Source organism: Pseudorca crassidens, chromosome 1 (assembly GCF_039906515.1).
Source record: "Pseudorca crassidens isolate mPseCra1 chromosome 1, mPseCra1.hap1, whole genome shotgun sequence".
Taxonomy (NCBI): Eukaryota; Metazoa; Chordata; class Mammalia; order Artiodactyla; family Delphinidae; genus Pseudorca; species Pseudorca crassidens.
The window spans coordinates 74,935,537-75,052,636 of NC_090296.1; the positions used below are offsets into that span (position 1 = coordinate 74,935,537).

General features: G+C 47.0%; 6 protein-coding genes and 1 non-coding gene across 25 annotated transcripts; 5 read left to right on the forward strand and 2 right to left on the reverse strand.

Annotated features, from left to right (window-relative positions):
• The first annotated feature begins 12,361 nt into the window (after nucleotides 1-12,361).
• Nucleotides 12,362-33,315, forward strand: C1H14orf93 (chromosome 1 C14orf93 homolog). Of its 2 annotated transcripts, XM_067740331.1 has the most exons (8): nucleotides 12,414-12,479; nucleotides 22,696-22,764; nucleotides 23,449-23,766; nucleotides 25,833-26,153; nucleotides 30,255-30,316; nucleotides 30,905-31,008; nucleotides 31,870-31,982; nucleotides 32,293-33,315. In XM_067740331.1, the coding sequence occupies exons 2-8, from the start codon at nucleotides 22,759-22,761 to the stop codon at nucleotides 32,710-32,712; spliced, it is 1,344 nt and encodes a 447-aa protein (XP_067596432.1). In that variant the 5' UTR covers nucleotides 12,414-12,479; nucleotides 22,696-22,758; the 3' UTR covers nucleotides 32,713-33,315. The 2 variants fall into 2 exon arrangements, with proteins under 2 accessions (XP_067596423.1, XP_067596432.1); XM_067740322.1 differs by lacking the exon at nucleotides 12,414-12,479 and adding an exon at nucleotides 12,362-12,393 and having other exon boundaries at nucleotides 22,759-23,766.
• A 2,992-nt stretch (nucleotides 33,316-36,307) lies between these two features.
• On the forward strand, nucleotides 36,308-47,276 carry AJUBA (ajuba LIM protein). Its single transcript, XM_067740309.1, has 8 exons — nucleotides 36,308-37,821; nucleotides 40,775-40,876; nucleotides 42,524-42,591; nucleotides 42,710-42,772; nucleotides 43,492-43,622; nucleotides 43,706-43,757; nucleotides 44,458-44,526; nucleotides 44,990-47,276. Exons 1-8 carry the CDS (start codon nucleotides 36,789-36,791, stop codon nucleotides 45,143-45,145), a joined length of 1,674 nt encoding a protein of 557 aa, XP_067596410.1. The 5' UTR covers nucleotides 36,308-36,788; the 3' UTR covers nucleotides 45,146-47,276.
• Nucleotides 47,277-56,676: 9,400 nt separating this feature from the next.
• HAUS4 (HAUS augmin like complex subunit 4) lies at nucleotides 56,677-64,540 on the forward strand. 11 transcript variants are annotated; one of them, XM_067740347.1, is made up of 11 exons: nucleotides 56,679-56,865; nucleotides 57,907-58,038; nucleotides 58,539-58,623; nucleotides 60,103-60,238; nucleotides 60,329-60,460; nucleotides 60,801-60,935; nucleotides 62,085-62,181; nucleotides 63,073-63,218; nucleotides 63,362-63,492; nucleotides 63,854-63,922; nucleotides 64,067-64,540. In XM_067740347.1, the coding sequence occupies exons 2-11, from the start codon at nucleotides 58,023-58,025 to the stop codon at nucleotides 64,248-64,250; spliced, it is 1,131 nt and encodes a 376-aa protein (XP_067596448.1). In that variant the 5' UTR covers nucleotides 56,679-56,865; nucleotides 57,907-58,022; the 3' UTR covers nucleotides 64,251-64,540. The 11 variants fall into 11 exon arrangements, with proteins under 11 accessions (XP_067596508.1, XP_067596518.1, XP_067596448.1 ...); XM_067740366.1 differs by having other exon boundaries at nucleotides 56,680-56,865; nucleotides 60,096-60,238; XM_067740383.1 differs by having other exon boundaries at nucleotides 56,680-56,865; nucleotides 57,907-58,007; nucleotides 60,096-60,238.
• A 14,524-nt stretch (nucleotides 64,541-79,064) lies between these two features.
• Nucleotides 79,065-79,137, reverse strand: TRNAR-ACG (transfer RNA arginine (anticodon ACG)). The gene has a single exon. It is a non-coding gene; the product is annotated as a tRNA-Arg (tRNA).
• A 248-nt stretch (nucleotides 79,138-79,385) lies between these two features.
• Nucleotides 79,386-87,174, forward strand: PRMT5 (protein arginine methyltransferase 5). Of its 3 annotated transcripts, none has more exons than XM_067740602.1 (17): nucleotides 79,392-79,617; nucleotides 80,274-80,392; nucleotides 80,709-80,794; nucleotides 80,961-81,095; nucleotides 81,474-81,586; nucleotides 81,733-81,782; nucleotides 82,001-82,164; nucleotides 82,888-83,049; nucleotides 83,225-83,302; nucleotides 83,398-83,456; nucleotides 83,543-83,665; nucleotides 83,752-83,927; nucleotides 84,461-84,570; nucleotides 85,024-85,117; nucleotides 85,306-85,422; nucleotides 85,755-85,819; nucleotides 86,624-87,174. In XM_067740602.1, the coding sequence occupies exons 1-17, from the start codon at nucleotides 79,508-79,510 to the stop codon at nucleotides 86,774-86,776; spliced, it is 1,914 nt and encodes a 637-aa protein (XP_067596703.1). In that variant the 5' UTR covers nucleotides 79,392-79,507; the 3' UTR covers nucleotides 86,777-87,174. The 3 variants fall into 3 exon arrangements, with proteins under 3 accessions (XP_067596720.1, XP_067596703.1, XP_067596711.1); XM_067740610.1 differs by having other exon boundaries at nucleotides 79,572-79,703; XM_067740619.1 differs by lacking the exons at nucleotides 85,024-85,117; nucleotides 85,306-85,422; nucleotides 85,755-85,819; nucleotides 86,624-87,174 and adding an exon at nucleotides 84,779-85,015 and having other exon boundaries at nucleotides 79,386-79,617.
• Nucleotides 87,175-88,419: 1,245 nt separating this feature from the next.
• RBM23 (RNA binding motif protein 23) lies at nucleotides 88,420-105,306 on the forward strand. Of its 6 annotated transcripts, none has more exons than XM_067740689.1 (15): nucleotides 88,420-88,643; nucleotides 91,669-92,200; nucleotides 92,371-92,446; nucleotides 93,228-93,349; nucleotides 93,846-93,893; nucleotides 94,022-94,189; nucleotides 94,395-94,448; nucleotides 94,602-94,719; nucleotides 94,816-94,968; nucleotides 95,054-95,191; nucleotides 95,720-95,785; nucleotides 97,308-97,503; nucleotides 97,586-97,690; nucleotides 97,780-97,864; nucleotides 105,160-105,306. In XM_067740689.1, the coding sequence occupies exons 3-15, from the start codon at nucleotides 92,381-92,383 to the stop codon at nucleotides 105,215-105,217; spliced, it is 1,377 nt and encodes a 458-aa protein (XP_067596790.1). In that variant the 5' UTR covers nucleotides 88,420-88,643; nucleotides 91,669-92,200; nucleotides 92,371-92,380; the 3' UTR covers nucleotides 105,218-105,306. The 6 variants fall into 6 exon arrangements, with proteins under 6 accessions (XP_067596790.1, XP_067596798.1, XP_067596780.1 ...); XM_067740697.1 differs by having other exon boundaries at nucleotides 91,669-91,720; XM_067740679.1 differs by lacking the exon at nucleotides 91,669-92,200 and having other exon boundaries at nucleotides 88,423-88,643.
• A 3,994-nt stretch (nucleotides 105,307-109,300) lies between these two features.
• Nucleotides 109,301-113,779, reverse strand: REM2 (RRAD and GEM like GTPase 2). Its single transcript, XM_067740791.1, has 5 exons — nucleotides 113,578-113,779; nucleotides 112,005-112,346; nucleotides 111,685-111,758; nucleotides 110,749-110,956; nucleotides 109,301-110,356 (listed from the first exon to the last, which is right to left on the reverse strand). The coding sequence occupies exons 1-5, from the start codon at nucleotides 113,678-113,680 to the stop codon at nucleotides 110,061-110,063; spliced, it is 1,023 nt and encodes a 340-aa protein (XP_067596892.1). The 5' UTR covers nucleotides 113,681-113,779; the 3' UTR covers nucleotides 109,301-110,060.
• Between the last annotated feature and the right edge of the window lie 3,321 nt (nucleotides 113,780-117,100).

Below are 117,100 nucleotides of genomic sequence, written 5' to 3' on the forward strand. Positions count from 1 at the left end.
GAGGTGGAAAGATGCACAGGGCTGTACCAGGCTGAGCTCGGAGGAAAAAAGCTCTCCTCCTGTGGTGGGGGAGGGGAGGTTGATGCTACATGGAGAGCAGAAAGGTGAAGAGGGTAAGCCAGTTGGGAAGGGAAGCCTTTGACCCTGGGAAAAGAGAGGACAGAGGTGTGTGTGAAAGCAGTAGTGACCACCAGCCTGGTGATCCCTGTCCTGGCCCTCCAGTGTGTGCCAGTGTGGGAGACAGAAGGAGATGATGGTGGACTTATAGTCTCCTGGGCAGGAAGCGGCACAGAATTTTCACTGGAACGTGTGGGTGGGGAAGAGGCCCTGCTGAGAGCAGAGATGGCTGATTTATCACACCCAGCGCTGAGGGGCTTCCCAAGCTATGGTGGCAGCAGATGGCAAGGCCTTCTGTTAAAGACAAGACATAGGACGTAGGGGAGATAGAGGAGGTTGATGGGAGAAACTTAAGAAATGGGAGAGGAGGGCATAAACACTGATTTGTATTAGTTGGCAAGAAGGAAGAAAGTGGTTGGTGAGGGTGACAGTGGAGTGTCGTCTTTTGAGGCCAAGGGGCTGGGAAGGGTTATCCACAGAAATAGAGGGGTAAAGCCTCTTCTCCCCCATACTGCAGCAACCTTCCCTTCTTGCACCTTCCCTCCCCCTTCAGCCTCCTGCAGTCTCCGTATTGACTGATGAGGGCTGTCGGCCAGGAACTGATGGAGGCTTGTTAATTGCATTTGTCAAATGCAGGGAAATTGGGAATTAGTGAGACCAGAGAAGGGAGTTTGGAAAACAAATGACTCTGGTGCCTAAGGAGATTCATTTTGCTGAAAGGTGCCTCCAGGGCCCCTGGAGCTGAGGAGCTGCCAGCGTGGACCTAGACCTGCTCTATAGTCAAAGCAGGCAGGAGCCACGCTACAGCTCCCTTCTGCACAGCCGCCGGCAGATGCTTAGCTGCAAGAGGCAGAGACACAGTCATCTTCCTCTCACTTAGGACAGTGGTTTGCAGACCTTTTACAAAATTAGAACTCTTTTTTTAAAATTTTATTTATTTTTGGCTGTGTTGGGTCTTCGTTTCTGTGCGAGGGCTTTCTCTAGTTGCGGCAAGCGGGGACCACTCTTCATCGCGGTGCGCGAGCCTTTCACTGTCGCGGCCTCTCCTGTTGCGGGGCACAGGCTCCAGACGCGCAGGCTCAGTAGTTGGGGTGCGCAGGCTCAGTAGTTGTGGCTCGCGGGCTCTAGAGCACAGGCTCAGTAGTTGTGGCGCACGGGCCTAGTTGCTCCGCGGCATGTAGGATCTTCCCAGACTAGGGCTCGAACCCGTGTCACCTGCATTGGCAGGCAGATTCTCAACTACTGCGCCACCAGGGAAACCTGGGACTCTTTTTAAAAAATGAACTCTTGAAAAAAAAAAAAAGAACTCTTAGGAGAAATCCAAGCCCCTGAAAGAAATCAAATCAGATTGAAGTAGAGTTGAAGGGTCCAGAGCCTCAACCATTAAGCTTCCCCCTCCAGCCACTTCCCACATCACCTCCCACCACCACACATACTCCCTGGAACTTCTTGGAACCCCAAGGAACACAATTTGAAAATAACTGCCCTGGGAAATAACCTTCAGGAAGAAAAGAGAGTTGAAGATTGAAATTCTTTTACATTGACCCCCAGAGAGCATGAGACTCCCTGGGCTCTTTTCCCATGAAAGAAAATTCAGTGTGGAGAGAAGAGACAGTCATGAAGCAATGCTGCCCTTGCCTTGTTGCTATCTCACACCTGACTTTGCAGTGGTCTAGCTGTTCAGTGTAAACACCTGTTCTGCACTGGCTGAGTCCTTATGTTCAGGCAAAAACCGCATATCCTAGAGTCCTGTGTTCTGGCATATCCCTGCTTCTCTGCCTTCCTGCATTTTGGATAAAAGAAAGACTGGCTTGGGCTTCCCTGGTGGCGCAGTGGTTGAGAGTCCGCCTGTCAATGCAGGAGACACGGGTTCGTGCCCCGATCCGGGAAGATCCCACATGCCGCAGAGCGGCTGGGCCCGTGAGCCATGGCCGCTGAGCCTGCGCGTCCGGAAAGCCCTGTGCTCCGCAATGGGAGAGGCCACAACAGTGAGAGGCCCAAGTACCAAAAAAAAAGAAAGACTGGCTTAATGGAAGAGATCAATCTGTGGTAGGTTTTCTGGAAAGAAATTAGAGCAGAGATAGAGGAAAACTGCAAGTCTCCAGGCCCAGTGATGCTCACTCTGCAATTGCAGTTTTTTGCTGCTGGGACTGGTGGGGAGTTAGCTTTGCAGTGATGTGTGTCTCTGCTTGTGCAGGGATGATGGATGCTGCATAGCACTGGAGAGATGCTGTTGAGTGGAGTGTACCAGTTCAGGGACTCCCATCAGATTAATTTCCCAGTGCAGTCCTCTTGACAAAGGATTATGGAAAAGAAATTGCCTTAAATAGCCAGAAGATTAATTTCTCTCTGCAATTCCCAGGCATCCAAGGGCCAGGGCTTTTTCAGTGATGTCTGACAATTTCTCCTTCCACGGATAGCTCAGTAACACCAAAATGTGACTCCTCAGGGTAGGTGATGGGACTAATCTGATTAAACAGGGAGCAAAACACTCCTAGAGGCCCCATGCTTCCTCTTGCTGGCAGGGAATGCTGTGGGGTTGAAGACAGATGTGCCTTACAGCATCTCCAAACCAGGCAAGGGAGGGCTACAGGGAGCAGCGGTGCCCTGTGGGGTGAGTAGAATGTTCATGAGGGAAGGTGAAAAGGTAGGCGAGGACATGAGGAGGAGGGAGGAAGGTCACAGTTAAATCAGGGACTGAAGCATAATAGTTACTGAGTGTTCCCTCTTTAGGCAAAACCAGAAGGTCAGTGTCTCTTGATATCCTCCTCAGCTAGCAAATGAGAAAACTGTCAAAGCCATTTGGGGAATGGAAAGTTACATCCTTTGAGGGGAAATAAAACAACTGATTTGTTATGGTCCACAGGTTCTATGTGGACTCTCAGGGGAGCGAGGCAAGAGGGGGGATGGAAAGGGAGTAAGGTGAAAAAAGGTGGAGGGAAACTGGGGGAGCATTTCCCTAGTCTCAGAAGAAGGAGGATGGTTGGGTCAGTGATGAATTCACATGAGCGTATCTAATTTGGTGAATACAATTAGATATTTCATTTTCTGTTAGTTTTGATTGTTTTGTTAAGACCCCCCTCCTGCCAGGGCTCTAGCAGTAGATTAGATGCTTTGAAACTGACCAGCAGCAGTGACCTCAAGACAGGATTAACAGCTTTATGATTTAAAATATATGTATAGGGACTTCCCTTGAGGCGGTTAAGAATCCGCCTGCCAATGCAGGAAACACGGGTTAGAGCCCTGGTCCGGGAAGATCCCACATGCCGCGGAGCAACTAAACCCGTGCGCCACAACTACTGAGCCTGTGTGCCACAACTACTGAAGCCCGCGTGCCTAGAGCCCGTGCTCCACAACAAGAGAAGCCACCTCAATGAGAAGCCCGCGCACCGCAACGAAGAATAGCTTCCGCTCGCTGCAACTAGAGAAAGCCCGCGTGCAGCAACAAAGACCCAACGCAGCAAAAAAAAAATTTTTTAATAATAATAAATTTATTTTAAAAATAAAACATGTATATTGCAACTAAGCATCTCTGCTATTTTGGGGTATTTTTTCTTGTTTGTTTTTTAAATTCTAGTTTCCCTTTAGGAAGCCAGAATCGTATTGGGAAAGCTTTAATTATAGCGGGCAAGATGAGAGAGCAAACACAGCAGTCACAACTGCTCTGATGAGCAGCTGTTGCCACCTCCTGCCTGACCCGGGCCGCCCCCCACCCCTGCATCAGCCGACTCTCCACATCCCCACAGTGCACCCCAGGGCTGGCCTCACAGCCAAGTTCTTGCTTCTCGGGGCTATGCCCCACTGAAGCATTTCAATAAAAACCATTTCTAAAATGTCCCATTCGCCGTTGTTAATGGGTCAGGCAGAAATTCTACCCACGTCAGCTTCTTGGGTTTATTTAACCCAACTCATTTCTCCCTGAAGCTCTGCCTCTGAGTCAGGTGCCAAGCCTAACTTGGCACTTCACACTTTATAATCCAGACTTAGCTGTCATCAGCCGTGAAGATCTGAACCAGTTTATGTGAAAGGAAATTAGACACCGTGGGTTCAACCCCTTCTGATGCCTCCCCCTATATCAGCCCCACCCCCATCTTCTCAGGATGCCCCTTCTTTTTGTTGTCTCTCTGCTTGATTTCATGTTTTCTCTCTGCTCTCACTTTATAAAAATTCCCTTCTCTTTCCTCCACAGAATTTAAATAAAAACTAATCAATCAATAAACCAAGTGCTGCTTATGGACATTAATGTAACAAGAAAAGGTTATTGCTAGCTTCAGGGTACCCAAAAAACTGGTATTACAGAGGGAAACACAGATGGAATGCGAGAAAGTGAGGTAGAGAAAACAAGAGACAAATGAGACAGAAAAGCGACTCCTGGACAGCAAGAGTGAGATTGAGCAAAGAGGAGAGGGAGACGGGTCGTGGCAGAGAAGATGGATGGAGACATTGATGGGCAGAGCTGGACTGTGAATGGGGGTGTGGGTCAGGGAGTGGGAAGGGAGACTCAGAAGGACAAGTGATAGAGTGGGCAGAGAAATAGGGAAGAAGGAAGCAGCGAGAAGCTAATGCACAGTGAAACATGTCCCCCTGGAGACAGATAATTTCTCCAGCCATACATAATGAACACGTGCCTCTGTGTGCTGCCCCTGTACTGTCACAGTCACTTACATTCTGCAAGAATCTCTCTCTGTCTACTCTGCTTGTGCAAGGTTGGAAAGAAGGTTTGAGCTCTCTCAGAACCACCTTTTCTCAACCCAGCCAGGAAGACAGAAAAGCAGAAACCGGTCTCATAAGAGCAGGAGGGTAAGTAAGGCAGGATCACAGATTCAGTACCTTTTAACATTTTATTTTTTGACTCACAAAGAGGTCCTCTCTCCCCTCACTTTCATACCCCCTGGCCACACACCTCACACATACATGCCCACAGGTCAGGACCAAGGCTGTTCAAATAGCGAGAGGGGGGCCACAAGTTCCCAGGGAGACAGGAATAGCAGGTGCTTCTGGTAAGAAGGAAATAAGTAGATTCACGTAGAAATGTGTGTAGCCCACAAGGGACTAAAGTCAAAGGGATATTTTTGTACGTATTGCAGCTCTTTTCCTAGCCTCGCCTCAATATCATCACTATCCCAAGGACATCAGACATTCTTAGCTTCCCCATGCACAGAGTTTCACAGAACACATTGACCCTTTTTTCATGGTAGTTCATCTGGAGCAGTGATGTGCATTGTTGTCTGATTAGAGGAAATCCATTGAGCACCAGGGTTCTGTGGGAGGGCTCATAATCATTCTGTTTCCCTTGAGTCTTGAGGCTGCACTCGAAGCTTAATCTTTAGAAAAGATAACAGTGGAGCAGTTTAAACCAGAACAACAGATTAAGCATGGTCCCACATCTCTAAGTACGTCCCAAAGAGGGAAAATGGCACATAAAGGTGGATCAGCCTTGAGTCAGTAGAGCCCAAGTGTGGTCCTTGGCTGCATGGGCTACATCCATGAGCATCTGTGTAAGGTCTCTGATTGTTTTACGATACCTGTCTTCCTTTTCAGTTAAACACTTTACTACACTTTTGTTTATTCTCCAATGTCTAGGGTGCTGCAGGCTACTCAGTAGAGATAATAAATGTATTTTTAATGAATAAATGAATGAATGAAGGATTTCACTATGGTGCCTTAATGCCAGTGATTCTTACTCTTCTCAGCATTGTGACTCCCTATTATTTTTGCATTTCAAGATGCTGTTTGCTCCTCTGAAACATACTATGAAACGTTATATTAATTTTTAAATTAAGACAAATTAAAATTACTTGCTTTATGAATCTTTAAAAAATGTTTTGCCAACCCCCTGCTTATAAATGACTACAACTAGGTGTCATAAAAGGCAGTTTTGAGAAGCATTCCTGCCCATCCCCACCTTGCCTGGATTCTGCGGTCCTGCTCTCTTTCTCTTCAAATGGCAGGATTAGTCTCACACAAAATACGATCAGCCCCTGAAGAACTGAGCTCCAGGTGTAGCTCTGTAGGTTATCTCCCTTACCATATTTTGTTTTCTTTTGCTTTCTCTTCAATCCATGGACAGAGGCTTAGCCAATACCCAAGCCTGGTTCCTGGATGTCAGGTGCATGAGTGACTTGCTCTTTATAAGGGAAGGACTAATGGTGAAAGAGAAGAAGTTGTGCCACCAAGCCCCACACCCAAAAATGGAGACAAGCCACCTTTCTTTGGGTTTTGGTTTCCTTCGAAATCTAGAATTGTTGCCACTTGTCTTTCTTCCACCGGTTTAAACAAAATGTTTTGACATTCTAGGTGGTGTTCATTAACATGTGCTTTAGAATTTTCTGAAGAATTATAACGGAGTTCTAAAATGAATCAGAGAATTCCAGAGACCTTAAGACCCTGACCTTGTCTTGAGAAAGGGCTGAATCTAAATATCTAAAGCAAACAGTTTTATCTATATTTTAAAAATTCTGAAATGCTTGAAAACTTCAGAGAAGTTGAAAGAATAGTACAATGAATACCCACTTACCCTTCACATACGTTCACTAATTGTTATCATTTTGCCACATTTACTTTATATGTATACATCCATTTATTTATTAATATTTATTTTACTGAATCATTTGAAAGTAAGTTACAGAGATCATGACATTTGACCCTTAAATATGTCTCCTAAGAACTAAGCTATTCCCTTACAAAACCACAGTACTGTTAACACACCAAGAAATTTAACATTACTATGATCGTATTATCTAATACCCTGTCTGTATTCAAATTCACCAACTGTCCCAGTAATGTACATCATATATATTTTTTCCTGATCCAGGATTCAATCAAGGCTCACACATCACATTTAACTGTCGTGTCATTTCAGCTGCTTTAATTTAGAATAGGTCCTCATATTTGTGTGTGTGTCGCTTATGACATTTATACTTTAAAGAGCGCAGACCATAATATGTCCTGTGAAATCTGGATTTGTCTGATTCTTTCCTCATGATTAGATTCAGGTTAAACATTTTTAGCAAGAATATTGCCTAGGTGATATTGTATACTTCCCATTGCACTGCTGCTGGAGACACATAATGTCAGTTTGTTACATTATAGATGACGCTGAAGTTTGCCTGCTAGGTTTCTCTATTTGGGGACTTCCCTGGTGGCACAGTGGTTAAGAATCCACCTGCCAATGCAGGGGACACGGGTGTGAGTCCTGGTCCAGGAAGATCCCACATGCCGCGGAGCAACTAAGCCCATGCACCACAAATACTGAACCCACGCGCCTAGAGCCCGTGCTCCGCGACAAGAGAAGCCACCGCAATGAGAAGCCCATACACCACAACGAAGAGTAGCCCCCGCTCACCGCAGCTAGAGAAAGCCCCAGCGCAGCAACGAAGAACCAAAAATAAAAAATAAATAAATAAATATATTAAAAAAAGAAATAAAGGTACATTATTTGCCCTTTGTAATTAATTAGTAAACTAATAAGAAGTAGAGTGATTATTTGAAATCATGGGAATATCCTGTACTCCCATAGTCTTGCACCCATTGGTTTTAGCATCCCTGATGATCCTTCCTGAATCAATTTTTGCATTGGTGGTTGCAAGTGTTGGTTTTTCAAATTCTGTCATTTCTTCTACCTGTATAAGCTGGCATCTATCTTTCTTTTCCTCTTCCTCATTGTACTTTGCATTTACCTATCTTTAATTTTTTATTTTATTGCATTTTAATTTATTCTTTATTTGCAGGTCTTTAAAGAAAAACTTCCCAGCTGTTTATACAATTTATTTTGCATTTAATAAATCGTCAAATCCATAACTCTTTTCTTTTAAAATCTAATCGAACCTCATTCTTGCTACAACATAAACTCCTTTCTTCACTCTTCCTTGAGTACTTCCCTGCTGCCTGCCTCTCTTCCTTCTCTTTTCCTTTGCATTATCTTCCACCTTTCTGTAACCTCTCTCATTTCTCCAAATCTCAACTCTCTCAGACACTTCCCTCTCCAGTGTCTCTGAGGACACAGTCCCAACTGGCTCTGGGATTTCCTTCCACTACTGTTCTAAAATGCTCTTGGGTGTGGTAATGAATAACTGTCAGAAACAGCTTCCTGGCCTCATGCCAGGGGAAGTTAGACTTCACTGTGTGGAGAGGCCCCTTTGGGATCTCACTGAACAGAAACAGCTTAAAATACTAAAGAGATCTGTTTGATTCAAAGCTAAATAAGTAGCTTTTCCTCAATTGACAAGTCATCTGTGAAGTTTAACATTTGAAATCTCAAATGCTTTAGAATTTTAAATTGTAATTAGGTGAAAAAGGTGCATTTTCTCCCTATTCTCATTACCTAAGAGCACAAAAATGGTTTACTCAAACTTTCTACCAAAGATTCCCCTGTGACAATAAGGAAAAAAAAAAAAAGAAAAAGAAATGACAGGACTTCCCTGGTGGTCCAGTGGTTAAGACTTTGAGCTTCCACTGCAGGGGGGCGGATGCCGCATGGCGCAACCAAAAACAAAAAATAGAAAGAAAGAAAGAGGGCTTCCCAGGTGGTGCAGTGGTTAAGAATCCGCCTGCCAATGCAGGGGACACGGGTTTGAGCCCTGGTCCGGGAAGATCCCACATGCCACCCGCGCAGCAACAAAGACACAACGCAGCCTAAAATAAATTAATTAAAGAAAGAAAGAAAAGAAATGGCTTTTCCATCTTAACTCCGACCTTTGTAGAAATGGACTCATAATTAAAGATATATCCCAAGAGATGTTGTATGGGGGTTGTGAACATTCTACTGATAATCAGAGGGAAGACAGGCTTCTCTTTCATGGACTCAGAACAAGAGAGCCAAAGAGTATAACATAGCAAGGCAGAGTGGATTGCAATTTAGGCAGAGACTAATGAATGGTCAAGAGCACAGGTCCTGGAGTCAGAAGACCTGGATTCAAGTTCTGACTCCACCATTTAATGAGCTTAATGACCTTGAGGTAAGTCACCCTCCCTCTCTGAGTCTTAGTTTTCTCATTAGTAAAAGAGGCAATATAATAGTACTTATAGGCTTGAGTACATGAAATAGAGTGGCTGGCACCAAGTAAACCCTCAATAAATGTTGATTATAATAATTGTCATTAACAGTTTTGTTTTCCCTTCATTCTAACGTTTTTGAAAATGATCACCTGTACACCTGAGGATATGAGATGTCCTAATATATTCCTATCAAAAGTGAATGTTTTCCTGGGACTTCTCTGGTGGTCCAGTGGTTAAGACTCCATGCTTCCACTGCAGGGGGCACAGGTTTGATCCCTGCTCAGGGAACTAAGATCTTGCATGCCACACAGTGCAGCTAAAAAAGAAAAAAAAAAAAAAAAAAGGTAAAACGTTTACTTTTCTAGTGATTTTCCTGGCTTATATTATTATTATTATTTTATTTATCTTTTTTGGCTGCGTTGGGTCTTCATTACTGCGTTCAGGCTTTCTCTAGTTGCAGTGAGAAGGGGCTACTCTTCCTTGCAGTGTGCGGGCTTCTCATTGCAGTGGCTTCTCTTGTTGCATAACACAGGCTCTAGGGGCGTGGGCTTCAGTAGTTGCGGCATGCAGACTCAGTTGTGGCTCCCAGGCTCTAGAGCGCAGCCTCAGTAGTTGTGGCGCACGGGCTTAGTTGCTCCGCGGCATGTGGGATCTTCCCGGACCAGGGATCAAACCTGTGTTCCCTGCGTTGGCAAGCAGATTTTTAACCACTGCGCCACCAGGGAAGTCCCGTATTATTATTATTTTTTTAATAATGGAAAACACGGGAAAGGAAACACAGAAAGTCTATAACCCTTAAGAATATAAGCACTAGGGCTTCCCTGCTGGCACAGTGGTTGAGAGTCCGCCTGCCGATGCAGGGGACATGGGTTCGTGCCCCGGCCCGGGAAGATCCCACATGCCGCGGAGCGGCTAGCCCTGTGAGCCATGGCCGCTGAGCCTATGTGTCCGGAGCCTGTGCTCCGCAACGGGAGAGGCCACAACAGTGAGAGGCCCGCGTACCGCAAAAAAAAAAAAAAAAAAAAAAAAAAGAATATAAGCACTGCCACCTCATTTTCATGTAACAGGCAAAGCTGTTGCCTGGGTTGTCATATAAGCCAGGGTGCTGCTAGGGTGAAAAAAACACTTGGAGGCAACAGGCCTTTCTGCTGAGAAGCAGATCCTACCGAGAATATCCTAGACTTTGAGAACCAACAAGTGAATGGAGGAGACATTTCAGCACTGGGGGGCTGAATAAGACAGCCGGCTTGGGGCAATGAGACCTTGTAGTAACCTCTCTCTGATCCTGTTTCCTGTAAAATTGGGATGCCAATAACCTGCCTGTTTAATACTGATACAATCACATTATCTAATTTCATATATTTCATTTATCGCATTCGATTTTCCCCAATTATCCTGATAATGTCCATTATAATTTTTTTCCTAACCCCGATTCAATCAAGGATCATATTTTGCATTTAGTTCTTATGTCTCTTTATTGTCCTTTAATTTATTTTTATTATTATTATTTTTAAAGTATTTATTTATTTATTTTGGCTGTGCCGGGTCTTAGTTGCAACACACAGGATCTTCGTTGTGGCATGTTTAGTTGTGGCAGCCGGGCTCCTTAGTTGCAGCATGCCCATGGGATCCAGTTCCCCGACCAGGGATCGAACCCAGGCCCCCTGCGATGGGAGCGCAGAGTCTTACCCACTGGACCACCAGGGAGGTCCCCTGTTGTCCTTTAATTTAGAACAGTCCCCTCATCTTTGTGTGTGACTTCATTACATTGATATTTTAGTAAGCGTTCAGGCCAGCTGTCTTGTGGAATGTTGTGAGGATGAAATCAGATATTTTTTAAAGCTGTGCTTTGAGCCAGTGAGGCATAACGGTTAAGAACTTGCGCTATGGAGCTAAATTTTCTGGGTTCAAGTTCCAGGTCTACCTCTTACTAGCTGTATAACCTTAGTCAAATTATTATACCTCTCTCTGTCTTAGTCTCATCTATAAAGTGAGGATAATGAGTACCTCCCCACTACTGTGGCGATTAAATAAGTAAATACATGTAAAGTATTCACAGCAGTCCCTGCACAGTAAGTGTTCATGAACTGCTACTGAAGAAGGCAAATTCTTGTTGTGGGATCTGAGTTTCAAAATCTGTGTGTGTTTAGCTAGAAAAAAATTCACTCAATCATACATGATTATTTTTCAGTGTTTACTAAATGTCTATAATTATGCCAGCTGCTGCAGTAAAAATTTAAAAAATAGTTCCTGAAGGGGAAAGAAAGAAGTTTAAGATATGATCTCTGATCTCAAACAATTTACTAGTGTGAAATTACTATAATATGGGAAACAATCAAGGTAGAGTTAAGCACTGCTAACCTGAGTAAACATGAAGTTCATGCTGATAGTTGAGAGAAGGAAGTGGTCTGTGTTGACTGAAATAGCTGCAGAGTGTTTAAAAACTAACTAGTCAGAGAAGAGGAGACAGGCATTACTCCAGGCAGATGAAACCGCTTGAGCAAAGGAATAATACAGGAGTGAGGGCAGTGGGAAATAAGTACAAACAGGGGCCTGGGGCCAGATTATGAGTAGTTTAAAATCCAGGTACAAGAAGCAGGTCTTCATGCAGGAGGTAAAGGGGGACCATTTTAGGTTCTTGAGAACGTAGTGTTAGCCAAATAGAGAAAAAATTGGGGACGAAGGCTGCGCAAAAATCCTCGCCCAAAGTGTAAAGCTACTTTGTCTTTCACCTGAAGGATGTCACGCACTTGCATGAATGTTCATTTAAAGGTGGGAGAGTTAAGCAATAGACGTGACCCAGAGACATTCCACCTGGAAATCATGAGCTCGGCCCACGCACCGAGTGATTGATGCTTAATCCCAAACTAGAATTTTACTGACTAGTTAACCAACTTTAGCAAATTGTCAGAAGGTGCTCGCTCACCGGTTTTTTATGCTGGTAACGAAGGCCTGGTTTCACTGAGGAACAAACATGGGAAAAGGTGAGAGGAGGGTGAGAAAGTGAAAGGAAGGGGAGAGAGGTGGGGAAGGGTATAGGTGCCAACCGGGCCGCCAGGGTCCGAGCGGAAGGGGGCCAGGGTCGGGGGTCGGGCGGCCCTTGGGGGCCCCCTGGGCCCGCGCCTCGGGTGCTACGCGTGTGCTCGCGGGCGGGGCGCCCAGCGGCCGCCAGTGGCCAATCCGGGCGGGCGTCCGGGGAGGGGCGGGGCTTGCCGGCTCTGGCTCCGCGAGTCCTCCTTTTTGCACACACACGAATACAAAGAGCCATACGACCTTCGGGTATCCTTTTTCCATTTTTTTTCTCCTTAATCTTGTGTGTGTTTTCAAATTTTTTTAAAAAAATAGAGATCTGTGGCAATGCTGGGGTGAGGAAACTGTTGCTAAGGGGAATGTGCGCTTTTCCCCATTTCTTTTTCTGTCTCTCTTCCTCTTTCTTTTTCCTGGTCAAGGTTTTAAATATACCAAGAAGTTGAGAAGCAGGATGGCCGTGTACAACTGTTTCCAGCCAAATTTATAGAGATTTTTTCTTTTTGCTATCACATTTTAAGAACTGGTAAATTTTTATGGTCAGGGGAATTTTAAAAATTTATCCTCTTGGGAAGTGTAAGTTTCTTTTTTTAAGCGGGATGAAGGGATAATGTAAATTTCTGCCACAGGCAACGTGTAAGGGAGCGGAGATTTGAGACTCCCTCACAAAGCTGTTTGCGTGCGTTTTACACACCCTCCCCCAGAACCAAAACCAAGTGGCTTGAATGTGGCAATTGTCCAAGGCCAATAGGTTAAAAATGTTTGGATTTTATAATTGTGACACTCATTTCCCGGCGGGGGGGGGGGGTCAAAGCCCTTCTTACAGTGTGTCTTACACACATTTTTCATGAGAACATTGTGCGTGTGTGTTTCTTTAAGCAAGTAATTTCGTAAAGATTTATCTTGGGGTTTTGTGCTATGTGTATATGTACAGTATGTGTATATGTGCCGTATCAGATTTTGTTTTCAAAAGCGATTGCCTTTGGTTTTTTGTGTGCAAAGTAGACCCTAGGATGTGGATTTTTTTGTTGTGTTCCCAAATGTGATCCAGACAGGATTTCATGTGCAAATTAAAGCGTAGAAGAAATCCTATGCATAGAATTACTTAGGCATTTTCATTCCATGTGCATTTACTGTATTTTCTGCTCTTCTTCTAAAGTATCAGATTAGTGAATAATTAAATAATTGCCAAGGAATATGCAGTCCATGTGGCAAATGAGGGTAGGCAATGCATTGAGTCTGTGGTTTAAAGCCGCCTTTAGTGACTGTTTTGCCTAAGTGGTTTTGCTTTTTATTGTCTCACGTTCTTAAATGTACAGCTGTGTATATTTTGGCCTTTATGTGTGGTTTGGTTGGTGTGTTCAGAAGGGAAGTTCTCTCTTGGCTTTTTGACAAAATGGTCGTTGATAGGTTGGGATTTGTTTGAAAAGCGTCACAGCTGGCAAAATATCAGGAAAATAATCCAGTCAAGTCCAATTCTCAAAAACTGTTAATGGTGGTGGTGATGGGGGAGGTGCCAAGAGGAGGCAAAGGCAAATAATATATGGGAGGGATAAGAAATGCATTTTGGTTATCATGTTGCATTTTTAAAATGAAAAGCTTTCTCCCCATGCCAAGAGCCACGGAGAGAAGTGTATGAATTAGAGAACAACAGGCTCAGAACAGCACCTCCGGTTACAGGAGACGTATTCTCACTTTTCTCTGTTACAGAACCATCGTCTCCTATTAGGAGTCATACGGAAAATATTCATATTCAAATCTCTATTGGCAGATTGGAGTGAAAGCATAGGAGGTATATGGGGTGATGAGGGAGAAACTGGAATGTCACAAGTGAAGTAGCGACCAGGAGATAAAAAAAGATCTACTGTAGAGTTCAAATTTCAGGACAACAAAATCTCTGTGTGATAATACATTTCCATTCCCCACCTCGCGTCCCACTCAGTTTCAAGCAGTATTTAAGACACCTAACAACGGCGATTAAACTGTTTGTACAGGTTTTGACAATCACTATAATGAAAGTAGCCCGTGTGGGCTCTGGGTTTATCTGTATTGAGTGCATTTTTATTCCCTAACAATACAAGTCAGATCAGTCTCAAATGTGGATCATTCCACAAGTTTAGGCCTGCGTATCTTTGAAATCTAGTCAGTCTAGTGACCTTTGTGATGGCAGCAGTGTTAGGAATTTTTAATGGAGTTTTGCTCTTAATCTTTTTCGCCTTACTTCAGGTCTTCACGTATACTTCCTACCTTCTCGGAAAAGAGAGTTCTTCTAGAGCAGTATACACAGCCCAAGCCCCTGTCTTCCTAGACTATTTAATTTTTAATAGGATTTTAGGCTCAGAGGCAATGTCCTTGCTTTGAATTTCTTTGTAAGAAACAAAATTCCTCCCACGAATATATCGTTGTCTTGGCCCTCCTACCAAAGCAAAGCTAAACTCGGTTGGTTTTGCTTGGGAATCCGCGGGGCCCCTCGAGATGAAAACTTCTTTGAAGTAAGGGCAGCTGCCACCTTGCTGAAAGATCTGCAGCTGAGGCCGGCAGGAACGAAAAGCCTTCCGCCACCAAATGTATGAGGCCGACTTGTAGCCACTGTACCTATAATCGTGTACACGCAGCTTTGTGAGCAACAGAGAACAAAAGCGAGTAAACAACAAAAAAGAGGAAGCTAAAGATGGCGTCTGACGGCTTTGAAAAAGCCTCGCAGTCGTGTCCCTCCCTGAAGAGGCCCCTCCCCTCCCTGGCTTGTTGAGTGATTGTGGATTGCGGCCAATAACGTCCCCAGCCCTGCTCCGCCTCATCGTCCAACCGCCAATCACCGGGGGCCCGGAGACTGGCAGGGCGGGGCCTCCCCGCGTGCGCGCGCTGGCCGGGTACACGAGCCGCGCCTCGGTCCTCCGCGGCCGCCCGCGCGCTTTTCTTGGCGCTGTTCGGTCAGCTGGCGCGGCGCGCGGGGCACACGCGGTGGGACACCCTTAGGGCCGCCAAGGCGGGATCGCCGCGGGAACTCTCCCGCCATACTCCCCCCAAGCCCTCCGAGCTTTTTTGGCCGCGTAGTCTACCCACGGTGACCCAACGAGATCCCCGGCCGCGCCTCGGCCAATCTGCTGTCTGCGGGCCTTCTGAGGAACACCCCTTTCCCAGGACACCTAGGGCATAGTCTAGCGGGGGCCTCAGTGGCGGGTCGCCCTGTTCCCTGCGGCCTCGAGGGCGGAGCTCAGCTGTATTCTCCCTTGCGCCGCCTGTGGCTGAAACGTTCTCTTCGGAAATTGTTCTGCTGTCCCTCGTGCCCACTTTGTCATCTTTGACTAATATTTAATCAGCTAACGTTTACCGAGGGCTCGCTGGGCACACGATACAGCTTTAGGAGCTAGTTTTTCATTTTTCAGTTTCTCCAGAAATGCAGGAAGAGTCATTTACGTCAGGCACATGGATATGGAAACCTTAAACCGGTAATTTTGATCTCACCAAGTTGCATTTTAGCACATGTAAAGAAAAAAGACAGTGCTATATCGGGTTAAAAACCCTCGTACTACTATACAGACATACTTGGAATTTTCGGATTACGTGGGATCCTTTTCTTAGGAACTCATTCTGCCCTCTGGGTCTACATCTTTTTTACCCCTAGAAACGAAGTCTTAGATTTTGTTTTTTGTAGATCCTTAGATGGGTCAGTCTTTAAAAATGTAGAAAAATACTGTTTTATGGTATTTACTTACCTGCTCTTGTGTGATAAGGAGCTCATGTCTGATAGAAATAGGTTTTGAGAGGACCTTCTATCCGGTGAGCCATTTTGCACCTTCAAGTGGGGGAGAAGGGCTGACCGGCACAGCAGGAACTTTAAGTGGCCATTTTCCTTTTTTATTTCTTAAAATGAAGATTATGGTATCAATTGCTATGCTTTCAATAATCACATTTAAGGAAGTCCATTGCTAGCATGACCCTGAATGAGTCAAGGGCCCATTATAAAAACATATATCATCTGAGTGATACCATACCCTACACACCTATTAAACAGTGGGAAAACTTTTATTTTTCATAGTTTGGAGGTGAACTCAGTCATGCAGAAAATTCAAACTCAGAATGGGTTGAAGCAAGCAAGGGAGCTGCCAAGGGTATGATATATTTAGTTCTAACAAAAATACATGTCTTGGGAGGAAAGGGATAGTTAAGATTATGGACAGTCTCACCCTGAGCTGTCTGTCTAAAGAAGATGAGTTTTCTTTCTTCTTTATCTAAATACTTATTTTAAAAAAAACAAAATTTTTGAAAAGTATATTTTCTAGGCTCCTTTCACATGTATTAAAATTAGACCAATACAGAATGAACCCCAAACACACAGATTTTATGTAAACTTAAGTTCGACAGCTGCTGCCATTTTGTGTTGGCAGCTCATCATAGGATTGAAGATCTTTTTCTTAACATTCAATTCTAAAAGTTGATAGCATTTTGCAAAAGGCATGTATGTTATTCAGTGGTGGTCAATCTTAGTTTATTCCTGTTTTTTCTTTCTTGAACAAGAATGCAAACTCTTGGTTTCAGAATAAATCAGCAATCTGAAGTTGCAAAAGTTGACAGTATTAAAGTTTAATAATAATGGTATAGACACTGCCTGGATAATTTACTCCAGTTAACTGTTGCTTTGCCAGACATTCCATGGATTGCTTCATGGGCTATTAAACAGTTATACATTTTGAGAGGTAAAATAAAGATACCATAATAAAGTTTAAGTATGTTAATAATGTTGGCAGGGTTAAATGGGCTTTAGAACCTTAAACTAGTGATGGAAAAAAGCAAGAATGATTAATTATGGTAGGTCTGGAGTGTTAGAAAAGAAGAATTTAGCAGGTTGTAGCAACAGATAATGCAGCACTATCTATAATAAAGTTCTTTTATCAGTTTGAATTATTCAAACTGAGAAATGTCTGTAAAGTAAAAAGAATGTCTCAATAGCATATATCTTTGTCTTCCTCTCTCCATGTCAATGAATCTTGGCCGCTGAGTTCATCTTTTTCTTCTCTGCAGTCTCAGGGAAGAGCTTGCCTTCCTTCCTTCTCATGGGCGAATCCTTGCTAGAAGAAAACTTAAATCCTTTCCTAAGATGTTTATCCTTTCCTTTTTCACTGGCCTTTTTCTTTCTGCTTTTTAAACATACTGAGGCTCTAGTGCCCTCTCTGACTTCCTATTTCCTTCCTTTCATAACTAAACTCTAGAAAACTTGACTTCATGTCTTGCTTCCATTTTCTCTCCATCACGTTCTCTTTCGTCTACTGCATAGTATTACTTTCACTACAAAAAATACCTCTCTGGTCATTGCCATTGACCATCACAGACAAATAAAATGTATTTCCTTAATTTGCATCTTTTTTAACCATTCTGCTGCACTTGTCACAGTTGATTGGACCCACTTTCTTGATATTCTTCTTCTTTTTAATAAATTTACTTATTTATTTTTGGCTGTGTTGGGTCTTCGTTGCCGTGAGTGGGTTTTCTCTAGCTGCAGCGAGCGGGGGCTACTCTTTGTTGTGATGTGCAGGCTTCTCATTTCTCATTGCAGTGGCTTCTCTTGTTGAGCACAGGCTCCAGGTGCGCGGGCTTCAGTAGTTGCTGCACGTGGGCTCAGTAGTTGTGGCTCACGGGCTCTAGAGTGCAGCCTCAGTAGTTGTGGTGCACAGGCTTAGTTGCTCTGTGGCGATGTGGGATCTTCCCAAACCAGGGCTCGAACCCGTGTTCCCTACATTGGCAGGCGGATTTTTTTTTTTTTTTCTTCTTCTTTGCTGTACGCGGGCCTCGCACTGTTGTGGCCTCTCCCATTGCGGAGCACAGGCTCCAGACGCGCAGGGCTCACGGGCCCAGCCGCTCTGCGGCATGTGGGATCTTCCCAGACCGGGGCACGAACCCGTGTCCCCTGCATCGGCAGGCGGACTCTCAACCACTGTGCCACCAAGGAAGTCCCTTGATATTCTTTCTACTTTGGCTTTCATAATACTCTTTTCCTCCCACCTTACTAACCATTCTTCTCTTTCAATGAAGCCTCTTGCAAGGATTGGCTCGAAGTGCTGTCCTTGGCCTTTGCCAAGGACTTTGTATTTACTCCTTGGAGAGCTCATTCACTCTCTGAAGTTCAAATATAACCTCCTACTAAAGTTTCCAAATCTGCATTCCAGCTCTGACCTTCCTCCTGTTTTTGTTTTTCAGTCCTAGCCAGTTGCTTTCAGAACATTCCATTTAAAGATGCTGCCATCAGTTTGAAATTTAACATGTTGTATAAATACACATCTTCTCAAACATGCTGGTGCCTCCTCTCAGCTTCCTCATTTCTATCATTCTGTCAGTGGTACCATCTTCTGACCCTCAGGTTTATAATCTTGAAGCTGTCTTTAACCAATCTCTATCCCCCACATTTATTAAGTTAAGAAATATGATCAGTCCTTCCTCCAGGATACTGAACCTTCATATCCACAATGCTGATTCTCATCACTTCTCTCCAGGATTAAACAATCTCCTAACCTCTAACTGTTCCACTTTAGGTATCTAAGACAGGGGTCAGCAAACTATAGCCCCTAGTCTTAGGTCTGGCCTGCCACCTGTTTTTGTATGGCCCATGAGATAAGAATGGCTTTTATATTTTTTAATGTAAATATTAAATGTAATTTGTGACATTTCTGTGTCCATAAATAAAGTTTTATTGTAACACAGCCATGCTCATGTTTATGTATTGTCCATGGCTGCTTTGTGCTACAGTGGCAGAGTTGAATACTTGTGACAGAAACCACATGGCCTGCAAAGCCTAAGTTATTTACTATCTAGTCCTTTACAGAGAAAGGTTTGCGGACCCCTGCTCTAAGAGTTTCCTTAACTCGATTTTCAAAGTCCTCTGTCAGCTTTCTGTACCTTTTATATAAGCCATTTTGCTCTGATCTCTCACATGTACCCTTTTAATTCTGTTATGTTTTTTTTCCTCTCACTTATCACGTCTTCTTACGACCCTCCCAGTTCATCCTATATCTTGCTCAAGGCTCAATTGTAGGTTTTTCTTCGATAAGCCCCCTTCCACATGATTTCATTCTGTTGATCTTTCTATTATTTTGAACTAACTCCTCAAGATTTTTTTAGTCTGTACCATATTTTTAGGCACATGTGTATATTTTGACTTGTTCTTAAGACATTCTATTCTCACATGCACCGTAAGCTCCTTGTGTGTAGGGACTTTTGTCTTCACTTGAGTACTTGGAGGTGGCAATCCATTTTGGTGACTCATCCTTTAGCATGGCCTTTCATATAGAGAATTTTTAGAAACACATTTTTGTTGTTGTTTTTAACTTGCTCATCTTCTCTAATGGGGATATATGTAACTAATGATATTAGTGTTTTGTTTTTAATAATTTATCCAGCATTGGAATTGGTGTCTGGTTAGTAAATATCATAATGTGAAATGTTCCTTTAACACCTGCCAACTCCAGTTTCCTCATGCTTTTATTTCAGTGTCTTAGAGCTTATGTGGGAGACTCTAGCAGGAGCCTGGGAAACTAAGTCAGCAGTAATATCCATAGGAACCCCAAAAGAGTTATTTGAACGCCCATTATGCTACACTGCACTGTACCAGGTTTTTATAGACATATTAGTTCAAGAAAACACCTGTTTGTTGCCCTGAACGTGACATTCTAAAATGGACATAATTAGGTAATACACAAAATCGAAAAGCAGAAAGAAATTGAGGGACAAAATTATAGAGCAGATAGTATCATGATATTTTATGTCAACACAAATATGAAAATATATTTAGCATTAAAAACTAGCAGAGTTGAAATTATCCTTAGTCTAAACCAGGTCATGATAGTAAGTAAATTACAAATACTCTTGTTTTCTCAATACCTTTCTAATTTGCGTCACAGAAGGTTTTGTACTGATAAATGTGTCTTTGTATACTTGAATTCATTTTTTCTTAGAAATGTGATATTAAATTTAGAGGGGAAACTCCCCAAATTCTATTTCAAGCCATTGTATTTTTTTTTTTTTTCAAGATTAGGACATCAGGATGGATGTCCAGGATGGGAAGACAAAAGGTTTCAGGAATCTCGCTGTTACGTGTGGAGCACCCACTGTGTGCCAGTATTCTGTAGATGCCTTATATATATTATATACAGTCTTCACAAAAACACTCAAAGTAGGCAGAGATGAGAACACTGGGGCTCAGAAAAGGGAATTATATGCCCAAGTTCACACAGCCCATTTTAGTGCTGTTTTGGGAAGATTACCTAAGAAAGACCATTTAAGGGGAGGGAGGGGCTCAAGGTAGGCACAACGCTGGCAGGGGTAAAGGCCTCCTGCAAGAAAGAGTGAGTTTTGGGGGCAAAAGTATTGCAGTTGTCAATTTGATCCCAGGAAGTGTACCCAGCTGGAGTCCCAACATGATGCATCTTCATTTCTATTTTTTTTTAATTTTTAAAAATTGAAGTATAGTTAATGTAAATTATATGTTACAAATGTACAATATAGTAATACACAATTTTTAGAGGTTATACTCCATTTATAGTTATTATAAAATATTGGCTACATTCCCTGTGTTGTACAGTATATCCTTGTAGTTTTATACATTATTTATTTATTTATTAAAAACAGTTTTTTTAACTGAAGTATAGTTGATGTACAGTATTATATAAGTGACAGGTCTTAATTTCTTGTTGTACAAATCCTGAACCCAAGTGGTATATTACTGTTTACATAATTTTCTTTCTCTCACAACATCCATGTTTCAGATTAAACTCTGCATGATGTTGGTTTTAAAAAACTTAAAAACCCCGCTGGAGCATGTAGGACCTTATTTAGGAAGGAAAAGGATATATTAATGATTCATCCACAAATTGACCTGGGAATCACTTAGTGCTTTCCTTTAACCTTTCGTTTTAATTTGACTTTAACCTTTATTTTTTGTTGTTGTTGTTTTTGTTTGTTTTATTTATTTTTGGTGGCATTGGGTCTTCGTTGCTGTGAGTAGGCTTTTCTCTAGTTGTGGAGAGCGGGGGCTACTCTTTGTTGCAGTGCATGGGCTTCTCACTGTGATAGCTTCTCTTGTTGCAGAGCACGGGCTCTAGGCACGCAGGCTTCAGTAGTTGTGGCACGCAGGCTCAGCAGTTGTGGCGCACAGGCTTAGTTGCTCCACGCCATGTGGAATCTTCCTGGACCAGGGCTCGAATCTTCCTGGACCATGTCCCCTGCATCGGCAGGCAGATTCTTAACCACTGCGCCACCAGGGAAGTCCTAACCTTTAGTTTTTTAGGTTTAACTATGCCTTCCAGTGACTCTAATGATAGAGAAGCAGTAAATGGATTTAAGTTCTTACAAGATGTGAATATCTAGCACAGAAAAGCATTTCTTCGATATAAAGGGTAGAAAAAGCAAATTAAAGACTATTCTTTAAAAACCAAATGTAATTAAAATGCATTGTCAGATTTACATTTTAGTACCTCAGAGGCATTGATATTGCCTGTTTCCGAAATGAGATTGCTGACTCAAAACAAACAAACAAACCAAATCTCAGAATGTGGAAAATTCTCCTAACCTTCTCCTCTCCTTTTTTTTTTTTTTCCTCTCTCTCCTCTCCTTTTAATTGTGATGTTATGATATAATTTACAGGGTAAGATAGAAATGTATCTCTTGAGGAAATTGTAAACATACTTAAGATTTTGTCACTTAGGGAGCTTCAGGCAGAAAGATTCTTTTTTCTGTAATCAAGTGTCATTTAGAAAATGACAATATGAAGTTCCTTGGAGTGTTCTCAGTGGTACAAACCAACCCTCCCACACTTTTTTTTTCCTCCTGAAGTAGTTTAGTTGCTTAACTACAGTGATTCAAAAGAGAGGCAGTTTGGCTTATCATTGATATTCTGGTCTCTCCTTTTGGGGGCTGGTTGTGCGGGTAGAGTGGCAGCATGTAGCTACTTAGACAATCCCGTTCAGCTCTGCCTCTCCCTTAAGCAGCATGAGAAGTGGAGTTGAGGGTCCCCAGTTGGTTTCTCTGGGCTTCCAGCTGGAGGATTCAGAACAGCTAGTTTCTATCGCAGAGGCTGTAGGCCCAGGTGTACAAAGTGTGAGAGTAGGGGGCTGTGCACAGCCCTGGTTACTGCAGCTCAACTCTCCTATCCAGCTTTTCCTTTCATTTCCCTGCCCACCCCCAAAACATTAATGATATAATAGTGTGAAGTTGGCAACATGTTGGGGGCTGCAATGATTGGCCTTTTCCTTGTATAGGAGTCTTACTCTGAATGCATCTGTATGCAAATTATAAAGACGGTAGAATCATGATTTTTTATGTCAACAAAAAGTGGTATCAGTTTAAATACACACACACACTAAACTGAAAGTAGCCATAACTGGATTCTGCTGTCTTCCCCTGACCTTGAAAAAGATATATAAGTTCTCTGCATGTCTCTTCTCTGGCCCTGGGTTAACATGTGTTTCCTAGAGCTGTTGTGTGGATGAGATTAACCTACATGAAGTGTTCTGAACTCCTTAAGGAAGGATGTCAAAGCAATAAAATGCAATACTGTTTTTACAGCCAAGACAGAGAGACGGAGAAGACAGATCTACATTTTCTTCCTTAATTTTCTGATCTTTCCAGATGCCGGTGGGTCCTTTTGAGTCCCAGCTCTGTTCCTTAGCTTGGAGTGGTGGGGAATTCCATGCCTTCCACCCTCTGAAACTGTGTTCCTCCCGAAGGCCTTTGTAGGCCCACCCTTTTGGGAAGGGGTGAGTGTGACCCCCACTGTGTTGAGCTAGGGCAGCACAGAGAAGAAGGCCCTCTGCTCCATAGCCCAAGGAGAGGCAGCCATGGACTGTGTGCGCCTTCAGGGCTAGCCCACTCCTCCTTCACAGAACCCAGCCCCCGGGGGCCCAGGCTGCTCCGACCAACCTCCATGAAAAAGGAGAGTGAATCCAAAGAGACCAGAGGTTCGTGCGGTCCGGTCGACTGGGGACACTTTTGCAGCAGTCCAGCAGCGTGAGCACGGGCCTTCCTGCCTCTGCCACCATGTCCTTCAGCGCCACCATTCTCTTCTCCCCTCCCAGTGGCGGCGAGGCCAGATGCTGCTGCTGTGCCTGTAAGAGCGAGACTAGCGGGGGCAGCACAAGCTGTCAGGGCGGGAACCCTCCTCCCAGCACCCCGATCACGGTCACCGGACACGGCCTGGCCGTCCAGAGTTCAGAGCAGCTCCTGCATATTATCTACCAGCGGGTGGATAAGGCCGTGGGTCTGGCTGAGGCTGCGCTGGGTCTCGCCAGGGCCAACAACGAATTGTTAAAACGTCTCCAGGAGGAAGTGGGTGAGCTGAGGCAAGGGAAGGTGCCCGTCCCCGATGAAGACGGCGAGAGCCGGGTGCACGGCTCCCCGCCCGAGGAGCCCGGGCCCCTCAAGGAGAGCCCCGGAGAGGCAGACAGGGCCTTGCCGGCCGTGGAAGAGGAGTGTGACAGTGTGGGCAGCGGCGTGCAGGTGGTGATCGAGGAGCTGCGGCAGCTGGGAGCGGCCTCAGCTGGGGGGCCTGGGCCCTTGGGCTTCCCGGCCGCTCAGAGAGACGTACGGCTCCCGGTATGCGCCCTGGCTGCAGGCGAGGGGCCTCCGATGCTCAACCCCGTGAGTACGCAGCGCAGGACACTAGCGGGGCTGTGCTTCTGTGCTCTTCCCGGCCTCTTTCTCTTCTCTTCTCTCCATCCTTCAGCCTTTCTTTCGGTTGTATCTGTGACAGAACAGCACGGTACCCAGTTTCCTTTGCCGGCAGGGAGAGTCAGCCCTCCTGGGTTTTTTGTTTTTTGGGGTTTTTTTTTTTGGTACCGTGGCCTCTCCGGCAGAAGGTCATTTTCTGGCGTGAGTGGTGTCGGGGCAGTGGTACTGCGCTCCCTCTCTGTTGCTCTGCATGGCACCTTCTCCACAGCTGCCTTGGCTGCTCCGTGGGTTCTGCCTCTCCTGGCAAGGATGCCTGCCGAGCACAGACGGCTCATTCATATTTGATCACGGGCCCTCTGCTTGCCAAGAGGAATTCAGGACTATGAGGGAGATGGGGATGTGAGGAGAGAGAGGCAGAGGCGGGGAGAGAGAGAGAAGGGAAAGTGGGAGGGAGAGGACAAAGATAATAGCCGACAGGTGTAGGGAGGGAAAGAGGCAGGCGGAAATGAAGGGAAGGAGAAAAAGTGGAAAACAAGAGCAGAGGAGAAAGGTGAACCTAAATGGAAGGAGAATTGATGCAAGAGAGAGAAAATGAGGTAAGGTGGGAGGGAGGTAGAGGACAGGAAATAAAAATGAGGAACAGAAATGAGAGTTGAGAGTTCACAGTAAGAGGATGATAACATGTAGGGAGAAAGAGGGAAGCGAGCAGGCCTATTTTGTGAGCAGGAAAAGACAAAGAAGCACATGTGCTATTTCAGCTTCTTTACTGCTCAGGGCCATATGAGCAGGAAAATCCTGGCTGAGGAGAGTAAAAACTGCAGAAGTAGTTTCACACATGGAAGTATGGAAAGGAGATGGAGCAACTGTAGAGATCTCAGAGATGGGAAACTAACAGATGTGTTGCCACTTGAGAGACAGTGGGAGGTCTGTCAGCTCTCCTCCACCCTCTCCTCCAGAGCGTCCTCCCTCTGCCCTGTCTCTGTTCCTCCTCCCCGCCACGACGAGGCCCAGACACCCAGGAAAGTGTAGAGCAGCAGAACACACAGGGTTGATGGGAGGGATGAGACTCCCAGCCCATCTGCTGGATCTAAGGAGTGTGACCAGTTGTGTTACACTGCAACTGGTCACTGCTGCCCCTAGGCCTAGCCACGTGCGGGTGATGGCCCCGCGGCTCGCCCCAGTCTGTGCCCCGCCAGGGACTATCCTTGGTTTGGTACTGTTGGAGGAGGAGCTGGGAAGGTGGGAGGAGGCTAGGAGGTACCTGGCCAGGCAGAGCCCTGAGCTGTGGTTCTTTCTGGCAGGGAAGGCTTCCAAGCCAACAGGATGGAATTAGATTTCACAGCACAGAAAGCAGCTCACAGGTCTATAAATCTCAGCCTCCTCCCCCACTTCTTTCTGTGTTTTTTTTTCCCCCACTTTCACTGTTTTGTTTTCTGGGCTGCAAAAATCCCCCTCCTTTCTTCTTTCCTCTCTCTCTCTCTCCCCCTTCCTCCCTCCTTCCTTCCCCTACCCTCTATGTCCTTGAGTGAGGGCACAGGCAGGCAAGCAGGTGTCAGGGCAGTGACAGTCGGATGTGGCCAGAGCAGGATCAAGGTGAGGGCACACACTGGCCCCGCAAAGGGAAAAGGGCGGGCTCGGGGAGGCAGTGCTAGCCTCTCTAGAGATTTCCGACTTTATATCTCCCTCCTTTGCTCCCATATCTCTCCTTTTTATTGTTATTTTATTCTCTTGCTCCTTCTCTTGCTTTGTTTTCCTTTCTTGTCATCACTTCCTCCCTCAACTCCTTTCAGGCAAAACACTTACCCAGCTACATTTCCTATACTCAAGCACAAAGCGTAAATGACTACTCACAAAGCATCAGAAACATGCCTTCTCTGTATAATCAGGCCTGTGGTAATGACCCAACATGAGAGGCCCTGTACCCGCAGAAATATTTGCCCACACTCCTTGTTCATTATACTTGGCCAATGAATGATGGTTGATCAGGTTCCCGTAAGCCTGGCTGGCTAATAGGCTATTCTTTTTTATGTTCTTAGCTGGTGGATGATTATGTGGCCTCTGAGGGTGCAGTGCAGCGGGTGCTGGCCCCTGCTTATGCCAAGCAGCTTTCACCAGCCACACAACCGGCGATCCAGCGGACAACCTCAGAGACAGGGCCGGAAAACGGAACCAAGCTGCCCCCGCCCCACCCCGAGGACATGCTCAGCGCTGCTGCTGCCCTGGAAGGTGCCTTGGAAGAATCAGGCCCTGGGGGAACTGGGGAGCTGAGACACTCTCTAGGATTTACTGCTTCCCCATGCAGGACCAGAGGGAGTCGGCAGAAGAACTCCAGGCGCAAGAGGGATCTGGTCCTCTCTGTAAGTGAGCTCGCTTTCTCCACATTTTTCTTCAGTCTGGAGAGATAAGTGAAGAGGGAAATGTGGGTTGATTTTAAACGTCCCATATCGAATGAATGGTATCCTGAAGCCTGCTGGAGTGGGAGGGGCAAGAAGGAGAGAGCCTCTTCCCTAGCCCAGGGACAGGCAGCCCCACTGCTATCAGTGGAACTTCTTTAGGTTTTCCCAGATAGATTGATATCTTCCATTTAAAGATAAGGGAATTATATCATATATATAATTATATAATTACATCATATCTCCTGGTGATCTCATAATCCTGATGGGAAGATCCTTAAGGGGTTAAGCAGATTGATGGCAGCAGAGCAGCACTGGAAACTGCCTGCAAATTACCAGTGTTCAGGGTGAGTAGCAAGGGTCCCCATGGGCAGAAAGGCCAAGGTGTCCTGAGGTGGTCCCATACCCCAAAGATGCAGAGGGCCACTCAGCTCAGGTATAAAAGGTTTGGAGATTCTACTGATTCTCAGAGCACTTGGCAGGGAAGGTACTGATATGATCCAGTTCTGCCTGAAACCTTGCAGTGGCTCGGAGCCCTAGGAGCGTCACTAAACATCCTACAGTGTACAGGATGTCTCCCCCAACACCCCCATTATCCAGCCTAAAATGTCAATAGTGCCAAGGTTGAGAAACCCTGTTTTAGGGTGACCGCAGACCTTTGGATCCGCTCTGTCGCCCAGAACATCTTTCTGATAACTGTGGGGATGTTCTTTAGCCGTATTGTGTTCCCATTGACGGTAATGGGTCTCCACTCTGGATAATGGCTGATGAGGTAACTTGAGGGCTCTGGTTAGGAGTGGAGGTCACCACTGACATCCAGCAACATCTCATCATAGTATAGAACTCATTTCTCCTTGTTACAGTCTTAGTAAAGATTGAAAACAGCTGACTACCATTTATACCTCCTTTATTCATATTACTTCTTTCTTTTTCTAAGAGATCCTACTTTACTCTGCCTTTTCATTTGATGTTTTTACATTGACATATTCTTTTTTTTTTTCTCACTGTCTCTTCCAGAAGACACGATTCATAATCTGTATCAACTGGTTTCTAACCTTCATTTCAAATTTTGGTTATGTTCAGTGACATGTCACTTATCAAGAACAGGGAATAGGGGGACTTCCCTGGTGGTCCAGTGGCTAAGACTTCATGCTCCCAAAGCAAGGGGCCTGGGTTCAATCCCTGGTCAGGGAACTAGATCTCACATGCTGCAACTAAAAAAAAAAAAAAAAAGATCCTGCATGCCATAACTAAAGATCCCGCATGCCGCACGAAGATCCTGTGTGCTGCAGCTAAGACCAGGTGCAGCCAAATAAATAATATTAAAAGAAAAAAAAAAACAGGGACTAGGTTTAGTTTCTCTGTCATGGATTTCTGGCCCAAGAGGGCACTGTTGTTGCCAGTGATAGAAATGAAGCCTTATACCTAGAAGTACATTTCAAGGGATTTCCCAAAAATTCATAGTGCTTAAATTGTGAATAAATGTGTGACAATTAAAATTTGCATAAAATCAGGACTTTTGATCAGTTCCATTCCTCTAGTGCCTACTAACTCCAGCGAGAGGTCTAGTGATGAGGCCTGGCTTCTTCCTGCCCTTTGGAGAGCTCAGCATGGGACCTTCTGGGAGGACAGCATTCTCAGTCATCCTGCTCTGTGTTATAGTGCTTGAAGAGGCGTGAGAGGACCAGTCAGGGAGTCTTGCTGCCTGTCACAGAGAAAGATATAAAATGTTCTTGTATTAGTCTGTGGGTTTAGAGGGAGAGGGATAGTTGCAGACCTTCACTGTTCCAACCTTTAGCTCTGGGAAGGAATGAGAAAGGCATCTCTCCAATCTGAGGAAGCTGCTGTGGGTCACTGCTAGAGATCCAAAAGGACCAAATCGGAATCTTAATTCCTTGGACTGCTGCAGATCCCAGCCACCCATTGGGGAAATTATTCATTTTTAGCTCACTCAGGAGGTAGGTGAGCCAGCAGCCTTTACAGTCTTAATGCTTATTATTGTCTAGAGTATTTTCCCTTTCCACTTCAAGCTTGGTTGGATGTTTATCAGCTGATCTCTTCCAAGCCACTTGAATTGGAAGCTATGCAACTCCCCCACCCTACTTTTTTTTCTTTTCTTTTTTTCTGCAACTCTTTCAAATTCTTTCTGAAGCATTTACCCATCTTTTGTGATTTTTCAAGTTTGGACTTCTAAGAGGTAAAATAACTATATCAAATGTGAAGCTAGTACAACAGTCTTTTTTATAGAGTGGAGACCCTAACCATAAAGAGTTAACAGTAATTTCCTAAGTTGATATGGTCAGTCAGCCACAGGGCTAGGAGCGTAAATTGGGCATAAATTTTTTAATATGAAGCTGAAATCCTGAGATCAGCATCCCATCAGTTTGGGACTGGGTAATTTCCATTGACTGAAGGACCTTGGAATGAAAATATAATCAGAAACAACAAAACTAAATTTAATAGGAAGAAATGTAAAATCCTACATTAAAGTTAAAAAAAAAAAACAGTTGCAGAATGGTGGAGATAGTAATCCATGTGGAAAATGGACTACAAGCTCACTATGAATGAACTCTGTGACACTGAGAGTAGGGATGGGCTTGCTAAGAGAGGTACAGCATCTTGGGTTTCATTCCTAGAAGTGTAGAGTTCTAGTCAGGGAAGTAATGTTCCCTTTGGCCAGACCTCAACAGATGAGTTAGATTCAGTTCCAGGTGCCATGTTGTAAGAGGGACACTGGCAAACCAGAGAGGCTCATAGTTTCATGAGGAGTCTGTCTGGCAACTATGTCATGAGGAGTGGTTGAAGGACTTGGTGTTTAGATGGGATAAGAAAAGACTTGGTAAGTACATGGAAGCTGTCTTCAAATACTTCAGGTGCTGTTAGGGCAAAACTGGGGTCAGATTTTGGAGCATCTAAGGCAAATTTTTTTTAATTAATTAATTTATTTTTGGCTGCACTGGGTCTTTGTTGCTGCACACAGGCTTTCTCTAGTTGAGACGAGCTTGGGCTACTCTTCATTGCGGTGCATGGTCTTCTCATTGCGGTGGCTTCTCTTGTTGCGGAGCACGGGCTCTAGGCGCGCGGGCTTCAGTAGTTGTGGCACGTGGGCTCAGTAGTTGTGGCTCGCAGGCTCTAGAGCACAGGCTCAGTAGTTGTGGCGCTTGGGCTTAGTTGCTCCGCGGCATGTGGGATCTTCCTGGACCAGAGCTCTAACCTGTGTCCCCTGCATTGGCAGGCGGATTCTTAACCACTGTGCCACCAGGGAAGCCCCTGAGGCAAAATTTTTTAACAATTAGAGATGTTCAATAGTAGCTGAGTCAAAAACTAGTGAGAACCCATCATTAAAGGTGTATAAGCAAAGGTAGTGACTTCCCTGGTGGCGCAGTGGTTAAGAATCCGCCTGCCAATGCAGGGGACGTGGGTTCGATCCCTGGTCCGGGAAGATCCCACATGCTGCAGAGCACCTAAGCCCATGCGCCACAACTGCTGAGCCTGCGCTCTGCAGCCCGCGTGCCACAACTACTGAAGCCCGCACGCCTAGAGCCCGTGTTCGTCAACAAGAGAAGCCACCGCAATGAGAAGCCCGCGCACCACAACAAAGAGTAGCCCCCGCTCACTGCAACTAGAGAAAGCTCACATGCAGCAATGAAGACCCAACATAGCCAAAAATAAATAAATAACATTAAAATTTTTTAAAAAAGAAATGTCCACTTGCAGTAGCCCTGGTGTATATTTGCTCTCTCCTTGCTGTTAGGAGTGTGTTTGTGGAAGTGTTTGAAACCCTCTACTGTAGTGATCATATTCCCTGGGAGCAGAAGGAAGACCAGGGGGTAATCCTGGAGACTCCACAGAAATTAAATGAAAAGGAAAGAAAGGGAGGGTTCATTAGAAATACTAACTTGGATCGGCTCTCTGGCTAAGAAAGGGCATCAACAGAAATGGTACCTAGACTATGGGCAGGATTCAGGCAGAGAACCCCATAGGGACAGTGCCTAGGGACCAGAGGAGGGTTTCATCATATTTGCTCCTGGCTTGATTCTGTGTTTGTTTGTTTGTTTCCCCTAGAAATTGGTCCACAATGTGCATAACCACATCACCAATGACAAGAGATTCAATGGGTCTGAAAGGTACGATCCTCTTGAGGGAAAAGATCATAAGGAACTTTGCCAAGGAGAGGGAAATAGAGGGGGCTGCTTCAGTATAACAGTGAGGGTAAGGCTTCCATCTCACCATTGCCCCTTGTATACTGTCCTAGGCCATGGAGGACTTTACCACAAAGTTGATTAGTGCTGGGAATCTCTGTCTAACTTTTAAAATGCTGACGAGGGACTTCCCTGGCGATCCAGTGGTTAAAACTCCACTCTCCCTGGGCTTCCCTGGTGGCGCGGTGGTTGAGAGTCCGCCTGCCGATGCAGGGGACACGGGTTCGTGCCCCGGTCCGGGAGGATCCCACATGCTGCGGAGCGGCTGGGCCCGTGAGCCATGGCCGCTGAGCCTGCGCGTCCGGACCCTGTGCTCCGCAACGGGAGAGGCCACAACAGTGAGAGACCCGCGTACCGCAAAAAAAAACCCAAAAACCTCCACCCTCCCACTACGGGGGGGCACGGGTTCCATCCCTGGTCGGGGAACTAAGATCCCACAAGCCACGTGGTGCAGCCAAAAAATAAATAAATAAAATAAAATACTGCCTTATTCACTCTCTTCTCTTGTGGCAGCATCAAGTCCTCTTGGAATATTTCAGTAGTGAAGTTCCTTCTGGAAAAGCTCAAGCAGGAGCTGGTAACCAGTCCCCACAATTACACTGACAAGGAGCTGAAAGGTGAGAAAAACTAAGTTAACTCCCATCCCATCCTTTCTTCATCCCCTGTTCCTGGCCAGAGGAGAAGAGGCATATGGAGATGATTTAGGTGGTTTTGAAAATAGAGGACTTTAAAAAATTGGTTTTGGTTATTCTTTTCACCTGCAATACACACAGGATTGTCTCTAATTGCCTTTTTATTCCCCTACTCAGTCTGAAATGAAAATGGGAGAAGGAAAGGGCCAGAACACCATCATGCATGACATTTACACGCAGAGCCTGAATCTAGGGTGTTATAAAAAGGAGGTCAGAATCCAGCCCTGCTCTTTTGTCCCTAAATATTATGTCCTGGGTTTTCTACTTTCCTTGCTCTTCTGTTATTTGTCTGTAGCACTAAGAAAGCTTCTGCTAAAAAAAAAAGAAAGCTTCTGCTGAAAAAGTACTTGTAATCTGCTGTCAGCTGAGTAGAATGGGGGTAGGTTTAACTGGGAGTGGGGGAAGGGAGTTACAGAAGCATTGGAGTTGTCTTTTTTTTTTTTAACGTCTTTATTGGAGTATAATTGCTTTACAATGGTGTGTTAGTTTCTGCTGTATAACAAAGTGAATCAGTTATACATATACATATGTCCCCACATCTCTTCCCTCTTGCGTCTCCCTCCCTCCCTCCCTGGAGTTGTCTTTTTATAGTGGGAGGAGTTCCTGTTGGAGACGGAGGGAGGCAGAGGGAGCTAAACCAGAGAGGAATGAATAGATGCTGATGGATATACCCAGAAAGCCCATCGTCTAAACAGTGGTTCACCCTTCTCCCATCCAGTAGTATTAGGGCAAAAAAAAGGGCTGAGGACCCTGCTTTTTGCTGCCTGCCTTCTCCCTCCCCACCAGGAGCCTGTGTAGCCTACTTCCTTACTAAGAGGCGTGAGTACCGCAACTCCCTGAACCCTTTTAAAGGCCTAAAAGAAAAAGAGGAGAAGAAACTTCGAAGTCGCAGATATCGGGTAGGTTTCTAGTCTTTCCTTTCAAGATGCTAAACTCTAAACGCTAATAAATAAGTCACAGTGGGAAGGGCCAGGGGACGTGGCATCTGAGAAAAGAGTTGAGATCCAGGAACGGAGCAGAGGAGGAGGAGGAAGGGAGCCAGTTCTAAGATCTGACTTGGGTTCTCTTGAGGACTTGTGTTCTCTTGAGAACTTGGTTCTCTCGGGCACAGATTTTACACAGCCTCCCTTCCACCCAAAGCCTTTCCCCAAACCTAATGCATGGTGGTTTGTTGCTTTTCCTAATCTCTGTCCTGGGCTCCTACCTTAGCTTTTTGCCAACCGATCCAGCATCATGAGGCATTTTGGCCCTGAGGACCAACGCCTGTGGAAGGATGTGACAGAGGAGCTGATGTCAGATGAAGAGGACAGCCTTAATGAGCCAGGTGTCTGGGTAGCCCGGCCTCCCCGTTTCCGGGCCCAGCGCCTCACGCAGCTCTGCTACCACCTGGATGCCAACTCTAAGCATGGCACCAAAGCCAACCGTGTGTATGGACCTCCCTCAGACCGCTTACCTTCTGCTGAGGCCCAGCTCCTTCCACCAGAACTTTACAATCCTAATTTCCAAGAGGAGGAGGATGAGGGAGGTGATGAGAATGGACCTGTCTCCCCATCTTTTGACCAACCCCACAAAACCTGCTGTCCTGACTTGAACTCGTTCATTGAAATCAAGGTGGAAAAGGATGAGTGAAATGTATAACCAAGAATAACTCTGGCATCCGCCTCTTCCCATGTCCTCAAAATGGGTGGCCACAGGGCTTCCCAGAATGACGAGATGTCTTCTGCAGTCTGAGAAAGCAAATCTGCCTCTCTTCTCAACACAGTCTCCACTAGAAGTGGAAGCTGGCAGCTCTGGTGGGATAAAAGGACTCATCTCCAAGGGGGAAATACTCCCCCCCTCCCCCCGCTGTGAACGACAAGCCAGAAAATGCTTATTCCTAAGCATAACAGTGCCTCGGAAGAGCCTGGGCTGAGAAAAGGAGGATGGGTCCAAGAAACAGAGGCCTTCTTGACGTATGCCCTGGTCTCTGAGTTGTTTTTTCTTCTGGTTTCACTCAAAGCTCTAGTGAAGCGGCCCTTGGTCGTACCTTCTACTTCTTCCCCTGACTGCTGGTCTTGCTCCGTAGTGGAAGCAGCACAGGACCAGGCCAGGGTAATACTGCCACCTGGTGGACAGTTTCAGTCATGGGCTTCATTCTTCTGAGCAGAACACAGGCTCCATCCGTATTTGGGAATTGGGATCTAGATGTAATAGCTATTGTTTATTGAATTATATAAGGAAGATTTTATTATTCCCATTGTACACGTGAGGAAATTAAGGCTTAAAGAGTTCCCCTGTCTCACCAGCAGCTGCTTTCCCACCGTGTGACCAAGCAGTATACGTGGCTTGGTAGCTATCTCTTAGTCCTGTCAGCCAAGCTGTATTTTGAGGAAGGTGAGTGTGTGTGTGTACGTGTGTGTGTGCACACAAGCACACATGCAGAATATATATACACACACAAAATTGGTGCCTTTTTGGATGGATTGAGAAGTAAATATGGCTTTCTCTTCACTCTGTCAATCATACAACAAATACTGATTGCTTACTAGGTGTCAGGTGCTGTGCTAGGTGCCACGGATAAACTGTTGAACAGGTTAGATACTGATCAGAAGTTTTATTGTCTAGTCAGGAAGCCAGGCATTTAAGTAAGCAATGAAATGAATTGTGATAAGTGTGATGATGGGGGAATGTAGTACATGGCTATGTACCACAGGGGTAACTAACTTGCTCTGGCGGTCTGGAAAGGCTTCTCGGAGAGTGTTTAAATTGATGCTTGAAAGATGGGGAGAAGTTAACCAGGAGGGAAGGGGAAGCCAAGAGAGAGTTCCAAACCTAGGGAATAGCAAGCACAAAAGTCCAGAGGCAAGAGAGAGCACAGACAAGGTACAGTTCTACTGCAGAACCATTTGGGGAGGGGATGTTGCTGAGAGAAGAGGCTGGAGAGATAGACTCTGTAAAATACCTTAAAGAGTATAGACTTAGTTAAAGGACAGTGAGAAATCGCTGACAGGTTTTAAACAGGGAAATAAGATGATCAGTTTTGTGCTTTTGAAGAATCATTTGACCTCAGGTTTCAAGATGGATGGGAGGGAGAAAGCCTTGGCAGGGAGACTTTTGCAGTGGTCCAGGAGAGAAAAGATGATGACCTGATACATACATATATATATATAGTGGTGATGATGAGGGAAGGACAGATTTGAAAGATATTTTGGAAGCAGAATTGATAGGACTTGCTGATAGGACTTGCTTGGATTTGAGGTTAAGGGAGGAGGACATAGGGTTGATGTTCAGGTTTCTGGCTTAAGTAGCTAAGTGGTTAATGATGCCGTTTACTCAGGAAATGCTGGAGGAGCCAGTTTTGGGAGGCAGGGAAGGTGAGGTCAGGGTGTTGTGTGCCTTTGAGACAACCAAGTGGAGATGCTATTCGTCAGCTGAGTTTTTAAGTCCAAGAATGTCTGGGCTAGAAATATGGATTTAGGAGTCACCTGTATATAGAGGCTAATTAAGGTCGTGGGAATGGAGAATAGGGCCTGTGGAGCTCCCAGCTCCAGTTCAGACTATGGAGTGGCTACCCAGAGGTCGTGAGCCCTACTGGAGCATGCGCTGTCAGCGCATCACACCCCCTTCACTTGCGTCTCCTTCCTGTTATCCCCCTGAAAACACAGGTTGTTGGTCCCAACTGTGCCCACTGCTGCCACTACCAACTCCTGGATGGGCCTCCTTTAACGGCATCTCAACTTTTCATAAGATTTACTCTCCCATTTTAACCCCAAAGGAGCAAAGTTCCCAAATGTTAGAGGATGTAAGTAATTGGAAGGAAGAATCCAGGTTCTCCTTCCCCATGTGGAAACAGGAAAGGAGGGAGAACGTTATGGTTGATTCTGAAGACAGCTCACAGCAGGCTCTGGATGCAACCTGATAGCCCCCCTTGGTTACTAATGCTTTCAGTCCTCCCTGCTTCCAGTCTGAGAGTAAACTCTCCTCTGGATCAGAGAAAAGCTGTAGGCCTGACCTGGGAAACAGAGAGGCTGATTCTCAGGAGAGATGAGGTCAGGGAGACAATGCAGCTAGGACAGAGAAGCCAAATAGTTTGTGCCAAATTAATTTCCCCAAAGATATTAACCTTCTTTCCTCCCCCATTCCCTAAGGCTACACTAAAATTATAAAAGGTGTTCAAAATGTTGAGATGAAAATAATATGCATGATTTGTTTGCATATAATTTTCATACGAATTTACCATCTAAATACGAAGGAGTCATTTCCTTCTCCATTCCCCTCTCCCTCGCCATGTGCTAGTCTGGGCAAAATCAGTTGGCTGATACTTAATTAGGCATGTTCAGCTTCCACCATGGCTTCCTCTTTTCCTTATTCTTGATCCTCCTAGTATGGCCAAGATCAGCCTCTTTTCCTTTTCCACCTTGATCATTTTCACTTGCTATGTCCTCTAAATGACATTTTCTTTTTCTCCCTTTTAAGTTAGTACTTATTCTTTATCACCAACTACTGTGGGCCAAGCAAGGGCGAGGCGTTCGCTAGCTCTAAAACCGGGCCTTCTATCCCCAGTCACCTGAAATATTTGCTAAAAATCTCATTTCCCAACACCAGGGGGTGTCTATCTATCCCTCTATCTGTCCTACCCTGAAGGTAGAGATTAGTCCCAAGCCTCTTCCTCTCTCCTTTTACATACACACGAAAGCTCCCTCCCTCCCGTTACAGAGTTTTGGGTTCAGAAAGTTGTCTTTTTATTGCAGCTTATCTGTTTGTCTCTCATTCTCTCTGGACCTGAACAAATTTGTCTTTCTCTTGGTCTGTTCACCCTTCCGTCTCCGCACCACCCACGATCCCATTTGGTCCGGCTCTCCTTTCTTTCCATACCTGTCTTCCACCACCTCTCTATAAGGGCTTCCTCGCCTTTCTGGGCTCTTATGCGTCTCTGAACCTCTTTATGTATCTACCTTTCTTCTCTCTCCCTGTCTCACTACTTCTGTATCAGTCCCTTCTCATCTCTCCCACAGTCCCCACACTAGGAACAAAGTCACGGTGTTTGCGCAGAACATGCCTCGCGTCGCCCCTTTCTGAACCGCGACATTCCACCGTGCCCCTCCGCGCATTCCAACTGCAAACAAAGAGTTCCCCTCCCCCTCCCCCACTTTTTCATGTCCCAATTCTTGAGTGATGTAGTAGCAACTGTCCAAACTGCCCCTCGTCCTCCTTTCGCCACCAGTCGGCGGATCTCCAGCTACAGGACACTTAGCACCAACACCCGCCACCCCCCCTTTCCGGCGCACCAGATTCCTGCGCCGACACCCCCGTTCGTCTCGCACACGGCGCTCCGCCCCTCCAGGAAAGTAGATCCGGCCAGGCAGACAAAAGTTTGGGAGAGAAGTTGGGTCGGTGCTGAGTGTGTGAGCGAGGGGGGCGGGGGCCTGGGAGAGTGGGGCTGCCGGGCGAGTCGACGCGTGAACAGATAGACCTGCGGACCGGACAGCCGCGGCCGTAGGCACTTCTAGCCCCGCTTAACCCCTGATGCGCGGGGGGACGCAACCCCTCTCGCTGGGGGATGCTGCGGGATTCTTGGCGCCGGGCATCCGGGGCGCCCGCTAAACCCCTGTGCCTATCCTGTGCCCCTGGGGAAGCGAAGTCCGGCCGCAGGGAAAGAGAAGCGGCCGCCGAGACGCTGCAGGGTGCCGGGCGGGGAGGGGGCTGGAGGCCCCAGGCCCGAGGGCATGGAGCGGTTAGGGGAGAAAGCCAGTCGCCTGCTGGAGAAGTTAAGACTCTCGGACTCCGGCAGCGCCAAGTTCGGCCGCAGAAAGGGTGAATCTAGCAGGTCTGGGTCTGATGGGACCCCCGGGCCGGGCAAGGGGCGCCTGAGTGGGTTGGGGGGACCTAGGAAATCAGGGCCCCGTGGAGCTACTGGGGGACCTGGGGATGAGCCGTTGGAGCCAGCCCGGGAGCAAGGCCCCCTGGACGCTGAGCGGAACCCTCGCGGCTCCTTTGAGGCGCCGCGCTACGAAGGCTCCTTTCCCGGGGGGCCGCCTCCCACCCGGGCCTTGCCTCTACCTCAGTCATTGCCCCCCGACTTTCGGCTGGAGACGGCCCCAGCCCTAAGCCCCCGCTCCAGTTTCGCCAGTAGCTCAGCCAGCGACGCGAGCAAGCCGTCCAGCCCCCGGGGCAGTCTGCTGCTGGATGGGGCGGGGGCTGGTGGAGCCGGAGGTAGCCGACCCTGCAGCAACCGTACCAGCGGCATCAGCATGGGCTACGACCAGCGCCACGGCAGCCCCCTGCCCGCCGGGCCATGCCTGTTTGGCCCACCTCTGGCCGGGGTTCCGGCGGGCTATTCCTCTGGAGGGGTGCCGTCCGCCTACCCCGAGCTCCACGCTGCCCTGGACCGACTGTGCGCTCATCGGCCCGCGGGGTTCGGCTGCCAGGAAAGCCGCCACTCGTATCCCCCAGCCCTGGGCAGCCCGGGAGCTCTAGCCGGGGCCGGAGTGGGAGCGGCAGGGCCCTTGGAGAGACGAGGGGCGCAACCCGGACGACACTCGGTGACTGGCTATGGGGACTGCGCCGCGGGCGCCCGATACCAAGATGAACTAACAGCGTTGCTGCGCCTGACGGTGGGCACAGGTGGGCGAGAAGCCGGCGCCCGCGGAGAACCCTCGGGGATTGAGCCGTCAGGTCTCGAGGAGCCGCCAGGTGCGTTCGTTCCAGAGGCCGCCCGGGCCCGGATGCGGGAGCCGGAGTCCAGAGAGGACTACTTTGGTGAGTGAGAGAAGTGGTTAGGGACGGGAAGAGACCCGTCACTGCATTCGGTTCCCCACTGCCCCGACGGCGGGCGCTGGGAAGTCGGAGGCAGAGACGCGGGGCTAGGAAAGAGGCAAGAGGAATTTCTCCTTCCCACTGGGTTTCAAATGGACCACGGGCACCTTATTCCTGCTAAATTCAACCCCCCGATGATCTCGTGAATCCCAGTTCCTCAGCTTTAGATCCTGGGTTTTTCGCGGTAGGAGGCCTTGTTGAAGGGAACCAAGTGGGGCTGGGAGAGCATCCCCCCATCTTGCTCCCCCCTCGGCGGCGTTGCCCCTGCAGGCTCCTGCGCGCCGCGCCCCCAGCCGGGCCCAGGCTCCGCCCGCAGGAATTTGGGGAATGCGCGGGTGGGGGGGCTGGGCGGGTGGGCTGCGTGCGTGCCGGCTCCTGCCCGGGCGCTCCAGGTGCCCGCGGGCGGGGCCGGCCGCGCGGCACTGGGCTGAGGTGGGATGCAGGGGGTGGGGGAGCTGCTTCCTAACACGCGCGGAGCTGTGACCGCGGTCAGGGAAAGGAGCCCGGGGGGGAGGAAGAAAGCCCTGGGACGGAAAGCAGAGACCCTACTGCAGTCTGGCCCCAGTCCTGCTGGCTCCGTGCGTGGGTGGGCATTTAAGCTGATACCCGGTGGTGTCAGCTTCTGTCTTCCCCATCCTCCGGAAGTCAGGGCAGAAGCCTTGACCACCGGGACAACATCACCCTTGGATGGATAGCTGACCGTGTATAGCTTCAGTTCTGGCCATAACCTGCTCAGAATTCAGGCACGAAGTAGCCCCTTATTTCCTGCTGCTAAAGAAACCTGGTCGTCGCCTCTCCCGGACGCAGTTACCTTCAGGAAATGTTAATTGATTATATGTCTCGGCTGTTGGGGGGGGAATATTGGTGTCTTGAACGATCTTTTAGTCAAGACCCACAGGCACCACTTCACTGTATAAAATAATGCTAATCTGATTGTGATAGGAAGTACAGAAAGAGGTGGAGGGCCTGCTCCTAGGTCTGTGAGCCTCTTCAGTGTTCCCAGCATCTTCTCACCTTTCTCACCATCCATGTTCCTGCCCCAGACCCCATGCTCTAGAACACTGTGGCTAGAAATGTAAATAGAGAGAGGAACCCAGCCAGGGAAGGAAGGTAAGGGAGGAGGTTCAGAGGTAGCAGGGCTGCAGGCTAGTTCAACTCCAACCTTCCCCCATTTCCCCCCCACCCCGCCCCCACCTGAGAGAGGAAAACCCAGAGCAGATGATGCTTTGGTCACGGGAGACTAAGTGACAGGATCCTTTTAGCAGTTTCCTTTCGAGGCTGGGGAGAAGTGGTTGATGGGTGGAGAGAAATCTCCTCGGCTAAGCCATCAGAACCAGAAGGAAGAAAGGAGCTGGGAGAGAGTGCAGTAATATGGCAGGAAGAACCTAGGAGCGGATATGCTGGGTTAGAGGAGGTGAGGCAGACATGCCTGAGCAGTTGGCTCTTGTCTTCCCGTAATGTCCAAGGCTTCCCAAAGAAATGGCTCTGACAGGGCCCCCTGGCATGGCAATCTTGGGGCAGAGCTCCCCTCCCCTGGGGAAGCCTTGGACCCCGGTGAGGGGGAGGGCTGCTTCTCTCCCTAGGGGTCAGTTTGCCTCCTCTGACAGAACCCCCAGCCTGACTGTACCCTCCTACTCCTGCCCCTAGTAGGGGCCCTCTTCCTTGGCTACAGCCTTGCCCAGCTGCCAGAGGGTGGGAGCAGGACAGGCCTGGGCCCATCAGTCGCTGCAGCTGCTGCACGGGCTCCCAAGCCCCTGGGCAAAGACTGGATGGGCCCCAACAGGCAAGGAGTGTGGCAGTGTGCCGAGGGGGAGAGGTGGGGCGGGGTGAGGCGGGCCCGTTGGGATCTGTTCCCCAAAGACAGGCCCTAGCCCTCACTCATGGGCCTGGAATTGGGGAGTGGAAGGAGGGAAGAACACACCCAGGAAAGGGGGGTGCCAGAGCCAGGTGTTATGTATTTTAGAGGAGATGTCAGGGAAGAGCAGTTAGGCTCTGTTCCTCCTATGATAGAAGATGACAGGGAGACATGAGGGGTTCTGCCTCCCTTCCCCCCTTCCTCTGCAACCCTCAATCCTTGGAACACACCCTGCATTCTCAGCAGCCACCTCCCCAGAGGAGTCACACTCACATGGTCCCCTCTGCACAGGGCCCTCTGCTGAGCCAGATCCTTCTTTCCATCTTTGGAAGCCTAGAGGTACAGAGCAGAAGTCATTCTGGGGCTTCCCTGGTGGCGCAGTGGTTGAGAGTCCGCCTGCCGATGCAGGGGACACGGGTTCGTGCCCCGGTCTGGGAAGATCCCGTGTGCCGCGGAGCGGCTGGGCCCATGAGCCATGGCCGCTGGGCCTGCGCGTCCAGAGCCTGTGCTCCGCAGCGGGAGGGGCAAAAAAAAGAAGTCATTCTTTAGCCGAATGGCAGTTCGTTTGACAGATGGAGAAGCCGAGGTCCTGGAGAGGCTTTCTGCACCTGGCGTGCTTTCACTAGGAAGCTTTTTCCAGTCTGCTGCTGGGCCCTTATGGACTCACATCTCTGACTGTCCCACACAGTGCCACGGTGATCATATCTTGCCTGATTAGTCTTTTCTCCCCAACAGAAACCGAGCATCTGAAGTCCAGGGACCCTATCTTTGAGTTTCTCCAATTTTCCACAGTATTGGGCACAATGTTGTTGCGAGGCACTAAATAGATGTTCAGAAAATGTCTGTTGATTAATCAGTAAACAGGAATAAGTCTGCCCAGCCAAAACCTTGCTGCATCCCATTAACTCTCTCTTCCCAAAAGGGAGCCTGTCAAAAGGAGGCTGTGACTGGTGGTCCTTTGCCATCAGGAAAGATGAGGAATCCCTGGTTTTGAGCTGGGGGAGTGCGCCATGATGCTGACAACTTCTTCTCTCCTCTCAGGCACCTGTATCAAGTGCAACAAAGGCATCTATGGGCAGAGCAACGCCTGCCAGGCCCTGGACAGCCTCTACCATACCCAGTGCTTTGTCTGCTGCTCCTGTGGTGAGTGCAGCCCCCAGACCTTCTGGACCAGGGCCTGAGGCCTCAAGCACTCCCCGCACATACACACTCACAAGTGCCTAGGGAAAGCAGGGCTTGTGCCTCTCCATTTGCTGGTCTGGCCCCCACCTTCTCTCTTGCTTCCCTTCTCTGTGCTCTACCTGGCTCTCTCCCGCCCGCCCCCATGTTGGCGCCCCTTGCTGAGGTCAGCCCTCCCTCTGCTGAGCCTCTTTCCTCCGCTCTATTCCTCCCTCTTTCTTCTGCCTTCCTGCTTGCCCAGCCTGGACTCCCTCCCAGCCCTCCGGCCTCTCCTTGGAGGGGCTTGGTCTTGGGCAGCCGACTTGAGTTGCCTGGGGCGACAGTGAAAGACTGGAATGTGGGAAGGGTGGGGTGGGCTGAGGGAGCGGGGAGCTGTGGGGGAGTGGAGAGGGGGGTTTTCTCTCGGCTGGTCAGAGTTCAGCCACCTCGCTGGAGTGCAGGCCACCGGGCCATGCCAAGCTGATGACATCACGCTCCAGGAATGCCCGCTGCTGTTAGCTCAGGAGGCCCGCCAGGAGCAGGGGGTGCTCCCAGCGGCCTCAACTCCCCAGCCTTTCCCTCACCTCCCTCATTACCCGGCCCCCCTGCTTACCCACTCTGATTCCTTTGCTGGACCTTTAATTTCCTATCTCTGCCTGTCTGGCTCCAGCCACTCCCATCCCCTGCCTGGCTCCCTTTAGGTTCATCTATCTATTTGTCCTTCTGTTTATAGAGCCTCTTCTAGGAATGTCTCTTTCCCTCTCTCTACTCCCTTGTGTCTCGTAAGTTTCTAAGTCAACTTTTCTAAACCACTGGACAGAGCTGGCAGTGGAGATTTTGATGAGAAGAGGGCAGAGGTGGGAAACTTGCCCATTCTCCACTCTTGTCTCATTCCTCCTCATACCTGATAATTTAGACACCCTGGAGCAGTTCCTGGGTGTTGGTTTCATGGGGAGCGGTCCTGCCTTGTCTGCTTGCAGAAGATCCTGGGCTGCTTCTGACCCCGGAGACTCTGGGTCCCTCTAAGCTTGGGGAAGCAGCCTAGTGCAGCAGGAAAGGGGACCAACTTTGCTCTCAAACAAAGCACTTTGTCCCCAACAGTAGTCCCAGTATGTCCTGACCTCCATGGAGCCTATCCCTGGGAGACAGACAGGGCTAGGAGAATAGGAGAGCTGTGCAGAAGCTCCTGGGTTGAAAGGTCCCAGAGAGCAAAGTCCATGACAGTGTGATTGTCTCTGAGCGCATTGTAGGGCCCCGTGTTCAGAGCCCCTTGACCTTGTCCCCCAGCCTGTGGTTGGCTTTGCTTTCCCAGGTGGCTCCCCGAGCAAGCACAGGCACTGGAGAAGGCGGCACCCCTTTAAAGCAGGGTCACAGAAAACTGTTGAGGGGGGCAGGAGCTGGAGAAGCAGCAAGCGAAGGAGTGGGGATTGGCAGGAGTGAGACCAAACAAATTGGAATTGCATCAGATGGGGTATTTGTGTGGGGAGACGGGACAGACAGCAGTTAGGAGGACAAGCTCTGAAATCCAGATTTAAACGCATCATGAAACACCGGAGAGCAGTTACCCTGTGGCGGGGACGCCCTGTGCCTGGACCCTGGGAGAGGCTCCAGCCCCTTGTCTACTGCTTCTAGGGCGAACTTTGCGCTGCAAGGCTTTCTACAGCGTCAACGGCTCTGTGTACTGTGAGGAAGATTATCTGGTGAGTGAGGGGTCCCCTGGGCCTGGAATTGGCTCCCACCCCTTTCTCTGTGGCCCACTGGGGTTCCACCCATCAGGTCATTCTCGGCCCGTAACATCCTCCCTTGGTCTTCTCCTAGTTTTCAGGGTTTCAGGAGGCAGCTGAGAAATGCTGTGTCTGTGGTCACTTGATTTTGGAGAAGGTAAGCACAGTGTCTTCAGCTGAGACTGTGAGGCTGAGGGGCCGAGGGGTGGAATCAGGAACTAAATGGATACTGAGAAAAGGTGGGGGGAGGAAACCTATCAGCAACTACTTGCGTCCCATTCTTCCCCAGAACCGCTGTTTACAGTGGCTTCTCTTTGCCTATGGGATCAAGTCTGGACTCCTCCGCCTGCGACCCCGGGCTCCCGTGATCTCTAACTCCCTAACTCTGCAGGCACAACCCGGCCCTCCACCTGAGCCAGGAGTGTGGGGTCCTGAGGCTTAATCCCCTTTCTGCTACTGGCTGGGATCAGTTGAAGCTCAGTTTTCTTTTCTGTAAGGAGGAGTTGGGTTGAATCAGTGGTTCACAGCCCTGGCAGCCTAGCAGATCACCTGGGAAGAAGTAAAGAAAATACCAATGCTGGGTCATCACCAGAGACTGTGGTGAATACTTCTGGGTGGGACCCAGGCATTGATGGGCTTAAAAACCTCCCTGGGTGACCCTGATATGCAGCCAAGTCTGAGAAACACTGGCCTGGATGCTCCCTAAGACCTTTTTCAGGGTTTCTGCCTCCATTTTAAGACTCCTTGGTCATCCCAGATTACACAGCATTGTTCTAGGACGAGAGCAGGGGCTCAGATGAGGTTAGTGGGAGCAGCAGGGAACGTCATCGGTAGCTGGAGAGCAGAGACTGATTCTCCTCCCGCCCCACGAGCCAGATCCTCCAGGCAATGGGAAAGTCCTATCACCCAGGCTGCTTCCGATGCATCGTTTGCAACAAGTGCCTGGACGGCATCCCCTTCACTGTGGACTTCTCCAACCAGGTGTACTGTGTCACCGACTACCACAAGTGAGTCCCCCGCCCGGGGTGTGGTGTGGACCTGGGCTCAGGGATTCCCCCGCCTCAGCTCCCCTCTGTCCTCTCTCTTTCAGGAATTACGCTCCTAAGTGTGCGGCCTGTGGCCAACCCATCCTCCCCTCAGAGGTCAGTATGTCTGTGTTCTCCTGCAGGGCAGCCAGTGCTGCTGCCTCTGGGGAGGGACTGGGGACATGCCGCCTGGCCTCCCCTGGGAGGCAGTGGTGCTGAGGAATGTACTCCGCGAAGATTCCCGTGTGACTCTGCTCTCTGGGTCATCACCCTGACCCCAACATCCGGGCCTGGACTTGTCTGACAGCCTTGCTGGACCCAGGCTCCATCTCTTTTCTCCCAGTCCAGAGAAGGAGACTTTCTCTGAAGTCAAGGTCACCAGCCCCCAGATGTAGGGGCTGGAAAAAGGTGGGAAGAATCCTCAGGGCTGGTAGGAAGGGGTCAGAAATGATTTATGCTGTGTGTGCCAAGGGAGAGAAGCCAAAAGCCCACGAGGAAGCAGGCCCTGTTGGGTCTCCTCGTCCCCGGCTTAGCTTACTTTATTGATGCAGCCTGCCTCTTTCCTTTCCCTCCGTAAGGCCTGAGCCCCTGGACAGAGGGGAGGCTCCACGAGGGGACACGCCTTCCTGGAGGCCAACGAAGGAGAGGGGGAAAGTTCCCGCGGGGTCTGCAGAGGCCAACTCAAAACTGCAGACTGTGGCAGAGAGGCTCTGGAGGCCTCTGTATGAACCTCCCGTTGGAAGGGGGGCTGGTGGGGGAGGGGAGAGTTGGGGTTATCATGCTGCTCTCATGCCCATGGGGGTGTGCATTATTTCAGGGCTGTGAGGACATTGTGAGGGTGATATCCATGGACCGAGATTATCACTTTGAGTGCTACCACTGTGAGGTGAGTGTTGGGCGCCTGGGCTCCCAGAGGAGAGCCAGAAGGGGGCTGGGGGAGTGAAGTCCTAGAATTGCCACAGTCTGTAGGAGAGGTCTAGGATACGGGAAACCAGGGAAACCAGGAAGGTGCTCTGACCCACCTCCAGTCTCTTTCGCGTCCTTCAGCCACTCTCTCTGGGTGTGGTCGTTTAGTCCTTTCTAAATCTGGCTTCCCCAGAGTCAAGACTCCCAAAACTAGGGACTCCTGGTAACAGCTGGAAATGGGAGCCTGTCTCATTATTTCTGCTGTAGCAGCGACACCTGGCGTCCAGCTGAGGTATTTTCTCAGGTTTCTCTTCTGGGAGTTCATCCCCCTCCAACCCCGCCCCCTTTTTCCCAGTCACTGGGAGTCTAGTGCCCAGCAGGGCCGACTTCCACCATGTCCCTGGTTCCTGGGCTGAGGTAAACTAGGTGTCCTTCTTCCCTAGGACTGCCGGATGCAGCTGAGTGACGAAGAAGGCTGCTGCTGCTTCCCTCTGGATGGGCACTTGCTCTGCCACGGCTGTCACATGCAGCGGCTCAATGCCCGACAGTCCCCTGCCAATTATTGGGTCGGCCAAAAAGTTCCTTCGGTTTTTAAGTAAAAATAAAAGACACATTTTTCATTTTCACCAAGAACTCTATTGGACAGTGTAATCACTGTTTTGTTCCACTACCTTCTACCATTTTTCAGGCAACTTCATAATTCCATCTTCCCAAAACTTTTTATCTTTTTGAGCAAAGAACTGTTCCAGGTGCCTTTTACTGTCTTCCAGGGAATTGAAATTTTTTCCATTAAGAGAATTTTGTAAAGACCGAAATGAATGGAAATCTGAAGGTGCATTGTCTGGTGAATACAGCGGATGAATCAGAACTTCCCAGCCAAGCTGTAACAGTTTTTGCCAGGTCATCAAAGAAACACGCGGTCTTGCGTTATCCTGATGGACAATTATGCATTTTCTGTTGACTAATTCCGGATGCTTTTCATCGAGTGCTGCTTTCAGTTGGTCTAATTGGGAGCAGTGATTGTTGGAACTTATCATTTGGTTTTCTGGAAGGAGCTCGCAGTAAAGGACTCCCTTCCAATCCCACCATATACACAACATCACCTTCTTTGGATGAAGATCGGCCTTTGGTGTGGTTGGTGGTGTTCATTTTGCTTGCCCCACGATCTCTTCCATTCCACGTTATTATTGTACAGTATCCACTTTTCATCACCCGTCACAATTTGTTTCAAAAACGGAACGTTTTCGTTACATTTCAGTGGAGAATCGCATGCAGAACTATGTTCAAGAACTATGTTCAAGAACATTTTTTTTTTCACTTAACTTAGGTGGAACCCAAACATCAAAGCGATGAACATAACCAAGCTGGTACAAATGATTTTCAGCGCTTGATCTGGATATTTTGAGGATGTCAACTGTCTCCCTCGTTGATTGTTCTCAGTTAATGTCTTGATTTGATTGCTATCAACCAACTGGTCTACCCAACCACGGAGCTTCATCCAATGAGAGATCTCCAGCATGAAACTTCGCAAACCACTTTTGACACGTTCGATCAGTCACAGCACCTTCTCCATACACTGCAAAAATCTTTTTTTGCGTTTCATTTGTGTTTTTACCTTCCTTGAAATAATAAAGCATAATATGCCGAAAATGTTCCTTTTTTCTTCCATCTTCAATATTAAAATGGCTACACAAAAATACACCAATTTTTATAAGCTTTTTTTAAAATGCACACTGATGTGATAGCTGTCACAATACAATCTAACAAAATTGTTTCAAATGAAGTTAAAGACAACTAAGCGCTACTAGAGCCATCTCATGGAAAACATCAAACGAACTTTTTGGCCAACCCAGTATATCTGAGATGCAGTCACTGCCGCTGCCGTCACCACCATTGACAAATTCCTCTGGCCAGTGGGCCCCTCTGAGGCCAGCCAAGAAAAGGAAGGCACTCTGTAGCCCTGGCAGAAGAGTCTTCTAGGGAGGGCCCCAAGGGCCAGAGACCCAAAGATCAAGACATTCCAAATGGATTGTGGAGGAGGAGCCCTCCAGTTGCCATGATGTGGGTGACTGGCCTTTCCAGGTGTGCAGCCTGTGCTGTAGCACATAACAGGCACACACAGGCGGGTTCCAGTATTTTCTAAAGGTCTGATTCTAGTCTGTATCTCTAGTATACATTTGTGTGCACACACGGGCACACACACACAATCTCTCTCTCTCTCTCTCTCTCTCTCTCTCTCTCTCTCTCTCGTCAGGGGACTCTTACACTTGGTTCATTAGTAGTAGTTCAGCTCTCCAGACCTGCTGCCTCTCAGAGGAAACCAGAGTTATTTCCACCACAGCTCCCAAACTCTTGAGGTTCCAGGAGCCAGAGAGGCAAAACACTTTCACTTGGTTCTGATCAGTTTGGCTAGATCTCTTAAAACCAATCCACTAAAAACTTGTTTACTTAAAGTTCACTTGATGACCAGTTTGCCAAAAGCTGAGTTCCCTTCTGGGTATTTTTATAGCCATTTAGTTGTTCTGTTCGTTTTTGTCACGCTTGGGTATTTCAAGGATTTATATCTTTTCATCTAAGAGTACCCCTGAGTTATCAGCAGCATAAATTTATCAAATTTGCAGCACTTTGTAAATGACGAGATTGCTTCCTACCTTTATGGATATCTTTTTCTGTTACCTACTTTTCAAACTTTTTTAAAGTTTCCAGCAATAAATAGAATTGGTACAGACATTTTGTGTATCATTTTTTGTGTTTCTTAATCCAATATTCTTTTCCAAATTAGATGCTTTGAAAACTGTAACAGAGCTCAATATGATTTTGATGACTTGGTCTGTCTACTACGTTCCTGCTGTTGAAAGGCCAATATAGTCTCAACAAATAAACAGGCATGTGGCATATTCAGTTGACTAACAACGGTGTACAGACAACAGCAATGAAAAGTGAAAGGGTGAATCTGCTAAACTTTTTGAAATGCTGCAGATTTGATAAATACTTATTTGAAACTGTCTCTAGGTGAATTGGTTTTAGGCAAATTAATCTGATAACCTTTGATCCTTAGTCTTTATTCTCCATCACTTAGAGTTTCATATTGGAAATGACTCTTGAAAACAGAAATTCCACATTTAGGGATGATTCTAAGATGACTTTGCCAGCCAACCTGGGAATTGCATAAAAGAGGCCTCTGAGTGAAAGTAAGAGATCAGATTCACACCATGGAGTGCCAGAGTGGGGGAAATGCACTTTTTTTTTTGGCAGGGTAATGTTCTGAAACAAAATTACGTGTTCTACAGCTGGGATTGCTTCTTCTGAACTATTTTTATTAAATAAGTGAATACAAAGGCTCTGTGACTGGGAAAATTTCTCACCAGGCTGCTCCAGGTCTGGGAAATGCAGACAAGCACGTGTAGCCTTACATCCATCCCTTCGGTGGTTTTACTCTTGGGGGTCTTGTCCACTCTGTCACTCTGACCCTTCGTTTCTTACAGTGGTTTTGGCCTCCCTCTACCACTGACTGGCTGATTCCTTCCTAGGTCTGTGCTCGTCTGTCCTCACCCTGAGGGGTCCCCAAGACTCTGTCCTTGCCACTAGGGCTACTTTCTCCCTCCTTCCTGAGGAAAAACAAGTGCTAATATCTGATGAAGACGGGCCCAGGGAAGGCAGGCCATGGCATAGGAGCAGCCCCAGCTGTCGCAAGGCATCACTGGCAAGTTCCAAGTGTACCCCACATCTCAAGAGTTTCCCTTCTTCCTGTTCACGGGGAGATTGTTCATCCTTAGCAGTTCTATTTACTATTTCCTGTTGGTATTGAAAGATTCATGGGATGCTGCCAAGGATACAGCAACAGGTGGACCTTGTTTGGCCAATTTGCCACCTGATTTTCATCAACAGCCAATAGGCCGGAGACAGCAAAAGGGGAAATGGAAGAATTATGGATCCGTTTTGTGTCTCTTTAGATGAGAGTCACGGACAGGGGTCAGGCTTTCACAGCAGACTTGAGCTATTTGCTCTGGCCAGCCCTGTTTGCCACAGGCCAGAATGGGGCTTGTGAATAAGCCGGCTGGTGCAGGTTCTCTGCCTTACTTCTTAGAAACTTGACTGCGTCCCCTTCCGCCTGGAGCTCTCAGGGCCACAGAAATGGTAAGACTCCGTTATAATCAGGCTGGAGACCATCCTCAGTCAAGGAGGACATACGAGAAAGCTGTTTCAGGGCACAGAAAGCCATTTGGATGAGGTCCCTGAGACTGTACCTAGATGGAAGGGAATAAGAAGGGGGGAATAAAAAGAGACTAACAGGACTGCGAGAAAAGGATTGGGAAGAAGCAGTGAGTTGAAGCATTTTTATTTCTTTTTTTTTTCTTTTCTTAGAAGGACCCATACCCCAGAGCTGGCCTAGGGGCATTCAGAATCCTAAAGGCAAGACTCCACAAGAAGGACAAGGGTCCAACCAATCTCAATCCTCTCCGTCCTCTCCTCCCTTGCAGCAAGGAAGACCTAAGGCTGGGCCTTTGCTGTGTCAATTGCTTGTGGAGGGCCCTGTTGTCCACGCTTGGCTCTCGTTGGGAAAGAGGTCCTAAGGTTTGACCCTGGAAATCTGAGCAGACTGTTCCTGGGACATATAGATTAGACCAGTCTAACTGTGATGGTCGGGAAGTCATCAGAGGCAAATTCTGTCCACTGTGGTTATTATTTCAGCTACTCTCCTCTTAGATAGTGTTGACCCATGTGAAGGGAGCGGGGGGAGATGGGTTAGGAGGAAATCTACTAAAAGGTACTGGTTAGGCTTGTATCCTAGAGAGTTAGAGCCAAGCGAGGTGTGCGTTTAGAGATATCGCTGTCACCTCATTTTACTGAATGAAGAAATAGAAACTCTGAGTGATGATGGGACTTACCCAAGGTCACACAGCTGGAAAATGACTTTCCAACTTCTGAAGACTAATAAAGAGCTTATTTCCCCTCTTCCCTCCCCACTACCCCCACCCAGGGACTCCCAGGGCATAAGTAAACTGTAAATGAGACAAGTGCTTCACTATGACAGATAATTAGGGCAAGTTTTAGCGGGAAAGCCAGGGAACACGAGAGATAATAATGAAAACTTTTGGTTCTTATTAGTGCTTTTTTGTTAATTAGGATTAGCAATCACCAAAGTACCTTTAAGAGCACATTAGGGGAAACAAAGGAAATATACTGCAGGGGAGTCCCTGTCCTTGAGGAGGTCACAGTCCAGCCAGGGAGATAAAAACACACGTAAAATGCGGTGAGAAGATTACAAGCAACATGTCAACAAATGCAAAGAAACTGAGTGTTACAACGAGACCTAATGCGCAGGGTACAGGTGACAGTGATGAGACGGTCTGGCTTAGAGTGTAGATCAGAAGGCGGCAGCCCACTGGCTAAATCCTGTCCCCAAATGCATTGAGTTTGGCCCACTGGGAGTTATTTTTTATAGTATGAACTTGAACCCTAGTTGAAGAAGGAAAAAATGCCAGCTAATAAATGGAGAAAGAATGACAGAATTGGAAAAATGGCATTTTGTGAACTTTAATAAAACTATTGATCCTAGCAAAGATTATTAATTGGTGTTAAACACCATAGGTGAAATGATTGGTAGACAACTGCACACTCATACAGCGCCAAGTAACACTGTCAGTTTACAAACTTGAGGACAAAAATGTAACTGTATATTGGAGGGATCAGACTGTCATCACTCATTTCCTGGAAACAGTCTTGGTATCACCTACCAGTAGGCCAGTTCTGGTATGAGACAAATACATAACCCAACCTAGCATATATTCTAGCTGCTCCCTACCCCAAAAGAAGTATTAGATATAACTTACAGTTTACAGGAAATATTGGGGATAGAGAAACGAACTAATGGACACTAGGAGGAAGCAACTGGACAAATCTAGGAGGTGAAGCATTCTGCAGGGCAACTGGCCAGCTCTCTTCAGCAAGTCAGTATGATTTTTTTTTTTAAGCCAAAACTGCTATGAAAGAGACTTAAGGTATGCAATAATAATACAATGCATGGTCCTGGATTCCCTGTTAGTTTAAACAAATTGCTACAAAAGATGTTTGTGGTCAACTGGAAATGTTTTAATATGGACAGGGGATTAGATGGGGTGAAAATTTACTGAAATGGAAAGGTCAAAATCATTAATAAAATACCAGTTCCAAAACCATAATCATTTTGCTTTTAAAATGTCTATATATTTATGAATAAAAAAGATCTGAAAGGATATGCACTAAGGTGTTAACAGTGGTGCTCTCTGAGTGGTGGGAATATGTTCTGTTGTTGTTGGCCTACATTTTCCGTTTTTATACGATGCACGTGTACTTCCTCTGTAATAATAATAAGCTATTATGAATAAAATAACTGGTTGCCAACATTTACATTTCAGGAGATTTCATATAAAAATCTGGATATTATACACAAAGAGCTGGGTTTCTAAGGTTTTTTGAATAATCAGAAGCTCTGTCACCCCGGGCTTCCATTGCCACATGGCAGCAACTGGTCGGAACTGAGTGATGGCTGCTCCTTTGCTTGATGTATTCTCTCCTTAGTTTGTCACAGTCCCCACCACTCTTTGGTCTGTGCCCTTCATACATTAATTACCTGCCTGGCTCCCACAGACTTTTTTTTTTTTAAATATAAATTTATTTATTTATTTATTTTTGGCTGCGTTGGGTCTTCGTTGCTGTGCGCGGGCTTTCTTTAGTTGCGGCGAGCCGGGGCTACTCTTTGTTGCAGTGTGGGGGCTTCTGATTGCTGTGGCTTCTCTTGTTGCGGACCACGGGCTCTAGGCACACAGGCTTCAGTAGTTGTAGCACGTGGGCTCAGTAGTTGTGGCTCGCGGGCTCTAGAGCGCAGGCTCAGTAGTTGTGGTGCACGGGCTTAGTTGCTCTGCAGCATGTGGGATCTTCCTGGACCAGGGCTTGAACCCGTGTCCCCTGCATTGACAGGCGGATTCTCAACCACTGCGCCATCAGGGAAGCCCTCCCATAGACTTGTGAGTCAGTAACCCTTGATTTGGATGATCAAGGGCTCCCCATCCATAGAGTCTCCCATTATTAATCATTTGAAAATACTGATAAATTAGTTTTGAAATGCTGCCCAAGAAAAGCATGCATTCCAGAAATATCTGTGCCTGTGTTTTTATACAGCAACCCAGTCATGGGAAACCCAGATGTAACACATAATCTACTTAGCTACCATGGTTGAATACTATAAATTAGTTTGGCAAAATTTCTCTTTGGTAAATGGAATATAGAAAGTATACTAAATTGCTAACTTCCTCAAGGATTTGCTTTTTTTTTTTTTTTTTTTGCATAACACCTTAATCATAGGAGATGTTTCAATATTTACAGTGTATGTTCTTCCCAAGCATGAAACTCCAAATGCCCTTTGGTAGGTCTATTTCTCCCACTGGCTCTGACACAATTTTTAAAGGAGAAAATCTCTTCCATATGCAGCTCAGTATGAGACAGTGTCATCATCAGTTTAAAGCCCAGGGAAATACTTTATCAGCCTGGTACGTGTTTACGCATTACAGCACCACACTCAGTCGGTTATAACAAGAACTGAACACGTTGTGCTTCATGTCTAGCTTTTCAAAATGATATGAGTCTTCTTCTGAGTCAATTTCCTTTAACTGTTTCATATTCCTTTGGTAAAAATGGTTTCAATCTGTCCCATTTTTTGAGCCAAACTTCTCAGCTTTTCTTTGAGATCCAAAATTTCCTATCAGGCCTTCTTTATATCCTAGCTCACAACAGAATCTCAGTAAAACCAGGCTCATTCCAGTTTGTATAACAAGTTTCCATGAACAGTCAGGCCACCCTTGAAGCCACAGCGCTGGGTTTGAAAGCCCCTTGGAAGGGTTAAGCGTTTGCAAAAGTGGCACATTATGAACATTTGTTCTAAAATTTTCATTTGATGTCATAGGTTGATTACATATTTTCTTTATCCACCTGGTTTCTCCTTAAATCATGTACTTACAATGGGCATGAAATTTTCTAGCTTAATCAATAGTTGTGGCTCTGAATAACTTCATTTTCCAGTGAACACCCTTGAAAATAATTCTGAAATCTCTTGACTGCCTGTAAAATTTTTATTCCTGAAACTAGCTCTGAGTCCATAATACCATAATATATTCCTGCTACTTGTCTTCAGATACTTTCAAAGTGGTATGGCTTTGTTTGTTTGTTTGTTAATTTTTATTTATTTTTTATTTTGGCCACGCTGCATGGCATGTGGGACGGTTCCCCAACCAGGGATCGAACCCAGGCCTCCACAGTGAAACCACTGAATCCTAACCATTAGGCCACCAGGGAATTCCCCAAAGTGGTATGGCTTTAAAAAATTTTTTTTCTAAACAACTGCTTAGTTAAGCATGGTTCCATAATTCAATGGCTATTTTAATGTCCTAGCTTTGAAACGGGTTATGTAAGCCCAAATTTTCAGTGGGAGAAAATACTCTACTCAAAACTTTCCATTAAAAAAAAAAAAACAAAAAACTTTCCATTAGTTTGATAAGTAGAATCCTAAATGCTCAACCAAAATCTCTATCTTTGGAGCAGCGTTTTGTTTCCTGGCTAGGGTATGGGAGGCAGAGTCCCTGCAATATTCTCAGCAAATCTCCATTCTTCTCTGCAATTCTAAACAATGCAGCAAAGGAATGGCCCAAGTCTGAAAGGCTAAGTAGACTTTTTCTCAGACTCCCATTTACATTTATTATCGTTAAAACATATGTGAATATGTTTTTGTATATTGTTTTGAATCCTCAATCAAGAGCAATGTCTTCAAGAAGGTAGAGCTAGATTGTGAACACGAGTTATGCCTAATTTATCTTTCTCCACCTCCCCCCTAACACCCCCTCCTCCACCAGAGTCTAGCTCAGGAATACTTGAGCATGTTCATGGCTTTATCATTAAAGAACATTTAAGAAGTGGGCGATTGTATTTTGCATATGGTATAGCAGAAGGTGAGATGAACAACAGTGATGAAGAGACAGGCCTATAAAGGCCAAGCATCCCACGGAAGAAACAAAACTATATAAGGTATTAGCACTGTGGGGTGGTCAAAAATTCATCCTTTCAACAAATAAGCACCTCTGTATGCCAAGCACCGAGATAGGTGCCTTGAGGTCATGGAGGAAGCACCTCCTTAAATACAAAACCAAACAAATTAAGGTTTTAAAGAGGATTCTGTAGCACTTCTCAACAATAAAAACATGAACTGAAAAAAAAATGAATTATTAAGAGTAGCAACAACATGGATAAAACTCAAAATTAACTATGCTGAGTAAAAGAAGCCAGACAAAAAAAAAAGTACATCTTTATTTGATTCCATTTATATAAAATTCTAGAAAGTGCAAACTAATCTACAGTGACAGATAGCAGATCAGGGGTTGCGAGGGGCCCGAGAGAGGAATTACAAAGGGGCACAAGTAATCACTTAGGGAATGACGCCTATGTTCACTACGTTGATTGCGGTGATGGTTTCACAGATGTATAGTTATGTCAAAACTTAATGAGCAGTACACTTTAAATATTGTATGCAAAATACCTCAATAAAGCTGTTTTTAAAAAAATCCAGAGCAAAGAGATAGAGAGGGAGGGAGGGATGGGAAGAGAGAAAGAGAATGAATTCTAGGGCCTCTCTCGCAATTCTTTATTGCTCAAGGACACCAGATGGTGTCGATTGTAAGATCCTTTTTCGGTATTCCACTGCAGTCTTAGCTGCCAGGATGGTCTATAGGCTCAACTTTCTCGTCTTAAGTAGAACTGGCCTGTGAAGTCTTTCACTTCACCTGGTCTGGTCTCCTCTTGGACCCAGGATGCAGCTTGGACTCCTTGTCTCTGCCTCCACTTGCTGGGATGTTTCCTCCATTCGAAATGATCCAAATTTCCTCTCCTTTCAGGCCCAGCTAAGAGAAGATTTATTTCAGTCTTCCCTATCCATTCCTGCAGAAAGAGTTCTGTACCTTCTTCAATTTTCTCTGGTATTTATGTTCTTTTTTTTTTCTGGTATTTATATTCTAAACTGCTCTTTTGACACCTTTTTGCTGCCATGTACTGTTTGCTTTTCATATGTATGTTTTATCTTCTGAACTAGATTATGAACTCCTTCAGGGCAGGGACTGAGTCCTATTTATCTTTGTGTCTCTCCCAAGGCACTTAATAAGTGCTTAATAAGTGTCAGTTGTAAAACACCTCACTTTGACAGTCTTTCCAAAGCATTATCTCAGCCATTATCTCATCTGATCATTACATCAACACTGTGAGATTGGAGGAGCTAGAAATATGTTAGTTCTTCCTTTTGACAGATAAGGAACCGGAAACCCAAGGTCACACAGTTTGTTAGAGACACAGATGGAACAGATAATTGCATGTGAAGGTTTGATCCAATTCAAGTCTTCCCAAGGCCCTCTGCCCTCCTACCTGAAGACAGGCCTCTGTACCCTTCACCTCCTCATTCCCCCAGTACTTTAGAGCTGCTTAGCCAAAGCTTTGTAGTACCATTTTAGAAAACTTGGCAACTATGAGACATGAAATTTCTGTAGATTTCTGATCAGCTCTGAGTCACCAAAGCACGCTTGCTATTTTGTTCCAAGTGCTGTTTCTTAGGGACATTATGCCTGATATTTAATGACGCTGCACTACAGAACTGAGGAAGCATAAATGATCTTTAAAAGCCTTAGAAAATGACAGCACTTTAACATTAAGCATGAAAGGTGGCAGTTGACAAGATGACCAGGGGTAAAAAATTTCTGCACTGGATCACCCTATTTCCCTATGTATTGCTAGCAGAATTCTCTAGTTGGTACCAAAAGAAAAGGTTAAACTCTCTGCCATCCAGCACATCTAGCCCTGAGATTCTTTTCCCTCTACCCCAGACTATCTGCTTCTCTGATGCAAGAGATTTCATAACCTTGGTGCAATTTACTTAGCATCAAATATTTTTAAAATAATTCACCTAATTCCAGTCGACTTTGAAAAAAGGGTGGGTGGGGGTGAAGACAGAGAGAGGTGGGTAGACCCCCCCTGAGAGGAGAAATGACCTTTGGTCAAAGTCCATAGCCAGCCTGAGGTCAAGGCCAGAGAGGAAGTCAGGGGAATTGTCCTCCCACCTCCTGCTGGGATCCCCCATTGGCTGATACTAGTCAGAGAATATGGGAACCCTGAAGTCCTGAGGTAGTCCTTACCTTCTACATAGGTTGAAGAGAAGGTGGATCTGGGGGGCAAATGTAAGACATCCAGCTCACTGTTCTAGGGGTGGGCAGGTGACCCAACCTGGCAATAAGACATATGGGAAAGTCTGCTGGGTGCTCCTGGGAAAGATTTTCTTCCTTGACTGTTACAGGAATAAGGCTCTTCCCCTTCCATCTTGCTTGGGATGCTGTTGAGAGGATGTACTCCTTGAACTTCTGAAGCCACCTTTTGACCATGAGGGGATTGCGAAGAGAACTGTAAACAACCTTGATACCAGGGAGCTACTAAGAAGCCTTAGGACCCCCAGCTCCAGACTTCTGGTTAAGCAAACAATAAATGTCCACATAGTCTAAAAAAGGAAGACAGGGGTTTTAGTGAAGGATGAGAGGTAAAGGAGAGGGCAGAGGAGGAGCCTGGGGGAGGAAATTGGGTGGGAAGCCCATCCAAGGGGCAGGGCTGGCAGCGCCAGTGGGCGGCAGGTCTGGGAAGGTTCAGAGGGCCCTTGGGTCAGGTTTACACTCTGCAGGCCGCGACCTTGAGCAAGCCACATAACCTCTTTGCGCTTTAGTCTTCCTCTCTGTAAAATGGGTATGATAGTGACTTTCTCGTAGGACACTCTAAGAACTAAACGGGGCGGGGCAAGGGAAGTAAAACTCTTGGCATAGTCTGACTCATTGTGGGCCCTCAGTAGAAGCCGGCAATTATTACCGTCTTCTCAACGTTTGCCCTCAACATGGGGGAAGGTACCCAGGAGAAATGGTAAAGAAGTCTGCCTACGACGTCTCCCTTTCCCAGCCCGGATTCCGAACACCCAGTCTTCCGGCCGTTGGGGTCTAAGGGCGCGAGCAAGGCGGGGGGCGGAGCCTGCGTTCCCGCCTCGAGCGGGGCCCCGCCCCCTACCACTGCCTCCCGTGAGCTTTCGGCCTTTTCCCCTCCCCCGACCTCCCCGCGCGGTCCTCCCGGGCCTAGTTTCCCGCAGCCCCTGAACCCGGCCCGAGGGAGAGGTTCCGGAGCCCGGGCGCGGCCGGGGGCCGGGTGTTGCCGCCGGCCTGCCCGCCCCAGCCCCCTCAGCACTGCCTCGGGAGCTTCAGCTGCCCACGCTGTGCAGGTTTGCTCCGGAGGGTCGGCGGGCGGCGCTGCGGGGAAGAGGAGCGCTGGGAGGGTTAAGTCGGCCAGTCCCCGGTATCCGGTCGCCGAGATCGCCCTCGGCCTTGGGAATCCTTGACTGCCCAGGCGGAAGGAAAGTAGGCGCTGGAGAGCCCGCGCCGCATTTTGATTCATCTCGGGCTCTGTAAGGGTCACATCTTGTGAAAATACCTGTAAAATCAATTTAACGTTCAGTGCAGCGTGTAAAGACAGATCTAAGAATTTAAAAGACGCCTGAGTCAGAACATTTAAATGCTTCGGTCCTTGTATCACCGTTTAGACACGTCTGAGTGCAAAGGGTGGAGAATCGAGCCTGATTGCTGCCACCGTTCACGCCCTGTAGCACTTTAAAAGGGTAGAGGAAAGCACCCTAAAAAACCCCAAGTGGGCACTTCCCCTAGGGAGGGAAGAACAGCTGACTTTTTTTGAAATTTGGGTTGGTCCTCATTTCCGTGGGCGAAGTTTCCCTGCAAAATTTATTTTCAGGCTTAGATCCGTGATAAACAGAATGCTAAAACACTAAGTAGTGGCTTTTGTTGACAAGTCGATTGTGTTGTTAATTCTTAATGTCTCATCCAAGGCAGGAATCGTTATCTCAGTTTTGCAGGTGGGAAAAAGTTTGGCACAAAAAAATCAATTCCCTTAAATTCGCACAGAAGCAACGGCTGAGCCGCAAATTAAGTCTTAGCATTCTGATACCTCAGCTACGGTCCCCCTCTAGACCATGTTACAACACAAATGAGTAGTTACTTTGATGTTACTCATAAAACCAGGGAGTAAACCAAATGTTCTGTGAACATGAAGTGTTAAATCATAGTAATCTATGTCTGTTCTGCTTTGGGAGGCTCAGCTTCCCTTTGGAGTTTGATACTTTGCAGAGAGGAGGGGGTGGAGCAAAGAAAGAAAAAAATGGGAAGTCATGTCAAGGGAAAAATTTTGTCTCCACAGAGTCCAAACTGTGCCCATCTTTACTGCCCTTTTGTGTTGATGTCATTCTTTTCAGTGTACTCCGTGTTCTGGCAAAACACCGACGGCTCACGTCGTCCTCCCGGCCTCAGACGCATTAATACACCTTTGAGTTCCTCTTCTGGCCCTGACCTCCCTGTCAGTCTTCTTGTCATGCTCTTTCCTCCAGGTGCTCTTTACTAATGCTGTTATGTGAAAACCAGTTGTTTTTGTTCAAGTGTGGAATGATTCGTCAGTCCAGAAGGATGTTTCTAGAGTTAATGATCAAAAACTACCAACAGATCTCAGATGAAAGGACAAGTTAAAGAAGCACAAGAAACTATTGTGGAATTTGATAGCTGGCTTATTTGACTGGAGAAAAAAGCAGACCTGGATTTTTTTCCCCCTTTTCCCAGTTCACTCATAACTGGAAAGCAGCAGCTCAGTTTTAACCTTAGACATAATGGTGGGGGGAGGGGGCCATCCTCCTGTTTAGACTAGTGAATTGGAAAGTTTTCTTTCCCAAGGAGGCTCCTTTTCAGACAGGACCCAGGATGTGTGACATAGTCCCCGCCCTGTAAGAGGTGTTTCTCCTCCCCAGCTTGTAGATGACAGAAATTTGAACCCAAGGTAGTTGTCTCTCTGGAGCAGCCAAGCCAGTTTATTTATCTTTTTGTTTCTTTCACTCAGTTGGACAGATAAGAATCACAAGAAAAGCAGATGGCATCCGGGGATTTCTGCTCATCTGGAGAAGGGATGGAAATACTCCAACAAGGTAAGTGTAGCCATTTGAAAGAGGATTGAGGACTTATCCAGAGAGGTCTTATCTAGGGTCTTGTCGTCTATAATAAAAAGGGGGAATTCCCTGGTGGTCCAGTGGTTAGGATTCGGCGCTTTCACTGCCATGGCCTGGGTTCATCCCCTGGTTGGGGAACTGAGATGCCATGTGACGTTGCCAAAAAAAATAAAAAAAGGATTTATAATGTTCACCAGTATGGTTGCTCGCGCAAAAGCCTAACTTTCTAGAGAAACTAGAATACTTGAAGATTCTTAAACACTCTCTTATTGGCAGACAGATTATACTGACTCCTGTTCGGTACCTGCTAGTGCAGTAGACTAAAATTTCAAGATGCTCCCACGCTGAGTTAGCAAGCATATCCTGAAGATGAGCGTGGCCAGTGAACTTTTGAAAGCTACCTTCCTACCTGTGTCTTGAATTTTCTCATATCTTGTCCTCCAAAATCTCAGATCCTTCCATATCTTGAATTCTTTGCATATCTCAAATCCTTTCTTGAATCCTTCAAAAACTTGAATCTTCTGTATTTTGACCATTTCCATAGTGATCTTTCAATGCGTTTGGGGGAAAAAAAAGAGAGATTTCTTATTCTCTAAAAGGACTCTGGTATGATGGTCCAAAGAATGAAAATGTAAGTGTTTGGTGAGTGGGAGTAAAACATAAGACCTCAGCAGAAAGCACGTGGGAAAAGAGATGGAAAAAAAGCCCTTTGAGCATATGGAATAAACAGTGGATCCTGACTTCTTGCACTTTTTCTCACGCATGTGCTGTTCTGCATCCATATGGGTTACTCAGTCTATTTACAATAAGGAGAATTTGGTTAGTTAAATTTTTTATTTACTGTTAAGAATATACCTTCTCTCAGTCTTGCTTATGCGACTAGAGATCCCATACAACGAGGGAACTTTACACGTGGTTTTTTTTTTTTCCTTAAGAGCTCTAGGTATTCTGTGTGAATGAGGCATTTTAGGTACTGTGGTATACCAAAGAGTCCCTTATTCTTGATTCTCTTTGTCTAATATTTTCCAACTGCATTTCCATTTTCTAAGATCTTAGTTTTTTTAAGACTCATTGCCTAATTCTTGATTAATGTCCTTGTATATAATATAAATGCTTGTTACTTTGAGTATTGCCTCTAGTTTATTTGTGGATTTTTTTCTTTCTTTCTTTCTCTTTTGGCCACGCCACGGGGCTTGTGGGATCTTAGTTCCTTGACCAGGGATTGAACCCCGGGCCCTCGGCAGTGAAAGCACAAGGTCCTTACCACTGGACCGCCAGGGAATTCCCTGTTTTTTGATTTTCTTAAAATTTTCATTCGATTTAGAAAACTTCCCTACCAAAAACCTGGGGTTTTTTGGAAGTGAGTATTAAGCTAAGAGTTATGCTCAGTTATATAAATTGAGTCCATACTGTCTTTGCTTTTTGGTCCCTATGGGGGACATCCCTTTAAGTGTGCAGCAAACAGCTTCCTCCTTGTAACCTGAGTGAAGAGGACCTATTACAGAACCCACACTTCAGCAAACTGCTGCTGAGTCTCTCACAACACATGGACGAGAGTGGCTTAAGCCTCACACTGGCAAAGGAGCAGGCTCAGGTAAGGGCCCTGGGAGAAGGGCTAATAGGGAGGAAGGAAATATCTTCTGAGAAAGAGGGGTTCCTACCTGGGATTTTTTTGGTTTTCTAGGCGTGGAAGGAAGTTCGATTGCATAAGACAACGTGGTTAAGGTCTGAAATTTTACAGAGAGTCATTCAAGAGCTGCTTGTGGATTACTATGTGAAGACACAAGACAGAAATTTAACTTCTGAGGACAAAAAGGTGAGGCAGGAGAGATGAAGTAGGCATTGGTACCAGCTGTAGGAATGACGAGGCCAGCTATGGCTTCAACTGATTCTATGATCTGGGGGAAATAGGAGCTTTGGGTAGTGGTTATCAAGAAGGAAAGGGACTGTGGTTATGGGGAAGAGGTGGATGTGTTGTCAGGGTTTTGAAAAGAAAGATTGACAGGAGAAAGTACTGGCAGCTGGGAAGTCATCCGAAGGGGATGACACGTTTGAGGACTTTGAAGATGTGTGAAAAACTGGTTTGTGAGGATGGAGGAGATGGAGTGGGAGAAGTTTTATAGTAACTTCTTTTTGTTTTTTATTCTCTCTCTCAGTTTCATGAGACCCTTGAACAGCGGCTGCTCGTGACTGAGCTGACACAGCTCTTAGGTCCCAGCCAGGAGAGGGAGGTGCCCCCACTGCTTGGGCTGGAGAAGGTGGACCTTCTGGAGCTCATGCCACCCTCAGAGGTTGGCGGGGGGCAGATATTGGGACCAAAGAAGGGAAATGGGTTAATTTCTCCCATATATTTAAACATTTTTTGGTTAAGCTTTATTGTTTCTATAAAAATGAAACATGTTCGTGGTGGTCAAGCTCAAGTAAGTAAGAAAGACATTACAAGGAAGAAAGTAAAAGCTGAAATACTAAATCTAGAAATAAATGCAGTATTATTATATACAGCTTGACATAAATAGTATTATACCTTCTATACCTGTATAGAGAGTATAATCTGTTCTCACAATATATTTTGGACTTTTTTCAAGTATATGATTATTTTAAGGTATATATATTACTTTTCAAATAACTGTAAATAAGATGATACCTCCTAAAGCACTCTTTTTTTTTTTTAATTGAAGTGTAGTTGATTTACAATATTGTGTTAGTTTCAGGTGTACAGCAAAGTGATTCAGTTATATGTATATTTATATCTATTCTTTTTCAGATTCTTTTCCCTTATAGGTTATTATAAAATATTGAGTAGAGTTCCCTGTGCTATACAGTAGGCCCTTGTTGGTTATCTATTTTATATATAGTAGTGTGTGTATTGTTAATCCCACCCTCCTAATTTATCCCTCTCACCTTCCTCAGGCACTCTCAGCAGTGTCCAGGCACATAGTTAGTGCTCAGAGTCCTTATTGTATCATCAGTTTAAATTACAGATAGGATTCCATTGTATGGATGTAGCATAATTTGCTTAACCTTATTGATGGATATTAATTTAAGGTTATTTCCACATTTTTGCTGGTAGAAACCACACTGATAGGAACATGGTAGTTCATACATGTCTTTGTATGATTATTTTCCGAGTGTTAGTGCTTGAATTGGGATCACCAGGTCACAGGCTACACACATTGAACACACTGGTACGTATTGCCAAACTGCTCTCCAGAGAAGAGCTCCCAGTGCACCTAGGTCCCCACATTTTCATCAACATGGGATCTTGACAGTCATTGTATTCTTTGCTAATTTGATGGGTTAAAAATTAATCTCCCTGATGTCTCTTGATGCATTTTCTTTGGTTATCATTGAGATTGTTAGTCATCACATATTCATTCACTGGATCTTTCTAGTTCCAACAGTCTGTCCACATCTCACTTTTTTCACTTCTGTGGCTGTAGGATTTTATGTGGATGAGAGCCCGGCTCCTGCTTGAAGTGGAGGAGCAGCTCAAGAAGAAATGTTTCACTCTGCTCTGCTACCACAATCCCAGTTCAGGTGCGTGCTGGCTGTGTTCTGTTCATGGCTGGCCTTCAGGGCTCCTGGTCTTCTCTTTTGAGAATAATGTGTTTGAATTTTAGATTTGGGACAGAAGCTGAGAAGCGTTGGAAATGTTTACTTGTTTGTTTCCTTGCTGGTAGAATAAAAGCAAGAAATTTTGTACAGACTTCTTTTATTCAGCAAAGTGGCAGCATCCTCTTGCTGCAGGGAAGCATGGTTCGTTCTTAAGAGAATCAGAATGAAATAGGGAGTAAAATTCAGGTTAATAGAAGTTGACCTTATCTTTATTTCTATGATTTAAGAGTTAAGGGCCAGGGCTTCCCTGGTGGCGCAGTGGTTAAGAATCCACCTGCCAATGCAGGGGACACGGGTTTGAGCCCTGGTCCGGGAAGGTCCCACGTGCCGTGGAGCAAGTAAGCCCACGCGCCACAACTACCGAGCCTGTACTCTAGAACCCGTGCGCCACAACTGCTGAAGCCCGTGCATCTAGAGCCCGTGCTCCGCAACAGGAGAAGCCACCAGAATGAGAAGCCCGCACACCGCAATGAAGAGTAGCCCCCGCTCAGTGCAACTAGAGAAAGCCCACGAACAGCAACGAAGACCCAATGCAGCCAAAAATAATAAATAAATAAAATAAATAAATAAATAAAAAAGACCCAACACAGCCATAAATAAATAAATTATTTTTACAAAAAGATTAATAAAAAAGAATTAAGGGCCAAATCTGGAAAGTAAGAGAACTGGGCTGTTTTTACCAGGCCATCAGAAGAAAACCTGGAGGAAGACAGAATCTGTAGGGTTAGATATCGGATAGGGGCACTGAAACATGGCCTTCAAAGGGCAGGAGCAATTAGGGTTTTCCTATCCAGCGCTCTTGTCTCTGCCCAGATTCAGACAGTGAAACCCTGAAGGCAGCAAAGGTATGGAACCTCGCAGAGGTCCTGGTGGGTGAGAAGCAGCAGTGCCAGGATGCCAAGAGCCAGCAGAAGGAGCAGATGGTGCTCCTGGAGAAGAAGAGTGCCACCTACTGCCAGGTTTGGCAGGGCGGTGGGATGGCCTCCTTTCTTTTTTACCCTGACCCCAGGGGCCCCTCTGGGGAAGCCAGGGATTTCTGATCTGCTTTCTTTTCTACCCTCTTTCATGGCCGCCCTCTTGCTCCTGCCTCCCGGGTGCTCAGGTGCTTCTTCGCTGCCTGGCCTTGCTGCAGAGGCTTCTTCAGGAGCACCGGCTGAAGACTCAGTCTGAGCTGGACCGTATCAATGCCCAGTACCTGGAGGTCAAGTGCAGCGCCATGATCCTTAAGCTGCGGTGAGCTGTGAGCGCCGCGGATCTGAGGGACTCCATCTCATACACCACCCACTCCAACCCTCGCCCTCATCTCTTTCGTCTCCATTGCGCCTGGCACCCTGTGGGTGTTCAGTAAATGTCACATAGCAGTATTAGCCTTTGGATTACTCTAAAGCTGTCAACATTCTTGGGTCTTTTATTTTAAAGCCCTCTGAAGTAGGTGGTTTACTGTGAGCTAAATTGCTCGGGAATTTGGAATGACCTTGTTTATCCTGTCACTGCTCAACACAGGACCTTGACCATTGGCAGGTCCTGGGTCCCATTCCTAAGTCTACTGCTGTTAGGGATCCTCAGCTTGACATTTCTTTCTTCCCTCGGTCAGGATGGAAGAGCTCAAGATTTTGTCTGACACTTACACTGATGAGAAAGTGGAAGTTCATCGTCTCATTAGGTGAGAACTCCCAAGAGCCTGACGCAGCTATTCAGAGCTGGTCCCCATACCCTCCAGACTCATTCATTTTAGTGCCTTCTCATTCTCGTGTAGTTTCTGAGGAACCAGTTCCTTATATTGTATCTTCTGTGCCTGGGCTTTTAGGGACCGTTTGGAGGGGGCCATTCACCTACAAGAGCAGGACATGGAGAAGTCCCGACAGGTCCTGAACGCCTATGAGGTCCTCGGGGAGGAGTTTGACAGGCTGGTGAAAGAGTACACCCAACTCAAGCAGGCAACTGAGAACAAGCGCTGGGCCCTCCAGGAGTTCAACAAGGCCTGCTGCTGAGTGTGGGTGGGGCCAGGAGGCTCAGCTTCTGCATAGGGGCTGCCTCCTCCTCTTCCTGCTGGAAGGGCCACCTCCACCTGAGCCCACCTTCACTCAAGGGAGCGTGGGGACACTTGCTCAAAACACTGCAGTCCTTTAGGCACCCTCCTGGTTTTTCTTCCTTGTTTACAATGAGAGTCTCTTCTAGCAAATGTAACAGATTTGTATAATTTTCTATACAGCTATTTGTCAGTGTCAGCCCTGTATCATACTTGATTATCTCCTGAATAAAGTGATAATGTTATATCTGAGGATTTTAGTCATATTCCTTTGGGCAAAGATAAAAAAAGAATATCAAAGGCTATATGGAAAAAAAAAAAAAAGGCTATACGGATAAGGAGGGAAACTGAGTGGATCCAAATAGAGATGGATCCGTAATGCTTACTCAAAGTGAGGGAGGTTGAAGGGCCATCCCACCCACGTGGAGTCTTTCTTTCTTTTTATTTATTTATTTATTTATTTTTGGCTGTGTTGGGTCTTCGTTGCTGTGCTCAGTCTTTCTCTAGTTGCGGTGAGTGGGGTTCTCATTGTGGTGGCTTCTCGTGGAGCACGGGCTCTAGGCACGCGGGCTTCAGTAGTTGTAGCACGTGGGCTCAGTAGTTGTGGCTCACGGGCTCTAGATCGCAGGCTCAGTAGTTGTGGCACATGGGCTTAGTTGCTCTGCAGCATGCGGTATCTTCCCAGACCAGGGCTTGAACTGGTGCCCCCTGCATTGGCAGGTGGATTCTTAACCACTGCGCCACCAGGGAAGTCCCATGTGGAGCCTTAGAGGCTTTGTTCTTAGCAGAAGTGGATTAAAACTGGTCTTGCTCTTGAAGAACTATAGTCTCCAGAGGAGTGCTAGATGCTCAGATGGATAGGGAACTATTCTGTCACTGTGGCTCTCAGTGGGGCGGGTATGATAAAGTAGCAGGGCATCCAGCTCGGTTACAGGAAAGGACACAAGGCATTTGTGTTCCCGCTTCCCTCTGGTGTGGTTTGAGGGTTACTTCTTTCTCTGAGAGCAGAGGGTGGGAGGAGATCACCCTGAGGAACCAAGTTCACGGTCTATTTAGCTTAGAAAAAGGCAGGGCCCTGGCTGGTGTCAAAGTCAGGGACTGCAAACAAGCACAAGACCGACACCCTTATTTAGAAGGGCCTACCCAGCTTCTCAAACCACTTTCCAGGGAGACTGTGTCAAGGTGCTCTTTTGCTAAGATCAAATAATGATGGTTTTGGATTGATTCGTAGGAAAAATTAAGGTCTTTGACTCAACTTTAAATTTTTCTGTAAATAGTGCTTACTTCCGTTTATCTATAAGCAAGTGCTGGCCCACACAAAATGAACAAGAGCAATTAGATTGTATGGTCAGGCCACTCAAGACGGCTGTTCTCTTGCTCTTTGTACATCCCCTGCTTGACCAGTTCCCGCTTCACCTGCACCCTACTCATGTGAACGTGCTTGCCCCCAGCCCCAGCTAGTGATCATTCTAATCCTTAGGCCAGAACGGCTCCACCTGCTAGTTTATTTAAGGGAAACATCTGCCCTCCTGACGGTTGCTAACCTGAGGGGCTGTGAGGCATGTGCCTAGCTGCTGGTTTTCCTCGTAGCTGATGAGCCAGCCTGACTTAAATTCCCCCTATAAATGGTAGCCCCCTTCTCCCCCAAGTGGTGAAGATTGCTGCCATGTCCTGCCTGCTCTCTGCCATCAGCAGGGGTTGGGGGCTGTTGCTCCAGGACCCTTTTGCTGTGGACATGTAAGATTCCCTGTCCAATAAGACAGTGATGTCTCTGTCACTGACTCTGGGCTATTTCTTAGGTCTCGAGGCTGGGCAGCTACAAGGCTTGCAGGCCTGCGGGGTCAGCCCAACATAGATCAATGTAAAAACTCAGAAACAGTCAATATTGCTTAGTTATACTATAATTTTTAACCTAACATTTTTGGGGGAATGTTTTCAAACCTACAGAAAAGTTGAAAGAATGGTATGACAAGCACCAGGATACGTTTTTTTTCCCTTCAATTTTAAAATTATAGTTGATTTACAGCATCGTGTTAGTTTCAGGTGTATAGCAAAGTGATTCAGTTTTTTATATATATATATATATATATATATATATATATATGTATGTATTCTTTTTCAGATTCTTTTCCATTATAGGTTATTTCAAGATATTGAATATAGTTCCCTGCACTATACAGTAGTTCCTTGTTGTTTATCTATTTTACATATATAGTGGTGTGTATCTGTTAATCCCAAACCCCTAATTTATCCCTCCCTCCCTCCCCATTTCCCTTTGGTAACCATAAGACTGTTTTCTATGTGAGTCTGTCTCTGTTTTATGAATAAGTTCATTTGTATAATTTTTTTAGATTCCACATATAAGTGATATCATATGATATTTGTATTTCTCTTTCCGACTTACTTAGTACGATAATCTCTAGGTCCATCCATGTTGCTGCAAATGGCATTATTTCATTCTTTTTTATGGCTGAGTAGTATTCCATTGTATATATATACCACACCTTCTTTATCCATTCATCTGTCAATGGATAAAGGACATTTAGGTTGCTTCCACGTCTTGGCTATTATAAATAGTGTTGCAATGAACATTGGGGTGCATGTATCTTTTCTAATTAAAGTTTTCATCTTTTCCGGTTATATGCCCAGGAATGGGATTGCTGGATCATATGGTAACTCTATTTTTAGTTTTTTAAGGAACCTCCATACTGTCCTCCAGTGGCTGTACCAATTTACATTCCCACCAACAGTGTATGAGGGTTCCCTTTTCTTTACAAAGAGTGTTCAGTGCACCTGAAGAGAGCACTACGGTGCTGTGTCTTGGTCCTTTCCTTCTTCACACTGACTGGAGATGGAAGGTTCGCAGTAGTAAATTTCTCTATTGTGGAGATGAGAAGGGGCCTTGGAGGGCAAGCAGAGGGGTTGAGCGAGAGCTGAGGGTTAGCATCTTGGACCTCAGCTGCCCTCTCCTCCTCACATTTTTCAGAAAAGATTTGCCTTTACTGTCTGTCATTCATTCTATCACACTCCTCTCTCTCTTCACTTACCTTTTACCACATCTGATCAAGAACCAAGTCTTGCTGGGAATTCCCTGGCAGTCCAATGGTTAGGAGTTGGCACTTTCACTGCCAGGCCAGGGTTCCCGATCCCTGGTCAGGGAACTAAGATCCCTGCAAGCCCCACAGCCCGGCCGAAAAAAAAAAAAAGAACCAGTCTTGTTGATTCTTCCTCCATAATGAGAGGCAAAGTATATCACCTCCAGAACTTGGAATAGGATCGCTCTCTGGAAGGAAACTAGGGCGTTCTCAGACAAGCAAAATCTGTCTCCTCCAGGCTTTCAAGGAGGGGTGAATATCCAGGTCTCAAGGGAGTGACCTTGCCTTCATTCTCCCTCAGCCACCACAAAAAGGCGAACCCAGCGCCCCCTGGAGGGCCCCTCACCCCATAAAAAGTCTCTCCACAATACCCATCCTAAAGGATCTGGACTAGGTTTGTTTTTTTGTTTTTTTTGGGGTTTTTTATGTTTATTTATTTGTTTGGTTGTACCAGGTCTTAGTTGTGGAAAGCGAGATCCTTAGTTGTGGCATACAAACTCTTAGTTGTGGCATGCATGTGGGATCTAGTTCCCTGATCAGGACCTGGGCCCCCTGCATTGGGAGCACAGAGTCTTATCTACTGCACCACCAGGGAAGTCCCTGGTCTAGGTTTTGTTAAGTGAGGTCTCCTTATACCTTGAGATAGTGAAAATATAGGCGTCAACTCATCATGAACAAGGTTAGCAATCTGTAGAAAGAATTTTCCCTAAAAGATAGTTATATTCAAGTGGCTGAGGTCCAGCCAAAGTGGCTAAGTAAGGCCTGGTCTCAGAAAAATACAACTGAAATGTAGAAAGACCTAAATGTACTAAGCCTGGCTGAAGAAAGACTGTGTAACCAAACGTAAATGATTAGCCCAGAGTTTAGAAAAGGGTTAAAGAACAAGATCAGGGCTCTCCAGAGGCTCTGGACCCACCCAGCTGGAGCCAGGCCCTGAAGCAGAAGACCTCCCCAATGTCCTGCCACCTTGTGAGACCAGTCAGCATGGCCAGTGGGCATCCTTCCCCTGCCACTGCCCCACCTTACTCAGGTCCTCATTTTGGGTCCCTGCAAATTGTCCTAACTGCCCCTCCTCTCATCTTATACACCACTGCCAGGCCAATTTTTATGATTCTGACTTGTTTTTCCCAGGTAGTTTGTAATTTTCACTTCACGTCATTTCTCTGTTCAAAACATGTCAGGTGTCCCCACTGCATACCAAACACAGTCCACATGGCTTAGCTGGGAATTCAAGCCCTCACAGTGCAGCTCGACTTTCCAACCTTTTCCCACCACGCACACCTTCTACTCACCCTAAGCCACCCCCCAGTGGGCTTACTCACCCTTTCATGCTTTCCTGTGCTTGTTATGGTTCTATCCACCTGGCAAGAACTCTTCTGCTCATAAAATCCTATCATCTTGGAGGCCCACCTCAAGTTCTGCTTCCCCATGATCATTCCAGCTAGAAAAGGTCTCACTGTCATTTAATACCCACAGCACTTTGTTACAACTTCTTTAAGGTGCCTGTCATGCAGGCCTTGAATTTCATTACCCCACTGGGCAGTGTGTTTAACCCTATCTACAACATCAGAGGCTCTTGGAGGGCAGCTGGTTGTAAAACAGGTGTTCTCAGTCTTTCCGGTCTCAGGACTCCTTTACTTGCCACTATTTTTAAGGACGCCAAAGAGATTTTGTTTATGTAAGTTTTATCTATAGATATTTCTCATATTAAAAATTAAAAGTGAGAGACTATCATTGGCCTTTTCCTGAAGGATATCAGAAAAAAAATTACTTGGTTTTATTGAGCATGGTTGTTTCTTGAATATAATCCTTTGCCGAGATGGAGTCAGGTAGTATCCGAGCTCTAGTTAGTCACAACTGCTTTGATATTTAAATATGATCTTGATTAGATCTCAATTTTATAAACGCAGAACTTAATCCCTAGTGGCAAACGTAGAACCAAAAGAGCTTCTTTTTTTTTTTTGCGGTACGCGGGTCTCTCACTGCTGTGGCCTCTCCCGTTGCGGAGCACAGGCTCCGGATGCGCAGGCTCAGCGGCCATGGCTCACAGGCCTAGCCGCTCCGCGGCATGTGGGATCTTCCCGGACCGGGGCACGAACCCGTGTCCCCTGCATCGGCAGGCGGACTCTCAACCACTGCGCCACCAGGGAAGCCCCCAAAAGAACTTTTTTTAAAAAATAATTTTTTTATTGACGTATAGTTTATTTACAATGTCGTGTTAGTTTCAGGTGTACAGCACAGTGATTCAATTATACATATATATATACACACACACATATATATACACATATATATATTCTTTTTCAGATTATTTTCCCCTATAGGTTATTACAGAATATTGAGTATATTTCCCTGTGCTATACAGTAGGTCCTTGTTGGTTATCTATTTTATTTATAGTTGTGTGTATATGTTAATCCCAAACTCCTAATTTATCCCCTCTCCCTTTCCCCTTTGGTAACCATAAGTTTGTTTACTACGTCTGTGGGTCTATTTCTGTTTTTTAAATAAGTTCATTTGTATCTTTCTTTTTTTTTTAGATTCCACATATAAGCGATATTATATATTTGTCTTTCCAAAAGAGTTTTATGTACATGTCACAGGGAAGGAGGCAGCAAATGAGTAAGGCTTAAATGATTTTCTAATATTCCTTGATATTTGATTGTCCTCTTCCTACTACAGATAAAACGCCACTGAGTGATATCAAGTATATGAATTACAAGCCTATGTCTTAAGAATGGGAACTTTCTATTCAGAAAAAATTGAAGATAATTGCTGGAAGTTTACTTGAACATCATTTTAAAAATTATTTTAAAGACTGAAGAAACTAATACAATATAGAATGGTCTTAGTTGTCATTGTTAGAGAAAAGCAAAGAAAAAAAATCCAAGTAATTTAAATTTGACTTTGAAATGTGATTTGATATTTACATATTGAGATGATGTGTCTGATATCCCAGACATTCACAATATTTAATAAACTAAATATTTTCCCAGTCAAAAAGGTTTTAAAAAGTGAGAACATTTAAAAATATTTATTAATTCATTAAACATAATAAGCCCATTGCATGTCAACATAAATAATACATTTTAATTAAAAAACTGTGTTTTCCAAAACAAAAAAAACTTATGGGGCTTCCCTGGTGGTGCAGTGGTTAAGAATCTGCCTGCCAATGCAGGGGACATGGGTTTGAGCCCTAGTCCGGGAAGATCCCACATACCGCAGAGCAACTAAGCCCATGCGCCACAACTACTGAGCCTGCGCTCTAGAGCCCGCAAGCCACAACTACTGAGCCCGCGTGCCACAACTACTGAAGCCCACGTGCCTAGAGCCCATGCTCCGCAACAAGAGAAGCCACCACGATGAGAAGCCCGCGCACTGCAACAAAGAGCAGCCCCCGTTCGCCGCAACGAGAGAAAACCCATGCGCAGCAACAAAGACCCAATGCAGCCAAAAATAAATTAATTTTAAAAAAAAACAAAAAAAAACCCCACAAACTTATGAGAAGAGTGATATTGTTTTATATTTTTGCAAATCTCCTTGGTATCTGGCTTAATAGAAGGCAGCTGGATTCTCATATCTGCTTTCTGTTATGATATGTGGCTTTGGCTGAATAAAGAAAATCTGGCCTCACGCAGACACGTAGGAGATCCTCATGCATCTCCTAAAAAGGACTCAGGGAGCCCCCAAGGTCCTTGGACCACGTTTGGGGAAACGCTATTGCAAAAGAAAAAGCAATGGGTTGGGAATCAGAAGAACTGGATTCTTATTCTGGCTCTGCTATTTAGTTGAAGCACAACTTTGTTCAAGACACTGAACCTCAGTTTTCTCGTATACAAAATAGATATATTAATAAGTCCTACCTCACAAGATTATGTCCTGAGCATTAGGACAAGATTATGTCCTGAGGTGAGATAATATATTTAAAGTACCTGGCCTGTGGTAGAGCTTAATAAATATTACTCTGCCCACAGAAAGACAAATACTGTATGATCTCACTTATATGTGAAATCTAAAAGACAAACTCATAGGAAAAGAGATCATACTTGTGGTTACCATAGGTGGAAAGTGGGGGAAGGGGTAATTGGAGGAAGGTGATCAAGAGGTACGAACTTCCAGTTATAAGATAAATAAGTCCTAGGGATGTACTGTACAACATGGTGCCTATAGTTAACACTGCTGTATGATGTGTAGGAAAGTTGTTAAGAGAGCAAATCCTAAGAGTTCTCATCCCAAGGAGAAACATTTTTTTCTTTCTTTTCCTTTTTATTGTAACTATATAAGAAGATAGATGTTAGCCAAACCTGTTGTAAACATTTCACAATATATGTAAATCAAACCATCATGCTGTACACCTTAAACTTATACAGTGATGTATGTCAATTATTTCTCGATAAAACTAGAAAAAAACCAAAAACAAACAACAAACCCAAAAATATTAGTCTGCCTAGGAGGACTGTTACGTTATTGCTAGGAGTGAGAGTGACTGCTGAAGATCGGACAGCTACAGGGGCCTAGAGGGCGGGGGTGGGGGGGGTGGGGGGGGGGCTTGGCTAGGTCTTCAAAAGAAAGAAGAATGGAAACAAGCAGAAAGACCAAGGAGAGATCACAGGTTTTAGATACATTGTAAAGATGTTTCCCACATAGTATAAACATGCTTATAGAAAACTTGGAAAATACATTTTCCCCCGGCACATATTAAAGTCATTCTGCACGTACGATTTGTAATCTGTGTCATTTAATGGCGTATCATGAACATTTCTCCATGTTTATTAAATTTTCTCTGACAACATTGATTTTAATGGCTGCTTAAGGTTTCCTTGCATGGATGATTTATTTGACCATACCCCTATAGGATATCCAACTTGTTTTACATTTTTTGTAATCATAAAAAAAATACTAGACATTTCTCTTAATGAATCTTTGTCCTAGTTTGTGAACATTGTCTAGGATAGCTTTCTAGAAGTAAAACTATAGATGATGTGTCTTAAGGTTAAGATCAAAGGTTCTGGAGTCAGTTGACCTAGGTTTGTACCCCATCTAAACCCCTTCTTAGGGGGGCAAGTCACTTAACCTCTCTAAGACTTAATTCCTTCACCCATAGATGGATAACATTTCCTTCCTCACTGGGTTCATGTGAAGATTCAGAGTTCCTGTGAATGTAAAGTGCTTTTCATAGAACCTGACACAAAATAAGGGCTCAATAAATGTTAGCTCTTATTACTATCATAAATGCATTCAGGGGACTTCCCTGCCAGTCCAGTGCTTAAGACTTCACCTTCTAATTCTGGGGGTGTGGGTTCAATCCCTGGTCGGGGAGCTAAGATCCCACATGCTTCGTGGCCAAAAAACCAAAACATAAAACAGAAATATTGTAACAAATTCGATAAAGACTTTAAAAATGGTCCACATTAAAAAAATCTTTTAAAAAATTGCATTCATATATTTAATCATGCATGTATACACATACAACTGGCCTGTTTCTGGGCTATTGGTTTTGTCTTTCTTTTTTTAATTTATTTTATTTTATTTTTATTTATTTATTTATTTTGCGTTGGGTCTTCGCTGCTGCATGCGGGCTTTCTCTAGGTTGCGTCAAGCGGGGGCTACTCCCTGTTGAGGTGCGCAGGCTTCTCGTTACAGTGGCTTCTCTTGTTGTGGAGCGCGGGCTTAAGTAGCTGTGGCACATGGGCTCAACAGTTGTGGCTCGCGGGCTTAGTTGCTCAGCGGCATGTGGGATCTTCCCAGACCAGGGCTCGAACCCGTGTTCCCTACATTGGCAGGAGTATTCTCAACCACTGTGCCACTAGGGAAGCCCCTGTCTTTTTTTCTCTGTCTATTCTTGTACCAACTGCACATTGTAGCCTTTTATTTATTTATACATTGCTTGTTTCATAAAGGGTTTGAGGTAACAGGCTAAAAATGTAGAGCAAATTCCGTCTCCTTTCTCCGCTTTTCAAAAATTTTTCTTTGATTTTCCTTTTTTAAAAATCTATCTTCCTTCCTTCCTTCCTTTCTTTCCTTCTTTCTTTCTTTCCTACCAGGTCTTAGTTGTGGCACACAGGATCTTTGTTGCCGCATGCAGGATCTTCGTTGTGGCATGCGTGATCTTTTGCGGCATGCATGATATTTAGTTGCGGCACATGAACTCTTAGTTGCGTGCGGCATGCATGTGGGATCTAGTTCCCTGACCAGTGATAGAACACTGGACCCCCTGCATTGGGAGTGTGGAGTCTTAGCCACTGGACCACCAGGAAAGTCCCTTCTTTGCATTTCTTGTCTGCTTTTTATTACAAATGAATGGTAGAATCATTTTATTAAGTAACAAAGGATTCCATTCAAATCGTGATTGAGGGACTTCCCTGGTGGCGCAGTGGTTAAGAAGCCACCTGCCAATGCAGGGAACACGGGTTCGAGCCCTGGTCTGGGAATATCCCACATGCCGTGGAGCAACTAAGCCCGTGCGCCACAACTACTGAGCCCACGTGCCACAACTACTGAAGTCCGTGCACCTACAGGCCGTGCTCAGCAACAAGAGAAGCCACCGCAATGAGAAGCCTGCACACCACAATGGAGAGTAGCCCCTGCTCACTGCAACTAGAGAAAGCCCGCGCGCAGCAACAAAGACCCAACGCAGGCAAAAAAAAATTTTTTTTTAATTAATTAAAAAAAAAAAGAATTGTGACTGAATGTTGAAAAAGTGAGAAATTAATTTGGTAAGAATTGACATCTTTATAAGATTCATTTTCCGAAGAACATGACTCATTTCTCCATTTTTTTTCAGTCTTTATATCTCTCAGCAAAATTTTATGATTTTCTATACATAAGTTCCTCTCATTTTCCAGTAAGGTTACAGCTAAGTATTTTATGGTGATATTATTGTTACCTCTGTGAATGGGTAAAAAACTAATCACAATAGCTAATGTATATTGAAGGCCTCCTATGTGCAGATAGGTTCTAAATGCTTTACTATGTATATATATTTTTTATTTTACATTTTTTTCCAGTCTCCCAGTTCATCCCACCCCCCACCCAAATGCTTTACTATATTAACTAATTTAATGCTCATAACAGCTTTATGAGATAAGAACTATTATTTACATTCTTATTTTGTGGATGAGGAAACTGAGGCCAGAGGGGTTAGGTTCACATGGTTAATAAATGGATAAATAGGGCTTTAACCTCTTGCCATCTAGCTCCACTGCCCATGATCTTAACTACTATGTTATTGGGATATTTCCTAGTTCCCAGACCAGGGATCAAACCCATGCCCCCTGCATTGGAGGCATGGGGTCTTAACCATTGGACCGCCAGGGAAGTTCCGGGATATTTTTATTAATTATGTCTTCTAACTGGTTATCCTTAGTTTATAAGAAGGCTACAGATATGTTTTGTATTTGTCTTGTATTAAGTGATGTCGCTGAATGCTATTATTAATTCTCATCATTTTAGAATTGATTCTCATGGATTTTCTATGTATACGATCATATCATCTGCAAACAATGATAAATTTGCCTCTTTCCAAAGTTATAACTGCTTTTAAAAAATTTCCAGTCATTGTATTGGATTTTTCAGAATAATATTAAATAACACAGTGATGAGACAAGACATTCTTGTATTATTTTATCTTTATATAAATTGTTGAATTCATATACATATATATGTGTTTATATATACAGAATATTAAGACTATTAAGAATGTTTTAGAAAATTGGGGCTTCCCTGGTGGCGCAGTGGTTGAGAGTCCGCCTGCCGATTCAGGGGACACGGGTTTGTGTCCCGGTCCGGGAAGATCCCACATGCCGCGGAGCAGCTGGCCCGTGAGCCATGGCCGCTGAGCCTGCGCGTCCGGAGCCTGTGCCCCGCAACGGGAGAGACCACAACAGTGAGAGGCCCGCGTACCGCAAAAAATAATAATAATAAAAATAAAAGAATGTTTTAGAAAATGGAATTGACTTACCATTTTCTGTTTGATGTCTATTAAAAATGATCAAATGTTTTTCTGCTTGCTTTATTTTTGACCTATTATATAAATAAATTTCCTAATACCTAACTTTGTGTTAATTCCTGAGATAAACCCTAATTGGTGCTGGTATATTATTATGTTAATATACTATTGACTTTTATTGTTAATCTTAAATATTTTAGGATTTTTACATTTATATTCCTAAGTGAGACAGGTCTATAGGTTTGCTTTATTTTTTTTCTGTGGAGGGGGCGGGTCCTATTTCTGACAGATTTTGATATTAGGTATATTCTGGCTTCATAAACGAATTGGGTAGTTTTCCATCTTTTTCTATGTTCCAGTACAGTTTCTACTTTCTATTCATTTTGACAGATAAATACTGTATAATAGAGATGACAAGGAAGAGAATGCAAATTGGCACAGATTATTTTGCCTCAGTAACTCTGCCACTTTTGTAGCTGGAGGAAAGCCTTGGTTGTGAAGAAGCAATTTGGAGCAGTAGGAGGGTCAAATGGGCCATTATTTTGGTGTTGAAGAGTGCAGCTGGCTGGGCAGGCACAGAGGTGAGTGAAGGTGGGCCTGGGGAGGGAAGCGAGGGCTGAAGAAGGAGGGGAGCCCAAGAGAAGGTGAAAGGAGGGTTTATAATGCACTGGCAGTGTTTAAACAAGGACATAAAAACAGAAGCAGGTAGAAGAACTGGGCCTGAAGGTGAGGAATGCTAGAGGGCAACAGGAGGGTTATCTGGGAGAGAGTACTTCTTCCCTTCCAAAAACGTTTCCAGTGCTCTAGCCTGTTTGTCACTGGCTCCTGTTGGAGAAAGTAACATTATTTCTCACCTGCCACCTCCCTGTCTTCATCCCAGCAAAGGCCTACATCCTACAGTGTAACAGTGACTGACATGCTTCTGAGCACAAAAGTTCAGCAAGGAGAGCAGAGCAGAGGGAAGGAGAGCATAAGATGGACCTCACCAACTCTGACTTTATGCCTAGGGCCAAGTCCTTTAAAAGGTTCTCTATTTCTTTTTCAGTCTGTTCCTTCTGCTCCTCTGTAACTCATATAGACAGACCCACAGACCATGCTGTTCTTTAAGGCAAAGCAAAGTGCTGTAGGACAGGCAGAGAGCAATTTGGTGTGGAATTCCCGGGAACTGTTCAGCATTATGCTTGCCACATAGCGGAGGCCATTTTGAATGAAAAAACAAAGACATCCCAGATGAATGAAATTCAGCCCATCTAAATTTACTTTAAGGTCAGTCAGAAACTCTAGGCTCTTTTTATGCAAATCCTTTTGAAAATTATTTTAACTGATGGCAAAACTGACATTACTGTTTCATAGATTTCCTCTCTCCCTTTCACCCATGGAGGGGTTAGTTAACAGAGCAGCCTCCAGCTTGACATCAGGAGGAAGATTCCAGGAGCACAGATGGTCCACAGCCCAGATAATTAGCTTCTGAAGACAAAACAACATCTAATAAGTCTTCTGTGAATGTAGAGTTTGGTTGGGCACAGCTGGGGCAGAGAACAAGCAGGCCTCCCCAACAACTCTTTTTCTTCTTAAAATGTCAGCAGAGCACTCACCCACTTCCTGTCAACTCCCTACTCATAAGCCCTGCAGGGAAGAATTCAAGTAAATATTGTAGACACTCCAGCCTAAAGGAGGGGAAGTATAACTCCCTACTCCTTAAGCGTGGAATGCACAAGTGACTTCCTTCCAAAGGGTACAGGATAGCAGGGGTGGGGGGAGGAGTGTAATTTTACAGTGGAGAAACCTGATAAACACTAGTTCTACCAGATGATAAACATCAACAGTCATAAATTATATTGATGGTATGTAATCTTGATATGATGTGATGAAAATGGCACTTTACCTCTGTGATCTTCCTCCCCCAAACCCATAATCCCAGTCTAATTATGAGAAAACCATCAGAAAAATTCCAATAGAGAGGTGTCCTTCAGTATACCTGACCAGTACTCCTCAAAATTATCAAGGTCATCAAAAACAAGGAACATCTGACAAACTGTCACAGCCAAGAGGAGTCTAAGCAGACATGACAACTATGTGTAATATGGTATCCTCGATGGGATGGTGGAACAGAAAGAAGACATTAGGTGAAACCTAAGAAAATCTGAATAAACTATGTACTTTAGTTAATAATAATAATGTATCAATTCTGGTCCATGAATAGTAATAAATGTACCATACTAATGTTAACATGTTAATAATAGAGAAAGCTGTAGGTAGGCATGAGAGAACTGGCTGTGTTGTACTACCTGCTGAAGTTTTCTGTAAATCTAAAACTGTTTTAAGAAATAAAGTCTAGGGGCTTCCCTGGTGGCGCAGTGGTTCAGAATCCGCCTGCCCTGGTCCGGGAAGATCCCACATGCCGTGGAGCAACTAAGCCCGTGTGCCACAACTGCTGAGCCTGTGCTCTAGAGCCCGCAAGCCACAACTGCTGGAGCCCGCGAGCCACAACTACTGAAGCCCGTGCACCTAGAGCCCGTGCTCCGCAACGAGAAGCCACTGCAATGAGAAGCCCACGCACCGCAACGAAGAGTAGCCCCCGCTCGCCGCAACTGCAGAAAGCCTGCGTGCAGCAACGAAGACCCAACGCAGCCAAAAAATAAATAAATAAATGTATTTAAAAAAAGAAAGTCTAGTAATAATAAGAAGAAGATGGGACAAAATCATCTCCAACTCTCTTAGGCTTCATAGGCATTTTCTTCTTTAGCTTTCTAATCTTCATCCTTTTGGGGCACTTACATTGCCCGGGCTCCTTATAGCTTATCCTATCCACCCGTTCCGTATTTCTCAGAACTCTGATCCCCCACGGGCTACGGTGATCTCATTCAGTCTCATGGCTTCGGTCACTACCTCTCTAACGGCGATTTCCAAATCTTGTCTGGTTCAGGTCACTGTTCATCCAACTCTCTATTACACAGCGCCCCCTAGACGTCCAATTCAGCATTTTCAAACCCAAACCCTGATTCTCCCTAAACCAGCTTCTACAGAGGCCAGAACCCTGGGTTATCACCCACAGACTTCCCTTTATCACGCTCCCTGTCAGTCGGTCCCTAAATTCTGTCAACGCCTCCTGCCTCGGGACTTTTGTATTGTGTTCTTTTTCCAACCCTGCTGCCAGGCCCTCAGCACTTCTGGCATCCCTACCTTCAGGTATTCCCTTTCTACGTCTTTCTTTGCCTTCCTTTCCTTCTTTTCCACCCCTGGAGCAGGCATTCACAAAGGAAAATGTAGAGGTTCTCTCAGGCCTCCGCCAGGCAGTTCATTACTCCTCTCTCCTCACTATATTTCCTCACCATGGGTTCCTTTTCTCTATCCTCAGTGTGTGTGTGTGTGTGTGTGTGTGTGTGTTTAGGTGTTTGTTTACTTTTTTTGTGTTTGAGATATAGAATCACAAAGACTTAGTGGCTGAATTGCCACAATCTATTTAAAAATATACTAAGGCCCACACAAAGACCCCAGCCATCAACTCGGTTTTCTCAGGATTCGGATGGACCTAAGTAGTGACACAAGAATCACCTTTGAATTCGGTAAGGGGAAAAGCTGACATAAAATGGCTGCAAAACGCAATAAAATTAAGACCTCAAAATGAGGGCGAGAGATAATGAGGAAATATTTAAAAAGAAATAAGGGGAGACTTTCAAAATACTGCTTATGGCCATATTGCATGGGATGCAATAAAGGAAACACCTGTCCCTTCGAGCCAGCCAGGAGTCGAACCTGGAATCTTCTGATCCGTAGTCAGACGCGTTATCCATTGCGCCACTGGCCCTGAGACAATTTCGCAGCTCTCAATGATGATACTTCAAGCTTATATTGCAGGGTTTTATACTGCAGGGTTTCATGGGACGTGTAGTCTCTTATCGGAATTCTACGAGTACACGGAGCATTATGGGAGATTGAAGTTCGTCAAGAACCAGACCCTGAGATTGGTGACTCTTCCGGAGCCAAGCCGTACGTCACTGTGCAGCCCGCGGATTGGCGGGAAGAGCCACTCCCCACCCCTCCTCCTCCAGCTCCGGAGCCGTGGAAGACGCTTTGGTTGTTAGGGAGACTCGTCCCGCCTTTTGGGGGCTTTTTTTCGGCTTTGTGATTGGCTGCTAGTGTCAGGGAATCTCGGCGTGGACAGCGCGAGGGAAAAGATGGCGGCGATGGCGGTCGGCGGTGCCAGTGGAAGTCGCGTGTCCAGCGGGAGGGACCTGAATTGCGTCCCCGAAATAGCTGACACACTGGGGGCTGTGGCCAAGCAGGGGTGAGGGCCTGGACCTCTGCGAGCGGAATGCGGGGTCCGAACTCGGGGACAGAGAGGCGCAGACCAGTCATTCCCGAGAGGCAGGGGTGAGGGTGTCGGAGTGGATACGACGAGGGCGGGGGAAACCATTAGTCCTTGGAGGGGAGAAGTCTCGGGCCCTGGAGCGTGAGAGAGAGGAAAAAAAACTTGTTGGGGGCGTGGGGTCACTGAACCCCAAAGTCAGGGGAGTTATCAGGTGAACTCACACAGGGGGCGTACAGACCTCCAGGGCCATGGCGAGCGAGATTATCGTCTGTGAGTGTAAGAGGGGGCTAGGGAGAGGAGAGAAAAGCCTTGAGGGGGGAAACTTGTGCAGTACTGGTGCAGATCTGGATGTGACAATCTTGGAAAACCAGTGACAGCAGAATAGAAAGTCCACGTGGTGTGGATTTTCATCGTTTCTCTTTACTCATCTTTTCCATGGCTGTGTTCCGGGGAGAAATTGAGGCACAGTGCAGCGGAAGTGATATGCCCCAAGGTGGGCTGAATTCAGCAGTCCAGTCGGGTGACTGACGGCAGCTGAAAGGGTTGTGCAGAATCTAGATAGCCTAGTCCAATTGCTTGGATGTCTGGGCTGCTGTCTTTACATGACGATTCTGGGTCTGTCGCGGTTGTAGGTTTGATTTCCTCTGCATGCCTGTGTTCCACCCGCGTTTCAAGAGGGAGTTCACTCAGGAACCTGCTAAGAATCGGCCGGGCCCCCAGACACGATCAGACCTACTGCTGTCAGGAAGGGGTAGGGACCATCCCACATACCCCTTAATTATTAGAGGCAATAACAACTTATGCTTTATCAGTGCCTTCCTTCTCTTCCTTTCTTGACTTGGATATATTGGTTCCCTCCGGGATATAGATAACTCTTGTTCTCTCCTTGCTTACCTGCTAAAAGCCTTAGTTCCCTATTCTGCGTCAGGCTCTCCTGTCCTGTATCTGTGATAGAAAAAGTCTGTCTCTCATCTCTAACTCTCTAGTCCCTGTTAAGAACTAGAAATTGAATGAGTAAAGTTCTGAACCTCATTCAGTCTTTGTCTTTCTTGGGTGGGGGAGTGCAGACTGGAATACACTAATTGTGGGAAAGCTTTCTCCATGGATTCGTCCAGACTCAAAAGTGGAAAAGATCCGCAGGAACTCCGAGGCGGTAAGACTGACCTCTTCAATGAATTTTTTTAAAGATCAGGTCTGTAAACAAGCTGGATGGGGAGAGTAGTATTTTCCCCCTCCGTAATTTAGTAAATCTAATATAATGCAGTTAAAGCTATTTGAATTGCTTGCTCTTAACTTTTTTCTCTTGATCTCCATTCCAGGCTATGTTACAGGAGCTGAATTTTGGGGCATATTTGGGTCTTCCAGCTTTCCTGCTGCCCCTAAATCAGGAAGATAACACAAACTTGGCGAGAGTTTTGACCAACCACATCCACACTGGCCACCACTCCTCCATGGTATGGCTGAGGGCCTCCTTTCCTGCTGCATATTATGGTAGTCAGGCTGTGCTAAGTATCTTCTTGTTCCTAGCCATTCAGTAAAAGGTGGATTTGGCAGAATTGAAATGTCAGTACTGCCTACCCACAACTAAAAGTGGTAAGCAGAGAGTTATAAAATATATAGAATATTCAGATAGAAGACAAGGCAGATACTTACTTAAGGATATGCACAAGATACATGTACACATACATATAATCACAAATTGGGAAAAGCATGTAAAGGGAGTAATTTGAAATCTGGATCAAGATCTTTTTAGTTGAAGGAAGCTTTCTGGACCCAATGAGTTCAAAACAGTTCTAAATAGGGTACAGAACCTATTTATTGTTCATGTGCAGTTCTGGATGCGGGTGCCATTGGTGGCACCAGAGGACCTGAGAGATGATATAATTGAGAATGCGCCAACTTCACACACAGAGGAGTACAGTGGAGAGGAGAAGACATGGATGTGGTATGTCTCCTTTTGCTGCTGTACCAGGGCGAAGGCCAGGGTGGAGGGAAGTACAGAGTGGAACCTGTAGGAAGGTCTCCTTGAGGTATGGTGATTGGTGGGCCATATGTATCTGACTGTATTTTTCTGTATTTGACTCTGGACAGGTGGCACAACTTCCGGACCTTGTGTGATTATAGCAAGAGGATTGCGGTGGGTAAGTCCACAAATATCCTGGGATACGTTATCATTCTCTGACCTTCTGTGACCAAAAATCAGGGGTCTCATGTACACTTGTCTGCTGGGCAGTTTTGCTACTTTCTCTGTGCCTTAGGTCTGCCTTGCTCTTAAGGAGTAGACAGATCTTGCACAAAAGAGCAAGGAAAGGCTTCTGACCTATCAGTGATTTACAGGTCTTTCTTTTCCCTTGTGTAGCTCTCGAAATTGGTGCTGACCTCCCATCTAATCATGTCATTGATCGTTGGCTTGGGGAGCCCATCAAAGCAGCCATTCTCCCCACCAGCATTTTCCTGACCAATAAGAAGGGATTTCCTGTTCTTTCTAAGATGCACCAGAGGCTGATCTTCCGACTCCTCAAGGTGTGTAGTAGAAGGGTTCTAAAGGTGCTGCAGCTAATCCTCTTGCCTTATTCACATATGTATGATGGGGTGTTCTTTGTTTTATTTTGTTTTTTCCCTCTGTGGGGTTCTTTGCCCCTCTAGTTTCTGGAGAGCAATTTCGGCAAAGTTGGTCTTGGACGCAAAAATGCAAATAGCAGTAGAGGGCCCAGAAACATTTCAAAAGGAACCAGATCTCATGAAAACTTTGCAGAAAGTTTCATTTAAGAAGTTATAGCAAAAGGGCTTCCCTGGTGGTGCAGTGGTTAAGAATCCGCCTGCCAGTGCAGGGCACATGGGTTCGATCCCTGGTCCTGGAAGATGCTGCGGAGCAACTAAGCCCGTGCACAACAACTACTGAGCCTGTGCTCTGCAACAAGAGAAGCCACTGCAAGGAAAAGCCTGTGCACTGCAACGAGGAGTAGCCTCGGCTCCCTGCAGCTAGAGAAAGCCCGCACGCAGCAACAAAGACCCAACACAGCCAAAAATAAATAAATTAAATAAAATTAAAAAAAGAAGTTATAGCAACAATCCATGGGCCTCTTGAGCCAGGATGATGATTATGTGGCATAGGAGGACTCTTGATGCTTTTGTTGGTATTTGGTGATCTGGGCCTTATTTTATGCTAGAGCTCTTTGACCATAAACCATAATAATATCCTCTTGGTACAAGGACTGTGTCTGATGGTCTGACTTATTCTCACAGTTGGAGGTGCAGTTCATCATCACAGGCACCAACCACCACTCAGAGAAAGAGTTCTGCTCCTACCTCCAGTACTTGGAATACTTGAGCCAGAATCGACCTCCACCCAATGCCTACGAACTCTTTGCCAAGGGCTATGAAGACTACCTGCAATCCCCACTCCAGGTGGGTCTGGAGTACACTGAGAGGAGGGAGGTGGGAGGAGGAAATGTCTCTTGAGAGCAGGTGCCCTAAAATCCTATCAAAGCTCAGGAGGCAGTGGGAAGGTTTTGGTATTCTGGTGCATTGTCCTTGCCAGAAACTGGCTAACTTACTTTGCCTTTTTCCTCTCATTCATCAGCCACTGATGGATAATCTGGAATCTCAGACATACGAAGTGTTTGAAAAGGACCCTATCAAATACTCTCAATACCAGCAGGTATAGTGTGGGTCCCAGATGGGGTCAAGCACAGGGCCAGAATGACCTGGGTGAGGATGGCATTATAGCCATGAGGTCTTCCCTCGTTCCCCCAGGCCATCTATAAATGTCTGTTAGACCGAGTGCCAGAGGAAGAGAAGGACACCAATGTCCAGTGAGTGCTCTCCCCATGATTCCAGAGATTTGCATGCCTGCCTCTCTACATGCAGAGTCAGCTTGACTCTTCCCTCTCTTTCTTAGAGTGCTGATGGTGCTGGGAGCAGGCCGGGGGCCCCTGGTGAATGCTTCCCTGAGGGCAGCCAAGCAGGCTGACCGGCGGATAAAGCTGTACGCTGTGGAGAAGAACCCAAATGCTGTGGTGACGTGAGTAGCAACCTTTTTTGCTGGGAAGTTTGTCCCCAGTGTCAGTTTTTCTTATCTTATCCTCACTTGTATCATCTCTGTTTTAGGCTGGAGAACTGGCAGTTTGAAGAATGGGGAAGCCAGGTGACAGTAGTCTCATCGGACATGCGGGAGTGGGTGGCTCCAGAGAAAGCGGATATCATTGTCAGTGAGCTTCTGGGGTCCTTCGCTGATAATGAGCTGTCACCGGAATGCCTGGATGGAGCCCAGCACTTCCTAAAAGGTGCCTCCAGGCTGGGGTGTACTGAGTAAGGGGATTGGATTATCAACTGGGAAGGCTGGACGGGACTGGGGAAGGGTGGGTGTGGCAGCAGCCTAGAGGAGGTTACAAAGTTTAGGGAAGGCAGGGCAGACTTGGGTCAGTGCCCTTAGCAAATGAAGCAATTTCTCTGAACCTCGGTATTCACATCTGTAAAATGAGGGGAGTGGACCAGAGCAGAGACTCTTAATCGGAGATCTGTAGACTTCCTAAGCTGACATATGTACTTTGGGCTTAGCTTTCATTAGGATCTTAAAGGAAAGAAAGTTAAGAACCACTAGATTAAAATACCTTGGGTTCCTTCCAGTTTTACTCTTGTGTGACTCTAAATTAACCTAGAAGTAGAATCCCTCAGGGCAGGAGTTAGGAGCAGGTTGGCCTGGGAATGTGATAGCATGGAGCTGCCTGGGTCTATTTTGATATGGGAGGTCTGGGCTTTCAGTACAGACGCACCATTTCCATCCCTTGGGAAGTAATGTGACTCTCCCGCTCTGCAGATGATGGCGTGAGCATCCCTGGGGAGTACACCTCCTTTCTAGCTCCCATCTCCTCCTCCAAGCTGTACAATGAGGTCCGAGCCTGTCGGGAAAAGGACCGCGACCCTGAGGTAAAGAGATACTCTCTTCTGGAGGACTCTTTTCTCTTTAGTCCTTTCCTTTTTCTCTGTCAGCATAAGTGTTTTCTTCCACTGGAGAAGATGAAGAGGTGAAGGAGTTGGGGATGTGGGAAAGCAGTTGAAGTGAAACTATGTTTTTATCTTTTTCTTTTTCTTTTTTTTTTTTAATATTTATTTATTTGGCTGCGTCGGGTCTTAGTTGCGGCACATGGTATCTTCGTTGCCGCGTGCTGGGATCTTCAGTTGCAGCATGTGGGATCTAGTTCCCTGACCAGGGATGGAACCCGGGCCCCCTGCATTGGGAGCGCAGTCTTAGGCACTGGACCATCAGGGAAGTCCCTGTGTTTTTATCTTTGTCTGTGTCCCTAAAGCTTGAGCTGCATTCCCTGGGGAATTAGGTAGCTCTTGCCTGTCTTCTCCAGATCTTGTTCTCTCTCGGGATAGGCCCAGTTTGAAATGCCTTATGTGGTACGACTGCACAATTTCCACCAGCTGTCTGCGCCCCAGCCCTGTTTTACCTTCAGCCATCCCAACAGAGGTGGGTTCCTGCATGGCTGTCCTCTGACTGGTTGCGTGAGAGCTCACCCTCCTGGTTTCTTCCCTTGCTGTCCTGAGTCTGCTCTATCTGGTCTCTATCAGGGCTTCCTTTCCTGGTTCCTGCTCATGCTTTACCAAGTTGTCTAGGGTTTCTGGCCACTCATCACCCATACCGCTCTTCCCTGACAGATCCTATGATTGACAACAACCGCTACTGCACCTTGGAGTTTCCCGTGGAGGTGAACACAGTGCTGCATGGCTTTGCAGGCTACTTTGAGACTGTGCTTTATCAGGACATCACTCTGAGTAAGTGTTTAGGGCAGTAGATGGGGAGTATAAGAGTATGCTACCTGGGCAGTGTATGTACATGTTTCGGGTAGCGTATGTACATGTTTCATTTAGAGTCACAGGGAACCCAGGAATCAGTGAATGGGGATCTTTGATTACTTGTTTCTGTGTTCACAGAAGAGATTCTCCTCAATCTAGGCAAAAAGCAGAGTCATGGAGACCTCAAATTTTTTTTAATTTTTAATTAAAAAAATTTTTTTTGGAGTATAGTTGATTTACAATGTTGTGTTTTAGTGTACAGCAAAGTGAATCAGTTATACTCAGTTTTTTAAATTACTTTGTCCACTTAGGTATCCGTCCAGAGACTCACTCTCCTGGGATGTTTTCATGGTTTCCCATCCTCTTCCCCATTAAGGTAGGAATCACCTTTAAGGCTCCTTGGGTTAAAGAGTAACTATTGTCATTGGTATTCTGCCCCTTCCCTTCTCCCAGGATGATGCTTGTCTGTGACCCATGTTCTACTGCTCTCACGTGCTCTTGGATCCTGTTGTAGATGTTGGGATATCTGCAGGGGCCTTCTGCCTGGCTTCCCACGCCTACTGTGGCTATTCTTCTGTCCATTCTCTACCTGGAGCAAGAGTCATCTTTTAAAAACATGAATCTGATCCTATCTCTCTCCTTTTAAAACCCTTCGATGTTTTTCCACTGCCCTACAATAAGGTCTTAAATCTTTGTTAGACTTGGTGTGATCTAGTTTTTGCCTGCCTTTTCAGCCACTGTCCTTTGATTACATTGCTTCAGTCCTATGGACCTTCTTTTGGTTCCTCTAATGCCCCATGTTCTTTCCTGCCTCGCGGTTTCACACCTTTGTCCTCTGCCTGTAAAGTTCTTGGCTCATTTCTTGATTCAGCTGACTTATCTTCCAAGTCTCATTAAACATTCTTGTTGTCAGATAATTTTCCCTGACCTTGTAGACTAGGTTAGTGTTAACTTTCATAGGTGTTTTCATAGCACCCTATCCCTGTTCACAGTGTTCATCCCACTTTTGATTATTTGTTCAGTGTCTGTTCATTTCTGATTATTTGTTCCGATAGACTTCAAATAAACCTCATGAGGGTTGGAACGTCATTTGATCATTTTATCTCCACACCTAGCTTAGTACATTGCCACATAAAATTCATTAGCTCCACCCTGAACCTCCATGTCTTTCTTCTTACAGCAGCCCATTACCGTGCGTGAAGGCCAGACCATCTGTGTGCGTTTCTGGCGATGCAGCAATTCCAAGAAGGTGTGGTATGAGTGGGCTGTGACAGCACCAGTCTGTTCTGCTATTCACAACCCCACAGGCCGCTCTTACACCATTGGCCTCTAGCCCTGCCTGCAGGTGTCTAGAACCTTGGAAGCAGCTTCAGGTTCTGCTCCTGTAGCACAGAAGGTGCAGTACACCATGGGCTCTGATTTGCCTTGCCCATCAGAGAGGAGCATTTCAGTCCACTTTCCTGCCTTACATCAAGATGGGCAAAGGATGAGAATTGCAGGGCTCACGCCACCAATCTGTGAAGACTTCAGGCCAGGGCATGAGGAATTCATGTTGAATCTGTGGCTACTCCAACAGGCACTGAGCCTCAAGTGCTCCCTGGGATAGCCCTGAGAACATGTGGATTGAACAACTTTTCAGCCCTTTTCTCTGCCCATCTCTGTTCCTATTTTGATGATTTTGTGTAAGGAGGAAATACAAATAAAGTGAGGTTATGGCCTTTCCTGCTCCAACTCTGCTGCCCCCTGCCTCTGCTTCTCCACCCATTACTTACACATATTCAGATCGATGCTCTTATCCAAGACTTGAAGGGGCCTAGCTTTATTTCCTATTTAAGAAGCTTAGTGGTGACTCTTGGACTCCCAATTATAGGCTTTCTGACCAGCTACAGAGAGGTCTTGTCCATTAGGACCTGTGATTAAGCTCTTGTCTGGGGGAGGAGGCATAGAGTTTGTTGCCATGGAGAAAGATAGGGTAGTGAGTGAAGCCAGCTTCCCTTCCACCTTCCTGAGCTGCTGTACTGCCAGCTCCTCTGTTACCTCTTGGGAGAGAAACTGGAAGTCATCCAGGCTTCACCAGCAAGAAGCCACTTTTTTTATTTGAATAAAATCATAGGATTAGAGTTTGAAGTCCTAAGAGATAATCTAGTCCTATTCTACATTTTACAGAAGAGGAATTTGAATTGGTACAATGATATAAAGTTAGTATTCAAATCAGGACTCAACACGGTTCCTGTGACTCCATGGCCCTCTCCATGTTATAACCAGCTATCTTTCTGGCAGCTGTATTAGGCAGCTGAAGGCTCTGGGGGTTCTGGAAGACGTTGCAACGTGAGGGTGGACTTCTCTTTCTGGCTAGAGAGCTGAGTACTGCTGCACCCAGAGTCACCTGAGAAACTGCCTCAAGTTTACCCTTGCGGTGGGAGGTGTGTGGGGCACTGATTTGAACTGAAGGTATATGAGCTGTAGGACCAGGCAGAATGCGGAAGAAGACAAATCTGTGACAGTCACATGAGATCCAGGCGCCGAGGAAACGAGACAGCGGTTGGGAGGGTTGTATGACACAATGGGGATGGGCAGCCCAGCATCCCTCCCCACGGGAAGCAAATGCAGTTGCTCTCCAGAAAGCTGTCCCAGAGAAGCCTGACGTGAGCTCCTCGGCAAATCTGAGTGGGGACGGCCAAGGACGTCAATAGGCTCCTCCGCGGTGTTAGCCTAGTCTACATGAGAACCGGGAGCGAGTCGGGGGTTCCTTTTCTCCGGTTCTCTGCCCGGTTGCCCCGCCTTCCGCAAGTCATTTAACCAATGAGAGAGCGATAGGCGGATACCTAAGGACGCTTCTGCTTTCCCTGAGTGTCGGAAAGATTAGCCAATCAATGGGAACTTGTTGGTTGCTAAGAGACCTTTGAGCTTGGCTCCACCCATGCTCAGATTTTAGCCAATGAAAATCTGTACTCTGGAGTGTTGCCGCGAAACCCGTGAGATTAATTCCGCCACCTGAATGTTTCGGCGCCTGCGCAGATTGGGAAAGGTTCTGGAAGACGGCGGAGCTGCCGCCATTTTGCGGGAAGAGGAGCAGCTCCAGTTGTAGTGGGGCTCTTACTGCTGAGTCTCTGGAAGGGAGTCGTGCTTCGCGTCCCCCGACACACCCAAAGGAACGAAGGGAACCGGGACCCCCCCCACCCTGCGGGGACCCGGAACTGGTAAGAAACCCCGAAACCGTGTCCCCCCCGAAACGTCACCTATGCGTGACGTTGTCGCACGGCGCCTCCCCCTGACGTCACAGGCAGAAAATGGCGTCAAGAGCAGAATTGGGCAAACTTTTAAAATTAAAAACATTTTTTGTTTACTTTGATCTGGAAGTGTTCGCTACCTAACTGTAGTCCATCGGCACCCTCGTGGCTACATCCTTTAGCGATGAAGATGCTGTTTCAAGGGTCCCAATGACTGATCTCTTTCCAGGTCCCCGCAGCCTTGACATTTAGGGTGTCCCACACTGTGGAGGGAGCATCGACCCACCACGGTCTGAGAGGACATGTGGGATCCGTTTTCAGCCCCTAGTGCCACCACTCAGAGATGAGGGAATTGAGGCTTCTTCCTCAATCTTCAGCCTCTCAAAGACTCATGTTCAGTATGTTGGCCACTGTGCCCACACATCCTGTGGCGGTAAAGGAGCATAATGGGGCCACATACGAGGGTTTAGAATCGGGACACTGGCCCTCGCAGAGATGCTGCCTGTCGGTAACTTGTAGGACCATTTTTTGAAGCGTGGCCTTGGCTGTTACACAACATGGGGAATGTTTTTATCTTTCTCATTGTTTTTTCTTAATTAAGCTGTCCTCAGTTTGGAGATGTTTGTGCCCAGCTCAGTTACCCGACCCAGGAGATGGCGCTACCATCACCCCTGGGACTCCAGCGTTTGGTGAATTCTGCCTGATGGGGCTGACAGTGGTTCTTCACTCTCCTTTGCCCCCGCGGCAGTGGGGCCTAAGTGCTGGCTTGGGTCTTGTTTGTGCTATGACAAGGTCCACGTAGTGCCGTGATTATGGGCCTCTAACGTAGTTTTTGAAGCAGGGTTGGAAGAAAGCACTATAATATTTTAATGTATGGGATTGAGTGGACTTTGATCCATAAGTTAGGACTCAAAGAGTTTGAAAACTCCCAACGTGAAAGCACATAGTGTTTGGGACATTCTGTTTTTAGGACATCTAGAAAGACTAAACCCAGCAAGATTGCAAGTTTCAAAGTGTGCTGGTGTTATATATGTCTGTGCTTAAATAGATTCATTCATTTGTTTCTGAAGTCTGAAAACTTTATTCCATAGGAAGGGGTTCATTTGTCAACTTACATGAAAGTTTTTTTTGGTGTTAAGTTATCCCTATGCTGTACTAGCACTCAACAAAGAGCAGTTCTTGAAGCATTTCATTTGGAGAGTTAAAGGCAGACTGTAAAAGAGAAGCGTTATGACACTTAGAAAATTTGTATAGATTTGGCAGCCAAAATGAATGAAAGGGGCTTCCCTGGTGGCGCAGTGGTTGAGAGTCTGCCTGCCGATGCAGGGGACACGGGTTCGTGTCCCGGTCCGAGAAGATCCCACATGCTGCGGAGTGGCTGGGCCCGTGAGCTGTGGCCGCTGGGCCTGCATGTCCGGAGCCTGTGCTCCGCAACGGGAGAGGTCGCAGCAGTGAGAGGCCCGCGTAGTGCAAAAAAAAAAATGAATGAAAGGAACAGAGCTTGTAGATCAAAAACTTACTTTTAGAACCGTTTTTTCCCACAGTAGCATATGTTAAGATATATGCTGGGATATATTAAAATCAGATAGCATATATTAAAGTCAGCCTGGTTTCTAATGTTTTGTAGCATATACTGTTACACGCTGAGTATCTGTAAGCCACACAATAGGTGTGACTAATGGGACTGATTCTTTTGATATATCTATCAGAACATTAATTCTTCAGGTCAGTATATATTTAAAAATAGACATCTTGGTAAGCTGTGTACTTTTCTTTTTTAAATTTCCTTTAGGGTTTAAGTTATAAACCACATGAGAGATCAGTAACCTGTTAGAATATTAGACTTAAGAATCGGAAGATTTATGATCAAGGGTCAGCTCCTCCATTTGAGCTTTGTGACTTTGGGCAGTTCACAGAACCTCAGTTTTTTCATCTGTGCATTTTTAAAATCTTTCTTCTGTCCTTCTTTCCTTCTTCCCTCTCCCCCCCTCTTCCTTTCTGCTGTGCCGGGTCTTAGTTCAGGCACGTGGGATCTTTAGTTGCGGCATATGGGCTTTTTACTTGCAGCATGCATGTGGGATCTAGTTCCCTGACCAGGGATTGAACCTGGGCCCCCTGCATTGGGAGCATGGAGTCTTACCTGCTGGACCACCAGGGAAGTCCCTCATCTGTGCATTAGATCCAGTATTTGCTTGTAGCATATGTTACCATTGATTGTTAAATAAATGTAAGGTGTTAGTATAAGAGATTGAGTTCACTGGTTTTTAGACACACCTATTTTATTTTGCTTTGGTTTCCATTGTAAGCCTTAAATTTGGCTCCAAGTAAGTTTTATTGGTTGGCTCTTTCCAAGAATCTTATCTCTGTAACATGTTTAGCATAGTGCCGAGCAATATTAGGTACTATAAATGATAGATATTGATATAATGATTACTTTTATTAAATCATCAAAATAGGCTGTGGACTCTGAGGGCAACCAAGACAGCATGATTGGATGATGCATTAGCTGCTTTAAAGAGGACGAAGCTCTTGAGGATATGGAAAGTCTAATTATGATTAACCTCCTTGTATAGAAAGTATTTAGATTAGTTTTTTTCAGCTTTATTAAGATATAATTGATATAAAATATAACCGTACACATTAAAGTGTACAGTTTGATGTGTTTTGATATGAGTTAACACCCATGAAACCATCACCCCCCAAATTCCAAAATGCCCTTTTATAATCCTTTCATCCGAGCCCCTTCCCACCTATTCTTAGCCCTAGGTAACCACTGGTCTGCTTTCTGTCACTACAGGTTAGTTTGCATTTTCTAGAATTTTATGTAAATGAAATCATACAGTATGTATGCTTTTTTTAACCTGTTTCCTTCCACTCAGCATAATTATTTTGAGATTCATCCATGTTATGTATATTGATAATTTCAGACCAGTAATTTCTGAATAATTTATCCTATTGATTTTGTTTGGTGTCTTCTGTTTTTTTTTACTTATAGACCTGTGGTGGACAGACTTGGGAAAGACCATTGCTAGATGTGAAAGCTTGGGGTAGGCGAGAAGTCCTACTGTACCTTCCTAGACAGAAAGGCTTCAAAGTGAGACTGGTTAAGCCTATCTTAATCATGGTCTTTCTGAGTTACCCAAACTCTGGTCGGTATTGTACAGAAAATGCTTAATGATGAATCCCCTCATTATTTGTGTTGGGCGGTGGTGTGGGGAAAAGCTTAGGACTAATCTGCATTATTCTGGTATTGCTTTCTCTTGCTCCTAATTTTTAGTCATGCGTTCTTACCTTTTTATTGGAAATATGTGCCAATTTATGTTTAAACCAATTATTTATTCAGAATTTTGAACAGTAGAATGGAGGCCAAGTGTCCGTTGTAAAATAAATAGTAATTTTGAGTACCAACATTTTCTTTTCACAGGACAGGGTCTATATTGTATTTTGTCTCTACCTAGATATTCAGTTTTCTTCTAGACCCCTGACCTTTTCTAAGCCACAAAGCAGAACTCGTTCAGATCTGTAAGGTACAAAAATAAACATAGGGTAAACAACAGCGAGTAAGGTACCTTTGGAGTTCAAGAAACAGAACTGTATATCCTGAAGTCTGTTTCTTGGAGGGGGGAGGGAATGTGGGGTGCTGGAAGGGGAGGAAAAATATAAATGAGGTTCTTATGTATTGATGTCCTCTTCTCAGATCTGCTACAATGGCATCCGATGACTTTGATATAGTGATTGAGGCCATGCTGGAGGCTCCCTATAAAAAAGAGGAGGTAAGATTCCCCATCTCACTCTTGGAATTGGGCTGGTGAGGAAAAGCACTTGTGGATCATCAGTTTCAACGTTTTGTGAATCTTCTTTCCCTGTTTGTTTATTATGTGCAGTGGCTTTCATAAAAGGCGTAATCTTTTTTTTTTTTTTTTTTTTTTTGCGGTACACGGGCCTCTCACTGTTGTGGCCTCTCCCGTTGTGGAGCACAGGCTCCAGACGCGCAGGCTCAGCGGCCACGGCTCACGGGCCCAGCCGTTCTGCGGCATGTGGGATCCTCCCGGACCAGGGCACAAACCCGTGTCCCCTGCATCGGCAGGCGGACTCTCAACCACTGTGCCACCAGGGAAGCTCAAGGCATAATCTTTTAGTAAGCTCTGCTGGAGACAGATACTCAAGGGCCATGCTTACAGAAAGGGCCCCAAAAACTGGGGGTGGAGGGGACATGAAGTTGCGGTGGGAACCAGTGCTTTGCTCACAGCTCTCAGTGACACAGTAGAAGGTCAGTGTATCTCAGACATAACTCTCATTTCTCACTCTCCAGGGAAATGTTAGTGGAACAGATGTTGGGGTAGCTAAAGGTTTGACTTCAAAATCTGATCTTTTTGGGTAGTTTCCTTCCTTCTTATTCTTTTTGTTAGGAGATCCAGGTGCTTAGAAACTGTTTAGATGATTGAGAGCTTCGATTTCATGAGCTTTCTTCCTTGTCCACTTCTTTCTTTGCCCAATGGAATCTGTGTGTCTGCCACCTGGTACCTTGTGTCATTTTCCTGGCGAACCCCTCAGGATGAGCAGCAAACTAACGAGGTTGAAAAGGAGAGCCCTAGTAACACCACCAACAGCACCAGCTGTACCGGCAGCAGTGGCAGTGGCACCAGTGGGAGCAGCGCCAGTGGGGAGGCAGGCAGGTGAGTGTGGCCTGAGGAAAATGGGTTGGCAGCTTGAGGAAGGGAAGCAACTGTGTCCATTATAGAAACAGCCAGAACAGGGAGGTGGTTGCTGGTAAGACTTCTAGTAATGGCTCCACTGGGTCATGGGAATGATGGTGACCTGGCTTAATGATCTTCTAGTCTTCGCTTGCCAGTGTAGATTTGTGGATAGACTTGTGGATCAGTCCTAGCGTCGATGTAGTATTTCACTTGAGTAAAATAGCAAGAGGATCTCTGATTTGGAAACATGAGCTTTTGCTTGGTTTTGTGGGGGAAAATGGCCATTTCAGATGCCTGACAGCATTCAGGGCTCTGTGTAAACTGATGTCATGCCATTGCTGTGAACTTCTGCCATATTGTCTTCTAGGCTTTGGTCTTTCACTGCTTTCTGTTTCACCTTTGCTTTAGTGTCATTTCTTATCCTTGGGAGAGGTGATGAAACCTCAGTAGTAAGAGTTTATGCTCTCTTTCACAGGAAGAAGAGGAGTCGGAGCCATAGTAAAAGCAGGGATAGAAAACGCAGGTCAGTCATTCTGGGGCCGCTTGGGTTTTGAGAATTATAAATGGAAAGATACCAGGGAAAGCTATACATTAAAGGCCAGAAAGGTTGGATTGTTCTTTAAGGAGCTTAACAGTCATTGCCGTCCACAGTCGTAGTCGAGACCGTCATAGGCGGAGAAGCAGTCGGAGCCGGAGTCGAGATCGGCAGCGTCGTCACCGCAGCCGTAGCTGGGAACGTCGACATAGTAGTGAGTCACGAAGTCGAGACCGACGTCGTGAGGATCGTGTGCGCTACAGGAGTCCACCGCTTGCCACTGGGTATCACCTTTTGCTTATAAGATCACCTTTGTATCATGTTTTGGGGTAGGCAGGAGACCCAGTTACTGGAGGGGTGATACTCAGAATTGGCATGTGCGATGAGGTGCTGTAATCTGGTTTTCTCATGGTGGAAGACCCAGCACTGGGCCAGTGTGGTTAAAGGTGGGTGACACGGTTTTCAGTTTGGTTGTTCTCTGTTCCGTAGGCGTAGGTATGGACATAGTAAGAGTCCTCATTTCCGGGAGAAGAGCCCAGTCAGGTGAGTGACAATGAGCACTCTTTTAGGGATTGTGAGTTATGAATAAAAAGCGGTTTGAGCCAAACCACAGGAATGTGTAGTACTTGAGGGTAGCTGAAGAATGATGACCATGTACTGGCAGGGAGGGTCTCGACGATTTTGCTCACTCTTTAGGGAGCCAGTTGATAATCTGAGTCCTGAGGAGCGGGATGCCCGCACGGTGTTCTGTATGCAGTTAGCTGCCCGCATTCGGCCTCGGGACCTGGAGGACTTTTTCTCGGCTGTTGGCAAGGTAAACCTCTTCCCCCTCTTAGTTGTCTCTGAGAAGCCTGTCTTCTATCCATCCCCCTTTATGCCCAATTCAGGATTTTCTTTTTGCCCTGGATAGGTTCGAGATGTACGTATCATCTCAGATCGGAACTCACGTCGTTCTAAGGGCATTGCCTATGTGGAATTCTGTGAGATCCAGTCTGTGCCACTTGCCATTGGGCTGACCGGACAGCGGCTGCTGGGAGTGCCTATCATTGTACAGGCCTCACAGGTGAGCAGCCTGAGAAATGGACATAAGAAGATGGAGATAATGGTGGTAGGTGTGGGGCATGACCCATCATTTCCTTCTTCCACAGGCTGAGAAAAACCGACTGGCAGCCATGGCCAACAACCTGCAGAAGGGCAGTGGTGGACCAATGCGCCTCTACGTGGGCTCCCTGCACTTCAATATCACCGAGGACATGCTCCGGGGCATCTTTGAGCCCTTTGGCAAAGTGAGTAGAAAGTGAGGGAAACCTCTGAAGGGAATTGGAAAAAGTGGGGAGGGCGAGTGTACCTTCTCGTTCTGTCTGACCATGATTAACCCATTGCGTGTTTAACAATGGCCATGTGGGTCCATGCTGGAGGAGTTGGGCTCCATCTCTGTATTCATACTGCTCAGGAGACAAATTAGGCACCATGAAATCAAATAATGGGGTCCATATGAAGTAAGATGAGTCAGAAAAAGTGTTTGGGAAAGTGATGGGCTTTATCTCATTTTTAAAATGATTTGGAGAGCTGTAATGGGTTGGTTAGAAAGTTAGAGGTATTTAGAACAATCTGGGTAGGGGACTTCCCTGGCGGTCCAGTGGTTAAGACTCCATGCTTCCACTTCGGGGGCGCAGGTTTGATCCCTGGTTGGGAAACTAAGATCCCATGTGCCACATGCTGCACATGGCCAAAAAAATAGAACAGTTTGGGTAGGAAAGATCAAAGGTGTGGCTTAGCCAAAAGATTATTGATTATTTTTCTCTATTCTGCAGATTGATAATATTGTCCTGATGAAGGACTCAGATACAGGCCGCTCTAAAGGTTATGGTTTTATTACGGTGAGTCTCTAGTCTTCAACTTTTTAATTTTAGTTTAGGTTTGTCCACTTGTCTGATTTTGCAGCTTAGCTTCATCCTCCTCCCATAGGAACTGTCTAAATGACCCATAAACCCTGGTGCCTGAAGCTTGGACTAGCCTTCTGCCCCTTGAGATGAGTGCATTGCTTGAGATCATGGCTTTGCTCCTACACTCTGTCAGTGGCACTGGTATGGGGTGTCCAGGAGGTCAACCAGCTTCCCTGGTGCTACAGCTTGCTCTCTGGGTAATAGTAACGATTCCAGGCTGCAGCTAAGCGGCTGGGGGCATGAGGGAGGTTAGGTACGGGCCTTTATAGATGTGCTTTATAGAATTGGTATATTTTCATGATGGGGTGGGAATAAGAAGGTATATACTTCTCTCTGGTCCTACCCAGTTTGAAGCAGTTTCCCCATTGAGAAATATCTTTATATTTAAATACCACTATAGGGAAAACAGTAAGGCCACCTAATAGTGGGCAAGTCTCACCTTTTCCTGACACTCCAACAAAATTGTTTCCAATTCCCATAACTGGTTCTTCCAGCCCCATGTGACTCCAGGCTAGGACTGGCTGCCAGCCACAAAGTCTAATTGAAGCTGATATTTTCTGGGCTCAATCTAGGCAGCATACACCCCCCCAGTTGCCTGCAGGGCAGAGGGGAGGTAGGTTGTGTTCTACCGTGGGAATTGCTCATCTCAGAAGTATCTGGTAAAAGCAAGCCACCTATACCACCTGCCTAGGAACTGTCAGTACCACATGCCAGGCCCTAGGACAGGTAATACCAGAGTAAATAAAGCCAGCTGTGCTGTTCATGGTGGCAAGTACCTTTTCTAGCTCCCTGTGTGTCTCAGATGCAGAAAGGCTTCTGTGGGGCCTTTTTGCCCTTGTGTTCCTGCCTTTTAGGTCAACACCCTTGACACATAAACAGCAGACTGGGAATCCTCTTTATGCCAGGCTGCTGCTAGTGCTGCTGCTGGAAGGGATGAGAGAGTAGAGGCCTTCTGGCCAGTGGGCCAGAGTCAGCCGCACTGGGGTGGGGTGGGAGTGGGGGTGCAGTCTCGCTTTCAGTACCAGGGTGTGCACCTTCCTGAGCCTGGGCTCTGGAGTTCCACGTTCCTGGTTCTTGACTAAGGACTGAAACTTACTAGTCCTGAGGGCTGAAATTAAAGCTCAGGAGCCTTGGATCTCCGCCTGTCTTACTTCCATTTGATATGTCCATTTGTGAAACAGCCTATCAGGCTGGGCTCCCTACAAATGATGCACTGTTAGGTTCTCAGTGGAGCTGGAGATTGAAAAGCGATTGCCCTTGAGTCAGCTGGAAAAGGTCTTTTTTAGAGAACTATTTGCGGGCATGGGGATCTTAGGTCACATTCCCTGGGAAAGAAAAGTTTGAGCCACAGTGAGCATGCAATTTTCATGGGACAGTAGGACGAGAGAGTATTAGTGGGGCTTTGAGAGCATGTCTGTGGCCAGGAGGTACCTGATATGACCTGGGTTTCTTGTAGTTCTCTGACTCTGAGTGTGCCCGCCGGGCCCTGGAACAGTTGAATGGCTTTGAGCTTGCTGGTCGGCCTATGAGGGTTGGCCATGTGACCGAGCGACTGGATGGTGGCACAGACATCACTTTTCCTGATGGAGACCAGGATCTGGATCTGGGATCAGCGGGTGGACGTTTGCAGCTCATGGCCAAATTGGCAGAAGGTAGGGCTTCTCTGCAGAGTGAAGAACATGGCGTTGAATTTTACATCAAGGGTTAGGACTTAACCTCGTCTTTTCCTCTGAGGCTCTGGAATCCAGCTGCCGACCACTGCTGCTGTTGCCCAAGCTGCTGCCTTGCAACTGAATGGAGCAGTTCCTTTGGGGGCCCTGAACCCAGCGGCTTTGACGGGTAGGCTTGGACTTGGGAAAGGGAGAGAAGGGTCGGGCCTGGAAGGCAGGAATGCTCTGTGCTAACTCCCTTGTCTCTCTTTGTTCCAGCTCTGAGTCCGGCCCTGAACCTCGCCTCCCAGGCAATCGCCTCCCAGTGCTTCCAGCTTTCCAGCCTCTTTACCCGCCAAACCATGTGAGTCTCAAGGCCCAGCTCATTTCAGTGTTCACAGTTAACTTTCTTTCCTCCGGCTTCCCGTTTACATCTTCTCCATGCCACAGGTAATTAGTGGCGCAGTCCACTGCCTACCTGTGCCTCTGGGTCCTGCCACTCCCTTCTCCACGTCTACCCTTCCATGGCCCCTTCTCTCCATTCTGTGGACCAAACCATCCTGAGGGTGTGAACATTGACGGTGGGGGAACTGGGACCCCCTAGGACACCAAGAAGAGCTCCTGCCCACCGCAGCCGCAGTGGGAATGGACTCTGGTGAGCAAAGCTGCCAGTTGAAGAGAACAGAATCTGCACTTGAATTGAACATCTGTTTCTCTGTATTTATAGTCTCCTGGGATGACCTTCCTTGCCCTTTACAACCACCTCTTACTGATTCCTTGATTCCTCCCCCATTGGGAAGGCCATAGGGCATTAACTGAAGGAACTAACCGCTCTTTGCCTGCCTGTACCTTTACTGTACAGTCTGTCACGGAAAACCTTTAAGACCTCTGGTCTGTGAGGACTTCGGGGTTTGAGGGAGTGAACCTTGAAAGTGCTGGCTTGCTGCTACAAGGGCCCTGGAAGATAGCACAGACGTGTGTTGGGAAGCCTGCCTTAAACCTTAGCTTGGGGCCAGAACTGCTACTGTGGGCTCAACATCTTGCTGGGAGGTGTGGGAATGATCTCTCCTGCCAGCCATTTTGGATGTCTTAGGGGCATTCGGGAGTTCAGTGAAAGGTGGGGTACCTTTCTGGTATCTTCCATCTTCCTTTGTGTAGTTGTCCTTCCTTTGGCCCAGGGTGGGAGGATGGAGGGGAGGCTGCTTCTCTCCACCACTTCCATGTGCCTCTGGAGACTGTGGGCTCAGGCCCAGCTGGGCACACGTGAGTCCTTCTCACTGTATTTTATACCCTTGTGTCTGTGTACATAAATATAAATATATATATATATATATAAACTTTGTACAAAAGGCAGGTCCCACGGTTGTGGCGGCGGCTGCCCATGTGTGGTCTCGGTCCAGTGGTGTGTCTGTCTGACGTTAACTTCTCCTGAGCCAAAACCACGAATGGTTCTAGGGATATAAAACATTTGTAATGCTATTAAGTTTTCTTTTCTTTATTTTAATTTTTTAAATATCTGATCTTTAGAAAGAAAAACAGACAAAAGGCACACATGCCATCTGTATCTGCTTTATACTCCCATGGTCTTTATGCCCCGTGGTCTCCTTCTGTCTTTATCTTGATTATCTCCAAACCTCCCTGCCTAGTGGACAGACCTCCAGGCTCCCTCTCTCTGCCTGGGGACAGATCTTGTCTTTCCACCAGATGGCAGTGTGACAGTAGCACATTCTGCACCTTGCTCTAAGGGTGTTTCGTGATCCTGAGGAGCTTAAGTACCAGAGAAGCCTTCTAAGCTCACCATTCTTACTTTGTTGAGCTCTGTACCCGCCTTTGGACCTTTTTGTAGTAGACATCCAGTCCAATATCCAAAGGCGTTTGGGCATTATACATCAGGGCTCCCCAGGCCTTAAGTCTGTCATTGTTTGCCCTTTCAATCCCCCCAACTCTTCTTTCCAGTGGCTTTGATAACACAGGCCTGAGTCCGATTGATGAATTTCCAGGGAGCTGAGTATTCCACACATGGCCCTTCCAAAGGTGAGGGCACACCTTCCTCTGCCTGCTTTGTAAGGCTTAGAACAAGGGGCTAGTCCAGAGCCTGGCTCACCAACTAGGGACCAACCAAAAGGAGAAGGTCTGAAGTTCAGGGACAGGGCTCTGTGGGCTTCCTCCATTCTTTACTGGTCTCTGTGCAACAGAATGTTGAGAGTGTATTGTCATGCTAAAAATTTGGATAATTGCTGCTAGGTTTTAACTTGTCAGTTAAGGCTTCTAAGCAGAATGATGGTTTTTTAGTGGTTAGCTTATGACGTTGCTCTTTACACTGCAGTGTTAAGTACCTGAAACCTACTTGTGGCATAAAAGGCCACTGGGACTCTGGAGGGACTTCCAGGCTGCTGCAGTCTCACCCACTGTCACCCCTACCCCTTCCCTGTACTAATTTGCTCTCTGGACCTGGGAGAAGGGAAGGAGGCCACGTTATTTTCAGGTAGGAGCAGCTGACTAAGGCCCAGTCCTTTGCAGTTATTGATGCAGCTGCTAAGGCAACCTGACCTCAGTGCAGACCATTTTTATGCATCCTCCTGAGGCTATGGGCCAGGCCTCCTCATGGCAGTCTTGAACATCTTCAAACTGTAGGTACCCCCAGGCCTTGCTTCCTGCCCTCAGGTGGGCCCCCCGCACTGCTCAGTTTCCTTATACTCCCATTCCTAGCTGCTTTGGCCTTCCTGCATTTTGGGTCCTTCCACCTCAGTTCTTCCTTGCTCCTTGTTCTTAGAGGCTTGCGTAGCTTTTTGCTGGGAGAGAGACAAGGGTGGAAGTAAGGGAATGTCAAAGACAACTTCTTTTCTAGTCTTAACCTACATAAGGTGACAACGTCTAGTGGGTAACAGCCAGTGTCACTGCGTGTGACTCAGTGCCTTCTTATTATTCATCCTTCTGTAGAGGGTGGTTGGAGTGGAGAGAAGGGGCAGTGAACAGCCTCTGGGCCCAGCCTAATGTAAAGGAGCCTCCCTCAACCTCCTGCCTGAGCATGGTGGCTAAGGTGGGAGTAGAGATGAGACTGTTGCCCAGGTCTGTTCCCAGCGCAGTTAGAATTTCCCCACGAGTCCTCAATTCTAAATGGGATTTTTCACTTGACTTTCGGCTTATAGCCTCCACTTCTCTCTTTTCTAAGGCAGTGGCATTCCTCCCTGTTCTTTAAACTGCTGTGTTCTTTACATTGGGATTCACCCTACTTCTTTCTTAGGCTCTGTGGGCTACCAGTGGAAGCAGGGCTGTGACCTATGAACCTTTAGTCTTGGTGCTTCTAAGGAAGGGAAATGAGCTAAAAACTTGGAGGTATTCTGTCACAGCCCCTGTTTTCTATTCAAGAGTCTGGTGCGAATCAGGAAGTATTACTTGGACAGGGATTTCCCTGGTGGTCCAGTGGGTAAGACTCCACGCTCCCAATGCAGGGCGGCCCAGGTTCGATCCCTGGTCAGGGAACTAGATCCTGCATGCATGCCGCAACCAAGAAACTTGCATGCTGCAACTGGAAAAAATTAAGTGGGGGGGAGTATTACTTGGACAGTGCGAAGAGGCTGTCCTGGCACCAAAAAGTGGAGCGGTTAACAATTAATGAGAATTTACGTTTATGCAGGATTTGGTGTGGGTTAGGCATTGTTCTAATCATTTTATATGTATTGAATTGTTTAATCCTCACAACGACCCCTCTGAAGTAGATTCTTTTATTATCTTTACTTTGTTAATGAGGAAACTGATACCCCAAAGGTTAAGTAACTTGTCCCCCGATAATGCAGTTAGCAAGTTTGGGATTTCAGTCCAGTCTAGCTTCAGATCCCTTGATCTTAATCTTAACCTGCCTCAGCAACACTGTGGAAGCCAAAGCCTTGGAGTCATGGGGAAGTGTCACTTTTTCTGTCTCTTTACTCATAGTTCTCAGTATATCCTGAATTCTTCCACTTCCATGTCTACTGTCTTGTTCTCTTTTCCTGCCCCTCTTTACTGGTCAAAATCCTGTCCTTTAAGACTGATGATTTCCTAGTTGAAGTTGATTTTCCTTTTCAGTATTCTTGGTCCTATGTAGGTCTTATTCTGACTTTATTTACAGTTCTTTGTAAACTCTGTTACTAGATGGTTATAGCTTGATGAAGCCAGTCATAGATGTGTCTTTTTCATTACTGGTTTTTTTTTTTGCTGTACGCGGGCCTCTCACTGTTGTGGCCTCTCCCATTGCGGAGCACAGGCTCCGGACGCGCAGGCTCAGCAGCCATAGCTCATGGGCCCAGCCGCTCGGTGGCACGTGGGATCTTCCCGGACCGGGGCACGAACCCGTATCCCCTGCATCGGCAGGCGGACTCTCAACCCTGCGCCACCAGGGAAGCCCATTCATTACTGTTTTGTTTGCACATATTTCGTATCTGTTGAGTTGAATTAATTCCCCTCAGTTCAAGTCAGAGCCAGGCTTTCCAGAGGCTGTCCCTTCTAGCCTGCTTTTCCTAGCAGTCTCGTCCATTTCTTCCTCACTGCTGAAGAGAGGAGGCAGCTTTACTCTTTTTGGTGTTACCATGGTAGCCTGTGAAGCTTTCTAAAGTGCTGCTTGCCACCACGAGAGACTGATGTTTCCATGACAACCAGGTGAAGTCAGTAGTCATGAGCTGAATGCAGGAAAGGAGTTCTGATCTGAAGCTGTGTGTCTGAATCTTCTGACTTCAGATATCCCCCCCTTCCCTCCCAACTTTTGCACTCTACATCCAGAATTGATTGCTTGCAAAGTGTATTCTTTTTTTTTTTTTTTTTTGGCTGCATTGTGTCTTCGTTGCAGTGTGAAGGCTTCTCATTGCAGTGGCTTCTTGTTGCAGAGCACGGGCTCTAGGCGCACAGGCCTTTACAGTTGCGGCACGCAGGCTCAGTAGTTGTGGCACGCGGGCTCAGTAGTTGTGGCTCGCAGGCTCTAGAGTGCAGGCTCAGTAGTTGTGGTACATGGGCTTAGTTGCTCCACAGCATGTGGGATCTTCCCGGACCAGGCCTCGAACCTGTGTCTCCTGCATTGGCAGGCGGATTCTTAACCACTGCGCCGCCAGGGAAACCCCTCAAAGTGTGTTCTTGGTTGAGAGAGCTCTGTGTGAGGTGAAGCAGACCAGTCAACTTAGATCGTGTGGGAAGATGGAGGCAAGGAAAGAGATGATCAAAGATCACTTTTAAAAGTTGGATGAGTTCTCTTGGCTCTCCGAGACGATCTGCTCTCAGGAGCCCTTAAGGAGTTGGGTGGAGTTACTGGAGACCCATTAAGCAGTTATTTTTGAGGGCAGTGGGTGGATGAGGTGCCTGAAGATTGGAAAAGAGCCAGTCGGTGCTGGATTGCAAGAGGGAAACAATGACCTTGGAAATCAGAGACTTGTCAGACTCTTGCCAATATTCCAGAAAGGATGGGAACTTGAGTCAGCTTTCAAGCATCCTGAAGCCTACCTGTTTAAAATGAATGGTGCTGAGAAATAGCTTCCTTCTCCCACTTCCTGGGCCCAACCAGGGGACCTCCACCCTGTAGCAGAAAGATCATACTCTAGAACAACACCAAGTGGTTCCGATCTCTCTTCTGCCACAAACCAGCTGAGTAAGCTTAGGTGTTACTTCTCTAACTCAGACTCCTCCCTTTTAGAAAGGAGATGATAACAGTAGTACCTGTCTCGGGGATGTTGTGAGGATTCAATGAAATGATAACCTGTAGAGGCCTTAGAACTTGATAGCTTCCCATTCCTCTGGATGCCTACATACTTGACTTTCTACCTGACCTAATTCTCCTCCCCAACTTTGAGAATGCTCGAGATTTACAGGGGCAGAACTGATGGTGGGGCAATGGTGAAAATAAACCTTCATTGTTCCTGGGCTAAAGTCCCAGGCTTACAAGGTCCTAGGTCACACACAGTCAGGCTACCTTTCAGGAAAACAAATCCCACTGGTCAAATCTCTTTATACTTGAAACTCTATAATCAGGTTACAACCAGATGGTTTTGGAAAATCAAGGTGGGCCCCTCAAGTACCTTCAGGATACCTAGTGCCCTTTGCTTGGTCTGGCTAGGGAAAATCCCAGAGCAGTCTCTGTTATAGTCCTTTGCAAGCATCCCCCCTAATCTCCCCCAAGCATTCCTATAGCACTTGTCTTTGTGGTCTCCAGAGCCTAGCCCTACCTACTCTGGCAGTTTCCTTTCAGAATAGTGTTTTAAATCAGCACAGGTCCTCTGCCTAAAGTTGTAATTTGAACAGAAAAACGGGAAACTGTAGTATAATACCACCCTTAGGCTTCAGTTGCCAATCTTCCCCCCAAAACTACCCAAACAAGAAATCCGATAATGGGTTACCTGTGAGTCTTGCGGGAGGCTGTTGGACTTTGTGGACCACAACTTAAATTTGTATCTCCAGAGTGGTGCCATGCTTTGAGAGATTAGCATGTTACATGGTTGCCTGAATAAGGGACCAGACACAGGTTGCAAAAAAACATTGCTTCTAGGGCTTCCCTGGTGGCGCAGTGGTTGAGAGTCCGCCCGCCGATGCAGGGGACGCGGGTTCGTGCACCGGTCCGGGAAGATCCCACATGCTGCAGAGTAGCTAGGCCCGTGAGCCATGGCTGCTGAGCCTGCGCGTCCGGAGCCTGTGCTCCGCAACGGGAGAGGCCACAACAGTGAGAGGCCCGCGTACTGCAAACAAAAACAAAAACAAAAGAAAAACATTGCTTCTAAATCAACTATACTCCAATAAAAATTTTTTAAAAAAGAAAAATAATAATTTTTGTAAAAAGCATTACTTTCTACTGCTCATTTGTATAATCATGAAGATATTTGCATTTTTATCTAGTCCTCATGATTATCCTACAGGATAGGTATAATTATCCTCATTTTATTTATTTATCTATTTATTGGCCACGCCTTATGGCAGGCAGGATCTTAGTTCCCACCGGAAGCGCAGAGTCCTAACCACTGGGCCGCCAGGGAAGCCCTTATTCTCCTTTTATAATTGGGAAGAGCTGAGGTTCAGAAAGACAAGAGAGGTTAAGAGTGACTTTCTCCATAGACTTCCATCCAGAAAATAGTGAGCCTGAGTGCCAGGTAAAAGGCTTGCACAGCCCCATTGAATTTATATTCATGCCTTGAGTTTACAAGGCCACCAAGCTGTAGAGTCATGACATCAAGACTCAAATTCCTTGAGTATTTCCATCAGAGAGCCACCAGGTGATAAAGGACTAAGAAGCAGAATGCTCTTGTCTGGTTTTGGGACCCTTTGACATCCTCCCAAATTTTGCTTCCTTCTGTACAGGGAGGGTCTTTACCTCATCATGTGGCAGGCTGCCCACCATTTCTCCTGTACATTTGCTCATGTGGTTTTGCCGCAAGACATTTCTTTTCCTTCTTTCCCCCATCTATCTACAGCCTGTTGTATAACCTTCAAGGCCCAGTTCCTAAAACATGTCTTCCAAATGTTCTGTCTCTTCCATTCAGACTCTTAGAGCACGTGATATAGCTTGCAGTTAGATAGTCAGAATGTGGTATAGTTTGCTCCTGTTTTGGCCATGGTAGTGCTGCCTCCAACTTGGCCTGTCTCTCCAGCTCAATTGTAAGCTGCTTGAGGGCAGGGATAGTGCCTTATCTGTATTTGTTTTCTCTGTAGGGCCCAGCACAGTGACTGGCATATGGCAGTACTTGAGCAGAGCAACAAGCATTTGTAGATGAAGGATTAAAACGTCCAGGAAGATTTTACTTAGACTGATGTGGATTGGAACAATTAGATTAATAAAAAGATGTATGTATGGGTGGACTTTCTGGGGGTGAGGATTTAATGCAGAAGACTTGCGGAGTGTCCTTCCATGACTCCGGCAGTCCTTCAGAAGAGGAGAGCCCCTGTTCCAGTCTCTAAAGAGGGTTAGATGCAGCAGGGCAGAAAGGCCCAGTTGTAAGCGGAGGCCCAGAGCAGAGGGATAACTTCTAAGACAGGACTGGCCTCACTTCTGGCCTCTCAGGGAGAGAACACCCAGTCTATGCTCTTGGCCAATGAGGAGGCCTTGTGGGCCAGGAGGCATGGGGTTAGTAGAGGTTGGGCAGGGACTGGGCTGATAAGGGAGCACAGACCCCAAGTCAAAATTACAGTGGTTAAGAGGAGCACGGGGCTTCCCTGGTGACTCAGTGGTTAAGAATCCGCCTGCCAATCTGCCTGCTCGAACCCAGGTTCAAGCCCTGGTCCGGGAAGATCCCACATGCCCGGAGCAACTAAGCCCATGCACCACAACTACTGAGCCTGCGCTCTGGAGCCCGCATGCCACAACTACTGAAGCCCGTGCACCTAGAGCCCATGCTCCGCAACAGGAGAGGCCACCGCAGTGAAAAGCCTGCACACCGCAACAAAGAGTAGCCCCTGCTCTCTGCAACTAGAGAAAGCCGCGCGCAGCAACAAAGACCCAACAGAGCCAAAAATAATAAATAAATAAATTTATTTTTAAAAAAAAAAGAGGCGCATGAGGGCAGAGAGGATCTTACCTGGCACAGGCAGCTCAGCATCGGGCCCCTTTGCTGGTCTCATGCCAGCGCAGATCAGCAGCCTGGGCTTACTTTGCCTTGATCAGAGGGAGGGAGAAGAGTGGCTAGGATCTCAGAGAAGACCCCACCTCTCCCAAGTCTAGCAGGAGTGGGGCTTCAGCTTCTGTCTGTTCTGAGCTCTTTCCTGTAGGCGTCTGGAGGGAACACACAGATGGGTCGGGCTGATGGAACTGGCTGAGTTGGGGGGAGGGAAGCTTGTGGCGTGTGTGGCTCCCCTCATGGGGGAGGTCCTGCTGTCATCATCTTTAGACTTCTGCCACATGAAAGGCACTGGGCCTTCTGGTTCCTCATTCTCCCCTCCTGCCACATTTGACCAGTGGTGGTACTCTTCCTTTAGAAAACCCTTCTCCCTGGGCAATAGCCACTACCAGCTCAACCCTAGTTCCTCCACCACTTCTTTGGCAGCTGCATCCCCACCTTCTCTATCTGCCTGTCCCCAGGATTCTCTCTTTGGTCCCTCTTCTTTCTCTGGAACACCAAAGCTTTGTTTTGTTTTAAATGATTTAGCTTAGGGACTTCCCTGGTGGCACAGCGGTTAAGAATCCGCCTGCCAATGCAGGGGACATGGGTTCGATCCCTGGTCCGGAAAGATCCCACATGCTGCGGAGCAACTGAACCCATGTGCCACAAATACTGAGGCTGTGAGCCACAACTACTGAGCCCTCGTGCCACAACTACTGAAGCCTGCATGCCTAGAGCCCGTGCTTTGCAACAAGAGAAGCCACCACAATGAGAAGCCTGCCCACCGCAACAAAGTAGCCCCCGCTCTCCGCAACTAGAGAAAACCCGCGAGCAGCAACAAAGACCCAATGCAGCCAAAAATAAATAAATTTATTTTAAAAAGTTATTTATTTAGCCATAGTTAAAAACCCAAAAGGTAGAAAAAAGGCATGCAGTGAAAAGTAAACCTCCTACACTTGTCGTCCACCCACCCAGTTCCCCTTCTCAGCAGCAGTCAGTACCATCCCGGCTTGTGATTTGTTGGGTCACAGACCCCTTTGGAAATCTGATGAAATTCATGAACCTATTAGACAAATGCATGACTGCACAAACGCATCAGATTGTACCATTTCACAAGAATCACAGACCCCTAAAACCCATGTGTGGTTTGAGGCTAAGGATCCCAGCCTGTATTGCACCCTCTTAGTCTCTCCCTTAGTGGGTCCCTGGTGCAAAATGAAAATGCAGGGTTCCTTCTTCAAGGAGCCTCGTTCAAGTGACAGCAGAGCATTAAACTAAGCATGGGGCCCTGTGCGACTGCCCTGCATCTCATCCTTTCCTCTGGCTTTTCTACTACCATTGGTATGGCAATTATTCTCCTATCTGTGTCTCTTGCCCTAACTTGTTCTGAATTTCAGACTCAGCTGTCCAGGGATGTATTTCTGAGCATCTCAAACTCAAGAGTCTCCAAAATGGAGCCATTTACCGGCTACCTCCCCTGCCCCCTAACTCCCAGTTCCTCACCATCCTCCCATCACCTGCAACTTCTCCCTGTCTTTATACCCAGCCACTCAGTTGCAAGTCCCACAGATTCTGACTGTAAGTTCCATGCCGCCTCTCCTTTCCCACTGCCATCTCCCTCAGTGTGGTCCTTCATTACCTTCCATGTGTATTTCTGTTATTGTCCCCTAAACTCATCTCTTCAGGCCTTGCCTCTGCTGCTTCAGTCCATCTCCTTGCCTCCCCTTCCCAAAGGACCAGCCCCATCATGTCACTTACACACTCAAAACCCTTCAGTGACTCTCACTGCCTACAGAATTGGGCACAAACTCCTTTGCCTGGCATTTAAGGTCCTTTGCAATAGGGCTCCCAAACTTCTTTTCAGTGCTCATCTCAGCCCTCCTCTTCATGTCCCTGAGGTTTCAACGCAACTATAGGACCATCTGGTCCCTTAACGCGCCCAGTGTGTTTTCCTGCAGTTTACAATTTGCACTGCCGCTGTTCCTGGTCCCCAGAGTTTAGAGCTGGCTTACGCCACTATAGCCGTGTAATTTCTCTGGCCCTTTTACCACAGCCACTGCCCATGGCTCTGCCCAGTGTCCCCTGCATTCTTTCTACTGTCCCTCTCCCTCTTCCCCTCATCCTCACTGAAGGGGAACCTCAGATGTAAGGCTGGATACAATCACCATTAAGTATCAAGAAGACGAGAGTGCAATCCCAGCTCTATTGCTTATTGACCTCAGGCAAGTTACTGTTTCTTCCACAGTAAAAGAGGTAGTGACACCATATAGTCATTAAAGAATTGAGATAAATAAAGTCCTAAGGATAGTGTCATTATTCATATCATCGTCTCATCACCTGTGCTGGGCTGGTCCCCCTTGGCTCCTCCCCAGCTGCAAGGACTCAGGAGACATCTCATCCCTCTTTCCATCGAGTTCTGGGAAGTTGGGTGGGGTAGAGTGGAGGCCTGGCCCTCAGGTGCTCGGGTAGCTGTATTGTATGTCTAGGGGTGAGGGGAACTGCTGCCTCTGCTCTTTGTTCAGACTCTTAGCTCAGGCAGCAGCAGGCGTGGGCGTCCCCAGGGGAGGCACTGACAGCTTCAGTTCTCACAGGGACCTTGCAGGTGACAGCTGGGGAGGTGCAGGCCAACCCTATCACGCCCCAGCTGATGGGCCTCCCTGTTGGATGTGGCTCCACCTTGAAGCAGCCCAGGCCACAGCTGAGTGTACTTCTAGGCGCAAAATGTAGCCTCCAGGGCTTCCCTGGTGGCGCAGTGGTTGAGATGCGGGGGACGCGGGTTCGTGCCCCGGTCCGGGAGGATCCTACATGCCGCAGAGCGGCTGGGCCCGTGAGCCATGGCCGCTGAGCCTGCGCGTCCGGAGCCTGTGCTCCGCGGCGGGAGAAGCCGCAGCGGTGAGAGGCCCACGTACCGCAAAAAAAAAAAAAAAAAAATGTAGCCTCCAGCGGGCTCCTTGCCGGTAAGGGGTAAGGTGATGGGGACTTGGTCACCGAGTTACCAAATTAATTTTAACGGGTCCCTGCTCCTCTCCAGGTCTGTTTTTTCATTGGCAAAGGGACAAGCTGGGCTCCGTAATCTTTAGGGGCCTTTTGCCCCTTGTTATGACTACTCCAGGACTAAGTCAGTTCCGGAGTCTCCCTAGAACCGTTACAGACAAGAAAACTCAGGCTCAGAGGAGCAAGGAACCTAAATCCACCCATCCCTTCCGTGGGGGGATTTTGAGAACAGAGGGTCAAAGTAAGCAAGTGCAGTAGAAAAATTCTTTATTGAAAAGGGAAGGGTGGCTGCCTTGCTGGTGCCTCCTGGGACCTGGCTAAAGGCGGGTTGCCACCGCTCAGCTCTTCAGGCAAGTCTCTGCACACCTTCCCCTTAATAACCTTAAAGGGGAAGTGCTGTGGTAAATCACAATCAATTCAGAAGAACAGCGCTTCCAGGCCCTTGCCTTTAAGAACTTCTTAAAGGCAAAGTGCACAAGTGTAGCAGATCAGAGCCAGGACGCTTTAGGAAAGTCTCAAAGAAGCGGCTCCGTGTCTTTACCTTTAAGGATCTCTTAAAGTTGAGGCATATTCGCGCTGAGTACAAAGGTGGAAAACTGTAAAGGAGTTTACAAAGCACTTTTCCAGCTCTTGCTTTTAGCATCTCTTTACGGGAGAGGTGGTCAAGCGTGAATTAACAAAAAAACAAAATACCTCGCAGAACTACTTTCCTCCCCGCCCGCCGGAAGCCGCCCCGCCCAACAGCCGCTGCACGACCCCCGCGGGTCAGCGTCCTCGCCTTCCAGGAGCCCCGAGGCCGGGAGGTAACCGGAGAGCGCGCGGAGCGGGTGGGGCGACGCCTGCCGGGGTCCGGGGGCGGGGGGCCCGGCTCCCGTAGTCACACCGGGGCGTCCCGGGAGTTTCTGGTTTCCTAGACTGTCTTCACAGAGGAAGCCGGACGGGGGCGGGGCGGGGCGAGGGGGCGAGCGGGCGAGCGGAGGGCGCGGTGACCATGGCGACCGCGGTGACCATAGCGACCGCGGCTCAGAGAACGGAGAGGTCGTGACACGACCTGGAGCGCTGCTTGAAGAACTTGGTGTTGCGCGGCACCAGGTTGGCAAGGAAGCGCTTGGCCTTCTTGGTGAGGCTCTCGCGGCGCGTGGGCGGCGCGGGGCCCTCGGGCCTGCCCCACTCGGGCTGCGGGCCCCCAGCGCGGTTCGGGCCCCGCCGCAGCCGGATCTGGCGCACCGCTCCCTCGAAGAGCTCCCGCGTGTTGTGGTGCAGCGCGGCCGACGTCTCGATGTGCTTGCAGCTCAGTGTCCCTGCCAGATGGCGGCCCTCTGCAGGAAGGGACGTGTTCAGGCGCCCGCCCGCCCACCCACGGGGCTGCGCTGGGCCCGGGGCCGGGCGAGGCTGGGCCTGGGGGGCCCAGGGCGTGCAGTGGAAAGGGATTGGGGCAAATGGATCTCTTGCAACTGATAGAACAAGCAGGGATTAAGTGGAGGGCGGTGGTGGTGTGGAGGGGGAGGGAGAAAGGGGCCTTGAGAAGAGGTGAGGGGGAGGAGAAGGGAGTCTGGGGTCCTAGGCGTGGGCATTGAGAGTCTGCCCCTAGCCTGGGGCTAACTGCAATTTTGTGCACCCAGGAGGTTAAAAGTCCTTATGGAGAAGAGGTGTCCTGGAAGGGAGAGGGTTCCCTGAGATTGCAAACATGGATGAGGTTCAGGGTACTCACCCTCCAGTGAGACCTCCCGGGAGCGAGCCAGGTCACTCTTGTTTCCAACGAGGATGACAGGCAGGTCATGTTGGGGCCTCCCAGCCCTGAGCCGTAGTAGGGTCTCTGGAACTTTGGAGAAGGTTTGTCGATCGGTGACCGAGAAGACGATGAGAAAGGCATCCCCCGTCTGAAGGCAGTGGTCCTGCAGCCACCCCCCTGCATCCCCCTGCAGATGGGCAGAGAGTCGTGGAATGTCAGGGCTGGAGGCATGGGAGAACCTGCCCAGCACCTTACACCTCAAGGATGAGGAGCCAGGATGTGAGGGAGAAGCCACCTGCTTAGGACACAGAGCTAGTTAATGGCAGAATCTCCATACTCGGGGTGCGTTTGTGGAGGAGGGAGAAGATTGTAATGTGAGCTCCACATGGGCGAATGGGGGACATAGGATCCTAGACAGCCCATCCTACTCTCTTATGCTTAAGCTCTTAAAAAATGAATGCTATTCAAGTGTGTGTAATCTGGCCTCTCGTTTCTGCATAGTAATCATTTATGTCCAAATATTCACAAGTCCTCACTTTTTTCCCCTTCCCTGACATTACAGAGCCCTGAGCTTCTGTCCTCTCAGATCAGGATCTTCTAGGCTGAAAAATGTACAGAGGGGGTCAGTTTCAGGGTGTTCAGCCTGGCTTGCAGTTGCAGGGTTTGTCGAATCCAGATCCTAACTTTCCTCTGGGTCAGAAGATCCTGGAAACCAGACAGCAGCTCTCAATACCATGGTGTGTGCATAGGTGTGAGCCTTTGCTCTCTGAGACAATATATATGAAAGGTCAGGTTCCACTACATGTTAAAACCAGGGGCTGTAGTCCCACCAGCCTTCAGCCTTCAGCCATACTTTGCCCCTCCTCAGCTCTCCCAGGTTTCATCACCTGCTTGCAGCCACATCTTAGTTCTCACCTGTTCCCAGATGTCATAAACAACTAGAGTCACTTCCTCCTTATCCACCATGATGCGTCTCTCATAGGTGTCCTCTGTTGGGAAATAGGGACAGGGAATAGAGCCCATTAGGAGGCTCCCCAACACCTGTTAGACCTGGTAACCAGGGATGCTTTAGATCCCAGCCCTTTAGATCCCTCCCTCCAGGGAGGTTGCCACAGAAAGCATTGAAACAGTTTCTCTTAGGTTCTGGCCTCCAGGACTGTTCATGCCTTGAGCTCTTCCATCCCTGACTAGGGCTCCAGAGGCACCCTCAATTCTTGCAGAGCTCCCCCAAATACCTGGGTTCTCCAGCTCGTGAGCACTGTCTCCCTGGAGACCACCGAAAGTGCCTGCTAGGGTGCTCTTGCCCACGCCGCTCTCCCCCACCAGCATGACCTTGAATATGCCATCCTTTTGGGTGGGGGCTGCCTCCCCTGAGCCCAGGGAGTCAGAGGAGCCAGAGGATGAGGCTTGAGGTGGCCAGTCAAGTTCATCTACAGCCTGGGCCCGCCGCAGCTGGTGCTTGTAGGGGACAGGCATACTTCCTCTTCGTCTGGGGGCCCCCGGGGCAGGGGGTGGCCCGCCCCAGTCCAACCCTGCCAACAGTTTCTCTGGCTTCTTCAGCAGTGTAGCATCTGCTTCTGGGGGGGCAAAGAGAAGGAAGCTATGAGTGGGGTATGCCTAGACACCTGCAGAGGACTCAGTCCTGGCTGCTCCAGCCTCAGAGGCCCAGTCCATGACCGTGACCCAGAAGGAGCTGAGAATCTTTGGTCTGACCTTCTTCCACTGAACTCCACCAGAAGCCTGAACTGGTGGGGCTCCCAGGGGCTGACCTGAAGGCTTGCCCAGTGTGGTTCTAGCCACAACCCATTCAAAACATGCCCCATGCAGGGGAGGCACCTGTGTGCAGACTTGCACACCCACTCACACTTCACACTGACACACAGGCACACCCCCAGACTAGGCCTCTGGCCGGGGGCTGCCCCTCCTTCCACCGGGAGGCCCTGCCCCCTCCTGCTTCCTACACTGATGATCCCCACACAGGGGATGAACTGAAGCTGCTGCCCAGGTTCTGGGGTTGGGTACTGATAGAGTCAAAAACTTTGTGGGGAGTCTGTTCCCAGGGAAGGGCCTTTGCTCACTGAGATGTGTGTGTTGGGTCTCTATGGGTGTGTTAAAGGGGCTGCCTCTTCCCATGGCCCTGTAGGTAAGCATCCCCCAATGCATGTCTGTGTGTGAGAATCCTTCTGCACCCCTGGCTGTCCCTGTGAGTCTGACAGAATATTGTGTTCGTCGTGAGGCTGAGGGAGGGAGAGAGAAAGGGAGGGAGGAGGAGAAATAGCGAGAGAGCAGGAGCAGGGAGAGTGACAATGCACGGGCCAGGGTAACTGGAGGAGGAACCACAGACATAACAAAGGGGGATAGAGAGAGGCTGGAAATAGCCCAGGATCAATACTTGACTGGCAGCCAGGGCCTCCAGGAGCCAGAGAAACCCTCAAAACGGTTCCCCAGGGTAGCCCCCTGCCCGTGATTCCCAGGCTTGTGGGCTGCCCCTCGTCTTTCCCCCTTCCCTCCTGCCCGTCCCAACCTCTTGGGAATGAGGCAGACCTAGGGGCTAAGTACCAGTTTCCCCAGGGAAGCCCTGGGTGATGGGTGAGGGGACATTTAGGCAGCCCACCTCTGTCCCCTAGCCCCGCACTTCATACGAGCCCCAGTCCTAGTGTGGGCAGGAGGCTTCCCCACTTCCTGAGTTGCTCTTCCCCTCTTGCTGTTTGCGTTCGAGCTCCTTCAACCCCTAGTTCTGACCTCCCCACCAAAGCTTCAGCTCCCACCCCCATGGTTGCAGCCAGCACCTGCCAGCTCAGCCCTCACCTGGTGTGGGCGTCCCTGGCGGGGAGGCCCGGTGGCTGCTGGCGGGGCAGAGTGCTGTGGTTTCTGTGTCCGTGTCCATGTCGGTGTCGAGGTCCGTGTGCATCGGTGTGCGTGTGCGTGTGCAGCCTGGCGGCTTGCAGCACCCGCTCCCTCACTCAGCAGCACTGTCAGCTTTTCCCTTTAAATACCACCCCCCCATGCCCTCCCCCTAGACACCTGGGGAAACAGTCCCACCCCCTGATGAGGTCACATATGCTAATGAGCCGTGATGTCAGCGGGATTCCCTCCTTTCTGCCCCCCCCCCCCCGCCCCCTTTGCGTCGCTTCCCTCTGGGAGCACACACACTGCGGAGTCTGGTTAAGACATGAACAGAACAAAGTCAGAGGGGCAGAAAAGACGGGTTCAGAGAAGTGGGGTGAGGGGTCAGTGGGCAAGGGAGCTGAGGATGGGAGGAGGCAAGGACCCAGGGCCTGGGTGGTCTTTCTCCAGGAGCCAGGACTATGTGTGATTTGTCTCCGTATCCCAGCCCCTTAGCCCAGTGTTCAGCCCAGAGTGGGAGCTCAGTAGCTAAATGGAGGGGCTAAAGGAAGAAACCAAAAAAGACGCAGGGACAGGAGGACAGCCACCCCGCCACCAAGCTTCTCTGCCACCCCCTCTTCCCCATATTACCCCTTCTGGGCTAAGGCCCACAGCAGTACCCATTTCCCGGCCTGGCCCCTAGGCAGATGGGGGCTTTGAGGAAGGAGACATGGCTGCTTTGTTTGGCAGCTTCATTTTTTCACTAGGTTCAGGTGGGTACAAACCATTGTGGGGACTTCTTCCCCATCTCTCCCTCCCTGCCTGGCCCACCAACCTCGTGTTAATCAGAGCAGGAAAAAAGGGAGAGACAGCTAGCCCTCTAGAAGTTCCCAATCCCCAGTGCAGGTGCCAGCCCCCTTCTCAGTGCTCTCTGGGGCAGCCCCAGGCCTTCTGGGCTACACAGGGCAGACACACAATGACACCTACCTCTGGGGCAGGAGGGAAGCCAGGATAGCGGGGCTCCTTTACTGCTCCTTTTCTGCCCGGTCCCTTTCCCTTCAGGCTCCCACTCTTGTCTTCCCGGTGCCCCCAAGGACCCAAACACACATTCCGATTTCCTGGCCCCTTCTCTCCCCATTTTTGCCAGATGCTGTGCTAAGCACCTTCCTGCATTCTCTCCTTTCATCCTCATGACCCTGAGGCTCAGAGTGGTGGGTGAGTGGCCTGTGCCCCAAATCAATCATGCAGCTGGAAAATGGGGACACCAGGATTCCCACCCAGATCTTTCCAATGCCAAAGACTGTTTTTCGTCTCTATGCTATGCTGCCTTCCTTGTCTTAAATATTCCAGCTGTCTCCTATTATTGGGGACAATCTATATTGCGATCTTCAGTGGACTTTTCCAATTGAAGAAGCAAATAGTGATCTAGGGATTACTAGTGCAGTGACGCTTCACTTATGTGGAGGTCAACTACAGGGTAACGTTGTGGGGTCTAGAGGGAGCAGAAAGAACTCTTAAGCAGCTAGTCTTCATGTGCTTCACTCACTGGACAGACTCTACAGTCCTCAGTTACAGCCTACTTGTTCTTACTTTATTCACAATTTTAATGTGTCCATGTGTGTTCCTGTGCTCAAAGATTAGAAGCACATTTACAGCAGCTAGTGACCCCTGATAGCTTGGTAGCAAGGGAAGCAATATCACAGAAAACTTTTAAAGCAGTCGTAAGCATTTAAAAAGTGGTCCAAGGTCACCTGGCATTAAGGCAAATTGCTTTTCTGACACTGTTACAGCTTCTGAAAACATTGCTGCCGAGGTTTTTGGTGTCTATGAATGATCCTCAGCTATCCAGAAGGATTTATAGTGCGGATGGGCTGAAGATGAGTGTAATGTTTTAGAGTGATTTCCTTCCAGAATGAGTTTTTTAAAAGTTTTAAATTGTAAAGGGTTGAGCTTTATGTTTCTGGAAAACTCATTTAGGTGGTAGAATTCATTTCTATGATACTAGATAAGAGTGTCAGTGGCTGGAGACCCCAGTGAAGATTCTTGACCATGACTTCTGCCTGCCCTCAATCCAGCCTTAGGCCATAGATGCATGCTTGGTTTCATCTTGAACCACCATCTCTCTTGTCCCACTGGGAAGAGGCTGTGCACTTGCCTAGGTCAAGGCTCCCTCAGGAATTGGAGGTCCTGTGTAATAGTGGGACAGACTGAGATTTGGAACCGAGCTGATCCAGATTTAAGTCTGCCTCTCAGTAGAGACTGGAGCAGTATTCCTCTGAAGCTGCTCATGAGCCTGTGAATTGGGGCTGTGATGCCCACGGCACAGCCTTGTTGTGAGGGTTAGCTACGTGTGATAAAGGGTTTGGCACTCAGCAGGTTGCCCAACAATTTGGTGCTCCCACAGTCTCAGGCTGTGTGGCTGGGGGTCTCTTTCCCCTCCCAGCGTGGCCTGGAGCTTGGTTCAGGCCCAGATTCTGCTCCTTAAGGACCGAATTCTGGTATCTGCTCAGATTTATCTCAGATTTTCAGCCTGATCCCCATCTCATAACTGAGATCACCTCCCTCCTCCCCACCAAGGGCCTTTGCATGAGTCCCACACCCCCGATACTGGGCACCTTGGACAGTGGTGTCTATCCTGATAGGATCTGAAGTCGCCTCATTTCTTTTTCCTTGGGCCGTGGTGAAAATAACTTGGGTGACAGCCCCCTAGTGCCCCACCCTTGCCTGGGTAAGACCCTCTATCTTAGTTTCCCCATTCTGCCTGTACAAGGTCAGTCCCCTCTCCCCGCCACCTGGGGCTTCACTGTGGCTGACAAAAACGGTGTTACTGCTTGCACCTCGTAGATCACACACCCAGCACGTAGAGGAATCTTCTTTCAGGCCCATAAATCTACATGCACAGGGCTTCCTAGTGAACTCTACCTTCAAGTCCTCCCTCCAGCATTCTGAAGCGTTCCACCATGAGGAACATTCTTCTACCTTAAATCTCTGTCCACTTTCAAGTTTCAGATACCCCTAGGAGGTGAAAGGTCTGGAGCAGGACAACGATGAGGATATCAGGCTGAAGGTTTCGAGCTGGCTACGGAGAAGGAGAGGAGCAGGGAGAGGCAGAGGCCAGGTGATGGAGAGGCATGGGAGGGGAAATCAACATTCCCTGCCTCACTGTTTCCACTGGGCCTAACGCTGGTGGGACCCAGTGATTGTTTACACTGGGGAAGGCAGGCCCAGAGGGAGAACAGCAAGCAAGGATGAGAATCTCTGGAGCCCCTTCCCCAATCTCTGGAGAGGGCGTGGAGTGAAAGGTGCTTGAGTCTTCCCCAAGCCAAGATGCCAGTGTCCCAGGACTGTACTATGTCCCCTCGGCCACTTCCCTAGGCTCCTGCTTGCTGGGAGAGGGAACGGTATGCAATTAGTGCTGGGTGTGAGGATGCTGGCAGTGTGTCATCAACAGGGCCCCTCCACCAGGGAGGTGGGGATAGGCTGGGCCAGGCAGGAAGGGTAAGGG

Coding starts and splice junctions, on each gene's coding strand:
- C1H14orf93 (XM_067740322.1), top strand. CDS start 23,167: ATGTCCTTCAGCGCCACCATTCTCTTCTCCCCTCCCAGTGGCGGCGAG. Junction 23,767..25,832: donor GGCCTCCGATGCTCAACCCC/GTGAGTACGCAG, acceptor TTATGTTCTTAG/CTGGTGGATGATTATGTGGC. Junction 31,009..31,869: donor CACTGACAAGGAGCTGAAAG/GTGAGAAAAACT, acceptor CCTCCCCACCAG/GAGCCTGTGTAGCCTACTTC.
- AJUBA (XM_067740309.1), top strand. CDS start 36,789: ATGGAGCGGTTAGGGGAGAAAGCCAGTCGCCTGCTGGAGAAGTTAAGA. Junction 37,822..40,774: donor GTCCAGAGAGGACTACTTTG/GTGAGTGAGAGA, acceptor CTCTCCTCTCAG/GCACCTGTATCAAGTGCAAC. Junction 44,527..44,989: donor TTGAGTGCTACCACTGTGAG/GTGAGTGTTGGG, acceptor CTTCTTCCCTAG/GACTGCCGGATGCAGCTGAG.
- HAUS4 (XM_067740347.1), top strand. Junction 60,461..60,800: donor TAACTTCTGAGGACAAAAAG/GTGAGGCAGGAG, acceptor TCTCTCTCTCAG/TTTCATGAGACCCTTGAACA. Junction 62,182..63,072: donor CTACCACAATCCCAGTTCAG/GTGCGTGCTGGC, acceptor GTCTCTGCCCAG/ATTCAGACAGTGAAACCCTG.
- PRMT5 (XM_067740602.1), top strand. CDS start 79,508: ATGGCGGCGATGGCGGTCGGCGGTGCCAGTGGAAGTCGCGTGTCCAGC. Junction 81,587..81,732: donor GAGGAGAAGACATGGATGTG/GTATGTCTCCTT, acceptor GACTCTGGACAG/GTGGCACAACTTCCGGACCT. Junction 85,423..85,754: donor TTATCAGGACATCACTCTGA/GTAAGTGTTTAG, acceptor TTGTCCACTTAG/GTATCCGTCCAGAGACTCAC.
- RBM23 (XM_067740689.1), top strand. CDS start 92,381: ATGGCATCCGATGACTTTGATATAGTGATTGAGGCCATGCTGGAGGCT. Junction 93,894..94,021: donor AGCAGGGATAGAAAACGCAG/GTCAGTCATTCT, acceptor TGCCGTCCACAG/TCGTAGTCGAGACCGTCATA. Junction 94,720..94,815: donor TTTTCTCGGCTGTTGGCAAG/GTAAACCTCTTC, acceptor TGCCCTGGATAG/GTTCGAGATGTACGTATCAT.
- REM2 (XM_067740791.1), bottom strand. CDS start 113,680: ATGCACACGGACCTCGACACCGACATGGACACGGACACAGAAACCACA. Junction 111,759..112,004: donor TCACGAGCTGGAGAACCCAG/GTATTTGGGGGA, acceptor ATTTCCCAACAG/AGGACACCTATGAGAGACGC. Junction 110,957..111,684: donor TTTATGACATCTGGGAACAG/GTGAGAACTAAG, acceptor GCCCATCTGCAG/GGGGATGCAGGGGGGTGGCT.